This window comes from Lupinus angustifolius, chromosome LG14 (assembly GCF_001865875.1).
Source record: "Lupinus angustifolius cultivar Tanjil chromosome LG14, LupAngTanjil_v1.0, whole genome shotgun sequence".
Taxonomy (NCBI): domain Eukaryota; kingdom Viridiplantae; phylum Streptophyta; class Magnoliopsida; order Fabales; family Fabaceae; genus Lupinus; species Lupinus angustifolius.
Genome location: NC_032022.1, coordinates 14,857,836 through 14,996,734, shown reverse-complemented (window position 1 = coordinate 14,996,734; position 138,899 = coordinate 14,857,836). Strand labels below are relative to the sequence as shown.

General features: G+C 33.1%; 21 protein-coding genes and 1 non-coding gene across 36 annotated transcripts; 10 read left to right on the top strand and 12 right to left on the bottom strand.

Annotated features, from left to right (window-relative positions):
- Window positions 1,195–2,159, top strand: LOC109326781 (putative protein TPRXL). 2 transcript variants are annotated; one of them, XM_019559585.1, is made up of 2 exons: window positions 1,195–1,393; window positions 1,439–2,159. In XM_019559585.1, exons 1-2 carry the CDS (start codon window positions 1,271–1,273, stop codon window positions 1,904–1,906), a joined length of 591 nt encoding a protein of 196 aa, XP_019415130.1. In that variant the 5' UTR covers window positions 1,195–1,270; the 3' UTR covers window positions 1,907–2,159. The 2 variants fall into 2 exon arrangements, with proteins under 2 accessions (XP_019415130.1, XP_019415129.1); XM_019559584.1 differs by having other exon boundaries at window positions 1,195–2,159.
- LOC109326779 (calcium uptake protein 1, mitochondrial) lies at window positions 5,490–9,533 on the top strand. 2 transcript variants are annotated; one of them, XM_019559581.1, is made up of 7 exons: window positions 5,493–5,866; window positions 5,967–6,034; window positions 6,994–7,217; window positions 7,375–7,458; window positions 7,834–8,047; window positions 8,562–8,858; window positions 9,245–9,533. In XM_019559581.1, the coding sequence occupies exons 1-7, from the start codon at window positions 5,602–5,604 to the stop codon at window positions 9,428–9,430; spliced, it is 1,338 nt and encodes a 445-aa protein (XP_019415126.1). In that variant the 5' UTR covers window positions 5,493–5,601; the 3' UTR covers window positions 9,431–9,533. The 2 variants fall into 2 exon arrangements, with proteins under 2 accessions (XP_019415127.1, XP_019415126.1); XM_019559582.1 differs by lacking the exon at window positions 7,375–7,458 and having other exon boundaries at window positions 5,490–5,866.
- On the top strand, window positions 10,189–14,140 carry LOC109326417 (HSP-interacting protein-like). Its single transcript, XM_019559101.1, has 3 exons — window positions 10,189–12,287; window positions 12,395–13,666; window positions 13,774–14,140. Exons 1-3 carry the CDS (start codon window positions 10,322–10,324, stop codon window positions 13,914–13,916), a joined length of 3,381 nt encoding a protein of 1,126 aa, XP_019414646.1. The 5' UTR covers window positions 10,189–10,321; the 3' UTR covers window positions 13,917–14,140.
- Window positions 15,153–18,532, bottom strand: LOC109326780. The gene is made up of 3 exons (XM_019559583.1): window positions 16,923–18,532; window positions 15,448–15,711; window positions 15,153–15,350 (listed from the first exon to the last, which is right to left on the bottom strand). The coding sequence occupies exon 1, from the start codon at window positions 18,498–18,500 to the stop codon at window positions 17,364–17,366; it is 1,137 nt and encodes a 378-aa protein (XP_019415128.1). The 5' UTR covers window positions 18,501–18,532; the 3' UTR covers window positions 15,153–15,350; window positions 15,448–15,711; window positions 16,923–17,363.
- On the bottom strand, window positions 20,389–25,380 carry LOC109326217 (synaptotagmin-4-like). The gene is made up of 13 exons (XM_019558915.1): window positions 25,140–25,380; window positions 24,886–24,990; window positions 24,755–24,805; window positions 24,523–24,643; window positions 23,791–23,918; window positions 23,597–23,698; window positions 23,009–23,083; window positions 22,545–22,624; window positions 22,294–22,444; window positions 21,980–22,210; window positions 21,523–21,825; window positions 20,911–21,024; window positions 20,389–20,659 (listed from the first exon to the last, which is right to left on the bottom strand). The coding sequence occupies exons 1-13, from the start codon at window positions 25,242–25,244 to the stop codon at window positions 20,513–20,515; spliced, it is 1,713 nt and encodes a 570-aa protein (XP_019414460.1). The 5' UTR covers window positions 25,245–25,380; the 3' UTR covers window positions 20,389–20,512.
- LOC109326936 lies at window positions 26,255–37,047 on the bottom strand. The gene is made up of 10 exons (XM_019559856.1): window positions 35,552–37,047; window positions 34,489–34,959; window positions 34,074–34,375; window positions 32,699–33,421; window positions 32,287–32,565; window positions 31,938–32,099; window positions 30,891–31,829; window positions 30,594–30,809; window positions 29,357–29,617; window positions 26,255–26,805 (listed from the first exon to the last, which is right to left on the bottom strand). Exons 1-10 carry the CDS (start codon window positions 36,909–36,911, stop codon window positions 26,491–26,493), a joined length of 5,028 nt encoding a protein of 1,675 aa, XP_019415401.1. The 5' UTR covers window positions 36,912–37,047; the 3' UTR covers window positions 26,255–26,490.
- On the top strand, window positions 39,002–45,048 carry LOC109327029. Its single transcript, XM_019559999.1, has 10 exons — window positions 39,002–39,408; window positions 39,537–39,647; window positions 40,789–40,887; window positions 41,077–41,163; window positions 42,222–42,330; window positions 42,436–43,244; window positions 43,461–43,625; window positions 43,717–43,959; window positions 44,315–44,536; window positions 44,689–45,048. The coding sequence occupies exons 1-10, from the start codon at window positions 39,319–39,321 to the stop codon at window positions 44,917–44,919; spliced, it is 2,166 nt and encodes a 721-aa protein (XP_019415544.1). The 5' UTR covers window positions 39,002–39,318; the 3' UTR covers window positions 44,920–45,048.
- Window positions 47,937–63,745, top strand: LOC109326597 (putative clathrin assembly protein At2g25430). Of its 2 annotated transcripts, XR_002105262.1 has the most exons (3): window positions 47,937–48,681; window positions 49,695–51,047; window positions 63,734–63,745. XR_002105262.1 is itself a non-coding variant. In XM_019559306.1 (2 exons), the coding sequence occupies exons 1-2, from the start codon at window positions 48,056–48,058 to the stop codon at window positions 50,974–50,976; spliced, it is 1,908 nt and encodes a 635-aa protein (XP_019414851.1). In that variant the 5' UTR covers window positions 47,937–48,055; the 3' UTR covers window positions 50,977–51,286. The 2 variants fall into 2 exon arrangements, 1 of the variants encoding a protein (XP_019414851.1); XM_019559306.1 differs by lacking the exon at window positions 63,734–63,745 and having other exon boundaries at window positions 49,695–51,286.
- Window positions 51,893–53,726, bottom strand: LOC109326601. The gene has a single exon (XM_019559309.1). It carries the CDS (start codon window positions 53,539–53,541, stop codon window positions 52,387–52,389), a length of 1,155 nt encoding a protein of 384 aa, XP_019414854.1. The 5' UTR covers window positions 53,542–53,726; the 3' UTR covers window positions 51,893–52,386.
- Window positions 55,819–60,056, bottom strand: LOC109326598. Its single transcript, XM_019559307.1, has 4 exons — window positions 59,689–60,056; window positions 59,408–59,575; window positions 57,716–58,111; window positions 55,819–57,002 (listed from the first exon to the last, which is right to left on the bottom strand). Exons 1-4 carry the CDS (start codon window positions 59,983–59,985, stop codon window positions 56,106–56,108), a joined length of 1,758 nt encoding a protein of 585 aa, XP_019414852.1. The 5' UTR covers window positions 59,986–60,056; the 3' UTR covers window positions 55,819–56,105.
- On the bottom strand, window positions 62,699–82,918 carry LOC109326602. 4 transcript variants are annotated; one of them, XR_002105264.1, is made up of 7 exons: window positions 82,817–82,918; window positions 82,630–82,714; window positions 81,172–81,428; window positions 80,519–80,606; window positions 80,058–80,124; window positions 79,838–79,959; window positions 62,699–62,710 (listed from the first exon to the last, which is right to left on the bottom strand). XR_002105264.1 is itself a non-coding variant. In XM_019559310.1 (5 exons), exons 1-5 carry the CDS (start codon window positions 82,683–82,685, stop codon window positions 79,906–79,908), a joined length of 522 nt encoding a protein of 173 aa, XP_019414855.1. In that variant the 5' UTR covers window positions 82,686–82,810; the 3' UTR covers window positions 79,620–79,905. The 4 variants fall into 4 exon arrangements, 1 of the variants encoding a protein (XP_019414855.1); XR_002105265.1 differs by lacking the exon at window positions 82,817–82,918 and having other exon boundaries at window positions 81,172–81,433; window positions 82,630–82,810; XR_002105263.1 differs by lacking the exon at window positions 82,817–82,918 and having other exon boundaries at window positions 82,630–82,810.
- LOC109326599 (protein WVD2-like 5) lies at window positions 65,329–70,004 on the top strand. The gene is made up of 9 exons (XM_019559308.1): window positions 65,329–65,480; window positions 66,383–66,662; window positions 66,739–66,981; window positions 67,152–67,192; window positions 67,314–67,388; window positions 67,486–67,582; window positions 67,681–67,752; window positions 67,835–67,942; window positions 69,216–70,004. Exons 2-9 carry the CDS (start codon window positions 66,393–66,395, stop codon window positions 69,696–69,698), a joined length of 1,389 nt encoding a protein of 462 aa, XP_019414853.1. The 5' UTR covers window positions 65,329–65,480; window positions 66,383–66,392; the 3' UTR covers window positions 69,699–70,004.
- LOC109326596 (EIN3-binding F-box protein 1-like) lies at window positions 71,626–75,010 on the bottom strand. The gene is made up of 2 exons (XM_019559305.1): window positions 74,628–75,010; window positions 71,626–74,147 (listed from the first exon to the last, which is right to left on the bottom strand). The coding sequence occupies exons 1-2, from the start codon at window positions 74,650–74,652 to the stop codon at window positions 72,247–72,249; spliced, it is 1,926 nt and encodes a 641-aa protein (XP_019414850.1). The 5' UTR covers window positions 74,653–75,010; the 3' UTR covers window positions 71,626–72,246.
- Window positions 83,914–87,557, bottom strand: LOC109326104 (phospholipase D alpha 1-like). 2 transcript variants are annotated; one of them, XM_019558767.1, is made up of 5 exons: window positions 87,516–87,557; window positions 87,268–87,381; window positions 86,689–86,763; window positions 84,662–86,522; window positions 83,914–84,468 (listed from the first exon to the last, which is right to left on the bottom strand). In XM_019558767.1, exons 2-5 carry the CDS (start codon window positions 87,364–87,366, stop codon window positions 84,023–84,025), a joined length of 2,481 nt encoding a protein of 826 aa, XP_019414312.1. In that variant the 5' UTR covers window positions 87,367–87,381; window positions 87,516–87,557; the 3' UTR covers window positions 83,914–84,022. The 2 variants fall into 2 exon arrangements, with proteins under 2 accessions (XP_019414312.1, XP_019414311.1); XM_019558766.1 differs by having other exon boundaries at window positions 87,268–87,386; window positions 87,516–87,528.
- Window positions 90,364–91,925, top strand: LOC109326202 (ethylene-responsive transcription factor SHINE 2-like). The gene is made up of 2 exons (XM_019558895.1): window positions 90,364–90,544; window positions 91,179–91,925. The coding sequence occupies exons 1-2, from the start codon at window positions 90,465–90,467 to the stop codon at window positions 91,747–91,749; spliced, it is 651 nt and encodes a 216-aa protein (XP_019414440.1). The 5' UTR covers window positions 90,364–90,464; the 3' UTR covers window positions 91,750–91,925.
- On the bottom strand, window positions 95,944–103,052 carry LOC109327001 (RNA-dependent RNA polymerase 6-like). Of its 2 annotated transcripts, none has more exons than XM_019559963.1 (3): window positions 102,762–103,052; window positions 97,538–100,303; window positions 95,944–97,178 (listed from the first exon to the last, which is right to left on the bottom strand). In XM_019559963.1, exons 2-3 carry the CDS (start codon window positions 100,247–100,249, stop codon window positions 96,282–96,284), a joined length of 3,609 nt encoding a protein of 1,202 aa, XP_019415508.1. In that variant the 5' UTR covers window positions 100,250–100,303; window positions 102,762–103,052; the 3' UTR covers window positions 95,944–96,281. The 2 variants fall into 2 exon arrangements, with proteins under 2 accessions (XP_019415508.1, XP_019415507.1); XM_019559962.1 differs by having other exon boundaries at window positions 97,538–100,260.
- Window positions 105,017–110,404, top strand: LOC109327129 (DEAD-box ATP-dependent RNA helicase 56-like). Its single transcript, XM_019560175.1, has 12 exons — window positions 105,017–105,120; window positions 105,207–105,322; window positions 105,481–105,581; window positions 106,371–106,543; window positions 106,638–106,869; window positions 106,970–107,088; window positions 107,681–107,737; window positions 107,840–108,024; window positions 108,990–109,134; window positions 109,242–109,325; window positions 109,402–109,465; window positions 110,168–110,404. Exons 2-12 carry the CDS (start codon window positions 105,210–105,212, stop codon window positions 110,176–110,178), a joined length of 1,284 nt encoding a protein of 427 aa, XP_019415720.1. The 5' UTR covers window positions 105,017–105,120; window positions 105,207–105,209; the 3' UTR covers window positions 110,179–110,404.
- LOC109326416 (probable polygalacturonase At3g15720) lies at window positions 111,398–112,923 on the top strand. The gene is made up of 4 exons (XM_019559100.1): window positions 111,398–111,532; window positions 111,638–111,805; window positions 111,936–112,082; window positions 112,693–112,923. Exons 1-4 carry the CDS (start codon window positions 111,398–111,400, stop codon window positions 112,921–112,923), a joined length of 681 nt encoding a protein of 226 aa, XP_019414645.1.
- On the bottom strand, window positions 114,072–116,167 carry LOC109326595 (transcription initiation factor TFIID subunit 15-like). 2 transcript variants are annotated; one of them, XM_019559303.1, is made up of 4 exons: window positions 116,100–116,167; window positions 115,195–115,606; window positions 114,421–114,528; window positions 114,072–114,311 (listed from the first exon to the last, which is right to left on the bottom strand). In XM_019559303.1, the coding sequence occupies exons 2-3, from the start codon at window positions 115,599–115,601 to the stop codon at window positions 114,429–114,431; spliced, it is 507 nt and encodes a 168-aa protein (XP_019414848.1). In that variant the 5' UTR covers window positions 115,602–115,606; window positions 116,100–116,167; the 3' UTR covers window positions 114,072–114,311; window positions 114,421–114,428. The 2 variants fall into 2 exon arrangements, with proteins under 2 accessions (XP_019414848.1, XP_019414849.1); XM_019559304.1 differs by having other exon boundaries at window positions 115,195–115,608; window positions 116,123–116,146.
- On the top strand, window positions 121,778–121,849 carry TRNAQ-UUG. Its single transcript has one exon. It is a non-coding gene; the product is annotated as a tRNA-Gln (tRNA).
- Window positions 122,204–126,852, bottom strand: LOC109326593 (acyl-protein thioesterase 2-like). Of its 2 annotated transcripts, none has more exons than XM_019559299.1 (10): window positions 126,702–126,852; window positions 125,989–126,075; window positions 125,751–125,865; window positions 124,679–124,715; window positions 124,460–124,529; window positions 124,255–124,359; window positions 123,282–123,432; window positions 123,066–123,148; window positions 122,532–122,625; window positions 122,204–122,461 (listed from the first exon to the last, which is right to left on the bottom strand). In XM_019559299.1, exons 2-10 carry the CDS (start codon window positions 126,020–126,022, stop codon window positions 122,371–122,373), a joined length of 780 nt encoding a protein of 259 aa, XP_019414844.1. In that variant the 5' UTR covers window positions 126,023–126,075; window positions 126,702–126,852; the 3' UTR covers window positions 122,204–122,370. The 2 variants fall into 2 exon arrangements, with proteins under 2 accessions (XP_019414844.1, XP_019414845.1); XM_019559300.1 differs by lacking the exon at window positions 126,702–126,852 and adding an exon at window positions 126,376–126,497.
- On the bottom strand, window positions 131,379–137,499 carry LOC109326589 (peptidyl-prolyl cis-trans isomerase CYP95-like). Of its 5 annotated transcripts, XM_019559294.1 has the most exons (15): window positions 137,436–137,472; window positions 136,958–136,965; window positions 136,796–136,887; window positions 136,655–136,709; window positions 136,251–136,339; window positions 135,916–135,940; window positions 135,290–135,328; window positions 135,063–135,180; window positions 134,770–134,897; window positions 134,248–134,542; window positions 133,623–133,735; window positions 133,237–133,435; window positions 132,329–133,150; window positions 132,158–132,229; window positions 131,379–131,997 (listed from the first exon to the last, which is right to left on the bottom strand). In XM_019559294.1, the coding sequence occupies exons 3-15, from the start codon at window positions 136,871–136,873 to the stop codon at window positions 131,661–131,663; spliced, it is 2,370 nt and encodes a 789-aa protein (XP_019414839.1). In that variant the 5' UTR covers window positions 136,874–136,887; window positions 136,958–136,965; window positions 137,436–137,472; the 3' UTR covers window positions 131,379–131,660. The 5 variants fall into 5 exon arrangements, with proteins under 5 accessions (XP_019414839.1, XP_019414838.1, XP_019414840.1 ...); XM_019559293.1 differs by lacking the exon at window positions 136,958–136,965 and having other exon boundaries at window positions 136,796–136,919; window positions 137,436–137,499; XM_019559295.1 differs by lacking the exon at window positions 136,958–136,965 and having other exon boundaries at window positions 133,237–133,432; window positions 136,796–136,919; window positions 137,436–137,499.

Here is a 138,899-nt window from a genome sequence, read left to right as displayed (position 1 = left end):
AAAGAAATATAATTTCTATAGTCTAAATTTTTTACACACGTGTGAGAATATATTACCTAACGAACACATATTTTTTAGTCATATCAAATAAACGTTACTGAATCTATCATATAACTAATTGATTGTTGAATTTATATACTAGGTTGCTAAAAACATATTGAATTGAAGTGTTAAACACTTACATACATTTTATTTGTCCATATTCCTAATAAGCTGAATTAATGCAGTCCAATTTAGATATGTCTAATTCTTAGAATTGGATCCATAAATTGATCTAGATGGAACAATTTTTTAAAAGTAAATAAAAAAGTTCAAATTATATTTAGTTTTTTGCAATTCTAATTTATTTTAAAACTAATTTCATTTTTATTTTTAGATAAGTTTATATTTTAATACTTCTAATCAACCCCATTGTTGTAAAATTGTAAATTTAAACCTAAAGTTGAAAAGGGAAAATCATTCAGATGAAGCAACCGGCCCTAAGCTAGCAAGGAAGGTTTGAATGCAAGTGTTGTTATTTCCGAAAAATATCATAGTCAATATAAGCAGAGAAGGGCAAGTAAATAATAAGTGAGCAAAGAAGTGGCAATTTCGTACATTCACACTTCTCGGTTACCCAAAAACGGGAGATGGAGGTATATCTCCTTTCCCATTATTAACATATGAAAGAAAATATAATTAAATTAAAATTTTAATTATTAAATATTTTTCTAATTAATTATATATATATCTATACTATTAATAAAGGGAAAATACAAAATAACCATCCATCGTGGTGTAATTTGTGTTTTCTTATTTTGCCTTCAATATCTTTTTGTTTCTACCAAAAAAATCATATAATATTATTTTCTTATTTTATCCTTATTATCTTCTTATTTTAAAAGTGTATTTAAAAAATTGAATACTAGACCAATTGAATAAATTCAACCGTAAATTTAGCGCAAAAAATTATATTTGAATTTATAAAATACAAACTATACATTACAAACTATGCATGTCAACACGCTAGATGCGCTCCCTTAAAAAAAAATCTCACCTTAATAATGCTTTACTTTCAACACAACACACAATCAACCCTAACTCAACCATGGTTAAGAAATATCCTAACCCAAATTTTCTCAAAGTCAACAATGCCCCTTTCTTTGGACTTAATCACCCTTCACCCTTTTCCCTTTGAGCTATTTAACCAGCCTCCGAGACTCACTAGGTTTGCCAAACCAACCCCCCAAAGGACCCTCCTTTGGGGTCCCTCTACCCTTCAAAAATTACAATGTCTTCGTCCTCTTCTTCTTCTTCAAGAACAAAAAATCGTCACGTTCTTCGTTCACTCTCACCTTCACATAGCAGATTCTGCTCTTACACTACTTCAAAAACCGCTTTCTCTTCACCCTCTTCAGCTTTTGCTTCTTCCACAAATTCTAGCTTCTCTTCACAATCCTCTACTTTTTTTAACCATTCACATCACACTCATCACCGTTCCGCTTCACCAACTCGTCTCAATTTCTATAACTCCGTTTCTCTTTCATCCGGTTTCCGGTTTTCTATCGATTCCCGGTCTATTTCCCCGAACCGGCCCATACCGAACCAGATCGTAGCGAAAAGTAACCGCTCCATTCAGAAGAAAACAACATGCATGTGTTCTCCTACTACGCATCCAGGTTCGTTCCGATGTAGCTTGCATAAGAACAGTAACAATGGTCAAGCAGATCCTTATCCTTCGAATCGTTTGAGTCTCAATATGCGAAGATCTGCGATGAAGAATTCGCTTGTGAGGATTGGAGGAGTTGAAGGAGAATGGGTTAAGAGAGCTCTCACTGCTTTGATTCGTCCTTCTTCGCATCAACAAAGGAGGAGAACTGCGTTTGAACCTAGACCGAGTCGTCTCTCTGTTATGTCGAAGGCTTAAGGTGTTTGATTAAATGTTTCTTTTAACAGGTTTTGTTATTCGTTTAACCGCTTGTTGTGGTGGTGATCTGGCGCCGGAGACGGAGTCCGGCGGAGGAGTTAGATTGTGATTCTATGGCGAGTTTTGATGGAAGAAATTTACACCGGAAACTATGGTAGATTTCCGGTATAGATCTATATAAGTTTGGATTCACAGAATTGTTTTGTATATAAACTACTTTTGATATGTGAGCTGAGTTTTTGGACTGTTCTTTTTTTTCCTCTCATTTCTGCACAAAAATATATATTCTAAAATCGTATCGACATAATTAAATCCATATATAAAAGGATAATAACTTTGGTTAAATCAAATATAATCTGCCAAATTAAAAATTGAAAAAATGAGACCTAAAACATGATGTTCGTGTGAATTGATGACATTGATGAATTAAGTGAACCGTTCCAGTTATCTCTGCAGCGGTTTTCTCATTCCGTTATTCTAGTTTTCCGTTTGGGGCCGTTCCGTTAACTGTGACGCCGTGGGTTCCCCGTTACGTTCGTTCTGTTGCGTTGCGTTTGGTGTCAGGTATTTTTTTATTTATTTATAAACTGTGTTATATATATAATATTATTTTATTTTTATTTTTCCGTATTTAATTTGTTTAGTTGCAGGTTGTTGTAACAAAAATGTTGATTCTTATTGCAGGTTGGTTGTGCGTGCTGTTGGACTTTGTCCCATTTGTGGATTTCATTTAAGAAGTTGACATTTAAAAACTTAAGAAAGAGAGGTATTATTGACATTCGTGGATACACACATGACAAAAAAAAAAAAAAAACTAATTTATTTCGAAATATATTATTATCATTTTTACTCCCAAAATTGAAACTTTAACATTTTAAGTATTTTTAGAGATTTAATGAATCATCAACGTCTTTTTAGTGAATGAAAACATTCTTTATTTGAATTTTGAAGAATTCAAGGACAAACATAGGAAAGGAATTGGTGTATGAATAAGGTTTGACAATAAGAAAATTCTAAATATAAATGGAAACTTGGATTTTATTTTTAAAAAAATAAGGAAATAATGGAAACTTGTCATTTCCAGCTGGTCATATGCTGTTATATATGTATGATTCATGACTAATTTATGACCTATTGGAGAATTAAAAGGAATTATAACCATAAAAGCAGAATTATGAGACTTTTTAAAAGTAATACTAGTATTCTATTTGGTAAAAGTTAATTTGAAATAATTTGTTTCTGGTTAACATATATGAAAGAGAAATTTTCTGTTGTTATCACATTTTGAAAAGTATTTCACTTTGCCTATTTTAAGAGTTAGTGGACTTGATTTTCTAATATATATATTTTGACATTTTTAACTCTTTGCCTTGGACTAAGGTTAAGAAAATCCAAGAAATAATACTTTTACGTTTTATATATTTTGTTTATTAATGCTAATTTACATTGATTAAGAAATTATTAGAGTATTATATATTACTGATTTATTTCTTAAAAAGAGGAATAAAGGGTAGAATTAATTAATAAAACATGATAAATCAATCTATTAAATGATGATATATATCAATGTATTATCTATTACTCATATTTAATTATTATTGATTTAGTGTAATAATTTTGTATAAATATTTACAAAGATGGTGTATAAATATTACATTTATATTTTAATTAGCTTAATCCTCCATTAGAAACTTAACTACATGATGGAATAAATTTCAATGAGTAAAATGTTTGACAAAGCCACTTTAAAAACTAAACATATAATTTCTATATCTTACGAACAAACTAAACCTATAATTGAGTAATTCTGATGGGGGCAATGGTTATGCAAACAGATTATTAAATGGATCACATACACGTTGCCACCAACACTAATAAATCAACATGCGCATCACGTCAAAACTGGATCCAGACCCACATAACAGCTAAGAGTTTTCTCACTCTGCATGTGGCATAATTACACATTTTCATAACTTGATTTTTGTTTTTGTAAGACTCTTTCCAACATTTGAAGATCCCATTTTTATTATTGCTGGTGATATTCATTAATACTATAAAAAATTATTATTGCATAATCTATTATGATTTTTAAATATAAATAATAGTTAATGATATTCACTAATTCCACTAATTTGTTTTTTAGAAATATCTAAAAGATTCTTACAAAAAGAGGTGACTGCGCAAGCAGTATATGGGTTGGGGTAGTAGCATCTTTTAATGTTGGTGATGTGTTGGGGTGTCAGATGCTTACTTTCTACCACACTTCTGGGACCCAAACTATCCGTTATGACACCACTTTATCTAATATTCTAACCACTATTAATAAAATACACTTCCGGAGGGAAACACATTTTATATCAAAAAATATACTACTAATCAAAGTGTTCAATATATATTTAAATCAAGTTTAATAATTTAATGATTAACATATGAATTGATGAATGATCTATTAACAGTATAAAAAATCTAACAACAATCTTAATATACAAAAATCCCATTAGCTTTACCCGCAGCTATAAAATCATTCTCAACTCCTGCACAAAGAGTACAAGTAATCCCATTAGGTTCACCCGCTGCTATAAAATCCCAATAGCATTTTATAGATAAATGCATTTTTTAAAGTGATCATGTGATTGTTAATTCTAATCATTCATATTTTTTTATGACCTAGACAGTTTTTATATATCTATTCTTAATTGAATAACTCTACTATTAGATAGGTGGGTCTCATAGATTTTCTAAGATTTTTATTCTTTAAGTTGACCATTTAAGACATCTAAGTTTTTTTTTTAAAAATTTGAAGCCCAGGTTGAATCATGGATCATCATACAGGCTCGTCTACTCCAGCCTATATATCGATAAATACAAAGCAGTAAACACTAAGTAGAGAGTTTAATATATGAATTTTTACTGTAAAGTTTTTATACGATTTAGTTCATCAGGTTTATTACTTTTATTTAAAAGTTAATATTAACTAAACATAAATGATGAATAATATATTGATAATATAAAATACTTACATTTGTGTTGCATATTTTTTTTTTCATGTACTGATAATGATAAAAAAAAGTTACATAACAATTATTATTTCCTAAAATTTCGACCATCTTAAAAATTATCATATGACAATTATAAAAAAGTAATGGATAAAATAAAATAGCATTTCTTAACTAGCATCAACGTGTTGCTATACGTTTGAATTATAAAATGGTTCCATGTTGGTGGAAGGAGGAAATGTCAGGTCTCATTTGGGCTACACGACCTATCAATTCTTGGCCCATTAGTCAAAAATATATTTAGTTAATAAACTTAACTTAAAAACCTTTTTCAACTAATATGGTAAGTGACACAATTTTTTGGATAACAAATATACTTCTAGTTTTTTTGTATAAAAAATATACTTTCATCTTGTTACTAAGAAACTAATCACTCAAAAGTACAAATGTTATTCACAAAAATTAAACAATTAACATTTAACCTTTTAATTTATCTCTCAAGTTGAATCCATGTAATAGTAATGTCAAGAAGAAAGTGTAATTACATGTGACTTACTTTCCCTTTTTTCCATCTTATTCCTTGCCACCTTGACTATGATTCTAATAAATGCATAATAATTAATAACCAACTTTAACATCTTTATAATCATTACTGTTATAGTTTTATCTGATTTTGGTTTTTGGTTCTAATCACACACCATGTCTTCTTTTTCCACTCTGAGAAAATCCTTACTCTTATTCCACCGCTTCAATTCACAATCTTCTGTAACTTTTCCATCCATCACAAGTTCCGTTTTCAGATTTTCTCCGAAATGGGTTTCAGCAATTGTTGTGGGCTCCACTATTAGTCTTCTTTATTGGTTCTCTACTAAACCCAATTCTACTCATACACCCACTTTTTCAAATCCATTGTTCTTCTCCAAATTATCACTCCCTCAATCTTCTTACACGTCGCTTTTAAGCGGTAACTACTTCAAATCTTTTTTTTTTTTTTTTGTAATTTAATTTAGGTGATAGATCAAATTTGCTTGTTAAATTTGATTATTATGGTACTTTTGTTGAAGATGGGTACAGGAGAAAGGTTTTTTTCAACTATGAGAAGCGCATACGGTTGCATAGTCCTCCTGAGAAGGTATTTTATTTCTCTTACTTTTCTGAGAAGGACTTGGAAGTAGGTCGAGTCGGATTTGGATGCTCTCGAGAAGAGCATCCAAATCCGGTTGATATTGTAGGGCCGTGTCTAGAAATTTTGGGGGCCTTCGACAAAAAAATTAGTGGATATATATAATCTAATATAAGTCATCAGTTCTCGTTTCATTCTTTTAGTTTTTGGAGCTACAAAATTATTTTCAAATTTTTATAGTCAATTAATTATATATTTCACTTTTAATAGATAGGATGACTAGCTTATTTAATTTATCTTTTAACATTGTTGATCTTGAATAGAATTTAAACAATTTTGATATCATGAAAATTCATTCTTTTAACAATGTGGATAGCTCAAGTATTGTAAATCTATAAGCAATGCATGTATTAGGAAAAAACTAATCTTTTGATGCAGCAATAATTTGGAAACTTTTCATTTGCCATATGAAAATTAAACAATAATTTATAGATAAGATTGAGAATGAATAATAGCATATGATGATAATGTTATTTTTAAAGTACTATAAGATTCAAAAGATTCAAGAAAAATATTAGTAAAACTTATCACTCTAATTAACCATAAGTTAAACTATTAATATAAGAGCTAAACTTGTTCACCTAAAGGCAGTCACAGTCATGCTTGGAACTTGGAAGTAGCATACCATTATAGAAGTGTTGTGTGTGTGTGTGTGTGGTGAAATGAGGAATGATTTTTTAATTATAGAGAGCAATTACGTTTTAACCGTTTGGCCATTGCAATATAAAAATTTAAGAGTACATATAAAAAGGTATAGAATCCAGTTAGGGGTGTTTGAAATTGTGGGCGATGTGTATTGTGAAGTGTTTGTGCTTTGTACCATTAGGTTGATTAAAGATGTAATACTCTTTCTATAGATTGATCGCACATTGACACTGCATTGACTATGTTTGCTCTTTGGGATTAAGGTATTTGAATACTTTGCATCTTGTCGTAGTCCAGAAGGCGAACTACTGATGAGGCCCACGGACCTGATGCGAGCAATTGTTCCTGTTTTCCCTCCATCGGAATCCAACATTGTTAAAGATGGATACTTGCAAGGTGAAAGAAGTCCTGGCCACTTACATTGTCCCCCTTCCCAACTTTTCATGCTTTTTGATGTCAACACCGATGACCTTATATCTTTCAAGGAGTGAGTTTTTGTAAACTCTATTCTCTATAATTATGGTGCATATGTAATGATTTTCTTGATCAGGAAGCAGTATGTTAAACTATTTCTTTTATAATCGTTTCCTCTATCTATGTCTTTGTGTGTGCATAATTGATGCCCTTATTTCTCTCTGGAACAGGTATATCTTTTTTGTAACACTACTTAGCATCCCAGAATCTAGCTTTTCTGCGGCATTTAAAATGTTTGATGTGGACAATAACGGGTCAGTGCACATCCTACATTTGAATCTATAATATTAATTAGTAGACCTAATGTGTTAGCAGTCTGAGTAGGTATTTTGTAGATTGTGATTCTTTCTTAGTTTAAAAATCTTAACTTATTTTAGAAACTTCTCCTGCTTTTACTTGGTTTAAATCTGAACTGTATCATTCTCTTGTGATTACACTAGTTAGTTGTTGAGTGTGGGGGCATTGCTATTAGTCTGTTTATCAATGGCGTCAATTCAACGCTGCATAAATCGTGTTATTCTAGTATTGTAATTCTAGCTACATCTTGAATTGGATTTGATGTCCTGTGGGTGTTTGCTCTTCCTTGTTCTTCACTTCTAATGACCTTAGTTAGTTTTCTCCATCTACAGGGAGATAGATAAGGAAGAATTCAAGAAGGTGATGGCATTGATGCGATCTCATAACAGACAAGGCGTTCAGCACAGGAATGGACTACGAACTGGCCTGAAGGTCAATGGTTCTGTAGAAAATGGAGGGCTGGTGGAGTACTTTTTTGGTAAAGATGGAAAAGGATGCCTCAGCCATGATAAATTCATAAAATTTATGAGAGACTTGCATGATGAAGTATGTCTCACCATAAGTCCTCATGGGCTTTGGCTGATTTTAGTTTTGCTAGGATCGACAGAATCATGATTTCTTGTTTCTTATATTTTGATGCAAAGGACAATCAATAAATGTTGGCTTGTTAGTTCTGCATTAACAACTTCTAATGTTTTCATACTTGAAGTTCCGTTTCACATTTACAAAATAAGCATGCTGGCTAGTTCTCCCTTGTCAATATGTTTTTTGGTGAAAAATTGTTGCACCTTGCACTTATGGGTTTGGCATGCTATCTTGTACAACTAATTGATCTTCAAAAAGGGGGAAAACAATGATCAGGTATATGACAATAAACAGAACTCTGCTTGATCTTCAAAAGTTGCACTCCTGCATAGTCTATTATGTGGAATTGAATTCCTGTCATAAACCTTAATACATTTAGGGTGGATTCTTTTCCATTTTGTGGGAAAAAAGTTGTATATCTTTATTGACCTTAGAAGTGATTATGTATGACAACCAATTAAAATATTTTATACAGGTTCTGAGGCTGGAGTTTGCTCATTATGACTACAAGTCTCGGAACACCATCTCGGCGAAGGACTTTGCATTTTCCATGGTTGCTTCTGCTGACATGAGTCACCTGGGCAGGTTGCTTGAGCGGGTTGAGGAATTGGACAATGATCCACGCTTTAGGGATGTACGCATCACATTCGAGGAGTTCAAAAAATTTGCAGAGCTGCGGAAGAATTTGTTACCATTTTCATTTGCCCTTTTCAGTTTTGCAAAAGTAAACAACACATTAACAAAAGATGATTTCCAGCGAGCTGCTTCACATGTATGACATTTATCTTTGAATTCTTGCTCATTTTAATAGAGATATTGACAGGGGAAAGTTTTTGGTCCCCATTCTAACAAAATTCTCAGTTACAGGTGAAAATAGAAAACCCTGCAAATTTGATGGCTTATTATATATATATAAATATATATATATATATATATATATATATATATCTTTCAATTCTATGATTTTGGATGTTTTTCATTGAAAGGAAGATATCATTTTTAAGGTCTTCATATAGTGATATTCTCATTGATGACTAGACATTTCATTTTGGAGGATAAGATTTTAAGTTCAATCATTGTTATAAGCATTGTTTTTTTCCCTCCATAAATATGTAGTGTACAACAAATTCTTACTATGTTTGGATGTTTGAATTTCAGGTTTGTGATTTATCTCTGTCTAACAATGTTGTTGAGATTGTTTTCCATTTGTTTGACACAAATGGGGATGGAAATCTAAGTTCAGATGAGTTTGTGAGAGTACTACACAAACGAGAGAAGGACATTGCCCAACCTGTGGGGTCAAGAATCCTTGGTTTATTGTCTTGCCGCTGGGAACTACACTGATAACTTACCATGCTCATAGTTGTTTTCATCACTTCATTTTAACTTGCTTGTACCTTGGAGTTAATACACTATGCAGTAAAATGTAAATTTGTTTGTTGAAAAATCATTGTCAATGTAAAATGTCATCAAGGTAGTTGCTCCTCTAAACAGTGACCATACATCAGCTCTGTAACAAACCAGTCAGCACTCATTTAGTTCAATGGTGTATTGATCCAATGTACTGTATTAATTTAGCTTGTAAAAATATCACTTCTTGATTTTCCATGTATTGGAGGAGCACCCCTTGTGCTCTGTTTTAATACGATATTATTATTGAATTTTATTTTAGTTCAATGAAGCTTGAAGTTGGGAAATTTCCAGTGGCAGTAGATTTTGCACTTCATTAATCTTGTATTGTTTGCAATGTTCCATGTACATGTAACACTACAATATGAACCAAAAGGACAATAATACTCCAAAGTCAACTCAGGGGTAAAGAAACAATATAGCAATAGAGGTAATTTGTTTTGGTACAAGGAATTAATCCCTTTCGAGATTAGTTATTATCCCTTCTAACATAAATCGAATTATTGACATTTTGATTTTATACAGGTTGGTAGTAACAGTTGAATTACAGTTATGGGGCCTAACTCAATTGTCATTCATCAATTACAAGTGATTTCAATTATTTCAGCCTCAGTCTCTAAGATTTCAATTACAAGTGGCAAGGGTTGACTTAGTATAAAAGAAGCCCTACACATTTCTTCTACAACCATAGTTCCCATTCAATTCATCTTTCTATCTCTATGCGCTTTCTTCATACAAAATCATTCATTATATTTCCTTTTCTTTATGCTCTTATTGAACATATCTGTGAATTATAATCAAAATCTAAGATAACTGTTGATTCAAATGGGAAAGCCAACGTGGAAGAAGAAAGAAACTGCTTCAACAAATTCAAAGGCTAAACGTAATTCCAAGCCTTTCGATGAAGACACTGCAGTATTCATCAACATGTCACAAGAGCTCAAGGAAGAAGGTAACAAACTCTTTCAAAAGAAAGACCCTGAAGCTGCTATGTTAAAGTACGAAAAAGCCCTCAACCTTCTTCCGAACAATCACATAGATATTGCAAACCTCCGTACATGTATGGCTACTTGTTATATGCAATTAGGTCTCGGTGAGTATCCTCGAGCCGTTAATGAGTGTAATTTAGCGTTACAAGTTTCACCTAGATATACCAAGGCTCTGTTTAAAAGAGCTAAGTGTTATGAAGCGTTGAATCGGTTCAATTTGGCGATTAGGGATGTTCATCTTGTTTTGACTGTGGAACCTAATAATGTTTCGGCATTGGATTTTTGTGAGGGTTTGAGAAAGATGATGGAGGAAAAAGGGATTAGTGTTGATGAAGAAAATGATAATGTTTTGTCTAGTAATGTACAAGTAGAACAGCCTCTTGCTTCTGTTGTGCAGAAAGTGGTAAAAGAGAAAGTAAAGAAAAAGAGAGGTAAGAAAAGTGAGGAAAAGGTTGTTGTTGTTGTTGAGGAAAATGTGAATGTTGTTAAGGATAAAGAAGTTGTTACAGAAACAATTCAGGCAGAAAATTTGATGGTGGAAAGTGTGAAAGAAGAGAAAGCTGTCACTACGACTGTGAAATTGGTATTTGGAGAGGATATCAGGTGGGCGCAGTTGCCAGTGAATTGTAGTATGAAGTTGGTGAGGGATGTAGTTAGGGATCGGTTCCCGGGCTTGAAAGGTGTTCTTGTTAAGTATATGGATGAAGATGGTGATTTGGTTACAATCACTACTACGGATGAACTCAGGCTAGCTGAGTCTTCATGTCATAAGGTGGGCTCGATTCGACTCTATATTATAGAAGCCAGTCCGGAGCAAGAACCTTCTTATGATGGAATAAACAAAGAGCTTGACGTGCGAACAAATAGTAGAAAATCGGGTGATGGTATTGTAAAAGGGGATGTGGAAGAAGGTAAAGGTATAGCAAATAGGATGACTACTGTGGAGGACTGGCTTATTCAGTTTGCCAGGCTGTTCAAGAACCATGTTGGGTTTGATTCTGATTATTATCTAGATATTCATGAGCTTGCAATGAAGCTGTATGCTGAAGCGGTGGAGGATACGGTAACAAGCGATGACGCTGAAGAACTTTTTGAAATTACTGCAGATAAATTTCAAGAGATTGCAGCTTTGGCATTATTCAATTGGGGGAGTGTTCACTTGTCCAGGGCAAGGAACCAAGCTTTCTTTTCGCAGGACGAGTCAAGAGAATCTTCTATTGAGCGCGTTAAAGCTGCATATGAGTGGGCACAAAAGGAGTACAAAATAGCCGAAATGAGATATGAAGAAGCCTTAAAAATTAAACCAGACTTCTATGAAGGATATCTTGCTCTTGGATATCAACAGTTTGAGCAAGCAAGGCTCTGCTGGTATTATGTAATGGCATGCAAGATGGATTTAGAAACTGGCCGTGCTGATGAGATTCTGCGGCTCTATAACAAGGCAGAGGACTGTATGGAGAAAGGCATCTTGATGTGGGAGGAGATTGAGGAGCAGCGATTAAATGGACTATCCAAATCCGATAAATATAAAGAACAGGTTGAGAAAATGGGCTTGGATAATATTTTCGAGGAAATTTCTTCCGATGAAGCTTCAGAGCAGGCTGCAAAGATGAAATCACAAGTATATATTTTATGGGGTACCTTATTGTATGAACGATCTGTAATGGAATATAAGCTAGGCCTGCCAACATGGGAGGAATGTTTAGAGGTTGCGGTCGAAAAATTTGAACTAGCTGGAGCTTCTGCAACAGATATCGCTGTAATTGTAAAAAACCATTGCTCTAATGAAACAGCGCTTGAAGGTATGAAAGGAAAAACATGATCCATCATGTGTATTTCTCTGATTCTTTTTAAATCTGTAATACTTCAGGATTAGAGACAACTAAAAATCTGGTTTACATAATTGCAGGGTTCAAAATCGACGAGATAGTACAGGCGTGGAATGAGATGTATGATGCTCAAGGGTGGCAGTTTCATGCTCCATCGTTTCGATTGCCAGTGAATTGTAGTATGAAGTTGGTGAGGGATGTAGTTAGGGATCGGTTCCCGGGCTTGAAAGGTGTTCTTGTTAAGTATATGGATGAAGATGGTGATTTGGTTACAATCACTACTACGGATGAACTCAGGCTAGCTGAGTCTTCATGTCATAAGGTGGGCTCGATTCGACTCTATATTATAGAAGCCAGTCCGGAGCAAGAACCTTCTTATGATGGAATAAACAAAGAGCTTGACGTGCGAACAAATAGTAGAAAATCGGGTGATGGTATTGTAAAAGGGGATGTGGAAGAAGGTAAAGGTATAGCAAATAGGATGACTACTGTGGAGGACTGGCTTATTCAGTTTGCCAGGCTGTTCAAGAACCATGTTGGGTTTGATTCTGATTATTATCTAGATATTCATGAGCTTGCAATGAAGCTGTATGCTGAAGCGGTGGAGGATACGGTAACAAGCGATGACGCTGAAGAACTTTTTGAAATTACTGCAGATAAATTTCAAGAGATTGCAGCTTTGGCATTATTCAATTGGGGGAGTGTTCACTTGTCCAGGGCAAGGAACCAAGCTTTCTTTTCGCAGGACGAGTCAAGAGAATCTTCTATTGAGCGCGTTAAAGCTGCATATGAGTGGGCACAAAAGGAGTACAAAATAGCCGAAATGAGATATGAAGAAGCCTTAAAAATTAAACCAGACTTCTATGAAGGATATCTTGCTCTTGGATATCAACAGTTTGAGCAAGCAAGGCTCTGCTGGTATTATGTAATGGCATGCAAGATGGATTTAGAAACTGGCCGTGCTGATGAGATTCTGCGGCTCTATAACAAGGCAGAGGACTGTATGGAGAAAGGCATCTTGATGTGGGAGGAGATTGAGGAGCAGCGATTAAATGGACTATCCAAATCCGATAAATATAAAGAACAGGTTGAGAAAATGGGCTTGGATAATATTTTCGAGGAAATTTCTTCCGATGAAGCTTCAGAGCAGGCTGCAAAGATGAAATCACAAGTATATATTTTATGGGGTACCTTATTGTATGAACGATCTGTAATGGAATATAAGCTAGGCCTGCCAACATGGGAGGAATGTTTAGAGGTTGCGGTCGAAAAATTTGAACTAGCTGGAGCTTCTGCAACAGATATCGCTGTAATTGTAAAAAACCATTGCTCTAATGAAACAGCGCTTGAAGGTATGAAAGGAAAAACATGATCCATCATGTGTATTTCTCTGATTCTTTTTAAATCTGTAATACTTCAGGATTAGAGACAACTAAAAATCTGGTTTACATAATTGCAGGGTTCAAAATCGACGAGATAGTACAGGCGTGGAATGAGATGTATGATGCTCAAGGGTGGCAGTTTCATGCTCCATCGTTTCGACTTGAACCATTGTTTCGTCGGCGTGTTCCTAAACTCCATGACATCTTGGAGCAATTTTAAGTTTTCTTCATGCGTTTGGAGTTATTTGGAGGCATGATTAATACTTCTATTATCTTCATGTTGTTTTAAGGCTTCCTCATCCATTCAAAGTCAGGTAAGTAAGACAACATATATGCTACACCTTCAATTTCCATCATGCTCGGAGGACAGAAGTTCTTCTAATAGAATTTGAAAGTTTTTAAAGTTTATACTTTTAATTGAAATTATTTTTTCATAACAATGGAATGCTAAAAATTGTTTTGAAGTTTATACTTATAAAGTCTGTTCCCAAGGCTGAACTCACCCTGACATGAATTTCAAAGTTGAAATCATTTCTGTATTCAGAATACTATTACGAGTTGATTTTAGAATATTTTCTACTCGTGGTAGAAAAGATCTCATCAGAAGTTCTAGTAATTTTCATCTATTCAAAGTTGGATGTATGCTGAACCTTAGTTTATCAGTTATTATATTTTATTTTAGCTAGTTTTCATATGAACATTTTTTGCATGTCTTCTTACCTTGTAGAATTTGTCGTCTATAAACTTGAATAATAACTTAGAAGCCTACTTAATAGTTAATATAACTTGTATGTGTATTTTAACTTATAATATACTTTCAACTTTTCACAAGTTAATTTTGTTCTATCATTTTATTCTTTTAGAATTATATATCTTTTCCAATGTTGGGTTGAATGGATTTCTTCTTGCCTTTTGGTTGCAGGGATTTCTTTTTTTTCTCCATACTGCTTTGTTTACCTTAACAATGGATGCTATGATTGATTCTTTTTCCCCATGTCAGTTTTGTATGAGGTTGGGGTATTAGGTTATAGAGTATGATTACATTATGAGTGTAATATTTATGTACTGTCAGCGTAAAAATATATTATACAAGTTGGTGCATACATTTTCCCCCTTATATTATTTGTTTTCCAATAAGGATTTTCTGCGAGGTTGTCATTCTTTACAGTTGTAACAAGTATATGATATATGTTCCTCCACCAAAAAACACAACTATATGATTTCATTTGTTGTTTTGAGTTGGTGGGGATTTGGTTTTTGTTCAGTTGGCACCAAAAAACAAGAATTGTTTAGTCTTCTGGTTGGATTTAGAGTGGTGATTATGTCAAATTTTTGTTTGTAAGTTGTAACAATTTATGGTTTTTATATAACACAAATTATAGTCTTTTGCATTCAATTGTTGGGTGTTTTCCATGTCCATGTAGTATAACAGCAAGAACAAAGTTCATAGCACTTCTTCAAATATCAAATGAGCTCATTTCAATCTCAATTATTATTTTTAATCAGAGGACCGACAAATGTAATTATAGAGCGTTTCTACAAGCAAACCAAAAAAAGAAAGAGCACTCATATAACATTCATATGGAACTCCTTGACTTCTCATTTCTTCTTGTGCACTTTCATTTCTTCTTGTGCACTTTCATTTCTTCTAGACCTGTTGCCACCACAATAAAATAGAACCATCAGCATAAATTATCAGTGTATCATCATAAAATGCTGCTTTATAGGACTATACAATAGGAAACAATTACCTTTGAGCAATTCTTTAAAAGATTATGGGTGTTGATTACCACTATTAGGAGGCTGAGTTTTGATGGGGCTTGTATCTGAGGCTGGCTTAGTAGTATGCCATTCACATAGATATGATCAATAGCCCTTGTGACTTTATATTCATCTGCAATATCATATTTTGTCATATACCCCTACTATTAATCATAATTTTGTGTAGAAATTGCTCCCTGTCTAATTTTTCTGCATCAAATTGGAGCCAATGTTGATCGACCGATCTTTCCAACCTGATGGGGGTAACACCGACACATTAAAGGATGAATACAATGTAGAAATAGTCCTACACTCCTACAAAAGTCAGTTATATATGAGAAGCATGGAAACATCTCATTTCACAAATATGATCAGTACGGCGAGGCATTTCACTCCCTTTAAGTACAAGTCAATATTTTTAGGTGATATAAAGGTTATCTATCTAATGATCAAAACATTCAACACAGAAATGAAACAAAATTATTTCACAGCACATAGAACACATCAACAACCTGATGAAGGGTCGAATACTATATATGTGTTATTGTGGAAAGAGGCATGTATCCATTAGTTCAACTGATATGATCTTATCATAGTTTCACATCTTGTCAACTCATATAGCTGCATTTTTTTATTGGACAATCATGCATTATAAAGCTACTAAAATTTAAAAGTGTAGATATTTTATGGGTATATAAGCACATTAATCTAAAAGTCAACATGTTATAAAATTTTGGAACACAGATCTCTAATAAAACAAAACGGAGATAACACTTTTCGCTTGTTGGACAAAAAATGACCACATATATCCATCATATGGCATGCTTTAATCCTTAACCTTCAAAATGATGATATCATTTTTGCTTACTTCTGTTAAAAACCAGATAGGTTCAATGTAAAATCCATAAGTACTTAAGTAGCAATTCCTATTGTCATTATATTTAGCCCATAGTTACCAAATTTGCTCCCACCCCAGGTTTGCATTTCTTGTGTTTTAGTACATGGTGGTTAGCGAATTAAATCGCCTAGAGCATGTAATTAGAGAGGAGAAAGGAGAAATATGAACAAATGCAGAAACGACAACAGCAGCTAGGAACAAGATGAAACTCAACCCGGAAACTAAAGCTAAACTGACACATTGGCTGGTTGCTAAAAAAGAATGTAGCTATTTTTTCTTAGCATGGTCTTACTAATAGATATTAGAATGTGAATGCTATTCTCCTTCTCCTATTTTACTAATCTTACCCTCATTTAAAAAAAATATTACAATTTATGTGGTACACTTTCATTTGATATCCCTTTATGAAAACTCACTATTGTCATTACTCACTAACTTTCTATGTTATATTATTTCAATTATTTTATTGTTATTATTTAAAAATCTATCAATAGCGTACCAATTAATATTTTGAAACATACCACAAAGGCACAAATGCAAAAAACGTGCCAAATGCCCCTAACGTACCGTAATATAGTGGTGTATCGCGTAGCGAATAGAACAACGTATCAGGTGGGTGACTATGTATTTTAGCCACAATGGCTTCAATTCTGCAAGAGCTGAAAGGTCTAAATCACTCTTTTCGAATCACCCTCCCCAGATCAAGTTCAAAGTTTCTCTACGGCTCCATTGCCATTAAGAGGAGAGCTAATACTGACAGAAAACCCATTCACGCTTAGTGCAGTTTTACCACTTTCTCAAAACCTGTGTTTAAGAAAGTTAAAAAACCAATCCTTCATGAATGCTATTGGAAGGTAAACTACCATAAAAGAAGTTCCAAGATATGTCACTGACTCACTGTCACTGCAAATGGCTGCTTATAATCTGTAACAATATCCGGCAAATGGTAGAGGCTCGAAAGGATCAGCCTCCGTATCAGCAGAAGAAAATAATTGGCCGAATGTTATTTCAACGCGAAGAACCCCACAAAATCTCAGCACTAATGGTTGCTGCCTCTGCATCTGATTGAGAAGCCTCCATCACCATTTTCAATATCTCCAATTTAACCTCTCTTTTCTCCTCCGAGCTCAAACCTTCACCTATTTCCAATAGTATAGCAAACCTTGAAACACAACTTGCAAAAGGAGAATCATAATCAAAATCATCATCATCATCATCCACTCTTCCATTCAATAATCCTTCCTTTCTTTGCAAGTCCATGAGTATCTTAATCAAATCCTCTTCAAGCATAGCTTCAATCACTTCCCTTCTCCCAATATAACCAAGCTCGAGAACACAATCAAAAGCAGCTACCTTAAGAGACAAATCATCACGACACAAAAAGCTAACAATTCTCGGAATTTCTCCGTTGCATAAAATCTCATCAACCAAAGGACTTCTAATAAAACTTACAAGCAAACACAAAACTCTTATAGAAACACTAGAAGCCATTGAAATCAAAGCCTTAATAGTGGGACCCATTAACACTAAACCCACAAAAACATTCTTATTGAACTTAACCAAACCCGCTATAGCCATAGCCACTTCTTCTTGTACCCTTTTAGAAATCTTCGTCTCAATCAAAGTACCTTCTAGAATACTGAAAACCCTTGCCTTCAAAATCAAATCTTGAAAATCCAAATCGAAACCCTTTGACAACCTCTGTTGAAACTCGATCAAAACCTTAACCTTTTCCTCTTCGTTAAACCCTTGCTCCATCGTGTTCACGAGATCATGAACGGTTACACAGTCAAGGTAATGTTGAATTTCTGATTCAATCAAGTTTGAGAGTTGGGAAATTTTATGAAGTATGATTTGGCGGTGAAGGAAAGATCGGAGTCCAAAACCTTTGAAATTTTGAAGCTTTTCAATTAGGGTTTTGATGGTGGAAAGAGAATCTGAGAGGTGATGAAGATTTGGGTTGGTATTGAAAATAGCGAGGGATTTTGGTTGGAGGTTGAGAAAAGCTTCAATGGTATCTTTGAAGTGAGTTTTAGTAATGAAGATGAAGGAAAAAGGGTTAATGTGTAAATTTCTGGAAGCTTCTTGAAGAGCTTTGAGTAATGTAAGAACCCTTTGTTTCTGAGGTTTATCTTCTTCCATCATTCATAACAATCAAAATTCAGTGAAAGACAAAACTTAACTACGAATTATGAATTATGCCATTCCATTCCACATTTCCACGTTCTATTTATGTTTTCAAAAAAAATCTTACTTCATTTTTTTTGTTTAATATTTATACACTATCAATATTACTATGTCAACTCGTTTATCTATTGTTTATAATGTGTAATTTGTATATTATAAATGATAAATATAATATTTTGTATTAAATATTTATGATTTGTAGTTGAATTTATTCATTTCGTGTAAGTTCAACTTTTTTAAATACATTTTCAAAATAAAGAAGAAAATAACAAGATAATATTATATGTAGGGTGTAAAAGTGTTTTTTTACGGTGAATGAATTTTTACATTGTCAGAATATAACTATTACACTCATAAACAGAGAAAAATATGTATGTACTGATGGTATAAAATTTTTTTATACTGTCATTATATTATCTATCATTTATATTTTATAATCATTAAGTTTAAAATAAAAATAATATAACAGTTTTGTTTTGAATATCAGTTTGACCTCCTAAATTAGCTGGCATGGTGCACATTTGTAGTCGAGAAAGTTCAGAATATTAAATAGATGGGATTAATGAATTACTCAACCACTCTTCTTATAAGACTAGTTTTCTGGTTAATTAAATAATGTAATTTATATTATTACATTTGTTAATAATTAAACGTAAATTTATAAAATTTTCATTTATTAATCAATCTCATTTATTTTCTCTTTCCACTCATTAGTTAATATTTTTCTTTTTCGAACGGTTGATGTAATAGTACTTTAGTAAAAAAGAAAAAGAAAATTATTGTACATAAAACTTTGTAAGCGGTCCAATAAAATGAGGTAAACTACAATCTATAAAAATAATTTGAAGGAGTATATGACAATATTATTTTCTCTCCATTCCTTCTTATAAAACACTCTTTTTGACAAATTGGCTTTACTCTTCTTGATCCATGAGTTAGAACATTTCTCCATGAGCTAACTGAAAGAAGCATATAAACGGATTTGACATTACATCTTCACCCAAATGCATTATGTTTATAAGTTTATCCACTTATATACTATTTAACTCAATCATTATTACCTAATGTGTGACTTCTTCATTCACACTTAACGTTTCATAAAATCATTAATTTAATAAAAAGGAAAACGAATAAATCATTTTAATGAATGGTAATACTGGAAAAATACATCTAATGGTTGATAGATTTAAAACTACTAACTATATTCTTTAATTCACATGAAACCATTCAAAAGAATTCTATAAAAAGGATGAGATGAAGTATATTACTCTTTTCATTTCATATCTTTTATCATTTGAGGTCAATGTATATATATTAAGAAATGTTATATTTTGACTACAATATCATTATTACTTGGCATATGTATTGAAGAGAAAGAAGATAAAAATAAATTAATTGATGGAAGAGATGATACGTACTCCTTGCATAATCTTTTGTAAATTAAGAAATGTGAAAATACCATTAAATCTATTAACAATTATATATAGTTTATCAAAATTATCATTCACTATTGAAACTAAATAATTTTCCATTTCCAATCAAATTGTTCGAGTGAAAAAATCTATTTTAGTTATAAATTCACTTACTTTACATCAAACTTTAAAAAAGTTTTCTATAAATAGCACCCTTTTTTTAAATATATATTTTATAACGGACCAAAGAGACTATAATATTGAATGTGTATAGAGTTGGAGAAGAAGAAAAACTTGTCAAAGTTTTGAAACTATAAAACAAGTCTTGAAACAAAAACAAAAGCCTTAAAGATCCTATATATACAATTACAACATAGAAATTGTAATGCTTTAGTGTTCATTCCTACTCACTTTCTACTCATATCTTTAGTGTTCATATATTGTATAAAAAATCGAAAAGTGAGTTTTTTAAACTTACTCTCCACCTGAGTCATCAATTCTTACAGTAGATCCCTACACTCGTAAAAATAACTAGATTGTCTTGTGTCAAAGATCATATTAAGGATCCCTATACTTATGCTGAGGAGTCCACTTAAGATATAAATCAATTTTTCCTGATTTAGCTCCTTCTAATGGAAAAGTTTCTTGATATTCTCCTTCCAATATCACCTTAGTCAGTGTCAATATCACTCTTCCAATTTTTTCCTACAAAATTCATTTATTGACCCAAATCAACCAATTTGATCTTCATGTGAGACATAAGATTGAGAAGAAAAAAACAGAGAGACAAAGAAAATAAAAGCTCAAAAAACATATATAGCATATAAGACACAATTGTATTGCATGCATAACTTCACAAAAATAGTACAAAAAGATCTCATGTTTGGGTTTCAACCAACAAAATATCATTTATGCTGAATGAGGTCTCAAACTGAAGCAAAACATAGAGATATCACCTTGCCAAATGTATCGTGATCCCACACTTCAAGAATTAACATTTCATGCAAGCCATCCTCCACAACAATGTCAAATGTTTGATTCCAAACTGGGTTTAGGGATTCATTTACAACCTGAAAATAGAAGAGTTCTAATATTGGTAAATACAGAAGAGTTTAGATATGGAATCAATTTAATAATTAAAGTGTTAGCATGTAGATTCAAAACAAAAATATTTTCTCATACTTATCAACTTATATGAATTCAAAACTACATCAAGTTTTTTTATAAACACAAGTTTATATAAGAGGAACAATGATCTGTTGTCTCAGAACATGTCTCAAATCATGTCCTGCTCCAATGAGAAGCTATGTGCCCATGCAAGGTTGGAGAAAACCACCAACCCAGCAATGATTTACCAACAAATTAAACTGAATCAAATCCAAGTTTGAGCAGAAGGATTGATCATAGGCTTCAATCTCTATTGGCCTCAAGTTGGTATGAGTTTGATCACTTGAACTCAAACTTTTTCTTGCCAACTTAACATCAATCAAACACTTTTTTGTTATTGTGAAAATCAAAATACTCTAATGTGTAAAAAAATGAAATGCCAAGAATTTGGTGCATCTTACCCTAGTCTTGAGTTTTTTCTCTGATTTTTTCAAATTAAGGACTACATATGGGTCAGCCTTGCCCATTAAGTCCACTACAGGCAAGTCTTCAGCTGAAATCACTGTGACAGATAGAACCCCTCTCACGATCACGTTGCTTCTCTTCCTTAATGATGATGATCTTGAAAGATTCTCTGCATGTGCTTCCTCAGCCCCACTCTTGAGGGTCTTTTCGAATGTGGTTAACGAGAAATCAGGGTCAAAAGGGTTCTTAAAGCTGTTTCTGTCATCTCCAATAGGACAGTACAAGAGCTCCAAGTGCACCTATATATGGTGAATAATAGGATATATATGAAGGTGGCAAGAACCTCAAGAAGATTTATGAACTGCTATAATATAAATATGCATGACTAGAATACCATGAGATCAACTTTTGAACTATTGTGCTAGATGAATGTTAAAAAGATGTTACTTTTACCTCACCCCTGTATTTGTTATCTCTACGGACTTCCAAATCCTTAACCAGTTTCAACCATACAACCTTAACTTTACCAGGTTCAAGGTCCTTTAGAGGCACTTGAGCACATCCAATAAGCTGAGCAGCCTGAATGCCTTCGTCGTCGAAGATTCTTATGGTTAAGTGTTGCGTAGATGAATCTTCAATAGTGAACTCAAAATGCTCATTCCATACTGGATTCAACTGGTTGTTCTGAAAAAAACCCAGCAGTTAGATTACAACCACACACATAGAAAAATAGGAAGCTATCATTGGAAAGAAAAATGATGCCTTACAATTGTTTTACTGGTTTTTGTTCTGTCGCGAAGTGGGCGTACAAATAAGACAGCAAAAGGATCTGATTTCCCAATTAGATCTTTATTTGCTAAGTCCTTTGCTTGCACTAGTTTTACATCAAGTGTCCCAACCGGTTTCAATTCCAGGTTACTGTGAGTTTGGATATAAACAATCATATTGATTTTATATCATAAGCAACACCAAAAAACTTTCCTCTATAGTGAAGAAAGTAGAATGAAGTTTTATTTACCTGTAGTCTCCTGGTAAAATTGGTATAACTTTTCGTACTGGCCAAGTTATTGAGTCTTCAATGGCGTCTCGAATTGTTTCCTGAATAAAAATAACAGACAAGTTCATTGCTAAGTCCGAGTGCTGTAACTACATTGCATCCTCTACTTAGAATTTCAAACAACCTTAGAATCTTGTTAATACATCTAAAGGGATGTTTCATTAGAACCAACATTATTAGTTTGTGAATTCAATGTGATGTTTGTTATTGCTTAAAGTTCTTGTGAAATCCATTTAATAGAGACATTGATTTAGTGAATTCCACACAAAATTCATTGTGTTAATGGGATTTTGTTAAAAAGACTGTTTATAGTAGAAAAATTATATGTATATTTCTCTATTCGATATAATACAACATCTACAAATCAATATCACGATAAATCAAAGTAATAAAAGAATTTCAATAAAGATGTATTTTGCTTATACCTCTATAGCATCAGATACTCCCGGTAATGAAGATAGATCGCCACCAATAACCTTGAGAGTAAAATCTAGATCTCTCTGTTACCAAGAAAATTAGAAAATTTACATAGTAGCTTTATTTGCATAACCAAAATATAATAATTTTTCTTTCAATACATTAAATTGTTTCAATTTCTCCTAGGATTCATCTTTATCTCTACATGTATGTCCTTAAACTCATCTAAAAATCAAAAGGCACTTGAAGTTATTACAATTTGGTTGTCAAAATAATGTTATTGAAATTTAAGTTAGCTGAATTTTGTTGTTTAGAGTTTAGACACATTTAAACAAACTCTCATGCACTGTCGTGTTTCCCAAGTATGAATCTGCAATATGTTTCAAACATTCCCTGAAGCTGTCTGTTTCAATTTGCATGACATCAAAGAACAGAGTTTTCATTAAATAATTTCATGCAAACTATCATTCCTTCAACATGTTGAAACATTTCTTTTATTTATTTAGATGACATTGAAACATTTCATGAACAAAGATAACTTGAAATATATTTAAATTTTGCAAGAAAATCATGAGTTACAAGAGAATAGAACTCACCTTTTCTCTCAAGGAAAAACAAACAGCTCCAAAACCAGGGAACTCATCTACTAGTGGTTTTAAGATCAACCTGAAAACCCCAGTGAATCCAATATTTTTTACCTATATAAACATGTAGCCAGAAAAGAGAAAGAATAGAATGATAAGGAATAACATAAATAAATGTCATGAATGGACAATGATTTGTGCATTACCTGCACAGGAAGTACAACACCAACTCTTGTTTTAATGTCAAGAACGATATTCGGGTTTCCGTCCCATTGCATCTCAAGCTCCATCGTCACTCCATTAGACCCACTATCTTCTTCAACAATTGAAATTCCTAAATATTTCACTAGCAACATTATGTTACAGGGATCAAAAAGACCAATGTTTTTAATCAACTATGAGTTACCATGGGACACAGTAGAAATCCAGAAGCATAAGCATGAGCTATAATATTGTAACTATAGACTTATAGGTTTTAAATGAATCCAAAATTGTGATAGCAATATTTCAGTTCTAAAATCTCAATAGCCTCTTTGCTACCCTGGCTGCATTGGTTGTATTTTCACTCAATTGGAAAATTTACATACTGTGATGGTTTGAGTTTTTTGCATTGTCATTGTATTTTCTACCATTCTACCATTTATAGGTAAAAAGTAATATAGATATAGTGATTGTGTATAAACATGTACAGTTATAGTACATAGATATTACACTCAACTAATAATGCGATCTAAGCTGTAATTATTTTTTGGTACTACAAAATGTATCTCTTCATCCTATGCGTAAGAAACTAATCTCTTTCAGCTGTGTGACTTCAAACAAGTGTCACTCACATGAATCGAACCATTAATTAAGAGGTAAAATGTATTGACTTACAGCCCTTAACTCCTTAAACATGATAAAGGAGATTCAAATTTCAAAACAATAATGTATCTAACCTGTAAATTGAGGAGCCACAGTGCCAAGGGTCAATTTGGAGAAAGTGAGAGAAGACAAAATAACAGGCTTGTATTGTTCAAGAATAGGTTCCACATTGCTTCTTATCAAATCTGAGGCTGCCTAAAGAACATTAACATTTCCACATTATATCAAAATCCATATATTAAATAATCAATTAATATCATTACCAAAAAGCTTGATATATAAATGAATAATGAACAAGTAAAGTACCTCATTAACATATGGCCAAATCTTTTCAAGTTGGCTATTAAACCAAGTTAACTGCAAATAATGAACAAATTAATATCATAACAAAACAGAACACTGATACAAAATTGAAGGTGTTGTGAGTAAAATAAAACCTTCTGCCTACGAGTGAAAACCACCCATGAAGGATAGAACTTAGGAGGTAGAAGTTTTCTAGAATCTTCCACTGTCATCCTTGCAAATGCTGCAATTGTCTTTGCCTAAAAGCATTCACAAAATCCACAATAGATCCATAATGCATACAATGAAATAATTAATATATCATGATAAACAGATTCATATAAGTAACGTAGGAAGATTTAGTATGAGGATATATCATTTTCCGATTCATATTATAATGAGATTGTACCAAATCGGTGCGACGCTTGGATCGGATGGTTCCGTAACGAGCAAAAGCGATGATTAGTCCAATGCCAATGATGAGACCAATGATCATGCCGCTAATGAATCCCATTTTTTTTTCCAAAGAGGGATTAATTAAAAGGGTATAAGAAAATGTGGAATTGTAAATCTGGTTTGTAATTTGTTGTTCTGTTGTTGTTGTTGTTGAGTTGAAGCATGGTTTTCAAGTTTTCATGTTATGTTTGATGGAAGACACCAACGTTGATTGGTCACACTGAAACAGAAAGAGAGAATGTTGTATGTAACTATGTATGTTTGTGTCTGTTGGTGAGTTAGTTACTTGTATAGCGGGTAATCATGCTAGAACCATAAGTTTGTGGGCATTAATTAATTACATCAATTCAATTTCTGTTATTATCCACCAATAACCATCAATTTATTTGTAGGAAGTGGAAATCATGATATAATAATTAAGGATATAGTTAAAAAATATATAATTAGACTAGGAAAAAAACCAAAACATCAAAACACGTTAAAGGAATGGACAACTTGAGTAATTAATCATTGCAATTTGTGTTCTGAACTTATGATTTTGTATTTTTGTGAAAGATTAGGAAAAAAATTAAAATTATTTATCTTTTATATTTTTTCCACAAGGAGTGTGTAAAGTGTTATAGCCCACGGTAAAAAAAACTAACCCCGAATGAACATCAACCATTATGCTTCAGAACAGTTTATCATGTGCTGCGAATTAATGATTTGAAAAATGATAGTTTATACAGAACAAGTTAAGTACCAAGCTGAGAAATCCTATAGACAAATAAAAGTATTAATTCATTGATTATTGATGAAGTTAAAATCCATGTGCTTGTAGAGTCAATAAAGTGATATGTGCCTTTCTTTCTCTGGTTTATTTTATTCTCTTTTTTAACTTTTTGTGTGATGATTTTTATTTTTCAAAACAAGATCCTGATGATGCTAAACAATATAATAACATGAATTTAGACCATGAAACGTTTTCTTTGTCTACTGCGTATTCAAACTCTAAATCAAAATTTATTACACTGCAGCCAACTATGTCGCAATATATTATACATAATAATAATAGCTATGGAAAGTGGAAACTTGAAAAGGCCTGTGACTATTTTTTTTCCAAAAAGTTTGCGAAAATGAGTATGCATTCACAACTGATAGTTCCATTGGAATCGGTTCCTAAATATTTGTAAGACAAAATTTCACCCCCAACCCTTCTACTTTTCTGTCCTGCTTTACCCAACCAACATCATGCTCCAACAGTTCTACCAGTGGAAATGTCAAAGAAATTTCTCAAAAAGAATAACATCCTAAGACCCAAGAATTTAAGAGTGGTTAAACCAGGGTCCAACTGCACCATTCATGTGGCCGTTACTATGGATCCCAACTCCGTTTGCGATGATTGAGGGAGGAGGGTATAATCCATGGTTGTGCTGGAGAGTATGGGGACTCATAAGAGGAATCCCAACAGGATTCCCTTTATGCTGTTGAAGGGTGTGTATTTGCCTCAGCCCTTCTTCATGAATACGAGATAGAGTTTCCAATTCTTTCATTGATAGAGCTTCCAGACCAGCACCATATAGAGGGGCATGTCGTGACATTTCCTCCTGGAGCGAGGCCTCCAGTGTGTGAATATATTGCTGCAAATGGAAAAGAAAGGCATTAATTGACCGACCATATTTCTCTCTGGATTCATATCATAAGAACCAATATTTTGCAAATACAAGGAAACAGCATGCATGAGCATTGAGGCCAAATGTCCTCTATTGTTACTGATAAAAATTCTTTAATTTTTGTTTTCTAACAAGATATTTGTTCAAATTTGTCCTTCCCGTGTCGTGTCTGCCAAGGCTTTCCTAGTGATGGTGAGACTAGAGTGAAGATCCGAGTGTCCTGTGTTAGACCTTGCTTCCTTCCACGGTGAAAGGGTGAAAAGAATATTGAGATGGTGGAGGATCTAGTTGATAACTGGCACAAGTTCACTTAGTTGGAGGAGGAGGTAGCAAGTAGTGGTGATCATTCAAATGCAGGATAATCCATCTTGGTGGGTTTTTTTACTATTGGTTGGATCATTTAAGAATATCGAGACAGCTGGAGAGAATGGAATTCAGGTGGGAGGGAGAAGTTCATTTCTCTGAGTTCTTTGGCATAAAGGATCACTTTGAAGTCTTGACAGCGATAGCTTGAGCTTTGGATACATTTCTCTTGATTGTCTACGAACATGATGGAGTGCAAGGACCCTCTGATATTATGACAGAATTCACCATTTTGGTCCGAATCTCAGACGTGCTCATTGACGTGATGAATGAAGAAAATGGAAGGAGGGTGTTTGCTTAAGGGTTTGGGTGACCTTCCTGGCATCATGTAAGGATGGAGGTAGCAACTACACTACAACCTAATACTTATCAGTTTGAGGGCCTACCCAATTTCTACTATTGTTGTGGTCTTCTGGAGCATACTCTCGATAAATGTGACTGACATGATGATGAGGGGAGGAATCATACCAGTACGGAGACTAGCTTTGAGCCAAAGCGTCAACCGTTAATGTAAGAAAATAGGAGGTAAACATAGAGATCAAGCAGCCAGATACAGTTGTTTAGAGAGACAATAGAGGCTTGTGAGGACTTCGGTTTTTCAGGGAAACCAATTCACTTGGAGCAATGGAAGGAATGGAGATCAAAATCTCTAGTGTAGATTGCATAGATTCTTAGCAAATGTCACTCTATTAGGTGGGTGGAGTAGTGGAGCCATAGTCAAGTAACAAACCTTACTTCATGTCATCCAGATCATTGTCCAACAATCCTCTTCAGGCTGAATGTTTACGCAAACAACGCAGATAAGGAAGCAAAGAAGAAATTGGTTCCTTTTGAAAAGATGTGGAGTCAGTGATCCAGAATGTTTTCTTGGGTACTACCAAGGGTATCCCCTCACCTTTTGGTAAGGAACTAATCCCTTTCGGGGTGCATGGTTATCCCTCTCAACAAGTGTTGCTCTTAGGGATCGAACCCTTGACCTTTTGGTCTTTCTGGGAATCTAGCAGGGCCTTATACCACTATACCAACGTCTTGATGGTAGTGATCCAGAATGGAAGACAGTGAGAGCATAAATGCATCATCATGGAAAGACTTTGATGGAGGCTCTTCTTTGGCTGGATATAGCTGACAAATTAAAGTGGGTAAATAATATTCCAAAATCATGGGACTTCACTTCATTTGGGAATGTGAATAAATAAATAGATTAAACCCAGGAAAAGACCAATTATTTGGAAGCAGTTTTACAGGAACTCAGGAAGGACAAACAAGAAATGAATGATTTGTAACATGTCAAGAGATTGTGGCATCAGCAGTGCAGGATCGAATGGTTGAGGGAAGGTGATCCAAATACTCAGTTCTTTCATGGGAGGTTCATGGCAAAGAACAAAAAGAATAAGCTCAGTGTTGCAGAGATGAGGATATTGTGTTGGATGAGTGACATGTGACATAAGACACTGCAAGGAAAGATTGAATAAGAGAAAAGGTCGGAGTTGCACTGTTAAGGAAAAGATGTTAGAATCTTGCCTTAGATAATCTGGACATGTGAGGAGAAGACCATTAGAGTCCCCAACAACAAGAGTAGATCAGGTAGAAAATAACTCAATAGTTAAAGGTGGAAAGATAAAGAAATGGAGCTATATGCCCTTTTGAAGACGGAACCCAATGGTGTTTTTTTAATTCATGCAGTTTATCACACTGACAAAGAAAGGCTTTGGCTGCTGCTGTTGTTGTAAAGCTGATTTTAAACTGAAGTGATTTTTTTGAGCTAGAGAACTTTAGCCAGAAGAAGAATGAAGCAATCTACTATTGTTAGAGTACCACTCGGCTCACCTAATATTAACAATATCTAGTCAAACCCCTGATACATAATTACATATATCAAATGTATTCATTTGGGGGTCATAAGGTGGTCTGATGGTTAAGGTGAAGGGTTTAAGGAATAATATGAAGGAGGTTGTGGGTTTGAGTCTCACCTACAACAAAATACTAACATTTGCCTATTAAAAAAACTGTATCCATTTGATTAGAATTTCAAGAGGAAGCAACACTGCTGAAATATGCTTAACCTCATCATGAGTTCAGAATGTAAATATGTAAGATGATACATAATGACATAAAAAATTATAAATAAGAGTACAATGTTTATATCAAGACAAACCTGGCAGGCCTGCAACTTTGATTCCATGCCATCAATATATGCTTCACACCTAGCAACTTGCTCCTCCTTTTCCCGCTTTTCTCCCTCAGTTTGCCCAACTGTTTGAGTCAATCTACGAACTTCATCCTCAAGTGATTTCCGTATTTCTTCCCTAGTTACATTCTCTGTTGCAAATCTTTTCAACTCTTCGTCAAATCTCTTACGTGCAGCTTCAGCGTTCTTCAGTCTTTCAGCAAGTGCATTTTTCTCCTTCACTACTTTCTGTACATAATACAAATTGACATTAATTTTGAACTTGACTCCATAAAATAAATATGGAAAACTAATCGTCAATGCATAACCAAAATAGGGCATAGCTTCCTTCCTCAGGCCCACCACACTCAAGACTGCCGTGTAAAAAATAGATAAATATCTGTACTACAGTATTACTTCAAGTTCTCATTGATGCTTCAGATCCACCAACAAGATTGACGACAAGCAAGTCATGAGAAGGTAAAATAATTCATCGTGTTATTTTCTTTAGAGTAATTCAATGAATGAAATAACGTCCGTCAAAAAAATGAATGAAATGAAGGCTTGCTCAGAAGGAGAGCTGTATAGCAATTAGCATATACAGCCAAGATTCAAGTCAAGAACCAGCTCTCCTCAGGCTGTAAAAGTGGAGAGCTCTGAATAAGTTATATACCATTAACACTAATATGCCACACCCATGCAAGCACTTTGGGGTGAAGTCTGGACACAGAATAAAGCCCACTAGGAATTTGTGTGAAATTATTAGTTACTTAGAATAAGGAAGATAAGAAAGATTGAACTCCTTCCTAACAGGGGAGTGGCATTCAGAAATTGACAGACAACGAGCATGAACTACATTTGGTTTGCCCATATAATAGTCTGAGTTAAGGGTGAGAGGGAGAGGGAAAAGAAAGAGTGTAAAAATCATGAGTGTAACCGGATAAAGCAAAAGTGAAAGTAGTAAATTTGACTCTAAACACTAGTATAAAAGACGTAGTTCGTCCAGAATTGAGTGTAAAGATGCTTTGGGTTTTGGAAACCCCAGCAAAGGAAAATTTAACTGAGACATTACATTACAGCTCCCTATTAAATATGCAGGCTAGTCAAAGATGTAAACATGATCATTGTAGCACTGTAACATATACCATGCAGCATTTAACATTGGAATAATTGTGTGTCCTTTTCTTTTAAATAATGCAGAAATTAAAACTTTTAATTATAATACCTTCAATTCATCACGTTTCCGAGATTTCAATTGAGAAATTTGTGACTCAGCATCATGTAGACGATCCTGAAGAACTTTCTTGTCTGCCAAAAACTTAGCCATTTCATCATCCCGCTCTGAGCGAAGCCACTCAAGCTGACTCTCAACTTCTTGGACTTGTTCTGATAGCTCCTTCTTTTCCCGAGTAAACCGGTCCATCTCAGCCTTCATTTCAGACTGTCCAATCATGAAGTGCATCAGACGTAAATTCTATAACATGAGATAACTACAGTATAGGATAACTAAGACATGAAATACCTTAAGACGAATGTTTGTGGCCTCAGATTCACTTAGCTTCTGCGATATAGTAGCTTTTTCCCTAGCCATATTGGAAATCTCAGTTTTGCTTTCTTCTCGTATGCGAATAATTTCGTCTTCACTAGCACATAATTGGTTCCATAGAGCAGCCCGATCAACATTTGCAAGTTCAGCAACTTCACGCATCATGCTCAAAACAGGCCTAATAACCTCCTGCTCCTCACAGACCAAATTAACCAAGATATCCAAATCAAAATCTACTTCACGACCATTATCTTTAGTGCTGGTAGCACGGTCAACAAGCCTCTTCAGCATCTTCCCTCGATAAGATTCATTGGCATACCACCTAAACAATATTGTGTAGAGCAACTTCACAAATTCTTTCACACATGGATCTCTGGAGAGGGCCAAAGTTTCAGCAAGTCCAAGAACTGAAGTAAAATCATCTCTTTGAACTCCCAGTTGCTCACCAGCATCTCCCTCCGCTACACCATCTGAATGTTGAAAATTTTCAGAAACATATCTGGCACTATTATTGAATCGTTGGGAAAGGCGACTTTCCAATACTAGCGCTACAGACTGAGCATCTATTACACCTCGAGTTACAGCTCTCTCAAATGTTTGAGATGCTTCAATGGCAAGACAAGGAATAGATAACATCTCAAATAATATATAAATATCGAAAAAATGACGACAAGCACGAAAAGCCTGCTCGTCAATCACATGCAGCCCAGGAGGAGCAATGCCATGTTCACCAAATAAGAAAACCCCACATGGCAGAGCTGAGCAACTATCACCATAATCATTGTCACAGTCAATGTCCCTAAGTATGGTTTCAGCAACATCGCCCCAACTGTTTATAGTCTTACTCAAAAAGTCAAGGACACAAGGTGACACCTCAAGTCCTAGATTCTTCAGCCTGACACGAACAGACCTAACCTGCATAAAGGGAAAAAATAATGTTATAAATGCTACATTAAACATTTGGGGAAAGTGATACAAGTACATTAAAGAAACACTGCAACTTCCAATTAAATTCAAGCTTACTGCTTCAGGTAGGTGTTGACATTGAGATGCCGCTTTGAATATAAAATCTATTGTTGCAGCAAGGGGTTCATCATTTGAGTCTGCCAAAAGCTCAAACGACTGAAACAGAATGCGCTCCCACACTTCACTGCCACAATCTAGTTGACTAAGAGCCCTAAAAGCCTATGTATGAATAAAAATGATATCAGTGGTAGAAAAACAATAGAACCACACTCAGTATTGTTTTGGTAGTGGTGGAAACGCAGCCAGGGTGTATCTAAAATCGAACATTGTATTACCACAACATGAAATGTATAAGATAAAACAATTTAGACAATGGATTGTAGAAAAGAAAAACAGGCTATCTCACAGGTATTCGTAGAGAAGGCTCTGCATCAGGCTTTTGAAGTCGCTCAAGAAGTGCGCATGCAGCCAGTGGGTGTTCGGAATGCTCAACCAATTTGGGTACTAGAGCAACGAGGTCTGCTTGCAAATGCTTAGGAGCCTTGTCCAATACAAGAGCAATTTTCTGTGCAGACTGAGATCGCCGTCTTGGCTCTGGACAGCCTTGCGAAACAGCCCCATCCAAAGCTCTTAGCGAGTTTACAATCAAACCTAAGAGCTCCTCAGACTGTTCTGGCCACTTGGTCTGAAGTTACAAGTTCACACAATTAAAACCTTAGATATACAACAATCAAGCCTTTAATCCACTAGGTGGGGTCGGCTAATTAAAACCGTAGACATATTTAACAAAATCACCTCTTATGAATACGAATTTGTACCTTTGACCAAACGGGCATATTTTCTGAATCAGTGGCAGATGTTTCTGGTGGACAAATAGGCTGTCCAGGAAGAGCTTTTTCCTGAATACCATTAGCATTTAAATCAGAGCTCTGTACCGCAGATGTAGTACTGCTATCTTCAACAACAGACTCCAACCTCTCATTAACAGGATATTGTGCAGACACTGTTGCTCCATTTTCTCTATCACATTTGAGTGGACTAGCAGCTCCGCTGCTGTCTCGAGAAGGTTTTGAGCATGCATCAACAGAATCAGCAACAGTACCTCCTTCAGAAGGTTGGCAGCACTCGACCATTATATCCAAGAGTAAATCAATGATTGCTTGCTGCAAGACTTTTACTCCCATCAGCAAATTCATCAAACTTGGGGAAGACTCATCAGTCTTGGTGGCCTTCTTTCCATCACAACTACCAGAGAGCTTCGCCGGAAGAAGCAAACGCTTTACTTTGGCAGGATCATCAAGATAAACCCGAAGTCCAGTTAGAAACCCAGCAATTGCACCAGCGTCCATCAAAAGTTTCTCTCTCAAGGTAACCTGTGGTTGTGAAGGATCATCTCCATAAGTTAGATGAAATCCAGCTCTGGAAAGAAGATTTCTGAACATATCCTCCTCGTCTCCACTAATTCCTTCACTTTCTTCAGAGTCGATCAGCTCATCAGGATCAGTGGTCAATGCATCCTGATCATCCTCTGAAGCTAAAACCTGCACATCAAAAACTAAATTAAAAGAGCCAGGTGCAAACTCACAATAAGAGCAGTATTAACTTAATACAACAAGTAGTTGTATTAAAACTCATCACAAAAACTACTGACTTCACACCATAGGACAAGTTACAAGCGAAAACATATATTCATTTTCTTTTAATAAAAGAAACCTATCACCATAATTATATCGTATGGCTTAGATGTGGGATAGAAATATGCTTACAAGTTTTATTGTGCATTAAGAAGTTCAAGGGATGCAAGACTATGAACTGAAGCATTAACCAACTTCTGTAACTTGTGGTCACTTATCAGCTAGTTCCATGCATCTTATCAGAGCAAATAATGAGCAAATGTTCCAAGAGGCCATATTTCTTAACTTGCTTGTTCCAATCTTAGTATACAGAATATAAGTTAGATGCAAAACATATTTTAAATTAGTGACACATCAAAAGCAGAATGGCCACAGACAAATAGATAGTCAAACATATACAGAAAGTCTTATATATAAAGTAAAAAAAATAACCTATAGACAACAGCAGGACATAGAAACAATGGAGAGAGAACATTCACCATTTATCAATTAATAAATGTATGTACATTGAACAACACTAAAGGGTAACATATAGTCTCATCAATCTGTAAGATCTTACCTCCAAGTCTGAAAACTCAAACCATGGGCAGCAATCCAATATTTCACATACGAAAACAACAGTGTCACGGACCAAAAACCCAGCATCTGCTTCTAACATATCAAACACCTTCATGAATTGCAAAACAGAATTATTCCATGTCTTCGTACAGATAGAAGATTCTTTCCACACTGTTTTGGCTGGGTTTTTTTGATTTACAATAGCCATCCTATATTTGACCCAGAAGTTTTTATCAGGATCACTACTGCCAGCCTGGTCACTCTCCAAATAAATGCATATGGTGTCAAATGACTCGTACACACCTGTGTTATGGAATTATAAGCATTGAGTAAAAAGGCAAGAATGTAAAAGTTTGTGATTACTACTTCTAGTGTATACAATGTAAAAGCAAATATATCTGCAATAAAAAACCTACCAATCCGAAGTTCACATCCACCAGCCTGAAAGAATTTACTGAAGATTTTTCGACTCTCCATTATTTCCTTAAAAGACAGGAAATTCTCCACTTTCCATGTAAAAGAACTTCTTTTCTCAGAATTATCAATGGAACCATTGCTATTTAACTCAGAATCATGACCAGTAAAATCCTGCATTATTGATGTTTCTTTCAATATAAGAACTTCGGCTGAGAATATGACAGTATCCTGGACAAGAAAACCTGAGTCTTGATCAAAGAGACTTGTAAGTGTCACGAATTCACGCCAGCCCCAATCTTTTGCAGCTTTGGAGTAGCGGTTCTGAGATTCCTTGGTGACAGACTTATCCTCCACCCTCTGGTTCACAACTGATAAACGATGACTAACAAAACAACTCCAATCACTAGAAGTGTTTCTTGAATCTGTAACTTCAAGAAACACTGAAAGGTGGCATGGTGGCTGAGACTGCCCTGATAGCATCAAACCATAGAAAATTTCATCAGACTACTTTTTTCATGGCCACCTACACATCTTTTCAGTGTACTAAAACAACCCAGGGTGTAGGGACCAAACTGTATTCAGGCAGTGAAAGCCATGATCTGTGGATTATCATCCATATTCATGGTGGATCTAGCAACAACATAAGGGTGGCTCAGTACACGAGGCTCTCACCTAGTGGGATCTGGAGAAGGTAGATGTACGCATTCTTACCCTACAAACGAATAGGCTGTTTCTAGTATTTGAGCCCATGACTCCAGTTCACAAGGCAAGAAACCTTACCGTTGCACTGAGATTCACCCTCTTGATCTTGCAACTAGATAACAGTTGATATATAACTACAAATATGAAATATCAAATTCGATGGAATGTTCGAAAAAGGCATATAAAATGCAACAAGTATGCTCCTCCAATCCGATCATTGTGGGTAGCAATACCAATATGCTTTTAGAAATATTATATCTAATGGAGTTACAGACTGGAAACCTCTTATAGCTAACTATAGGCCTACGCAAACAATGAGCACAAAAAATGATAAAGTTGCAGTGCAAGAAAATGGCATACCTCGTGGATAAACAATAAGGCGACAATCCCGATTACCAATCTGAAACCTCCTGCTCTTGATGCAAAGACCAGTAATCTTCCTCTTCTTCAGTAAATCCTTCAACCTTGTAAAATTTTCAATCCTCCAAGTGAACTTTCCGATATGACCATCGGACTTCCTTGTCCCACCCCCACTTCTCCCCGCAATTATAGCCCCGTTTTTTGAGAAGCTACTGAACTCCCTGATGACATGAAATGACGTGCTAAAAACTACAGTATCGTCCACTATAAACCCTGAATCGGCCCCAACAAAATCTGACATCTTCATATAATCATTCCATCCCAAGCTGGTATTGTCACCGCTTTTATTATCAGCTGCGAACCGGCCATAGGAATCCCTATGTGTGTGGTTCGAACCGGGCTTCTGATTCAACACAGACATTCTAAACAAACACCAACAACTCCTATCAGATAACATCACAGCCTTATCAGTATCCTTACTTTCCAAACACATTGAAAGATACTCAATCCCGTTCACCGAGCTCTGGTACACACTAATCCTCAAATTACACTCCCCGGCCGAAAATACCGGACTCATTATCTTCTGTGTTTTGATCATTTCCTTAAATAAACTGAAATTATGCACTTTCCAAGTAAACTTCCCACTCAAAACATCAGACACAGGACTCGCAACCACAGAGGAAGTCGATAACGACGACGACATCGAAGACGACTGCAACTCATTGTTATCACGAGTGAAATTAACAGACTCATTGAGAATGATAATATCAGCAGTTATCAAAACCGAATCATTATTAAACACATAACCTAATTTTGAATCAAAAACAGTAGAAGACGGTGTAAAATCGCACCAACCGTGCGATTTCTTCTTACTTGAAAACCGGTGCCATGAATCGCGGTGAATCGTTTTTGAATCATCAACGACATTAACGATTGCGAGACGGTAGCTTGCGAAACAGTCCCATTTCGCCGAAGACGTTCCGCGAGGGTCCATGATTTGAAGATAGATTGAGATATAACCAGGAAGAGCTTGCGAATCACCCTTAGGGTATATAAGTAAACGACAATCGTAACCGCCAACCTCAAAATACTTACTCCACAGTGCCCTAGCTTTCATCCTCGGAAAATTCTGCACTGTCCATCGGCACACGGCGGAGTACTCACCGCGACGATCAACGACTACGGTTTCCTGCGCGGCGGCGCCTCCTCCGTCTCTGGAGGCTATGGTGAGGTCCTCCGGCGCGGCGGAGGAGGAGGAGGAAGAGGTTAGTGTGATGGACTTGTTGTCTGATGTGGCAGCGTGTGATTGGTCGGGTGTAGAAGAAAGAGATGAAACTGCGTCAGAGGAAGTGTGCTTCATTTTTTTTATTTCTAATTTGGAGTTTGTGTTATTGTTACTTGAAATGGTTCAGTTATTATTATTTATATATAAATGATAAATGATAAATCATAAATGAATGTTGAAATGAAGAGAGTGCAGAGAAAGAGATGATGGATGTGGTAGAATCAATGAGGTTTCGTTTTAGACAATACATGGCGTATGCTAGTTAACATGCGCCTCTTTTTGCTGACATCATCTTCTGCCTGTGTGGCGCATCATAGTAATCATACGCTTTCTCTTCTACGTTGCGCATCATAGTCCATCCATTTATAGTTTCAAGCAAATTAGATTTGGCAACTCTAGGCACATATGTATCTGAAAATTGTTCTAGAAAATGGATGTGTCTTAACCAAATTCAAGATGGTATAAGTAATTTGATTCATGATGGCTATTGAAGGTAACTTTATTCTAATATGTAGAACATATTTGAGTGAGACTCTTTCGAGTTCAAAGTGCATTTGTACGTAAGTTAATATCGATTCATTAATCAATGTAATCATATCAACCATGTATTATATTCAATGGTATAGAATGATGCACTTCAATTAATATTTCAGATGAAACGCATCCAAAATAAGTTACATCCCATGGTTTGAATATATAATTAGATCAATAAAAACCTCACTCTTCTTTCATCACTTTTCACAATTTGTTTTGTCACATTTCCTTAGGAAGAATTTGTCAAGGGCATACTCAAAATCGAGACGCATCAACATCGTTTTATCGTTATTTATTTTTAGTTTTCGGAAAAAATCTAACCAAAAGCGTCTTATGACTTTATTAACTTTGGGATAAATTCCACTCTACATATGTCTATATGTCTAGTAACCGGTGGACATTTGCTGTTCAACAATAATTATTATTTGATGTGTTACTACTTGTGATTGGTCATAAAAATAATTAATTATTAAAATTTTAATTTAAATATATTTTTTCAACTAATCACAAGTAATGGTACATAAAGTGACACTCTTTGTGGAACAGCAGATGTGCTCCAGTATAGTAACACAAGGCACATTGAAGATAGATATTGCATTTGTGTTCCTACTAATCTAACCTCCATTCCACTCTATATACTAGTCTAATATAATTGACGATGTATATATTTATATAGTTAATGTATTATCTACTATTCATTTGTATCAATTTTATTTAAGAGCTAATAATATTTGAAAATGAATGAAGAATGATATAACTATATTATAAAAATAATTACATTATCCGTGCATACATCATTTTTTCTTTATATATGACGGAGTTGGGGATGGTGAGCAATTAACTATCATGAAAACAAAACAAAAAACATTTAATTAAAACTATTATTAAGTATGGATTAAGTAATGAAATTAGTTTATGATTAAAAAAGTGTAATATTTATATACTATTTGCGTAACTATTTATATACATTTATTACGTTATTTATCATTCATTTATTTTATTTTTTTAAAGTCAATAATAATTAAATATAAGTGATATATAATAAAGTAGTGTATACATTTTTTTACACCGTTAGCTCATATATTTATTCATCTTAAAAAATATCACATGACACACCTTATAATCCACGCCTATGATTTTTTTGTTTCCTACATGTATCATCGCATTGGAGACAATCTTGTCCGAGCCGGGAACATCTACAGGTACGTGGGCTAACTCTCTCAGCAGATATTTTTTCTATCTACGAGCCTCAAACCCAAGACCTTACTTAAGCGAAATCAAACATATATAACTTGAATCAACTCACGTTGTTAATCAACACCTATGTATAAGCATGTGAACTTCTCAAAAAAAAAATGTTATTATTTTGTATTACTTATATAGAAAATGAATTATAATTAAAATACAAGTACGAATGATACACTTATAATATAAAAACTCGTAGAGCATCATAGCATATAATTTAAATGCCAAAAATAAAAATTTGATCATGATAAGTGAATCTAAATATGAATAAATAAAAATTGTTATAAATAATAAAATATAACTAACAAGATAAAGATAGATTAAATTTGAAAAGATAGTTTAAAATAATCCAGAAAATTTTCATTCTTTTGTGAGATCCAAAGCAAACACACTATGAACATAGTTAGAGAGAGAGAGAACACTACATCACAAACAATAGTTGTTTCTCTTTCATCGTAGCAGGACACGTGTACACCACGACATACACGCGCACTGCGCTCGCGTCTTCTGTTAGCAACGTTGCCGCTTCTACACTTAACGTGCGCCGTGCCTTCGACAGCACAGATTTCACCTTGTCCGATTCAATCGACAAAACCCTAATCCGCGACGATCCCAATCCCAACGAATAAAAACAATTCTAATACTACTAATAATAATTATTGATATTGAAATCTTAGAAAGGAAGAAAAAGATTAAGGAAAAAATGCAGAGACGGAGTCCTCCGAAGCATAGACACGATGGAACTTCGCCACTTCCTCTTGGCATGGATTGGAGTCCTGCACCTCGTAAATGGGTTCGTTTCTTAATTTTTTATATAATTTTTGTTTTTATTCAACCAATTATGCAATTTTTGTAATGATACTTGATCAATTGCGATTGTGTTATTTTGTAATTGAGAAGTGAGTTTTGTGTATTGTGTAGAATGGGAGGGATACAATATGGCCACACAATCATCGAAGTGGTTGGAGTTATTGTGTTACAATACCTTCATGGGTTTTCCTTCCAAAATCAAAGAATTCAGATCCTATAGTGGTAAAGTTTATCGATATCTGTTTTTTAAATCTATCGGCGGATTTAGTTGTTATTTTGTATCATATTTCAGTCTGGGTTAGTTAGGAGTGTACGCATGTGAAACACATTTGATGCAAGTGCATTCATCATTGTCGTCATCATCGTAATATGATATAGCTTTGTTTTAATATTTTGATTTGTAAGTGACCATAAAATTGAAGGTGTGTCCGTGGGAAATTGCGCGATAATTGAGAAGGAAGGAGATAATTGAAGTGAATATTGACCTTTGAAGCATAATTATAATGTCTTAAAAGCTTGGGACTTTCCTTTTTGATAGTATAGATATAGATATGATAGTGTCGTGTTGAATTTGAAAGATGAACCATAGTGTGATTTTTGTGTATGTTTATTGTGCACGGTCTAACTAGGTACTAGTGTCAGTATTCGGTATGTATCCATTATTTGCCTTCTTCATTATCAAGTTTGACAAGAAGCTTTTTATTTCTGTTGGATCCGACCGTGATCGGAGAGCCTCCAACCATTGGGGAGTTCCATTGTTACTAGGACATGAGAAGAGTGAAGAGCCACAAGGGAGACACCACTTCTTGAACCAAACCAATACAAGGGTCCATTGAGTCTTTTCCACTAATAAACTTTTTCACTCTACCCCTCATATCTAATGTGAGATTTCATACTTGAAGTAAACCCAACAATTTTGTTATAAAAGATGGCAGGTTTACTTAACGTCCCATCTTGTTAAGCTCATTTTTGCTGTACCATGTGTGTTTTACTTGTTTCTTTGTCACCCTTAATACTCTATTGTCACTCGTCCTGCTTCCTAATAGTTGTTTCTCTCTGTTGTTTGTAACTTCGTTTAACTGGTAGTATTTGATGTGTGTCGAAATTATTGGGATCCAGTGCTATATTGTCAATGCCTGATTTGGTTTGAACTAATTATGAGAAATACTAAAGTGAATCCAAATATTTAAATTCAAATGACATACATGGCTGCGAAGAAACACAATTTGCCCTAAAGAAAAAGTTAAACTAAGGTATCTTAGGCAGTGATTATTTACAGATTTTCCCTAATCTGTTCATTATAGTACGTTGTGGAATAGTAGCATCATTGTGAGTTTTAGTTTTTAACATTATTAAGGGACAGTTCTACAGGGTTCAAGTTGGTATACAGTCACCAGAAGGGGTTACAACGCTGCATGGTGTACTAAGACGGTTCAATGATTTTCTAAAGTTATTTGCCGATGTAAGTTTATAATTTTTCAACTGCATCTTATTTTCTTTTCATGTATTTGTATGCTGCCTGGCCTATTTTTGTGTATGTATCTGTGTGTATGATATATAGATAGATAAGTACTTAAAGATTTTGCACCTGTGTCTGTTCTTGTTTCGGTTACACTAATTTTAGATTATTTTCCACATGCTGTCTTTTTAGCTTAAAAAGCAGTTTTCAAGGAAAAGTATTCCTCCGGCACCACCCAAGGGATTCACTCAATTGAAAAGCCGAGCTTTGTTGGAGGAGGTTGGAAATTCTTTAACTTATTACAGTACCAGTATGTGATCTGCACATGGCTTCTTGCTTGAATTTCCTGATTCTGGTCTATTTAATACCTAGTTATAAATAACATAATTGGCCTACATTCATAGCAACTGAAGATTAATAGCATGTAGAAATTTAGATACGGTATAGGCAGTTTGGTTACTACAAATCACAACTACACAGTCTATTTCTAAACTGCTAACACCTCTTTTACATTTGTTTTCATAACACCTGTACAAAACAGAGTTTCTTTATATCTTCATTGTCTTCTCCAAATGGGTTCAATTAATGTATTTACCAAAAAGAGCAAAACTACATTTATTTTGGTTAAACATACATAATAATTAATGTACTGGGTAGTTCACCCTAGACTTGTTTATTATTTCACCAAATCATTTCAATGAATCCCCTCTCTAACTTCATGATCAGTCCTCTTTTCTTCAACATCACAAAATGAATTTCAGTTTTAATAAATAATAAAAAACTTTTTCAGAGTTTATTAATAATCTTCTGCAGAGTTTATTTTTTATATATACACACTTATATTTTATATGGTTATTTTAAAAAATACAAATTTTATAATGATACTTATGGCATGGAATATGGATTAAAAACTACCCTCTTGTTCTCCTTATCTACAGAGGAGTGGTCTTATGGATATTATAATTTACTGGGTAATAATTTTCTTTAAATTTTCATCTAATAAATTTTTTGATTTTCATAGGGAAGGTTGATTAATTGAATCTTAACAAAATTATTATTTTATAGGGAAACCTTTTTTGACAGGGAGGGGGGAAATCGTGCTACTGCTGGGGTTTGAACCCAGGTGCTCAACTTTATGTCCCGCGGCTCTACCAAAATGAGCTGACTCTTGGGACCTTTATATTTGTAAGAACATTGCTATATGGACAACTAGACATGCTCCTTGACTTAATGTTTCTTGTTACAATTAGTTGAGCGACATGTAAAGTTCTGGACAATTGTGAATGCAAGAGTTGAAAAGGTAACCATAGATTTTGAGACATTTACTTTTGCTGCAGAGAAGGTGCTCTTTGGAGGAATGGATGATGAAACTATTGTCTGACATTGATATATCAAGATGTGCTGCAGTGGCATCATTTCTCGGACTAGAAGCTGCTGCTAGATCTTGTATGTGATTATCTTTAGCATCTTGCATTTGGTGTTCCTCATACTTATCAGTTTTGTCTGTTTATGCTAATTGACACTTTGTCCCCCTATTGAGTCACTTCTCAGCATTCCAAGATTCAAGCCAGCAGAATTCAGAGACAGATCCTGATTCCAATAACATAATTTATTCAGTGCAGCCACCTCTTCATTCGAGCCCATCATTAGTTGCTGGCAGTTCATCTGTTGCCTCAGATTATGGTAGTGATACTGCATACGAGCCTTCTGAACTAGGAACTCCAAGAATTGGACGGGATGACAATTCTGAAGTTGGCACAGATGATCTAACATTAGATGAAGATATGACAAGTCCAATGGAAAGGCTCGTGAAGTATGGCATATCAAACATCGGTGAGGGTTTGTTTATTGGTCAGAATATTCTAGACCAATTGGAAGGCCTTCCTAGGCATAAAGTAAATGTCAGACATGACAACTATGTTGCTGAGAAGGGCAAAAGTAATGGTAATTCTTATAATTCTTCACCTTTAGCTAATAATTCCACAGAGCTTTACTCTGAGCATGAGCATCCTAAGGCTGTTGGTCATGTCCGTATGCTTTCAAATGAGAGTGTTGGAAGTGAAGGAAGCTCTATACGTGGCAGTGGCGTGTCTAATTCTTGGATTCCAAATTCATATGGTGATGGCTCTCCCGACCTTCCTGGAGGTGCTTTGGTTCCAAGAGCAACAGATATTATGAACCACACGGAGTTGCAGTTTACCGGTGATGCTCAAGTAGTCCTCCCACTAGATCAACGCAATAAATTGAACAGGATTCTTTTAACTATGCAGCGAAGGCTAGTCACTTCAAAAACTGATATGGAGGACCTTATAGTTAGATTAAATCAAGAAATAGCTGCAAAGGATTTTCTGGCAACAAAGGTATAACTTGACAGGTCAACATGCTGTTCCTCATAAATTATTTTATTTTTTGTTCATATATACCTGCAAATATTTGAACATACTTGAATTGAAGATAAATTTATCTACAATATGTGGGAATTGATGTATTCTTTATAGGTTCCACTTTACCTTTACAAGCTTAGGTTTCATAGATATTAATTAGTTATGTAACCACAATTGATTGGATCTGTTAAGGTCAAGGATTTGGAAGTAGAACTTGAAGCTACCAAACAGAAAAGTAAGGAGAACTTGCAGCAGGCTGTTCTGATTGAGAGGGAAAGGTTTACCCAAATGCAGTGGGATATGGAGGTACTTCGACAAAAGTCATTGGAATTGGAGATGAAACTAAAGTCTGAAGGGGTATGTCATTTTTGCGTTTGCTTTACTGATATAAAGCCTTTCTGTTTGTAGAACGTATGGATTTTAATAACATCTCATGATGTGATACCAGGGTGGAAATTCAAGTCAGAATTCCACAAAGGAGTCAATTGTTCAGCCAAAAGATGTATTGTTGCAGAATTTAAGCACAACTAAAGAGCAGCTGGAAATTTTATCAAAACAGTATGGAGAGCTAGAAGCAAAATCCAAAGCAGATATTAAAGTTTTGGTTAAAGAGGTCAAATCTCTCCGTAATACACAAAAGGTGTTAAAGAAGGAGCTTAGTGAGTCGGTGAAGGAGAAGTGTGAAGCTGAGGTAGGTTATCAGCCTGCACCTGTCATATTCTGCATGATCTTCTTCCTTTTGACAGTTCATATCTCAATTTTTTTCCAAACAAATGTGCTTGTCTTTGCATTCTAAATTAGTAGAAGTCTAACATATATTCTATATCTTTTTTGGGTGATATTGTCCTGGACTTTCCTTTGAATTTTATTTATTATGCTGTGTTAATTAATATTCCTTCCCCTTCCCAAGCTTTTTTCTATGCAATGTAATGACCAATACACCATCTCGAAAGCTTAAATAATTGGGCAGAAAATGTTTCCAGACCACTCTATCATAATATTCATCTCATATGATATGAGGACTTGTGTTTCTCTGGTGTATATAGGAACTTCTTCAACACGAAAGAGAAAAGCGGGAGCAGGCAGAAACTGCTTGTAGAAACTTGCTGCAGAAATGCAGGCTTCTTTTCAACCAGCTTCAAGAGTGCAATGTCAATCTAACCTCTGAAGACAAATATAGGAAAACCATGAATTCATCGTCATCATCAACTGATACTTTTAATCAATTAGCAAAATCTGATGACCAAATTGATATCCTACTGGAGGAGGTAAAAGTTATATCTTTCTTGTGACTTTCTATGCTTTTACCACTTACAAAATTAAGCTGCAACTATTTATTCAATGCAACATGTTTAGATATGATCTCTTGTATCCTGCAAAACCCACCATTCTGATATAATTTTGTCTTCATTTTGATCAGGTTGAAAACTTAGGGAAGGACTATGGATGTGCTGCTACCAATGTAGATAAAACCAATGACATCAATGGAGGTGTAATCTGTGATGATGAATTGACAAAGTTCTTAGCAGATTTGTTCATGGATAATGTTAGATTGAGAAAACAGACAAACAGCATCACAAGGCATGCTCTCAAATGGGACATGAGAGCAAGTGATGATTCTACTTTGATGGAAAGTGTAACAAGTAATTAGAAATTTCTTGAAGTGGCAATATAAATAGTGTTCTTCCATGTTTGATCAAGATCCCACTATTTCTCATCCTGGTGGATGATCATTTGTTGTGCCTAGTGGGTGAGTTAATTTTATAATGGTGAGTTTTCTTGGCTCAAATGATTATTTATTTAATATAAAATTTGATATTTTTTATACATATACATAGATACAATAAATATATTTATACAAATATATAATTGAGTCAACTCATAAACTTAATGAGTTGAACTGTATTTAACTCAAGTTCAATCCATTTATTTAATGAGTATAATTTTTAGTTTAAACTCAACTGGTTTGGTTCATTTTCAGTTTTCAACTTTTCATCCTTACTGAATGCATTCTCATTGAAGAGTCTTCAATTCTCTCTTGCCTCATCAAAGTATAACTCTTCGGCCAAGAATTCAAAAATGGATTAATCCAATAAGAAACTAAGAGTAGAGCTACTGTCTTGTGAAAATTATTTAATGTACTTAAAACAGTGCATTCATCTCTGGAGCGATACTTGTTGGAAGAAGCAACTACGAACTTCGGAAAAAAAATTAATTCTTTATCTAAAAAGGTGAGAAGATATTATTGATAATACAAAAAAAATAGTACACTCATCTCTTCCTCTGACAACTTGGTTTGCTGATAAAGTCTTAAATAGTGTAGTTCCCTTCTGTTATTGTAACAGGTTCAAGTATTTTGGAAAATTAGTGGACTTTATTTTCCTAATAAGTTTTTAATTCCTTATGCTCCCAATTTAATAAAACCGTTGAATTAAATTAAATATATGATGACAAACTTGTAAATTGTACTTGGGCTTTAGTAGAATTCTTGTTATGGAGAATCTTGCATTGAAGGAGAATGGGGGAATTCATACCCACAAGAATATCAAATCTTTTTTTAACTCTTTTGTTTTTTTTACCTAATCCTATGTGTTTTGTTTATGACTTTATGTTGAAAGCAGGCAAAAACATACATTGTTTCTATGTGTTGAATTTAGAAATTTGGTAGAATCCATGAGTTGTTCGGGTGGAATTAAAATTAAATATATCAAGAACATTTTGGAAAATGTCATTTTTATTTTTAATTGGGTTTTTTACATTATTTTATAATTTATTGTACATTTTTATAAATTAAGAATAATATTTATTTTTTATCGGAGTGACAAATATGATTTTTATTTGATTTCTACAACTTATTCACACTTTTATATTTTATAATGACAAATGATTTTATCTTTTTGTTTCTACTTTTGGAATCCACATTTCCCTATAAGAATAACCATAAGAATGTATTTGTGCATTTTTAATTTCAATGATATTCTGAGAATAAAAATCTTATGACATTAAATGAGTGAAAAATATTCTTATTTTAATAATAATGCTATAAGAATAATGGATGGATATCTTCTAAGATTGCATGTGATTGTTATAGGAAAATAAGTATAAACATAAATCAAAGACTTATGACTCATAAAATGTAATACTTGCTAAATGAGTATGAAAACTTTTATCTCTATTTATTCTTACCTGAAACTCACCTTACAAATAGATTTTAAGTCTAACAAAAATTATAAAAAAATATAATGCCATAAAAAAATAAAATGTATCATAAAATTATAATTTATTTTATTAATCATTGATTTACAAATATTACGGAGACAAGTCAAAACACTATACGAGATAAAACCTTTTCTTTATTTTTGGTTCATCACAACATAGTATAACAATGATTTAAATAACATTCTTATAGAATTATTGATGCATTCTATAATGAACAAAAAATATTGAAGATACATTAACTCTTATATTATTTAGTCTCGATGCTATACTATATTTTGTTTAACTTGATTACATTCATCATCCATTCATTGATTAAAATTAGTTAGTGTAATGTATATATATAACTAAGTATGAATGACAACAAAATTTGACCATGGTTACCTATCTAAATACTCGCAACACATGCCCACAAGAATAGGTTATAAATGAGAATGTGTATCATGATACCCGCCTTGCAATTACCTACATATTTATAAAATCATTTTTAATTAATTATTTTATATAATATTTTTTTTATTATTTTAAAATTATATATTGTTTAATTTGTTATTACTAGTTTAATTTTTTTTTTGCGATTGACTATAATCATATAAATATTGTTGCACCACAATTCTTGTTTACACGACTTTTTAGAGTTGTTACTATATTTTTATAGCTAAAAAGTAGAAAAATCGTTTAGCCTACTCACATTGAGCTTTTAGATTTTAATATTTAGATTTGGGAGTTAAAAATATATTAGCACTCTATCTATCTGATCTAAATAGTACCTTCACTATCCTTATTATTATTTTTATTTATTTTATAGAAATATTTTGATAGTAAAAAATGTTTTTTTATAGAAAAAAAAATGGATATTCACACATACCGATATTATTCAAGTAATAACTTTTATATATTAATTATTATAATATATAATTAAATTTTAAAACTTGTTCGAGACTTCAAATACCAGTTACTCGTATAAGTACCTATAAATAATGCATGTATGTGCACGAGTAAGCATTATGTGTGCCTACCCAATTCTCTTATCGTTAATGAGGGTGAATTGTATAGGTAGAAAATAAATAAAACAATTTATATAATTTCAATAAAAGTAATAATTTACCCTATATTTAATATAAAATAATATTTGGAAATAAAAGATAACATTTTAAAGATAATTAAATTTAAAGTAGAGGAAATTTGGATAGAAAAGGAAAAAAATCATGCACATTTCAACACAATCCCCTCTTTCGTTGCATTCCAAAAGTACACACTCTTTTTCCAATTTTGTCCTCCCACCAATGGATTTTAAATAGAGCAGCCCTTTTGTATAATCCATACACCGTCCTCCACGTTCTATCTCGTTAAAAAACTAATCTATTTCGAAATATATAAATCATTGTCGTTCTTACTAATTAAACCTCTGACATTTTGATCAGGAGTATTAGCTGACGAAATAGTCCCTTTGTTGATTTTTTGAACGGTTTAATACTTTTTGAAAATTCTGTTAACTAAAACCTTAACGGTTTCATTTTCATGCAGTGAATCAGCTTCAGGTTCAGCTTCACAGTTTCGATTTTTGAGGGATGGCTCCGATTACGATTCGGAATGCGATCGGAGCGGTAAAGGACCACACGAGTATCGGATTAGCCAAGGTGGCTAGCAACGTCGCGCCGGGGTTGGAGGTTGCGGTGGTGAAAGCGACGAGCCACCACGACGACCTTGCAAGCGAGAAGTACGTGCGTGAGATCTTGAATTTGATGTCATACTCGCGCAGCTACGTCCACGCGTGTGTTTCCGCAGTGTCGAAGCGTTTGGCGAAGACGCGCGATTGGATCGTAGCTCTGAAGGCTCTAATGCTTGTTCATAGGTTGATGAATGAAGGACCGGTTCTGTTTCAGGAGGAGATTTTGTATGCTAGAAGAAGAGGAACCAAGCTTCTTAACATGTCGAATTTCATGGATCAGGCTCATTCTACTTCATGGGATTACTCTGCTTTTGTTAGAACCTATGCAATGTACCTTGATCAACGACTTGAGTTGATGTTGTTTGATAGGAAGATTGGTAGTGGTAGTGGTAGTGGTGGTAGTGCCGCGGATGATAGGTTCTGGGGGAGAGACCATTTTCGATCGCCGCGGGCGTTTGAGTATGAGGATGGAGGTGAATTTAGAGGGGGGAATGGTGGGCATGAGAATGGGAAGAGGAGAACGAGGTCGTTTGGTGATATGAATGAAACCATGACAAATGAAGAGAATAGGTTTGTGAGTGTGACTCCTTTGGGAGATATGAAACTTGAGAGGATTTTCGGGAAGATGGGTCATTTGCAGAGGCTTTTGGATAGGTTTTTGGCTAGTAGGCCTACTGGGTTGGCGAGGAATAGTAGGATGGTTGTGATTGCATTGTATCCTGTTGTGAAGGAGAGTTTTCAATTGTATGCTGATATATGTCAGGTTTTGGCTTTGTTGCTTGACAAATTCTTTGATATGGAGTACCAAGATTGCATCAAGACCTATGATGTTTATACCAGATCGGCGAAGCAGATTGATGAGCTAATTGCGTTCTTCAATTGGTGTAAGGAAACGGGTGTGGCAAGGTCATCACAGTACCCTGAAGTTCAAAGGATTTCTGGTAAGTTGCTGGAGACACTGGAGGACTTTATAAGGGATAGAGCAAAGAAGCTGAAAAATCCAGAAAGGAAAGAGCTGGAAACTCCACCAGTGGTAAATGAAGAGGAGGAGCCTGTACCTGATATGATTGAAATCAAGGCATTGGCTCCACCGGAGAATTACACCCCGCCTCCTCCCCCCGAGCCAGAGCCGGAGCCTAAGCTGCAATTTACAGAGGACTTGGTGAATCTGACATATGATGCAGATACTGCAGATGATCAGGGTAATAAACTTGCTTTGGCACTTTTTGCTGGTGGAGCAGCTAATAATGGAAATGGATTATGGGAAGCCTTCCCATCAGATGGACAGAAAGAGGTAGCTTCGGCATGGCAAGCACCAGCTGCAGAACCTGGAAAAGCTGATTGGGAATTGGCTTTGGTAGAGACTGCTAGCAAATTATCAAATCAGAAGGCCACTCTAGGTGGCGGAATGGTGAGGCAGCATGTGAGCACTGCCCAACTGAGTGGTGGGAGTGCAAGCAGTGTGGCATTACGGGGACCGGAAGCAACCACGACACCCGTTTTAGCTCTCCCGGCTCCTGATGGAACTGCGCAACGAGGTCGTTTGGTGATATGAATGAAACCATGACAAATGAAGAGAATAGGTTTGTGAGTGTGACTCCTTTGGGAGATATGAAACTTGAGAGGATTTTCGGGAAGATGGGTCATTTGCAGAGGCTTTTGGATAGGTTTTTGGCTAGTAGGCCTACTGGGTTGGCGAGGAATAGTAGGATGGTTGTGATTGCATTGTATCCTGTTGTGAAGGAGAGTTTTCAATTGTATGCTGATATATGTCAGGTTTTGGCTTTGTTGCTTGACAAATTCTTTGATATGGAGTACCAAGATTGCATCAAGACCTATGATGTTTATACCAGATCGGCGAAGCAGATTGATGAGCTAATTGCGTTCTTCAATTGGTGTAAGGAAACGGGTGTGGCAAGGTCATCACAGTACCCTGAAGTTCAAAGGATTTCTGGTAAGTTGCTGGAGACACTGGAGGACTTTATAAGGGATAGAGCAAAGAAGCTGAAAAATCCAGAAAGGAAAGAGCTGGAAACTCCACCAGTGGTAAATGAAGAGGAGGAGCCTGTACCTGATATGATTGAAATCAAGGCATTGGCTCCACCGGAGAATTACACCCCGCCTCCTCCCCCCGAGCCAGAGCCGGAGCCTAAGCTGCAATTTACAGAGGACTTGGTGAATCTGACATATGATGCAGATACTGCAGATGATCAGGGTAATAAACTTGCTTTGGCACTTTTTGCTGGTGGAGCAGCTAATAATGGAAATGGATTATGGGAAGCCTTCCCATCAGATGGACAGAAAGAGGTAGCTTCGGCATGGCAAGCACCAGCTGCAGAACCTGGAAAAGCTGATTGGGAATTGGCTTTGGTAGAGACTGCTAGCAAATTATCAAATCAGAAGGCCACTCTAGGTGGCGGAATGGTGAGGCAGCATGTGAGCACTGCCCAACTGAGTGGTGGGAGTGCAAGCAGTGTGGCATTACGGGGACCGGAAGCAACCACGACACCCGTTTTAGCTCTCCCGGCTCCTGATGGAACTGCGCAGGCAGTTAATCAGGATCCATTTGCAGCATCATTGAGCATTCCACCTCCCTCATATGTGCAAATATCTGATATGGAAAAGAAGCAACAGTTGCTTGGGCAGGAGCAGCAGCTGTGGCAGCATTATGCAAGGGATGGGATGCAAGGACAATCTAGTTTGACCATACTCGGTGGTACCGGAACCTATGCCGGAGGTCCCATACCAGTGATGCCTTATGGAATGCCACCAGTCAATGGAATAGGACCTCCCACCGGGTATTACCATACTCCATACTGATGATTCTCTATAGGTTACTTCGTTTATTTTTTTATTTACTATGACATAGTATTTCCCTTGTTTTAAATGATGTTGTATCATTCTTGAGATCTGCACGCTAGTACAATGGAGATGCTAAGGAGACTGATTGAGTTGAAGAGACAAAATTTCTTGTTGGGTTTTTGATGGTGGGAAGAGGGTGTGTGAATCAATTGCAATGCCTGTGTATTGTAATTCTAGCATTTTCTTCATGATTTTTGTACTTCAAGTGATTCTTGCTCCTAGAAAACAAGCGCTTAACTAATGTAAATGTATTAAATCCTGCTGCTAAGGATCTTGATTGATTATACCAAATGGTATTTCCATATTGTCTTGTGGGAACAAATGTGGCTGCTTGTTATTAAACTCTAGTGAAGTATCAATACTGGGTTTGGAGTTAGATATGTTAGTCCCATGCTAGGTTTTGACTAAGGAAGCATTTAGTTTGGTCATTTTTAACCTTTGTTATTACCTGTAGTTACAGAATTTAACTAGATAATCTTATCCTAAGTGCCTTTATTAGATGTTATTACTTGTCTTTGCACTCAAGTTATTGATTTGGGTCCGTACTCTTCAGTTCCTATATATCCTCACCTATTCTAGCTGAATTCTGAAAATACTATTTTTACCAAATATTGGATCTTTTGAGTGAAAATTGTCAAAAGGGGAGCTGAGATTGCAGATAGGTACCTAATTTATGATTGTAGTCTTTGGGATAGAGATGTGAAATTTTTATATAATTTGTTGTAATTTAGCTCAAAATGAAAACTCTACATAATATAATTCCAAGTAAAATTTATGGCAATAGACATAATCACACTCCACAACCCTCTATAACATAACCTTTTCTAGCTCTAGCATTTGTTTGGATTTGTAATAATTTAAAAAACACAAGGTCTATAGCTGAAAGATTATTAACATGAACGATTAAAATTAAAAACAACATTCAATATTCCAAGTGTTTGCTTTGCAACCACCCAAGAAACATAAAACAACATTTCCCACTGTACATGGACATTCCCACTTTATTTACAACATATTAAAACCCAACCCTCTCTACATTTAGTTTGAAACTCACCTTTATCGCCTTTTTTCGGCCACACTATTTATTACACTGACGCCACTCTATGTGCCAGCTAGCCCAACTCAAAACAAATCCACTCTACCTCACCGTTCTTGAGCTATCACATTTACAATTTTGCCCTTCAACCTATCAAAATTTTCACCCTCATTCTAAGAGATCACCATGTACTATACCAAAAAGTGTATCACTTCATGTATTATATATTTGTGATTTGTTTAAAATTTTAATAATTAAATATTTTTATAATGAATCACAAGTACTAACACATGAAGTACACGATTTTTTAGAGAGAAGATGTCATTTGTCACCTAATCCTCAAAGATAACGGCGTCAGCTATAGCCATCAACGGTTCTAACGTGTCCGGTGCGAATTTCCTAGCGAACAAAAACGGATCACGCCGTCGCCGTTTTCCGTTATTCTCACCGCCGTTACCGTACCTAGGACTATCTCTCCTTAGTGTCTGAATTAGTTCGGGGCCCACTTCAGCCACCTCATATTTCCGAGGATGTCCATCCTTCCTTCCTTCCCAATCGACATGTGTGAGCGTGGCGTACACGCACCCCTTTGGGTCCACCATGTTGAGAAGGGTAGGAAAGTAATTTTCTTCAGGATAACACGTGTCAAAACGCACGCATGGCAACTTGAACTTTGACCAAAGCTTTTTGTCACTAACAACAACCCTTGCGTGCCTACGTGTCAAAGACCAAAACTGTGACCCTATTCGAAAGTCCTCTAACTTCACCTCCGGGAGCATCGCGTCTACCCCACGCGCTGCCCAACGGTCGAATGTTCCAACCTCGTTTTCGAGAATCTCGATGAAACTTTTTCGGGAGTTCACGAGGGTTCGGTAGGTGAAGTTGAACGAGTGGAGAGGGATGCATGAGGAAGAGAGAAGAACGAACATGTAGTTGGAGCAGTCATGGGTTAACGCTTGTGCTAGTAAACGACGCGCCGCCGAGGTAAGAGTCGGAGAGTTTCTCGCGGTGGGTTTCGAAGGGATAACACGGTTAGAAAACACACCGGAAAAAGGTGGGTCATAAGAAAAAGTGGGGTCCGCGTGAACGTAAATGTTAAAGAGATTCTTTGCGGTTTGGTTGAAATAAGATTCCCATAGCGGCGCAAAGGTGAGTGGTGTTGTTGTGAGGAACATGAACGCTATTTTTCTTGGCAATGTAGGTTTCCTCTTTGCATGTGTGGCAGCAAGGAACAAAGCTTCTTCATCGTCGTCGTTTACCTCTTGGAGCGGTGGCACCACCGCTTGAAATGATAGGTTGTTGCTATTGTTGCTAAAGAAACTGGTTCTGATATCTGGGTTTGTTGTGTGAGAATCGTTGAGGGTGGAGGTAGTAATGTTGTTTTGGTTGATTGTGGTGGTGGTGGTGGTGGTAGTGGTGAATACAATGGCCAAAGGTAAACATAAAAGTAATGCACAAAAAAGAGAGAATGGGTTTGGTGATAGCATTGCTGGAATGAAATATATGGAGAATAATGTAGAGAGAAGAGAGGTATAGTAGAATTTTTTATGATTAGGGTTTAGGATGATGATGAATCACATAGAGTGATAAAATTGCATAGAAGGAGTATTAAAGGATTATTCTAATCATAAGTTCCCAATTTGATAATGGTGTTGCGTTGGAAACTGTTGAATTATTCCATACTATCATTGCATGCTATAAATAAATAAATGCACATATTTGTACACGCTTTCGTTTTTGTTTTATTGCAACTCTTTTTTCATATCCCATAGATTAAACATAAGGAATATACTTATAATTTGATTGATTTAATTGAAAATTGTACTTTGTTTGTGATGAAAAGAACATTGATTAATTGAGTGTTGAGTGAAGTATTGTGATTTATGGAAGACAATAAATTGGGGTTTGTAAACTTTTCTTGTCACATACAATTAGACACGTGGCTGACATGCTTATCTCATTACTTTGCATGTTGCTTCATAGGCTGCCACGTCTCAAGCAAGATGTCGAACCATTATAAAATACTTTTATTTTTGACTTTTAGATTTTTTTGGTACTATGTTAATTACTAAAAATCTTCATGAACTTTTTTTTATTAAAAGGGTGAAAACAAAACTTGATAAAGTTTGGTTTTGTTGTAAGAAAATCCAAGTTTATATAGGTTGTAAACATAGCTCAGTTTCGAATATCTACTGTAGGAGTAAATTTAAAATATTTATTTTATATCTTAACTATTGTTTTAGAGAAATCTAAGTGAATCTTATCTCATCTTAAAAATAATATAGTTTTGTCGATGAAAAATAGCATAATTAACAGGGTTATTTTATAATTAACCCTTGCGACTTGTTTAAGTAATAAATAATGATTTTTTCTACATTTCCGGTACATTTTGATTATCATTAATGACCTTTAATTGAAGAAAAAAATATTATTCACCATTTATATTTAAACTCTTTAAAAAATTAATTTAAATTAATGATAGATAATATGATGATTGTATATATAGATATTATACTTTTAATTGAATTACAATTTTTTATGGGCACCTCAATATTTTCGTACTCATCATTGTTTTTTCTATATTCAAGATATCCAAAAGTTATAAGGGAAACCTCGTTTTACTCTTGGGAAGAAAAACCGATTGGGCTTCTTCCTAGTTTTCTTATTCTTCGCCTCCTAAAGACTAAAAATCTCTCTTAATTTTTTATCTTTTATTTTTACTCAATCCTTAAAAACTTATCTAGAAATCAAAGAACAACTTAAAATTGTCAATTTAATTATGAAAACAACATTATTAAATGGGCAAAATAGATAGACGAGTCGTCCAGGAATTTTTTGGCTCTTAAAAAATCCTAAATAGAATATTAAATGCTTGCGGTGTGCTAGATAACATTGAATGAAAACAAAAATAATACTATATATTGTTAGGAATAAAATATGAAAGAGTTTTTTTTACACTATCATTGTATCATTCATAATCTATTTTTAATTATCATTGAACTCTTATATAAAAGACTAAGAGTAATACAAATAAATAGTATATAATATATGAATTATGTATTAGTATATAAAAATCGATTTTGCTCCCAAAGTTAGTACTATGATTCCCAAACCCGTACATTAGGGACTACACATGCACTTAGAAGTTAGAAGCTCACAATGTTGAAGTTGATAAAGGAATGTTGTGTTTGGTGTTACACTTTACATTTACCTGACTCAATCTGGGTCACTTTACAGTCTGCTTTCTAACATATACCGTAAAAATTAGTGGACATTATTAGGCAAATGGTTCCAGAAAAGGACTGGGCCTTCGAAAAGGACATGTCTGAGGTTGGATTACAAAAAGAATTATGAGAATTAATTAATGTATACTTCCAATACTAAAAAATATGAAAAAAAGAAAGGAATTATCATAGATCAACATCCACAGCGTGAAAAATTATGATAGATATTAGCATACAAATGTGGCAATATGTGATAATTAAAGTATTAAAACATATTTCTGACATTGATGTGGTTTGGTGCAGTCTAGTGCGGTTACGGTCCAATATAGTTGTGTTGCAGCTTGTTGTTGCATTGTAGCATTTTGCGATTGTATCATTGTGATTTAATATTACACTGCAATTGTAGTGTGATGCGATTGCGGTGGTCATTGCAACCGCAATATTGTCCAGGTTATTTTGTTAATAGATTATCTACAAATATGTCTAAAAGTTACTTGTTCAACATATGTACCAAGAAAAAACCCTTGTTTAACGTGATGACATGTTCTAACGTTGGAATAAGACATCCACCTCCACCCTTTTTATTAAAGGAAAAAAAGTTGATCAAAAAATTCCTGCAACAAATTTCTTGCTGAGGCAATTTTCCTATGGTCCATGATGTCTACTTAGCATGCATGACATTTTGACACACCAAGCACCAAGGTTTAAGGTACACTAGAACAACCTTCTGCAAAAATGCCTAAGATCATCAAAGTTCAAAGGCTTAGCATATTTCCTAGGCAAAGGTGAATGTCTCCCAACTCCAAAAATTGAAAACCTAATAGAGATCAACTTGATAAGAGAGACGACGACGACGAAGCCGAAGAGGAGGGTGACGATGAAAGTGAGGAGCTATAATGCAAGTCAATCTGCAGTTGCCGGTGAAGATAAGGAATTGAAACTATCCCTTTGTTTTCCTCCTTCTCTAGTTGCCCAAGAGGTATAGTAGCTAGAAAGCGTTTGATGAATTCTTTACAACATTCTTTTCCACTGCAAACTATCTCAAACTCCTCTTCTTTTTTCACTTTTCCATACATCACACTAGATTCATCAAACTTCAATATGAATGCTTGTTTACAACCCTCAAAAAGTCTCTCACCCAAAGAGTCAATTATATAGTAAGCATCTGCTTCTACATTTAGAACAAAGAAATGATCATTCCAACTTACTATGTAAATTCTTGGATTGTAGATGTAATCATCCATGTTAGCATTGTTTATCTCATCCCAAATCTCATCAAAGGACATAGCTCCTTTCAAGCATTGGAACTTCTCCGGGGAGAAAAATCCGGTATATGATCTTTGAGGAACAACAATAAGAGGTCTCAGTTTGGCTTCTATGATTGTCTCAAGATCAAAATGTTTATCTGGGAAGAGATTTAAGTAGTAATCATTGTTGCATAGTCTTCTCCATTCTGAGCAACCTTGTCTTATGAGGCTGTCAAATTCAGCTCTTGTTGGCATATCCATGTTGGAATGGAGCCAATGTGCTATGAGTGCAACTAATACTGTGCATGCACTCTCACCTGAGGCTTCTTCACTCCTTTGGTCAAATGAACCAAAAAACACTTTGGTTTTAACCCTTGCTAACCCATCTCTGCTTACAATTTTCTTCTTTTCCCACCTACTACTTGGACCTTGATTATTGTCTTGAAATTGTGGTGAAAGTTCATGATCATGTGGTTTCTGCAACAACAAAATTAACAATACCATTTGTTACTTAGTTATTGCAACAAACAATTCCATTAGGGCTGTCTAGTAAGAGAGTGAAGGATGATAAAAACATAAAAAGGACAGTTACAGCATTTCATCTAGGTTCTAGGGAGGAAATGAAGATCGTATGTACTAAAATGATGGTGTCTCCCACAACCAACCAGTAGAATTATAGTGAATAATATAAAAATAATAATTTTTATTTTTATAACTTTCAAGTATTATTTTTTGATTGGATAAGGATATAGATGAGGACATGAATGTGACAACTGATCCCCATTCAAGAGGGTAGATACATGTAGGATGAAGATTATCTGTTCACAGTGTTTCACATTTTCTGTCTCAAGCCAATCACATATTGACATGTAAATAAAAGAAAAAAATTAAAAACAAAAAATAATAAAAAATATCATTTTGATTGGCTTGAGAAATAGAATAAAACTCTTTGAGACCCTATAATCTTTGTCTGATCAATGTAACCTTATTCCACATAAATTATTTCTAATATTTAAACTAATGTTCGTTCCAAGACAAGTAACTGCTAATATATATATATATATATATATATATAAACTAAATCCTAGGATAAGGTTATATTTGTATGGTTTAGTTAATTTGAATTTAACATAGCTAAATAAAGATCAACACTAACAAAATCCTAAGGGAAAAAAGATGATGCAACACACCTTAAAGGGACATGAATGAGTGGTTGTTTTGAAGATCCACTTCCTGAAGCTTCTATTCCATGATAACTCTGGCCAATTCCAATGCACTGAACTCATAAACCTCTCAGACCTGTTATTAAATCTTGACCCTCTGTTGTGAATAATCCTACGGCTATTGTTACTACTGCCACTGCTTGTTGTGGAATAATTGGGCGAGTCATCTGAGTCAAAAACGGGCGAGTCATCAGACTCATAAGGACTCAGTTGATGAAACTTTCCATTATTTTTCTTAGTCAAGTTTGTGAAAAACTTCACTTTCCCTATGAACCCACCTTTCTTCTCTGATTTGACTAAGTTTCCAAAGGATCCTTGTGGGTCATCTTCAGAATTCCCCACCTTTGATAACTTCAAAGAGACCTGTTCAAAAAGTATTTGTTGCCCTTTGTTACAAATTAAGATATATGCACCAAAGATTTATACATGATCAATAATCAATGTATCATATATCATTTATATAGTAATATATAAATAAACCTGGTATATTATCAGTGTTTACATTTTTCTATAAAGGTAAGCACATACTTTATAATAGTAATAATATATTATTTTACAAATACAAATTCTTAAATGCCATAAAAAATAATATATCATATTTATTATTAATAATTGATTTTTAGGAATATATATATAATATATGAAAAAATTGGAGTGGAATAACATTACTCAATTTATAATTCCAAAACTTTTAATCATTAAGATTATGCAAATAGTTTAAGTTAATAAATGATGTAAAGTGTAAAACATTGAATATAATTTGACTCAAAATTTCCCATAAATCTAATCACAAATCCAATAAGTTGAGGAAAAAAATGCAATAGAAGTTATTAAGAGAACAATTTTAAGTAGATTGTGAAGTGAAGAAGTCCACAAAATGATTTCATTTAAATTTAGCATATCATAAAAAACTACTAAAAGGGAGTAATACATTAAAAAGTGGGAAAATTAGAAAATACACTAAGAGTAATATTAATTTATGTGAGAAAAAGTGCTTGAATAATTAAAGATAAAGTTAGAAAAAATTATATAATTTATTTTAATTTTATAAAACATTAAAATGTATAAAATAAGATAAAAATTAAATCATCAAAAGTTTTGGAAGATTGAGAAGAACCTAAGAAGGTTGTTCCCCTCTTAAAAACAAAGTAACATGATATAAGGATACGTTTTCCTATAATCACAATCACAATCAAATAAGGTCATTTGGAAAATGAAATAGTATAGGAAATAATGGAGTCGTTGCAATCAATGGGTTGATACAACAATATAAGTTGTTCCTTAATTTGATTTTATGAAAATTCAATGGAATAGGTAGTAAGGTGTTATTACTTTCCAATTTTGTTGCATGTCTTTATGAATTAGGGTGGACCAATAAACACTAAAGAGCAATTACAATATATAATTATAGTGATTTGAGGTGAGTATTAATTCAATGATATGATTATTTAGTTTGTGATTTAGAAGTAATGAATTCAAATATTGGAAACAATATTTTTCATTTGTGAGACTAAGATTACATCCACAAATTTACATATTCAAACTTAATACATAAGACTCTTTCACATTTAGAATTTCTTAATGACCTTGTAAATTAATAGTACTATAGAGTAAATTAATAAAATAAAGGAAAATGAGTAAAATGAACTTAGATCATACCGAAAGGGTGGCTTGGATGAATAAACCATTGAGCTTCAATTTAATTGGAAGACTTCTATGAAGGTTGTGAGAATTGGACACCATCTTCATCTCCTCACCGGCCAGCAGCTCCGCCGTGACAACGCTCATCGAAACTTTTCCGACCACCGTCATTTTAGCACAATCTCCCTACATTTGATTTTGAGACCAATTTTATATTTTATAAACAAAAAATATACAAACATACATACATTCTAATAAACACATAACCGAAGTAAAAATAGGAAGAAAATGTTACATACATATAAGACATGAAATGCTAAGTCAAATGAACCATCTTTGATGAGAAGATGAAAATCGTATAGATCATTAGAGTTCCATAGAATAAAGGGCACTTTTGTCGTGATGATTCTACGAGAAGAAGTGGTTTGAGTGCATGGTTTCCCTTTTCTTGTACCTATTCCATTAATCTCAATAGCAAATTTGTTGTTTTTTGAAACCACCTTGGCTTCAGAGACTCCTAGTTCAAGACTCAATTCGTTCAACTTCACTGAGTGTTTTTTGTTTTTCTGAGCCAACAACGTTGGTGCCCACTTCATCTTTGTGATTGATCTCCTTAATTGTTCAAATGTTGTTTGATATCAGAGGAATGGGACAAGTTATAGAAACGTTCCCATGAGTTTTCATTTGATGGCTAGTCACTGCTACCATTGCATTTAGGTAATATATATTATATTCTAAAAAGACAAAATATATAAAATTATATTATATTATACTCTATTCTACAAAAAGATGAATAAATAAAGAAAAGATGTTTTCACTTGATAGCATCACATGAATGAGACTCATCTCCAATACTAGAAAGGGAAGTGATGTCAAAAAATAAAGAAAATAATATATATAATTACACTTCTTATATCTTTATGTTTATTATGATAAGATAAATTTACCCTTAAAATTAAAGTAAAAAACTACATTACCCTCTCTATTAATAGCGAGGAGCTGGCAACACATAGAACAAAAACATGGTGATGATTTGTTCATATTATTCTTGTGGTATCATATATTTATTTCAAGTGTAATTATCTATTTATATATTTTGTAATTAATTTATTATAAAAATAATTATTATATAGTAATAACATGATAAATTTTAGCTTTTTTTAATTCAATAATAATATTAAATCTTATATTTTACCTTCAAATCATTCAATAATTATATATACTAAATTTAGAAAGCAATGACAAATGGTACATGTTTGTTTTTATTGAGTAATAATATTTGACTCTCATGTACCAAAACAAATTCAATTGAGAGCTACTTTCATCCTGTCATACATGTTTCTACTTGATCGGAGAATTACTTCTTATAGAGGATATATCATCTAGACAAAAATAATACATAAGTATATTTGAGGGTAAGCATACATAAAATTTAAGTGTAGCTTAAATATGATTATTCAGTTTCTTAAAGCCGAAGGCTGAGAAGGAATCTTCTGCTATAAAATTCTTTGATGAATAATACACGATTCATTCGATATATCTCAATCAATAAAATCTTAACAATATATTATAAATTTTAATAATTAAAATTTATTTTTAAATAATAGTACCAAAAAACACAAATGTATTTATTTTTGGTATAACATATTAAATATGTTTTTATATTAATTCGCATTTATGTCTTTCACCAAACTTTTCAATAGATTGGCTATTCTATTTTTTTTTTCTTCTTCTTCCCCTTGTAATTTAATTGTACAATTTTGAGAAGCTTAAAAAAAACTATTTTACTGACAAATATGAAAGTGAACTTAGATTAAAATAAAATTAGGAAAGTGAAAAGGATGGAATAAGATTCTCTTATTTTTAAAAAGATGTCTATATCAAACCTTTAATTATTATTTGTGTGAATATTTTGTCTGTCTCTCTTGGTCTTTTTCCACAAGTTATTTTCTATGGGCTGTGACATGCAAATGAACTAATATGGTTAAACAATTGTTGGACTGTAACAGCTAGCTATTCCACATTTTACCAACAACTACTTTTGATAAAGACTTCAGAAATTGACCTTATAGTACTATTCATATTTTAAGAACATTAATTTCATTTCTGAATTTACACCATGTCCGTTAATTTGCTTTATGACCAATAAAATTGAGAGGAAAAAATGTGTGGAATAATAATTTAGAGTTTTTTTTATATTGTCATGATATAATTTTATATTTAATTATTATTGATTCTTTAAATATAAGTATACAAATGATGAGTGATAAACGACAAACTAATTTATATAAATTTTTACACTTACATTATATATATATTCAATAAAATTATAAGTTTTCACATGACCAAATGAAGTGAATACTCAAATTGGCATTTTTTTTTTATTTTTATATCATTGCTAAAAGAATCAAATACATCAATTGGTTTGATAATCACATACACTAACAATCACATGAAAGAAAATGACCTAATAAACATTAAAATGTTGCATATAGTACCTAGGCACATGTATCAACAAAAGAGAATTGGAAGCCTACAACCATAACATTGCTCTTGGCCTACAACTTATTTTTCTAATTACCCACACTTTTCAATAAATTAAGTAACTTTCTAATAAGCTATGGCGGTTTAAGCAATATTATATTCAACTTAAACTTTAGAATTAATTAAAAAATAAGTTGTACGATTCAGTTATACTTAATTTAGAACGAGACTATATTAGAAGTTTGACATATCTGAAGAGTTTATATATATTATGTTTTTACCTCATTATGATAGGAAGGAAATATGATATTATGCTCGACATATATAGTGGCATACTTTGCGGCTCTAATCAACAGGACCACATAATTTTGAAACAATTTTGGCTCAACATTTTTTTTTAATCTCTTGCGTGTGTGATGAAGACTATCTTTGTTAGATCTCATCAGAAGCTGGCAAAGGTGATTAATGGCTTTTAGAACACTCCAAATGTTAAGTGTTTAAAGTTGAAATAGTAGCATGAATAATGGAAGAAAAAACCAACAATCTCTATTTTCCACACCTAACTAGCACAACTTGTTCTATATCATATTAATTAGACCATAAATTGACATATAATGAGATATGTGAAATATGAGTTTAAGACATAAAAAATAATTATATTAGATAACCTTAAGGTACTTCATTTAGCCAATTTTAATTGTTATTGAAAGTATTTTTCTTCATAACCATGACTTTTGATATGCAATATAAACATAATTAATTATATATGACTTGGGAGTTTTATATTCAGTGGCTATGGAATCTTGATTGTTACTAAGACGCAAAAAACAAATTCCACTTGACGATTTTATGTGATTATTTAATTATTTTCAGAGGGAAAATATAACCCTTAAGTGAAACCAGCTCTATTTAGTTAAGGTTGATTTAAGTGAAGGGTCATCACGCATCACATTAACAATAAATTAATGAGATAATAGTGTATCAACAAAAAAAAAATATACATTAACATTGTAAGAATTTTATACATTATATATATCGAGTTGATAACGAATTTTGCATTTGCTACCAATTACTTTACATGGGATGGTACCTTTATTAGTTACTGAGTTCTTATTAAATAGTCACAACAGCTCGAGTACATATATAATGGTAGCTTCCTTGTTGGAGAAACCCAATTTATCACGTTCTTCGAACAAATCTGAATTGTCGAGAGTGTATTGTTAAGTTAACATTATATATCTATTTAAAATCAATGATTTGGATATATCCAAACCCATTAAATCATGCAATAACTTCTCTCATTGTTTTTGAATACTTTTTCACCATTTTTAAGTAAGGATTAATCCCTTTTGAGGTGTATGGTTGCTCTCCCAATAAGTGTTGCTCACAAAAATCAAATATTTGACCTCTTGGTCTTTCTGGAGATCTAGCAGGATCTTACACTAATAGATTAAGACTTTGTTGCTTCTCCTCATAGACGTAGTAAGTAAGTTTAAATATTTATTTTTTTGTACTACCAATGATACATCTCACCTTTTTTGAATAACAAATAATCTATTTTTAGGTTCATGACTGTTTCTCCTCATCAGTTATAAACAAGATTATTTTGATTTTGGGTCGTAAAAAAGTTTGAACTACGTACCTACTTTTGGTTAATGTTAGTTAAGTGTCGGGTGACCAACAAAAGCCCACAACAACATTAATTGTCAATTAAATGACATGTGAGATGAAAATCACTAATTTCCATATTTGCATTAATGCAAAAGCAAATTTTTATATAAGGACCAAATTGATGAACAATCATCGCCATTCAGTCACATGCAATGCAATGAAGTAGTTCCTTTTTCATGATATAAGCAGAAGAGTATTATTCATATGCTAGAACTATCACTCATTCCTCAAATTCTACACAAAAAATTGTACAGATTCTAGGATATATTATATGAACACTTCTCATAGTAAGAGCATCAACATTTATGCAACTTATATTTGTTAAAATGAGTCATGTCCAATAAAGCAATTCAATTGATATTTGTCATTATTCATATAATTTTTAAAAGTTTCGAAAGAATTATATAACCAAAATTTGAAGTATCATATTTCAAAGCAAAAAGTAAATTATTCTCCCTTGTAAATTTATTTTAAATATCCTTAACATATACCCTAGTACAGACATTAAAGAACTTCTATTACAATTGTACCGTTAAATTGGTAGGTAATTGCACAAAGTATGAAGTATAAAATGTTTACTTACACCAAATATCAAAAGTTTAAAACATACTTTGTCCAATTACGGAAAAGGTCTAGGCCTCTAGGTGTATTATGGATTGGAGTATGGTTTGAAAATAATGGAAAGACCATGAAGAAAAAGATTATATATACTTCAGATATTTTTTGTTTTTACTTTATTATTATTGATACAAGATATAATTTATAAGATAAAATATTGTCTTTCTAAAATTGGCTATTGTTTTACAAATACATGGAGAAAAAACTTTATGTCAAGAGTATGTTTGGTTTTTGATTTTGCCAAGCCAAAATTCAGTATAACCCACAGAAAACTAGACTATGGGAAGAAAAATAAAATCATGTTGGCTATCTTCTATCGATATTAATGAGAGAAATTAGAGAACATTTTTTAGGTTTGACTTTGAGAGTATTTGATAGTATTAATTTACAGCTTATTTATTGATTGCATCCATAATATTGTAGAATTGTTTGGTAAATTAAAAAAATAATAGTGCCTAATTATATCTTTCTAAAACCTATAAGCTAACGGTGGAAGCTGCTTATAATTGTTTTATCATATGTTTCCCTTTAAACTTTAATCTTCTATATTAAATGATTTTCTTCATCCCTTTGTGGAAAAAACTTTGACTAAAATATCCAAATGAAAAGAAGGTTAAAAAACAATGTAATACATTTCTACAATTTTTAATTAATTATTAATGGAAGTATATCAAGAGAACAAAAAATTCTCATAGAAAGATACCTAAAAATTCAGTCAAATTTATATTACGAATATTTTATATTATTCATCGAGGGAAAAAATACCTAAATTCAATCATTTTTATATATGAATATAAATTAAGGAGTAAATTTAATGGTGTGAGTATAGATAACTATGTAGTAAACATATTAGTTTCTTAATAAAAGAAACACATCAATTTTAACAAATAATATTAAAAACCTAAAGTCTCAAACCATTATTCAACTCATATATTTATTGCCAACATATTAGTTTCCTAATATAAGAAAGAAGCCACCCTTGGTTTTTCAAAAATAAAACTAAAAACTTCAATTCTTAAACCATTATTCAATTTATATATTTATTTTTCTTCTAAATTTGTGTCCTAATTCCAAAACAATAATAAGAATAATAATAACAAATAAAATGATAAATGTTGAGTCATCCCTAATAATAATAATGATGAGGAAGCAAATAACACTGGCGACAGCATCATAGGTAATAGAGTACTCAACTTTCAATCTTTCGGATCTTCTTTGTCGGGTTCGGATCCTCTCTCTCTCTTTCTCTCTCTCTCTCTCCCTCAGATCTCTCACCCCACAATGATTTTCTTCCCTTGACACCGTTTTGACTACCCAGGTAACTATCTCACTCTCTAATCTCACTTGGGTTTCTGCTAATACTGTTCATAGCTTTCAATTTCCAATCAAAATCTCATTTTTATGTATTGTAGCAATGAGAAACCCTCAACTTGAGTAAGATCGTTGTTATATGTTATTCATATGTTTAGTTATTTGTATGAGGAGATCAATGTTGAGTGAAAGTTTTTTACTTTGAAAATGGGTGTTTGGGAACCAGTAACATACTGTTCTTGCTTGTTTTACTGTTCATGATTTACTTGCTTTGCTGCAGAAGCAACTCAATTTAGAGTTTTAATCAACTCTTTTTGTTATTTGATTCTTGAGACTGAGAGTCTCACACTCTCATGTTCCCACTTTTTGAGTTTTTGATTTTATTTTTTACAACAACAAGGAAGCCTTAAATCCCACTAGTGTTGTAACCAAGCTGTGATTAGATTCATCTTTTAGTCCTAGTAAAGTGCTTTACATTGTTGATCAATGTCCATGATTTAGGTTTGTTTTTATCATATTTTATTGAAACATGAATTATGGCAATTGTGTTGTGTTGCTTTCGTTCTCCCCTTTCGCTTGTGAGTAGTTCGTGACACCAACTGATAGGTCTACTATTTTTTAATCCCAAACTCTTTTTTCTTCTTCAAGTGGGTAAGTTGCCATTAAATTTTGAATCAAAGGTTGTTGAATTATGTTTTCTGCAAGATTAAGATCTCTTTTGATTCCTTAGGTAGTAAAAGAAAAATTATGTGAGATAGTCTAGACACTTTTTAAAACCATGATTCCCGGCTAATAGAGAAGGAGATGGACCTTTCATATAAACACCATATAAATAGTAAAATTTGTTCCTTGTGGTCTTGTGTTAAATTATCTATAAGATGCAGTTTGTTGCTTCTATGTAACATGTAGCTTGGTGTGAATGATGGATCCGAGTAATCTTTCGCCTGCTGATGGGCTTGAAGCAATCCACCAAAATGGTGTTCATGAAGAATCATCAAATTCTGGAAATGATGTTGTTTCAAACAATGTAGACCTCAGTGTTACTGAAATTGTAGAAACTGTAGCTCTAAATGGAAATCTTGAAAATTTTGACAAGTCGGATAGTACTGTAACCGATAACTCGTCTATGGGAGCAACCAAAGAAGGATCAAATGATACCATTTTTGGAAACAATGCCACCATTTCTAAGGTGGGAGTTATTTGTTTTTTCTTGAATTGGTTTCTTAATTTATATCACTTGAATCTCATGTACTTTCTAATTCCAGGAAGAGGAAGTCAAAATCATAGATCAAACAGTGCAATCAAGAGCACAAAAGGGTCCTATCAAGAACAAGATTGTAAAGACCCCGAGTACCAGGGTTATTAATTCAAGTTTGGTAAAGAAGAGCAAAGATGGAAAAGGGGGAGAGGCACCACCTGCTGTTTCAAATCGTACTCTGGCTTTAGACTCTAACCCAAGACAGCCGATTAAAAACGGATCATTCAATGACAAGCGGACTCAAAACAAGGTAAGTTCCGGTGTTACATTCAATTGCTTTACCACGTGTTTACACAGATAGAGACAGTTAGGCATTCAGATAATTGTCTTCCTTTGTTTACTTCTTTTATCTTTATGGCTTTGGGTAATATTTTGTATTTTTGGCATAACCTGATCATCTTTACTTTTTGTTTCTCTCAGCACCCCGGAAAACCTGATGCAGCATCTTCTAAAGCACCCAAGTATGTAATGCTTTGCATTTATTTGTGAATGTTTCGTCATATCTTTGTTGAAGAAACAATATTTTATAAAGCAATGATCATCTTAATTATTTGACTGATGGATTGAACTTATTGGATACAGGGAGAAGACCGGACCAAGATCGTTGAAGAAAGGGCCGCCACCTGATAATGTTCAAGGAGATGCAGACTCTTCTTCGTATCCTTTTTTCTGCTTGAGTTTTGTTTTTTGCTAGTGAATGGAATGGAGAACTAAAAGGAGATTCTTTATGGTTTTTTCTTAATCCACTTTGAAGTTCTACTGCAGAAGATGCCAAACCTCGCAAGGTGGGGGCACTTCCAAATTATGGATTCAGTTTCAAGTGTGACGAGCGAGCTGCGAGAAGAAAGCAGGTAAATAATTATTATTTGCTTCCAACTTTGTGTTAGTGTGATGGTTTCTTTTGAATAAGCTTTTAGTTAAAAATAATAATTGTTATTTTGGTGGCCAGTTCTATACGGAGCTTGAGGAGAAGATTCATGCAAAGGAAGTGGAGGAGAGTAACCTGCAAGCAAAAACCAAGGTGATAATATTTGAAATCTCGGCTAAAATGTTGCTTGCAGATGTTGCCTTTTAATTGCATTGATCTTTCACTCCATTTATAGGAGTCACAAGAAGCCGAGATTAAAAGGCTTAGGAAGAATCTAGCATTTAAAGCAACTCCAATGCCGACTTTCTACCACGAGCCTCCTCCTAGGGTGGAGTTAAAGAAGGTAAATTTGCCTGTTTGTCTTATTGCATGCAAGCCTTGCTGTATATGTACTAGGCCTAATTACTTTCAGGATTTTTTTTTTTAAAAGACGTTGAAGCCATATGTATTGCATGTTTTTGATGCTATATGAATGCACACATCAATGTTTTTAATCAAGCTTCGGAGAGTCAAAGGCTCAGAGCATACAGAAATCTTCTGAAAAGATTTTGGAAGAGAACGTTTGCTAATTGAGGCTTTCTTCTCACTTTCCTTCACCAATTAATGTCTGTCTGATGTCTTGCTTGTTCTTAAATACCCTGTGATTACAGAGTGATTGAGCTACTCTCATAAAATTAAAAATCAAATACACCTAGTGCAATTAAAACGTAGTACCCAATTACTTAGTCATATTTGACCCCTGTGGCCCTATCAAACCCCTAGGTTGGTCTTTTTAGAGCGAAGATGTTTAGGTATTTAATTGTGACATTGGTAATAGAAGTTGGATTTCTAAGGATGTTGGACAAATTTTAGTAGGGAGGTGAAATAGAAGATAATCCTAATAATATATGATATATGTATATATTTAAGTTCAAAATACTTAACTTGTTGATTTTCATTAATTATAATTTTAGTAGGGAGGTGAAATAGAAGATAATCCTTATATATAAGTTCAAAATACTTCATTTACGATATTCATTAATTATAATTTCAATTTTCATTGATGAATGAATCAGATGGTTCATTTTATTAAATTAGAGACTACCAATTAGAATGTTGAATTTGAATATACTTTTGTAGTTTCCTTCTTTCATTGATCTCTGTGAGAACCATTTAGATTTGGTTTTTAACTAACAAGTATCTCATGGTTTATAAAATTAAGGTGGTTTATTAACTTCTCAAACTAAGTCCACAAGATCTTGAGTTTTTATCTATAGGTGCAAATATTTTATGCATCGGAACTTGTTGTTCTAAATGGCTTGTTTTCTTATCTATCCATAGGTGCATAAGCTGATCAAGTGCGTCTAAACTGCTTTTACTTAGACTGGAACAATTTTCTGAACTTTATACTTATACCAATAAATGACTTCATATATAGAAAACAACGCCTTTTACCACTAGGTGTGGTTGGCTACATGGATGAAACAATGGCATCGTGTTATGTCATAAACCATGTCTTCAGAAATACCATTTAAGTTGTCTTTTTTAATGGTTTTGCCTTTAGCTTTTCCTTGTCATAAGTTTTGTCTTGTGATTTCGAAATTGAAATTTTTGAGCCTTTGGGCTTACTAATATAGATACCAACTACAAGAGCAAAATCTCCCAAGCTTGGTCGTAGGAAGAGTTCAACATCTGCAGAGTCAGAAGGAAACACTAGCAGCAGTGCTCGACTAAATCGTTTAAGCCTAGATGAGAAAGTGTCTCAAAGTAAACCCGCTAAGGCAGTTACTCCTGTCCATCAAAGAAAGCCACAGCGAAAATCTCTTCCTCCACGACTTAATTCTGAAAGGATCCATTCATCAGATTCAGCAATTGCACCAACTTCATCTAAGGCAGTGGATGAGGAAAAGACATCCTTATCTAAAGCTACCCCCTTGTCCAATGCAACAGAGGACGAGAAAGTTGAGATCGCTGTAGGCAACAAAGAGAACAATGCTTTGTCCAATGAGACAACCTCAGACAAGCCAAGTGAAGCAGAATCTTATGTGAATGGTGACATAGTCATTGAAGAGAAACCCGATATCGTGTTGGTACCAGAACCTATAGCGGCAGAACATTAAGCAAAAAGCAGGAACAGAACCAAATGTTGACTATCCTAGCAATTTGATACGCCACGTGAATATTATAGAAGCATATGACTGAGATTGTTGATCAATGAAGGGTTGCATATTTGCATTATGGTTTGTGATCTCATTTTGTCCTAGCAGCATTGTTTCTTTTATGTGTATGTATGTAACTATTTGCAAGGTTGTTCTAGTTTGTTATTTTAGTATGAAGCATTTGACTCTTTAGTAAATGGATATCAGGGAAATTTTTGAGAATGTTTGCCAGCAGTGGTTAATGATGTGTTTTTAATTTATGGAGTTTATTGAATATTAGTGGTTTGGATGAGTTCAAAACTATTTATTCCAGACAATATAATAATTTCTGTGATGGTTGAATTCAGGAATTAAAGAGTTCATTGATAATTGTTTTATCATTTTTGGTTAAAATAATGAATCCATTTATCTCATATTTTCTGAGTATGAGAAATTAACATGTCTCTGCTAAAGTGCTAATAAATGAGAATGATGCATTTGTTGAGTCAAGTGTCTTTGATTACTATTTATAAGGAGGTGGGTCGGTTTATGCATGTTCTGGGTGTGTTTCTATAAATTTTAGGAACAATGAATTTAGCCTTGAACATGAAATATTTGGGTTCCATAGTGTGTTCTATACAATTTTGCATGTTTAAGGACATAATTATTCTGTTCACATGTCATGTTTTTAGAAGATAAAAAACATATTAATCTTGAAGTACATGCATATTTCTCTCCATCTTTTTTAAAAAGAGAATGGGAGAGAACTTTCATTTTTTTGAAGGAGAGAATGTTCATTTTGAACAACTTGATTATGAGATGGGGCAAAACACTCAATAGGGAAAAGGTCATTTTTAAAATTATTATATGTTACATGGTAGGTGAGTCTTTTAAGCACATGCAGATATTTGTCATAGCAATAGAACCGGGTAAAAAGTAATACAAATGAATGATAGATGATTCACTGAATATGTATAAATCTTTACACTGTTAATACATAAATATTACATTCTTAGAAATTTATAACACAGTAACATTGAACATTTGCAGTATTATTTAGACAAAAGTAGGGTCCTGTGGCCTAATATGAGTGTTGACTGTTTAAAAAATACAACAAATTCATTGTCAGAGATGCAATGTATCTACCTCTCTGTTCATCTGAGTTGGAGCTGGTGGCTTTTATTACTTGTATCTTATACAATAATCAAACATAAGCACCAGATTCCTTGCAAATTTCCTAGTGGCCCCTAGTTGAGATTGTCTTCCAGGCTGAACATGTTATTAAGGGCATATCCACAACCCCAAACAACATATTCATTCTTATTTGAGTCTCACATATTATTTTATAATTTATTACAACTCCTCGTAAAATAAGAACATTTACTTTCCCTCCACAATAACAAATATTATTCTTATTCTTATTTGGGTCTCACAACCTATCACATTCTTAACCAAACATCCGCTTTTTTTCATTATCTCCACTTGTTCTTATTTCTCTCTTCTGGTTCTTATTTAAGAACAAAATTCATAAAATAATAAGAATGACCCAGTAAAAAAAAAAATCTTTCTATTAAGAATGGCCTTAAAAATAAATCATGTGGAGACTTTTCAAATGATGCTTCAATAATCAACTTTATTGCATGATAATAGCAATGCATGTGAGGTACATGTGGGCTTTATTAAGTAAAAGAATTGCATATTGCACATTATTATGAAAAAAAGTTGGCACCATCATGGCTTATGATATTGAACCTGTTCATATAGAATAGTGATATCCTCTTGGATATCTTACATCAACTTCTTATATTTTCAACACTTTCTCTTATGTCACATCATTTAAGCAAATCTACAAGTATTATACTTTATCCTAGCAAAATATTGAGTTCCTACCATTTGAAGATAGGTGAAGTTTGGAATGAGACTACAAAGTATTATTCATTAATTTTCATAAGATAATAGCATCAAGTACAAAAGGGCATATATCACTTACATACTGACAACCTCAAAATTATGAAACCTTAAAAACAAGGGTTTGGTAATAAAAAAAACAACCCTTTCACAAAGAGAAAAGGTTGTTTCATAGCAGACTTGTATAACTTGCTGCCATGGCCAAAGACCCTTAAGAAAAGGCATCATAATTATGATCTGCCAATACAAACCATGAAACTGAAACAGTGAATCTTTCACACACCCCTTATGCTAAAGCTGAGACCCAAACATGTCAAGCACAGAACATTGTTCAGATAGGTGACACATTTGGAAAACATCAGGCACCAACGCCAGAAAGAAAAGATAATTAACTCCAGAACCAGGTAACTAAGTTTCTCAGAGAGACAGCCATTTAAAAAGTGGCATACAACAATAGGATGCCAAAAAACAACAGATTTCCGATTATAGGAAAACCTGTAAAAAAGAAATGACTGTATCCTCTGGAAAAAAGCGAACCCGGCACTGGATGGATGATGACCAAGACCCATGGTGGATCCAAAAACACTACTGTGCAACATTGACGTGTAAAAAACCTTCCTTATTAGGATAGGATATCGCAGGTCCAAAGATGTTCCGAAAGCTTGAGAACTGCGCTGCTGCTGATTCTATTGCAAGCATGGATGTTTAATCCAATGAGGGTACGTCCCAATTTTTTCAAAGCAGGCACACTCTTGTTTGAAACCGATGAGCAACATGCCAGAGAAAGTATCTCCAGATTATGCAAGTTCCCACGTGCAAGGGCTGCAATCCCAGCGTCAGTGATTGCACACCTGGAAACAGAGAGATAGGAGAGCACTTGACAATTGGAGGCAATTGCCTTCAAGCTAGCATCACTGATTTTCTTGCAACCATCAAGTTTTAGCACATCAAGAGTCGACCCATGCAAATTGGCGATGGAGAAAACTACCTCGTTGGTAAGATTTATGCAACCATGGAGATTAACATTAACCAGGCCAGCCTTAGAGCTCTCAAGCAGTGGAAGAAGCCCTGCATCTGTTATTCCCTCAAGTCCGTTTAATTCAACATTCTGAAGCTGAGGACACAGCTTTCCCAACACAGCAAAGGTAGCATTACCAAACCCAGGGCAATTACTGATTGACAATGATGAAAGTGACACAGAAGGAGACACTTCAGGCAATCTAAAGTTCATATCTTTGATCCCGTAACAGCTCACCACGGTAAGAACCTTCAATTTTGCACCACAGGTAAAAAGGAGACCAAAAAACCCAAACTGGGTAACCATGTGGCACTCTTCCAATTGCAGGTTCTCGAGTGATGGAGCAGCCTTGGCGAATGATACCAACCCATTGTCTGACAGAAATGGACACTTGCAAAGCTGGAAGTATTTAACATTTGGACAACCCTTTCCAATAGCTTCAAGCCCAACATCTGTTACTCCTTGGCAAGATCTAATCGTGAGTGACTTCAGTTTCTGCAGTGCATGGCCATTACTCATAGTCCAGAATCCCCTCTCAGTGACATTCGGGAGGCAATCAAGGACAAGTTCAGTAACTGAAAAGCCATAATGCCCAATAACTGCTAGAGAGAGATCTGAAACCATCAGTGACTCAAGTTCCACCTTTGTCAAAACATGAGAACTTGAAGATAATAGGCCGCCAATTCCCTGATCGCCAACTCCAGAGCAATCCTTGATTGATACAGATTTTAGATTGGGACAGAACTTTCCAATAGCTTGTAGACCTTCATTACCAATGTTAGGACATGATTCTAATGACAACTCAGTCAGATTCGGGCACTTCATCGCAACCGTAACTAAAGACTTGTCAGAAATTGAAGGGCAGTTGATAAGGTCAAGCCTCTGTAACTGCTGACAACCAGCAGCGATCTCGATCAGGCCTGCATCACCAACGGTAGCAACATTCCATAGAGATAAGGACTTCAGAGAAGGGCATCCACAACCAATTGCCTTGAGACCAAGATCAGTCACCCCACACTCTGATTCGTCATTTCCACGAATCGATAGCTTTCCCAAACCTCCTCGAGATGTGGTACAAACAGCAATGGAAGCGAGTCTAACATCAGTTGCCTTCTTTCCTTCCAAGGTTCGTGACAAGTATCCTTCATCTCCGTATCCCTCATCACCACCCTCCTTTTCATCTACGGAACTTTCATTGATGCAAATTTCATCCTTACAGATATTGCTCAGAAGCATAAGCCAACGTTTGGATACTGAAGCACATAAGCTCCTATCTTGGCCAGCAGGCAACCTTCTAAGGATCTCAAAGAGACACTCATCTGGCAAAGATTCGATAGATGTTTTCGGCTTCTGCACAAACCATTCTCCACTGAAATCAAATGGAACGCTGACACGAGACCTCTTTGGAAGAGGGTAGAAAAAGCCACCTTGCTGGCCAAGAGACAATAAGAGATTCGCTTCCTTCGGGTTAGGATATAGTGATCCCCCAAGGTAAAAATCCTCACCTGAAAACCCAAACATATGCAGGGTTAGAAAAGAAAACATTGAGCATATAAAAATATTAAAACATGTAAAATTCCACCATTAAATAGAACCACATGTAGTATCTATTATATGGATGAAAACTTCAAACAAACAATAGAAACCATACATGTTGATCAAAAATCTTATGCATCCTCCACCAGGCTCAGGTCAACTTTCAATGAAATTACTGATCTAAGATGCATACAAAATAAACTACTCACTAAATCTTAAAACAAGCCCACCCTAACTTATTTCACTTTTTCAGCAAAAAATAAACTCTGAATCTGTTCATATCTCATCAGATCCACCTAAAAAAACATACTTTTATGCAAAACACAATAATCTTCACTAACTCTAGAAAACCACATGAAAACCCAAACTGCAATTTCATATATACTGCAACCAGATTCATAAATTAAACATGTATGTTAATAAATCAGATGAATAACAAAGATATTTACCAGTAAAGCCGATAACTTTAGACATGGGCACAGCTGAAAAAACCCCAAAAGGTAAAATCTGTGTTGTTCTCCACACAAAAACCCTCCAAAGAGAGCAAAAAAGGCAGAGAAGAATAAAAAGATTGTGACTTTACTGGTGGTGTATGAAATTTGGGAGCAGAAATACATGAAAGGAGGATGAAGAAGTAGATTGAGAACCCTATGATAGGGGAAAAAGAAATAGATGGAGAGAAAAAATGAAATGATTTGTAGTTAGTGAAAGGGAAAAGAAGGTTTTATTGTAAGTGGAAACATGTTGGGTACACCACAAATACATTGAATGGAATCTGAAATGCAATGTATCTCAACATAGGAAAGTGGGGTTTCTTTGTTTTCTTCTCTCACCAAATCAAAATCAGATACCACTTGCTCATAAGTGGCTGAGATTGAGTGTAACTAATATAATTTAAAGTGAGTATAAATGATCTCTCATTATTTTTATATTAATATTATTATTATTATTTATGTTGATTGACACATATTTACTATACAGTTGCTGTAGACATGAATTTGTAATTATTTCTTATCTTGATTGACACCTATAATAATGTAAGTACTAACTACTATATGTTTTTTATTAACTAGTTATTAATATACATGTTATATTTTTATACTTAAACAATTCTATGTAATTATATTATATTCTCATTTTTTTTAGGAATTGATTCATTTTAGAATATGTGGATGTCATTGTAATAGTTATCATTATTAAAATCAAACATTTATATTTGACATTATGTAATACATGTCCATCATGTGACTTTACATTACTAAATAGTTTTTTTAAGTTTCAAATGCACAAAATCAATTTCCAATATAAAATTACACTAAACTAATTAATGGTATTACTACTACTGCTATTCCAAAAAATGGAAGGAGAAAAGGTGAAGTATTTGAACACATGTACAATGTATGAGTTCATGGATTCATTTATTGACATGTCCTAGTATGAATATTGTTTTTGTATGTATTTGCTCATATTTTTAGGTAAAGAACTAATAATTTGTCTCTCTCAATAAGTGTTGCTCTCAGGAATCGAACTGAACCGAATATTAATATCTACTTACATGTGATGAGGATGGAAGAAGTGCATGTATTTCCCCAATAATAAATCAAGAGTGAAAGAAAAAAGTGTACATTTCTAGCATTGGTTGATGAGATGTTTAATACAGGATACTATCTCAGTTTGTTTTTAATTCTCTAGAAACTAGAAAATAAATGGAATATTAGTGATTGTTTTTATAATCCTACTCTGACCTAATTAATAAGAGAGATGATAAGTACAAATGAATTATTACAACTATTATAGAGATAAAGAGCAAGATAATAAAATATTACATAAAGTTACTACAAATAAACATATCAAATGTATTTCTTAATTTTTGCAGTGCAATCTTAAAAATTAGTTAAATAATGATAGTAATTTTCCCCGTCAAATTCAAAACGAATTAGTGTTAGATGAAGATATTTATCTTGTTATTCGATCCTATTTAATATTTATTCCTTTTAATTTTCATATACACTAAAGGTAACTCCGAATAATTAAACATATACACGTAAACAGTGAAACCGATTACAGAAGAGATTATGTGTTGTGAGGGCTGGACTGATTGGTCTGACTATCGACCAGATTTGAAAATGGTTTTGATTTGCCGTCTTAATTAGATGAGGGATTAGACTATTTTGAATTGTAAAAATTTCGGTCAAACCGTGTTAAATCTTCAACATAATTACTAGTTATATAAAAAAATTATCAGATATATAATTATATATTTATTAATAATTATTAATGATATATGTCGGTCTTACCGTATAGTGTAATTGGTTAAACTAATTAATTAGAAGCGGAATTATTTTCTCAATTTTCCTAATTAATATATCTTCCTTTTAAGTTTTAAATATAAAAATGAATAACATGAAAAATGCACGAGTTCATAAATTCGTGAAAGATATATTAATGTTCCAATTGATTTACATGTTAAGAAGATAAGGATTGAAGAAGAGTTGCACCTACCCAAATATAATCATATATTTATATTATATCGATATATATTTTGTGTCTACTGACCCACATTCTTATTTTTTGATATTAAATATTAAATTCCTATTTTTTATTTTAGAGAATTAGAATTTTTTTATTGGATATGCTTCATATTATAATTTTTATATTTATCATAATATTCAACTTAAAATGGGATGTATTAATTATAATTATATAATATTATATAATTTTACTTTAAAAATAAAAAATATTAAAAACAAAATAACAAAATAGAATCACAATGGTAAATATATCAGTTTCATTTTATTAAAAGCAAAACAATTAATACATTGTTGATCATAGTCCTACTCAACCCACTAACGTGTGTCATGCACTCATGCATACAAAACCGCGTACTATATCGACACGTCAGCCTCCAAAACGTGGATGCGTTTTTGGAAAAAAAATGTTATAAATTATAATAGAGTAAATTACACTGACATCCCCTGAGTTTTTGTGAAATTACACAAATTACCCCTCACTTTTTACACCTACACAAACCTCCACTAATTTTTATTCTTTCATTACGCTGACCACCCCTGCATAAGAAATAAGTGTAATATCTTAAATACAAATAATATATGAGTCAATATTTCTTTATTATTTTTGGTTCGTTACACTATATTATAAGAGCGATTTAAACAATATTTATTTAGAATTGTTAGATGCATTTTGTAACAAAAATAATAAAGATACATTGATTTGTATATTATTTAGACTTATCTAAACAATATATTATATTTTGTTTAACTTAATTGCATTTATCACATCTTTTGTTTACAAGATTACACTTAATTCTTATGCAGGGGTGGTCAGTGTAATGAAAGTATAAAAACTATGGGAGGTTTGTGTAGGTGTAGAAAAGTGAAGGATGATTTGTGTAATTTCACTAAAACTCAGGGGGTGTCAGTATAATTTACTCATTATAATATTGTATTTTGCAAATTTTCCTAAACTTACTATGTAGGCAAATTATGAGATTCCTCCCAAGTAATGGAGAGATAAGTGAATGTAATATTATTTTAAATAAAGAAGATATAAATGTCAATATATGTTATTTTTTCTTTAGTTTTGCGTATCAATTCTCTCTCCATTAATTGAGAGGAATCTAAATCAACAAATCAAAAGTTACTTCAAGAAGCAATTATACTTATTTAAGCAATTCCTAATTTCATGTCATATATATAATTATAACATTTTTCCACAATTAATCTAAAAGATTTATATATAATTATTATATCATCTCATTCATTTATACTATTTATATTTAAAAAATTAAATATGAATGATACATAATATAATAAATGGTATTATGGATGTGATACTTTGAAAACTTTCATGTAAAGAAAAAATAGAGTGAATTCATCCTAATCCAGTGCATAAAGCTAGAATTAATGAAAGTAATATACATTGTCATCTAAGCAAGATATTTTGCAGCTACATTTGAACAATATTTAAGTCCTTGCCAACTCTACTTTATATACACCATTCTTTGACCGTGACTAAGGCTTTTCTTTAATAATCATTCATGCTTTTTCTTCTCTCAACCTTAATTGAACATTCATCGTACTTGGCTTAATAACAATTACATAGTAAAGGGATAACCTTTTCCTTGAAGCTTGTCGTCCACTTGGATTAATATATAGTCATAACTTTTACTCCAATTATCTTGCTCTTTAAACTATAACCTTAGACCTATGACTCAATGTCTTTTTGTGACGTTGCCAACTCATCTAAATTTTGGGAATATGTACTAGGTACCTTCTCTATTTCACTATTTCTTATAACATATCATCATCTATTTCTTTCTTTTTCTACTAATAATATTCTCTCATTTTTTGGATAAGGAATTAATCATTTTTTAGAGTGTATGGTTGTCCATCCCAACAAATGTTGTTCACAAGAATCGAATCTTGATATTTTAGTCATTCTAAAAATCTAGCAGAACTTTATACCACTAGACCAACACCTTGATGGTAATATTCTTTTTCTTTGCACTATTTTAATTCTTCATGCGTCCCTTAAATACTTTAAAATCTTAATTTTTGTATTGTGATCCCTTTTAGGTTAAGAATTCTCCATTATGCCCATGATGATTTATTGCATTAGCATGAACGCATCTTCCTCATAGTTGGTTAATTAGCGTTAAGGTCTAATTTGGAGGCCACGACAATTTAGCACCTTTCACTTTAGCACCTACTTCTTTAACTTTGCTAGTTGCTAATGCCTAAATCAAAATTGGGTAGCTAGCCAAGTATTACAACTTTCCATTAGGACCACATAATCTTACTTTTTAAAGTAATTGTCTATTTTGGTCTTTTATCTTTTTTTTTTTTTTTTTGTAGATAACAATTTAGTTCCTAAATTTTTTTAAGTGATCTTTTTGTCCTCAACAAATTTAACATCGAGTTACGTTAGTCCTTCCGTCATCTCGACTTCATTAACTGTCATAGATTTGTTCACGTGAGTCGTGATACGTTAAGTGTTGACGTAACATCTGCTAGATGGTCATACGTGTCCAGGTTGCTATGTCATCGAACGATCAGTTACTAATTGATTTACAAATTCTCCACCTTACACAAAGTGATATTCTATTTATTACTAATTGTTTTACAAATGTCATATCTTAAGAGGCTTTTGTAAGAAGATAGGATTTGGTGAGAAGATTACTCATATAAGTCATATAATAACTCTACCTCTTTACATATAAACCTTCAAAGTTAACATTTTCAGATAAAATTGCCTTCCATGGAAGAGAATACTTGTGATGTTAGACAAAAATTCGTTTTTTTTGAAACATTTCATTAAAATAATCAAGTAATGTTTCATTAAATGATTTCATAATATTTCATTTTACAAAAGTTAATTACAAAATTTGAAACCATAATACAAAGTGCTAAAATGAGTAACACTTTGAATAAACAATGATAACATATCTTCTGTGTCAGTTAATGACAATATCAGTTCTTAAATATCAGTAATGTAACTAACATAGCATTAAGCATTCTATGAATCAACTTAGTAAAAAACAAGGAACATGCAATCTAGTTCAAGTAGAAAGGGTGTTTCTGAAACACAAAATAAAAACAATTTGTTAAGAGTTACACCATTTACAACTATCCAATGAGACCCTCTATCTAACTTCTCCCACAGGCTGCAAAATCTAAGGTTACAAAGTATATTTTGCCGCCGACCGGGTCAGTCATAGAGACCCTCTATCTCCCAAATATCAACAAGAAAGTCAACCATTTCCTGTCATGTATAATTTATAATCCGTTAGTGGCATGTTCTTATTACATTATACAAGAATATCAACAGATAAAGAACCAAATTAGTATTGAAGAACTTACTGCCAGAGGAATGGGCTGAGGAAAACGCCTGTTAGTCCCGACTAGAGTCTCGTAGGTGGCATTCCAACTGTGAAACATAAACTCGAGAGTTAGAGTTTGACAAAAAAGGGTGGCCCAGTGCACAAACCTCCCATCTAATAGGGTCTATGGAGGGTAAACGTACACAATCTTAACCCCACAAGTTAAGAGACTGCTTCCAGGATTTGAACTCGTGACCTCATAGTCACTAAGCAGCAACATTACCGTTGCGCCAAGGCTTCTAACCAATTAAAAAATAAGTACAGGCTGCACACCCCAAAAGTGCTCAGGCAAACACAAACCAATGCGAAAATCATGCAAGTATTGTCAGCATAGATGGGGTGCTTCTTGCAGCGAGGGAATATTATATTTGCCTCTTTAACATGTTCAATGCACAACTCAACATTTCAGGCTTCCAGTAGAATGCTTATATATGTATTTACCTTATTCTAGGTTCTCCGGGTTGTTTCCGACTCTCAGGTCTTCTATGTCCAACCCACTGTTGTCTTATCTGGTTCCAGAGAAGAAGACCTGCATACATCGGAATTGTATGTCATCAAAACAACCAATTTGATAAATATGCAAGAAAATGTGAAGTAGGCAATAGTAAAAGAACCTATAAAATGAAAACAATTTTATATACTCAACAAAGAAAATCTTGAAAACTAGTTCTAATTTTAACCATAAGTTTCCATAAATAGCAGTTTCAGTTAATTAAAATGACTATACCAAGATGAAAAAAATAGAATTTAATTTACAACAAAAAATACAGGAGAAATGAGTCATATGATAAGATAATAAGACAGCGAGAGATGTAGTGGTTGAGTAACCACTTTGCCTGAAGGGTGAGAGACATTTTCTCCTTTTTGTCGATAAGAGAATGAAAGGGAAGGGGGCACTAAAAGTTGGCACATTGGAAAAGGTAAGACAGGAAAGTCGAAAGATAAGTCATACTGGTATCGAGCTTTTTCAAGGAATCTCAATTGTAACTGTCCCACAAGATCAAGGAGTTTAATTTGCAAGTTTCAGGATAATATTAAGATACCTAACACGTAGGGAAGTAGATTTAAGTCTAGCATGACTTAACAGAACTTACCTTCATTGATAAATTCAGGAGGATGAGTCTGAATGCCAGCACTACTTCGAGGATCAGAAGGATGGCTTGATATGCCAATTGATGAGATGCTTCTCTGAGACTCAGCTGCATAACGGTCCATTTCAGAAGTGCTGCTGCACCATAAATCTTCTGATCTGTTGTCTTTCTTCACTGCTTCGCCTTCAGGTCTGAGTCCCTTAGATACCCCGTCCATTGAAATAATTACACGAGGTTTTGTGAAGCATCCAATACAACTTCTGTTCTGTTGCAAAACAGGTCCAACCATAAGAATGATTAACCCCAAGTATAACTATATTAAGCTATCAGAAAGAAGTTTAAACATTCATGATAAAGAACGACAGGTACCAATTATAATAGTTTACTTTGTTGATATGTTCACCTACTAATTATTTTTGGAGTTCTATGATGTTTTTTGTTTGAGGCTTATATTATCTCATGTTAAGTAGTACATTGAACAAATATGTACTTTCCCCTGTAACCCGTGTCTTTCTCAATTGCATGATAGAATAACAGGTTTCCGACTTTAGTTTTTCAGTTACAGACTACAGAGTACAGACAACATCTACAAATGTTAAACCTGCATATCAATTTATCAGTTCGCAATTATGAGGTGTTCATTAACTGACTTATTTTATTAAACCAACAAGCTCGTGTTTTAGATTTCCGTTAAAGGTCACAAACTATGTCGTTGGCTATTTCCTGCAAATTTAGATAAAAGGAAACATTTTCCACCAGCATTTTCACATCAAATACATCAATGGGCTCAGGAATAGAATACGGAAAAGATAAAGGAACTGGCTATAGATTGGAATCACAAGCAAGCACAAAAAAGAGTAAAAATGAACAACAAGGTTTCTTCCCAAAGCATCTCCTCAATTGAGTCAACAAGCAATACCCATCCTAGAATACAAAGCTCCCATGAAATCCTATCGGGGCGGTAAAATTCAATGTTTCTTAGTACTAGCTTCTGAGGAATCCAAGAAAGAATTAACAAACAATAAAGCCAGCCCCATCAAATTACCTTATTCACCAGATCTCATGCTTGCTTAGAAAGCAAGCAAGTAAAAACAAAGATCCCCAAACATAAAAAAGTACTAATACAAACTACAGATAAACACCTTAGCTTACCCAGAAAAGGCAAAACAATATGAAAACAAATAAAAAAAAATTCAATTTTTTTCTAAAATTTCAAAATTAGGAACATGGAACACCTCTTTGCCAGTGATTTTGGATGTCCCATTTATCCAAATCCTTCCATCAACTTCTTACTAGAGAAAAACCCAAAACTTAATTGGAAATATGAGTAAAATTAGATAGATTAAACAATATGTACTAAAGTAATTTCCTTTATAGTTAATCAAATCAAAATGGATATAAATAAGCATATAAGTAACAATGATATATAGAAAAAATGAAAAAGGGGAATCAAGGACTCACCCCATTCGGGAGAGAATTCGATAGAGCCAAGGTGGAACATATCTACAGAGATGCATTCAAACAGAGATAGATCTGTCACCTACAACTTTGAATTTTTGAAGTAGATAACTCAATAACTTGGAACAGCATGCATAATTGAAAGCACATATAAAGAAACAAAAAAGAAGAGAATTTTCTTAGAACTTACCGATTAAGAAAAGGAATGGGGACAAAAAAATCTCATTTTGACTTGTGGGACGAAAAAGGAATTGGGTCAGAAAGAATCAACTGGTTCAGTAAATGAAAGGGTAGATCAAAAGGGAAACATATTTAATAATTAATTATTTATTTTTTGATAATCACAAGTAGGTGGTATATTTTTTGTGAATATTTTTTCCTCTTCTTATGAGAATACAGTGAGTTATGAAAAATAAAAAATTAGATTTTAATAAAAATTACACGTGTAGAAAATTAGATTTTGATAATCAATTACATGTGTACAAAAATAGATTTTAATAATCAATTTCATGTATATTTTATGTTTAGAGATAAGATTTGACATAATATTATCATGAGTGAATTACACTGATACCCCTGAATTTTAGTATAATTATACAAACCACTCAGACGTTTTTAAAACCTATACAAACCACCACTAATTATACATATGCATTACATCTCCTTGTAAGAGATATACGTGTAATTTCTTAAAAAAAAATATTGACGAGTGTAATTAAGTCAAACACAATATCGTATACTGTGAACACAAGTTCAAATATTATAAACGTGATGTATATTAATTATTTTTTATTCATTACAAACTGCATTAATAAGCCTAAGGAGGTGTTTAAAGTACTCTCGTACTATATTGTAACTAACCAAAATAAAGAATAAACATCGACTCTTATACTATTTGGACTTGTCTTCACAATATACCGTATTTTGTTGACCTAATTACATCTGTCATCATTTTTTATTAAAGAAATTACGTTTATTTATCTTAGAGGGGTAGTCAGTGTAATGTATATATAATTAGGGGTGATTTGTGTAGGTTTTAAAAAGGTCTGAGTGGTTTATGTAATCTTACTAAATTCAGGGGTGTCAGTATAATTTACTCTAATATCATTGAAAGTCATGGAATAAAAAAAATTGGAATCCTCTCAAATATTAGAAAATTGCGAGTGAAGGAAAAATTAAGAATTTGAGATTTTAAATTATTTAATTTAAAAAAGTAAATATTTGGACCCTTAAAAACATTTTTTTGCCACAATAAAGAAAGTGGTCTTGGAGAAACTAGAGATTGTTGCTTAAAAAGAAGAGATTACATTTATTATTAATTATACACTTTACATTTTTGAAACATTGTGTCATGGTGAGGTTGGGTATAGATATTTACATAAGCACAAAATACTAGCTAGGTGGTGAGAATTGGAGGAAGGTAATCTGATTTGGAACCAAGAATCCTAGCCTTTGTGTCAGGAAAATGTTCAAACCCTTTAAGGGTTGTTATGGCTCCATAATTGGTCACTTCTATGGGGTAACACATGAGGTGATGAAATGTTCTATATTCATCAAATGTGTCTTTTGAGTATACATTCCAGTTAGACTCAGCAAAATTGTTCACAAGCTTGATGCATTCTATACTTTCTGGCTTGTCAAAGATGCTTGAATAATGATCAGCATTGCCAAGGTGTTCATGCCACAATGCTCTTCTGAATCCATATATTTGACCCCTTGGTGGCCCATTGGATGTTAAGTAATGTGGTTGGAATGCTCCTATTGCAATCTCACTGTCCCTTGCACCATCCATTGATCTTTGGTTTATGTTGGCTGAACCAATTATTATGTATTCATCATCCACTGCAGTAAAGTCATCAGAATTTGTCACAACTTTTATTAACAAGGTGATAGTATTCACAACCCAAAATTTGCACACCATTTTCACCTTTGGTGTAACAGTTAAAGTTGTTAAGGACACATTATGGAATATAAAAGTGGTGTGCAAGTTTTGGTTCACAGAAATTGAACAAGGAAGTTGTAGTGGATGCATTACCTATCATCATTTTGGCATGAACATAGATCATGAATCTTCTGGCCTTTTGTGCTCTACTATAATCAGTTCCAGCCTCTGGTTGCTCCTTAGGAGTATATTCCATGTTTTTCTTAGCCTCGCGGTTTCCGAGGCAGAAAAATGTCAAGTAATCCTTAGGGTGTGCTCTAATTCCCTTTCTCTTAATGGCTTCAGCAATATCAGCATACATCATCTCCATTGTCCTCCTTTGCCAGTCTAGTATTGCTTGAACTGATGCACTCTCAGGTATACCTTCTGGCCACATTGGGATAACAACGTACACCGAAAACCTTTGCCCTGCTTCAATCTTGCTAACAATCTTCAATGAAAGCTCCTTTGGTATGAGATTCAAAGCACCAATATCCTCAACTTTTATGTCAAATGATTTCCAACCATATGAGCTCCCTAAGAAGTACTGATTCTCAATATAGATGAAATTCTTTGCACGCCGAATCGCGTTTATATAAGCGTCCTGAATGCTTCTATCAATGATGTTGTCTTTCCCACTAACAAGACCCTTTTCAGCAGCTTCATCAGGGTCTTGTGGGAAGCCAGAAGTTGCACCACCATCAATTGATCTAAAAACCTGAACATCCCATGTCTCGTTTTGATCTGTTGTCGCTAGAACGGATCGAGGGACTAGAATTTCATCAAGCTTGCTTGAAGGGAGAATAATTTTCTTCCCAACTTGTTTCTCCCACCTATGTTGAAAGTTTTGCAACACATCCCATGCAACTGGCCCTTCTAGCTTGCAGTGAATGTCATGCCATGGCTCTCTTGGACCGCCTTTCTTAACCGAAGCACCCGGGAAATTCGGCTGATGGAAATCATCATGATGGACAGAGTTCAATGTTGAAAATAAAGAATGTTCTTGAGTATCATATCTCCCATCACATAGATCAATCCCACCTACAAAACATACAATGTTTCGCTTCTGCTGCGGTCCACGAGCACCCGAAACTTGGCTGTCAACAACTATAGTCTTTTGGTGATGAGTGAACATTGTTGAAATCTCAAAACCTTGAACTATGCTTCTTCCATCATCAGGATTACGCGGACACAATACACAATGCACATTTGTGTTTCTGAAGTATTGTTCTGTTTCTTGATCATGAGTTGCCATTAGCCCATCTTTCTTAAAGTCTGGAACAGAAGTCCTATCATCCCAAACAAGCATAAGAACACTAACACCTTCATTGGCTTTCTTCTTAAGAACCTCCCCAAGTGTGATTTTTGGCTTGCTTGGGTCCCAAACTAAAGTTATCTCAGTGTAAACAGACCAACCAGTTATGTAAATAAAATGCTTAGCATCCAAAATGGCATTGTAAATATCCTCCCAACACCTACCAGGTTGATAATATTTTCCTCCAGACAATAGGAACCTTGGTATAGAACCATCAAGGACATGTGCATCTTGGTACAAAGTAACTTTACAACCACTTTTGTTATTGAAGAAAGTGTGTGGAACTCCTTCAAAATGTGGACTCATTATTCCTCCTTGAGACCAATTTCTATCATTCTTAACATCAAAATATTGCATTTTAACATGGATTTTAGAATCACCTGGTATAGGATGATGGTCCAAATCTAATATCTGTGCCCATGTTTCAACTATGTTGCCCTTAATAACTTGTTCAACAGGTATATAAGCTCTTCCTATTAGAGTTGCTCCAATAGGGTTATCTTGTTTGATAGTGAATACAATATTTGAGATCAAATGAGCACAGTAAATGTGAAAAGTCTCATTCCACTTGGGTCTAGAGGGTTGATCTGTTACCATTCTAGTCCTTCCAACCCTTGCCTTATCTAAATCAACTGTTGCATAGAGACCCTTCCCAATAATCTGCATAATATTTTTTACATGTTAAGAATTAGAACTTTGACATGTACATAGAGAAAATCAAGTATGTTGTTGCTTGCATTACAAGTTAGTGGTTATTCAAGAAATAAAATAAGATGTTAAATAATAACTTGGACCAAAAGATAGACAATTGTAGAATATAAGGTACCTCTGGATGGCATTGACATAGCAATAATCTCTTGAGTTGGGTAAGAAGTTTCTTTCCCAAGTTTCTACTTTCACCCTTGTTTACAAAATTTGAATCAAAGAAATAAGCAAAAACATAGAATAAGCATAGTTTATTGCATGTTTTTTACAAGACAACTATGACCAAAGAAGCTTTTAATTCACGAGCTTAAAATCAAATGGAAAATAAGTTTGAACCTCTATAAATAGTATATACCAGTAGAATGTATATAACTGAGGTTAACTATGTTTTGAAAGTATAACATTTTTTTTGTATTAATACCTTAAAATTAAAATAGTTATTTGTTCTGATCCTTTAAAAAATTTAAGGTTTTTCTACGTCATTAATCAACCTCCATTAAATGTTTGCATGGTAAAAGAAAGTTGTACAGTAACATTATATCACATGTCAGTAACTTTTGTTTTCTACATAAGCATTTAACAAAACTCACTAATGTCACAAGTTTAAACATTAAAAGAGCAAAAAAACCAACATAGATATATAGAGGGACCAAAACAACAAAAGATTAGAACATTGAAGACAGTTTATAGATTAAGGTACCTTGTTGCAGAGATTGAAATTGCATGGAGTAGTAAGAGATTGTAGCTTATTGATCTCATATATTGTCACATCAAGCCTCCCATGCAGTAAGTGCATCATCACGTTTACTCTCTCCTGCTCTAAGAAAAACAAGTGTTTTATATAAGTTAAGAGTGGATTTGAGAGTAAAGATTGAAAAGTATATAATTTTTTCAGTTACCACAACAATTAGAATCAAAGGGGTGAGTAAAATCTTAAATCTAATGAACCTGGAAATGTTAAGCCAAAGTACTACTCTAAGGAAGAGAAATATATTTATGATACTACTATTCTAAGGAGATTTTCATTAATGGGTACATTTATATTTATATGAGATATATAAGATAGATAGGGAAGGTATAATAGAGACTGAAAATGTGAATCATGTGATTATATTTTTTTGTCTTAACCTTCAAGTAAGAGATGTGTAAGTGGAAAACATAAGTTGGAATTAGTTCCTCCCTTAGCTTTCAAGGAAGAGATATTCTGAGAAGCCCAAGTTATACCAATTCAGATATCCTATTTCCATTTCAACTTCTAAGTAGTAAAAAAATAGATGAATAAATTTGGTTTGAACTTTTTCATCAAAGACTCTGAAAAGAAAGATATGCATGCATAGATTCTAGAGGATTGAATAGAAATCATCTACTAAAATAACTCTATTTTTATATTCTCAATCAATCAAATACTATCACATGCAATATTGTTAACTTAAAAAATTAATTCAATATTTATTTTATATATATTTGTCAAAATCTATTGGGAATAATATATTACAGGAAAATGGGATTGAAAATCTCAATCACCAAAAAAGAAAGTAGGGTATCCATTATCCTAAGTGTTGCTGTTATTACATGAAATGAATGAGCTTAATTAGATTATTCAAGTTATTTGCTACCTTTTTTACACAAAGGATAATTGTTTCAACTTTGAAGAATAGCTTCTTAGTAGTTATTTGTCTCTAAAGTGAACGTATACAAATTTATTTATTGTTAAATTTTAGTGTTTTTAAATTATAATCATACATAATGTATTTTTAGATTAAATCAAAGATAATCTGTTCTTCCCTTGTAAACTTAAAAAAACATGGAAATAAAAGTCACATATAAGTTGGGTGTATTTTGTTTCATGAAAATTAAAGATCAAAAGAAGTGTAGAACATAAACCAGAATTGATTCCCCTCCATGGCTTGTGAGGATCAATTGCTTTTATGAATGTCCATGACCCAAGTTACCATTATTTTGAGTTACTAATTTCACATCTCCACAACAAATTATTAATTTTATGTGTCAATATATTTTAAAATAATAAAATTTATATTGAAATATAGGATGATAGTTGTAATTAATATTATATTGAATATGATAAATGGTCAATACTATCATGCTAAAATAATGAATTTATATCAGAACTTATTCTATATTCATGCATTCTAAATTCTAAATTCTAAAATACAAGAGTTATATATAGATGAGCCTTACCCAAATGCTTAAGGTTAAGATTAACAAAATCCTATTTTCAAATAGATGATAAAAAGAGTAACAAAAAGTTGCTTTATATTGAGGGAAAGTCTAAAATTTTGCCCCACCAATAAATTGACAGATCATAATTAAGCTCAAGTGATTAAGAGACATTTGGTTGTGTCTGTGCAAAAAGATAATTAGTCAATAACCTTTGACTTGGTCTACAACTTCACCAAAACATGTCACTAGCTCCACAAAATGAAGATGACCAAGTCAATGTTTCATGCATGTATTACACAAAGTGCCATAGTTTTTCACTTTTTTGTGTCCATAGACCTTTAATTTTGCCTTGAGCTACACGTACAAGGACTATGTAATTAAAAAGACAAGCCAAGTAGCTAATCATCTTAAATGTTCAATACAAAAATATTAACAAATAAACATCCATCATGAATCCAAGTTTTTTTAAAGTTTTTCTAAGTATCATTTACTATAAGGTAAAATGTTAATATATCCCAAATGCTTTCAGATGTCTAAACAAAAACCCTCATAAAAATTTCCCCCACATATATATGACTTCAAATATTTATATCATATATATATATATATATATATATATATATATATATATATATATCAATCATGTTTGATGTCAGTATAGTTGGATATTATCATATAACATACAAAACTGAAATGAGTGTCTCATGTATAGAAGTGAACAAAAAGTATCATATTATGTGGGTTAATAAAACAAATGCTGCTAGTTCACATGATAGGGAAGTCTAATTCTCTTGTTATTTGGACTTCACAATTTCACATGATAATGAGGAGGCTAAGGATTATGGGTTGAGAAGTAAGTCTCATATTGTTTACTTTATTATTTTGGAAATGGTTTAAATACATATTGAACTACTCTTCTTATTTCCAATTAGTTTTGAGATGAGACATTAACATGTTATTAGAGTCAGAGCCCAACTTCTTTCCGGTTATCATGAGCCAAAAGATACCCATTGGTTAAGGATCATAGGTAACCCTTCGCCTGATCCTGCAGCAGACTTATGTGGAAGGGACATATTGGAAAGTAAATCTCACATCGCCTACTTTATTATCTCGGGAATGGTTTAAATACATGTTGTATTACTCCTCTTATTATTATTAATTGGTTTTAAAAGGAAAATAAAAGCCCCTTTTTTCACATTCTGTATAGGAAAAGAACTTCCTTGAAGTATCATATATATGTGCATGCAAATTCAACTAGAGAAACTTATTTGTAGCTTTCATATTTTGCAGCAAATAGTTTGTTTTCTGTTATATTTTGTGGGCATAAAGAACCCTACCTGCTAGCTCATTTAATTAAGTTTGTTAAGGAGCTATGTAGATTTTGATTTTATCAAACTTGTGCAGGTGAAACTTTTATTGCAACGTGCACTGTTTCAATTCCACTTTCCGTCCAAACCACCGACAAAGCCATCTAAATTTTGTAACACCATCATCACACTCACATGCTCTAAAATAATAAAAAATAAGCTAAGTCTTTGCACATTTTTATGACACTTGTATTTGTACCTAAACTTAACCCTCTATTAATTCTCTTCACCTTTCTGCAGTATCAATAATTTGCAACTCTTATATCTTTTTAGTTGGTTTTGCTTTTTTATTTTCCATTTTGTTTCCCTCTCTAACTTTCATACCAAACACTTGGACCAAAGAAAGGTGATGGTACAAGCAAAGAAGTTCAGAGGTGTAAGGCAGCGCCAGTGGGGCTCTTGGGTGTCAGAAATTCGACACCCTTTACTGTAATGTGTTCATTAATCTCTAAACTAATGCAACTTATACAATGCTGCTCCATAATTTCATGCATCATTCTCATTTTCTCATGCACACAAACACATATATATTTTTATTTATAAGGTCATATATATATATAAAGGCATATTTATATAAACTCTTGTATTATATGCTAGTTTCTCTCCCTCATTCTTTCTCTCTTTTATATGTTTTACATTTTTCCTAGGAAATTTTATAGCGGGAATTTTGATAGAAAAATGTTATCTTTAACAATCAGACATGACAATGTTGATGACAACTTAGGTTTAATAATGCCTTACAAAGCCAAAGTTCTCACTAGTTTGCCTTATAAAATCAAAAAAGTTGTGGCAAAAGTTATAGCATATCTAGTTGTACAGTTGTTGTTAACATGTGTTTGTTCAGAAAAGTTTTTCTATTATAGCTGCATGATTTGGGACATGTAGTAAGAAAATTTCCTCTTGTTGGATTCAGAAGTAGCCACATCTTTTATCACAAAGTTTATACCACTCTATGTACTTATGTTTCTCATTAGTCAGAAAAGTAAAATACATGGATTAGTGGTACACATATTGGGATAGAAGATGTGCTCCCGATTTTGAATTACGATGTCTCTTTGTTTAGGAAGAGGAGGGTGTGGCTAGGCACATTTGAGACAGCAGAAGCAGCAGCAAGGGCATATGACCAAGCAGCCATTTTAATGAATGGTCAAAATGCTAAGACAAATTTCCCTACATCAAAGAATGAAGGTGAAGATTCAACCCCTTGTGATGATGAAACTTTCTTGTCTCCCAAGGCACTCTCAGAACTCCTCAGCACAAAGCTTAGGAAGTGTTGCAAAGACCCTTCTCCATCCCTCACTTGTCTGAGGCTAGATGCTGATAATTCTCACATTGGAGTGTGGCAAAAAGGAGCAGGATCACGTTCTGATTCTAATTGGGTCATGAGGGTAGAGCTTGGGAAGAAACAACACAAAGAAAGTGGTTCATCATCTACTATATCAACACCATGCACTGGTAGTGAAAGTGATAATAATAATAATAATAATAATAATAATAATGTTGTTGTTGGAAATGAGGTATCAGAAGAAGATAGAATTGCTATGCAGATGATTGAAGAGCTACTTAATTGGAATTATCCTTGTGGATCAACTTCAAGTACCCTTCAACAGAACCTTCCATGTCAAAGTTCTTAATTGAAATAGCATCATCATGTCCATTTTATGCTATCATTTTCATTTCCCTTTCTTTTATGTAAAAAATGATGTTGATTTCTGATATTAGCCACTCTAATACTACCCTTTCATAGTTAGTTAATACTTATAATACAATATATTGTAATATTGTGATTTAAGCATAAGAACTTTAATCTAAATTTTAATTATTGTTTTGAATTAACAAGCAACTCTTGCAAAAAGAACTAGCCTCAAGTACTATAAAGATTAAAGAACACTTCAATTGGACTTGCTTTGTGACCACTAATACATAATTAATAGTTTCTTTTCCTTTTCTTGAAATTGGCATCTGAATTCTATGACAAAGAAATATTATATATCCCTGATGCATCTTCTTGTTCTGATGTTTATTTTCCTTTTATGGTTATGGTGTTCATAGAGTGGAAGTACTTAATGTGGAGTTCCATGTAACTAGTTTCTAATAGATTATCTGTAGTTAGTTAATACGTGGGGCTTTACTATGTGGTAGGTGCTACCATTTATCACACTTTCTTCATTATTAACTTGTCACCTTCGATGGACCACATTATCTTAGCTATGTAGGAATAATCATCAATATTTTTATTGTAAAATTCAACTGTTTCTTCATATACATGGAAGCATAATGATAGGGTACACATCTGTTGTCGTACAAATTTTGTCATTATATGTATTATTAGTTGTGATTGGTCAAAAAAATAATTGATTATTAACTTTTTGACTTCAAAATTAAGCTTGTGGTACATATAGAGACAAAATTTATGAGACACCAGATTTTGTTACTTATGATGCATAGCTTGTTTTGCATAAGTTGAACATTAGGTTTTAAGTGATCTAAATTTAACAATTACTTCTATAGAAAATTAAAATATATATCTATATTTTTCTTACTTTTCATTTTTTATCTCTAGGTTAGAAAAAGCTCATCTGTAAATTACATATGTTTCAATATTATATTTAATGATATTATATTTTGATATTGAAAAAACATTTTCCTTAAATTTAAAAGTTCTGTCATTTTGATAGAAAATGTGAATCTAAGTGTGGTTAGAATTTTTTTGCTTATATTTTTTTGTAAACTATGCTTGTTTGAGTAAGAAACTTAATTTTTGTAGCATCATTGTATAATATAAGAACACAATCTTGGGAGGAAGTGAGTTGTAATATATATGTTCGTTTTTTCAAAAAACATTCTTTAATTTATAACAAATCAAATTCAAGATCCACCTCAAAAATGATACATATATACGCTCTTTTTTTGTAATACCAAGGTATCCTCTCCACCCTATAAGGGGAGTACATCTATCTCGCATCCCACAATATATGTTTTTCCATGTGTAACACTCCAACTTTGACATGTGACCCCTCGGGTCCATGAGAATGTGTCATCTCTTAAGTTTTAATATTATTGCAGTATTTTATTCCTCATAAATGGAGTATATGCAACTCGAACCTATAATCTTAAAGCTTATAATCATTTATTTTATTGAGTCGTTGTCACTAAACCGAAAGGGTAATGCAAACATATTTTGCTTTGGATACCATTTTATTTATCTTACTTATCAGAAAGGAAAGGAGTTTTTGTGCATCATGAAAAGTATTTGAGTAGATATGATGTGTTAAGACCCAAAGGGTTTTGGGCATAGTGTAATTATTATGCTAGGTCCCTAAGGTTAGAGTATGTTTAGGATACTTTATTTGAGAGGTGTCTGGCTTTATTCCTTTTAAAAAATGTTCTCTTAAAAAAAGGTTTATCCATATTACTCTAACATAGTTATAAAAAAGATATGATGTGTTAAGTTTTTATTTGTAGTATTAATAAAAATTTACAGTTTATGTGATGTTTTAAAAAACCTAAGTCACATCATATAGAATTTATTATGTTCATTACATTTTTAGTTAAATATAAAAATTAAATAAGATATAATATTTATGTGTCTTGGTATAAAGTTTTTTATATGTTTAGTAGGTAATCTATTATACACATGTCATACTTTTACTATAAGATTAAATGATAATTAATATATGAATGATGTATAATCCTTTTATAATATAAAAATTATTTATAGATTATTTTGTCAATTAAATATGCATCCTATTGACATCTACTAAAATATCTCATGTAAGGTCCTTCCATTAAATATAATTTTTTTTTGTAATGGAATGTTGAATATCCTCAAATGAAGAGTGAGGAGATTATAGCTCCATGTATTTTTTGTTTGTAATATGGTATAAATATAAATTGAAGAAAAACTTGGCATAATGGTTAAAGTTATAAAATTAGATTTTTATAAATACCAAATAACTCAATTTTAACTATTTGGGATAATGAATTAGTTAAGATAATAGTTATAATCTAAAAAATGATTCATAAGTAGTCGTTAATGAAGTTGAAGGTGCCAAACTCTGAAAAATATATATCAGTTAATATATCTAATTGTTCCGCATATAGTTCCTTGAACTACTATACCATTATATCAATACCTTGACCAGTTTAATAACCGGTACGGTTTTAACAACACTGGTTTTAAGTATGACAATTTGTATAACATATTATTTTACTAATGAAACTTAACACCTTTTTCCACATCATGAAGTTGTCATAGTTTTTCATTTGCAAAACACTCCACAAGATCTAAAGAAACAAAGAAATGAGTGACTTGACTTACCTTAAAGTTAAACTACTGCAATCACATGCATACTTTGTATATGTTCCTGTTGGACCAGATTGCGATTGGGGAGGCTCCAACCACCAAGGAGTTCCATTGTTACATGAGTATGAGAAGAGTAAAGAGTCACAAGTGAAACACCACGTGTTAAACCAAAACCTTAAGACATTAGTTCCATGGGCCTTTCCTTCTTATCCTCTCATAGTTTGTACATGTTCATTAATGAAATTTAGCACAACCAAAGAAAGTCTCAGCATAACATAAATTTTCTCAACCATGAAGATCACATGTCATACAAGACTCCATTTTTTCCTAGTATCTTAACACCAATTATATTGATTTAACATAATTTCAAAGCTGAACTAAAAGATAGCAGTGAATTTTTCAATATACAAAAATGAATAGAAGCTACTAGTTTCTTAGCATCAAAGCATGTGGCCCTACATTTATTAGAAGTAAACAAGCATATGCCACTAAGTCTATAATATCATAAAGAAGAAATTGACATAAAGGAGGATATTACACAAGTAGTTGAGTTATCATTAAATGTTCCATGCATCAAGGAGCAAAATTGTACATACTGTTGCTATCAATAAGGTAAGAATTTTTATGTTTTATCATGCATGGTTAAATTTCAAGTGCAAAAATCAGGTGAAGAAGCCTTTGATGTTGATATCATTGCTACACTACAGGTCACTTCAACAATGTCTTTCTCTATGTACTTTTGTGGGGTAATTCTTTAAGATTTATTGAAGAATTTAATTTCACTTCAACAATGTCTTTCAGAGGTTTTCCTTCAAGAACAGAAGCTACCAAACCATATAGGCTTTTACTAATTAATCTGTTTTCATAAATTAAGAAGACAGCCTTTTTCTAACTTGCTCTTAAAGATTGAACAAGGATCTGTTGTCTTAAATTTTGTCCCGAACCAATGACAACGAAGCAAAATCAGAAAAAGAATAATGAATGTTTAAATTTTTTAATGGACATAACATGTTTTCGTTGGTAGGGACATGATTTGGGACAACAAATCTCTGTTCCCGAAGATTAGGCTGTAATTTTTTCCTAGGGGTGCTAGCCTCCTTATGTATTAATAAATTACTTTCCAAGATTAGTACACATAGAAGGAGGGCCCACAGCCACCAACAATTTACTAGGTAGTGATTCTTTCATATATATCTCTAGATGATCATGTAAAGTTCTTAGACTTCATGTATTATTTGTGCAGACAAATTCTAATGTAATAAATGCCAATGCTTGAAGTGAAAGTTTAACCATAAGTTTCTACAAATAAATTTGTCTAAAAGGAGTAACTGAAGAGTTCTAAAGAGTCTTTCTTGGAACAACAGAGAAAGAATCAAACCTCTGATACTGCTAAGGCTTCTGACTCTATGAAAAGCCATTAACATGCCAACCAAGAACTCCATGTCCTCTGCATTTTTTATTTTCCCATGCATTGTATCTGTTACTCAGGGAAAATTTGTCAGGTGAATTGAAGTTCAGAAAGTAATGAAACCCGGAGAGGCAACATAATGCGGAAAAGTCCACTTCGGAACATGGGCTGCACATAAACTTGCACATCCATATCATGGTGTTAATTATTGAACTTTCACAAGCATGGTCCAAAATGAGGATTTAAGAAAATACAAGTCAAGTATAAGATGTTATTGATTACAATCATAGGTCTCATAAAGCAAAAGCAATTCAGGGTGAGGAACCAAAGTTGGCAACAAGCCTGGTTAACTAAACACCAAAAGAAATCCAACATATCATGGATATTAAACACAACTTCATTTTCGTCTATGAGACGGGCAGAGTAGCCTTGCAGCCATCGAGTCACAAGAATTATAACCTTTCAGATAGGTACTTGGCCAAAGAATCAACTTGCTTAGTTGAGTCAAACTTTCTAGGTTCCTGATGCCTTACCTTTGTGCGAGCAAGGTAATCAACTGCGATCCAAGGAAAACTCAGCATCACCATATTTCCCGAATCATCCGGCTCTAATTCATCCTCTGAGGATTGAAATTGCAGATCAAGGGACATTTTTACCCATTTAGGATGATACGTCACCTGATACCAAGCTGACGCTTTCTTCTCGTACAGCAAATTTTTTTCTTCGTCATCTAATTCTCCTACATCTGAATTCAATTTCTCAAAAATTTGCCTAAATTCTTTTTTCAGGGCACTATATGAGTGCTTGAGCCTCTCCTTAAGTTCCCCTTGCTTCCTACTGTTGTATTTGGGCATAGACCAAATCTGCCCAGTGACAACTTCTTCTTCTCTTTTCACTTTGTATTGACCTAGCAGTCCACTCAATTGGCCATCATAGGTGCACTTTTGTTCCCATGCATCAGCAATAAAATCAGCAGATCCGGGAACCTCCAGATCCATATCATAGGGTATATCACCTGTCCCATGGTTCGCATCAGCAGCATCAATGTCTTCATCATAAGCATCTTTGATACGTCGGTAAAGCCTACCCAGGATTTTCTTGGACTTGTAAGACCGGTGTGACTCTTTCCCCATGAAATCAGGGTATAGTTTTGGTTTCAGGTTAGAAGGCATAGCGACAAGCTTCCCTGTCTTTGGAAAATCAACAGCAGTGGCTGCTAACTTAGCTAGGGTTATGCAATTCTCATCTAAGGCCCCGTAGTCACTGGAATCAGCATGTACCACATGTGCATTGCATATTGCACCTAAATGTTCATTTACCATGTTTTTAGCAAAAAATTCTGTGATATCCTGCAGTGTAAAAAGACAAAAACAACTTTGAACTGCTGACTCATTTTCGTAAGACGAATAGTGAACAAGAAAAACCAAACAAAATATCTGGTAGATAAAGATAAGTTAAAGAATAATATGCAGGACATTTGCAAGAAAACACACTTGTAAAATATACCTTGTGTGAAGAAATGGTTTCTCACATACTAACATTGTGTTTTACATCAGAGGAAATATCTATCCAATATGAAATTCAATTACGTTTGGCAAGTAGTTGTGTGCATAACTATTAAATTTCTATGATGCTATGAATAATTCAAAGGGAAAACAATCCTACTCTAATATGGAACTTCATAGATAACAACCAAAAAAATATGTACCCGAATCATGACTTTACGTGTCCGAATACTGCTTTCTTGTGGATTATAATCCATGGGTATCCAGCTCCTCTTACTGGGTGGAATAAGACTTACATCCCATGTAACAAAATATAGATCCCCATCAAGGTCACTTCCAGAAGCTTCATTTGTATGGGGCCTATCACCCTTTTGAGGGAAGACAAGACAATCATATAAGTGATGTAAACCAGGAGCATCAACTGCCTCCAAAACTCTTACATCTCCTGGGTGAAGACAAGGATTCTTAGCAATAACAACAAAACCTTTAACTATTTCCACGTTCCTAGTCTCTGAAAATCTTGAACCATGCTTTGAGAAACAATTTTCAATCGAAGGAGTGGACACCTTAATAAAGCACTGCCCCTGTTCAAGCACACCAGACTCATCTAAGACACCCATCAACCATCGCCCAGATGGTACAAAAATCCTGGACTTTTCTCTAAGGCCCCAAAGTTGTGCAGCACGTACAGATGTTAACATGCCTCTGAGATGAGGTTCTCTTTGGGGACTGAAGCCACAACTTAACATTATTGCTGCAGCATTTCCATGATCAGCACAAGATTTAGTCAGAACATCAAAGGCGACATCTGCATTCACAAGCATTTGATTTAACCTTGAAATCATTGCCTCCTGCATATTCCAAAATATGTCATCAGAAACATCCAATGCTGAAAGCAATGTTATAATCTGCCTGTTGAGAAAACCGGGCTGAAATCTGGTCCAAGCACAAATCTCTAAGTTAGTATGGTTAGATATAAATTTGTCCATACTAGGCCTTAAAGCAAGTCGGAACTTTCCCCCTTTATTAGGCCAAGAAGCTACAACCCCTTTAAAACCAGCATATCTGATCTGGTAAGCAGAGGGTACATTATCCAATTTCAATTTTTCTGCAACTTCACTTGCAAGATCAGGAGAGATAATGCCAATACCATCAGAGAAAACATAAGTATTCCTCTTAATATCAGGCAACATGGAGTTGACTTCATTCGATGCAACTTCTACTGTTGCATATGTAGATGAGAAGCATTGTCCCATCCTAGCAGCACACTTAGCTACATTTGTTTGATTAAACCTACCCATCCAGTTTCTAATACTATCACAAGATAGGTTGTTGTCTTGAGCAAAAAACCAAGCAGAACGATCCCTCAGCTGATTGGATGAAAAGGCCAAAAATGAATATTTTCGGCCACACAAGTAAAATCCGTCCTCCAAGATGGTCTTCACCCTTTTATATATCTTTGTCTTCTGTGGAAAGGAGTTCGATGTGATTTGCTTTACTATAGGAGCAACATAGTAGTTAAGAGCATTTACATTCAATGTTTGCATACCTTCATCCATAAAGGTGACTCTCAAGAACCGATCGGAAACTTCCTTGAATTTCCTGAGAACCCTGTTGGACACTTCAACATCCGGTGGTAGACAATAACCTTTCGTTGGAGTAATTACCAGTCTTCTAACCTCAACAATATGATTTAACAGGTTAGAGCTCTGATAAAGTTTCGGATTTCTAAGCAACCATTCTTGGACTGCTTTCAGCCTCTTAACTGCATCAAACACTGGGCGCTTGTAAGACCATAAGTGCTTCAGGGCAGCCACATTGACATCCTTAGGTTGATTTCTCAGTAATTCAAAAAAGCTATCTGATAATCTGTGCTGGTTGAATATACCTTTGTGCATGACTGCATTGACCAAGAACATTATGTCAAAAGTTATACCCTCCTGATAGTGAACACAGAAGAAGGGATCTGACATAAGCACCCCAAATTCAGGTTCGTTCCGTATCCTAAGTGGCCTTCTAAGTTGAATCTGTTGCACTCTTCGACCTGCCAGGTATTTCATGGCCTTCTCCAGTTTTGCACCATGACGAGGCGGGACTGAAATTTTATAAAAATTGCATCGTCCGATGGCCCCACTAGTCGTAAAATCAGTAGTCCTAATCCAAGGATCATCATCATCCAGCAAATCAAATGGAACTGATTCTACTATATCATCATCAGCAGTCCTGTACCAAACCAAAGGCGGTGAAGCCAGTTGTAATAAAATAATGTAATGAGATGTATCATTATATCGCCTGATCTCGTTTATGTCTCTTATTAAGAATCCCACCTGAAAATCACACTTTATCACCTCCTTTTTCACATCTCCTTTGAATGAGAATGCAGTATCTCTGTTGAAACAAAGTCTGCACATGTCATCAAAAGGATCCACTAGAAATTTTACCCCTCTATCAGCTCCTCTCCATGCAACAAAATATTCCTCTGGGCTAATCAAAGTCCCAATTTCAACAATTACATCGGACAGCTTAAAAGGAGTTGAAGTACTCCTCCTTTGGTTCAAGAAGTATGGATTTTCAGGGCCACAGCTAACAATTAATTGTTGATTATTCCAAGATAGATCACAGCGACCTGCAGCATCATAGGCTGCCTTTGCCGACCCCGGCAACACAAAATGCACAAAGGCATGGGGCTCCACTTTCTGATAGTCATTTGTTCTTGTAATCTGTGCAGTATTGATGATATTAAATTCTGGATAAGACTCTGGAGGTGTCCAAGAAGTTTTCAACCGACACCTGTATACAAGTCCAATTTCATCTTCCAAGTACGTCACAAGATCCTTTGCTTTGACCTCACTGCGAAATCCACCAATGCTAACTTGGGTAACCACAGGCTCCTTTTCACTTTGTTTTATGTCCATTTCTCAATAGCCTGCAATGTTACACAAGTTCACGGGTTAGACTAACCTTTGAAACTGCCACAACAACTCAATAGTAAAGATGGGAGTGGGAAACCTAAATCTTATATATTATCTTTGGATACGAGAATACATGTAAAGAACACCCAACATATCAGTGACCATACATAACACAAATATTGAAAGAAAGAGACGCAGGGAAACAGACACAGGCACACAATGCGAGAAATGAATTTAAAGTTTAAACATGGTTTTGATTATTCAATAAAATAAATTATGAGAACATTCTGAAAACTGATTTTCTTCTTTGATGAAAATCTTCTCTTCTGAGAAAATCACCTCATATCCTATATGACGTCCTCTCCATTCTTTTCCCACACCATGATAAATGAACTAAGAAAAGTAAACATAAAGAAACAAATCGATACCATGAAAAAGGTCACCAAAAAACATGACTCAATATGAGAACAATTTTCCCACATTTCAAAAGTAGCAATTAATTTCTTTACTAATGAAGACAATTTTATGTTCATTAAGGCCACGGTGCCAGACAAACAAATGACCTACGGAACACACCAAAATCTGGAATCAAAATTTACTAAACATGATCGTAGTTGATAAATAACAAAACAACTTATAGAATCAAAAAAAATCATTCAATGAAAATGAATTCAAAATGCTTACCTACTAACAGAACTAAACTCGAGAAACAATTTTTCTTTGATATGAGTGAGAATGGGAAACCATAGATGAGAGGATTAGCAAAGATTTAGATATCAATGTTTTGTCAATGAAAATGACTTATGATAGAGTATTATGGCATCGTTAGATCCATGTGGCTAACTCCACCTAGTGAGACTAAGGCTTGGTTGTTGTTATTGTGGTGAGTGAGAATGGGAAGGCCCGAAGGAAATGTGATGGTGCTGTGGAAAATGAAGAGATGAGGGTTTAGGGAGGAGGGGTTAAGTTAAGTGTATACTCTGAATTTAAGACTCACTAGCTTCTATAAATGTTTGAAACAAACTACAAAGGCAAAAAAAATGTGTGCTTTAGCTTTTTTATTCTACAATGGCAAAAAATGTGTTCTTTAGCTTTTTATTTATTGGTTTTTTTGGAAAAGTCTCTAGAACAAAATTTTCGTTTTGTTTTAAAAGCAATGACTAAAATTTATTAATGTTCAAGCACTAGAAATGACATCAAACAAAAAGGGTAGGAATTATCAAACTACATTTATTCTATAAAAGCATGCACAAGACAACTTATCTAGTAAATGCAACCAAATTTTCTATACTACGCGATAAAAAAAGCTAAACTAGTAACTTTTCTTTTTAAACTTTCTAAATCAAACGAATCCACCTTATTAGCCTTCACGTCATCAACCAGGATCCTACTATCACTCTCCACGATAACTCCATACCATCTTCTAACAACAGCTAACTTGATCTCATCCAAGAGGGCATAGGCTTCACGCAATATACGGGAATTGTAAAAGGGATTTTAGAAGAACCGCATCAAAATCTGCCTATTGTGGTTTCTAGCTATAAAACCAATACCAACAATTCATTATTTTTCAAAGAGTGTGCAATGTTGGTATTAATCTTGACACAGCTCGGAGCAACATGCGTCCAAACTTATTAGAACGATGTTTGGATGGAAATGGAATTTTTGTGGCTACTTCGTGGCTGCACGCAATTAATTTCTATAGTAATTGAAACAATATCATATTCATTAAGGCGATGGTGCCACCTACACAATGAACCTAAGAAACACACCAAAACATGGAAGCAAAATTTACTAGACATGATTTAGGTGATAAATAACAGAAAAAGTTAACAGAATCAATACATCAATACAAATAGTTCAGTACTCTGATCAACTTTTTTTGGTTTCCCACATGTATACTCACGCTGGAGGTAATCCTGTCCGAACGAACATCCACAGGTATGTGGGGCTAACTCTCCCAGCGGGTATTTTTTTCATTCACAAGACTCAAACCCGACACCTTGCTTAAGGGGTATCAAGCATGTACCACTTGAATCAACACTGGTTGGTGTACTCTGATCAACTTTTTTTGGTTTCCCACATGTATACTCACGCTGGAGGTAATCCTGTCCGAACGAACATCCACAGGTATGTGGGGCTAACTCTCCCAGCGGGTATTTTTTTCATTCACAAGACTCAAACCCGACACCTTGCTTAAGGGGTATCAAGCATGTACCACTTGAATCAACACTGGTTGGTGTACTCTGATCAACTTGATCCCACTTAAAAGTATTCCACATTTTATTGGCAATCAAACTGAGCCTAAAGACAGAACCTTAATCCATTATCAAATAATCAAATAAAAATCCAAGCATTCTAAGATACACACGGTTCAAAACACAATCGAATCAAGTACTGAATTTGACAATAAAAATCCCACCTCACTAAAAAGCAGAAGAATAAGAACAAAAAGTAATATTTTTTTGATAAACAAAATGCAACCCATTACAAAGAATGAATTGAAAATGCTTACCCACTAGCGGAATTAAACTCAAGAAACGATTTTTCGTTGATATGAGTGAAATGGGAAGGCGCGAGTAAATTGGGATGGTGGTGGAAGATGAAGAAAATGGAGGGAAGGAAGGGTCAAATTAAGTGTATACTCCGAAATTCAAAGTCAATAAGGTTGAAACAAACTAGAGAGGCAAAAGATGTGTGCTTTCAGCTTTTATGGTCACAAACAACAGAGACGAAAGATGTGTGTTTTAGCTTTTATACTCATTCATCATGTTATTGTGTTTCTGGTAGTACTTTAGTTATATGTTTTTCGGTCTCTTCAACTATTTTTTCCCTACTACCAATAATATCAATTCATCTTCTTCTTACTTAAATAGCTAACCTTGTTTGGGGTTTATAAGAATCAAATCTCAACCTTAGAAATTTAATGAGGTCTTAAGTTACTTGATCAACGTCTTCCTGATTTACTCAGTTATTTGTTTTGTTTTGAAACTAGGGAATAACTTTCTTATACTATCGAGATAAATATTTATTTTATTGTTTTTAAAAAAGTCATCGATAATTAAATATTGATTTAATAATAATAATAATATATAAAACTTTTATATTATTATCTTTTATCTTTCTTTTATTTCATTTTCATTACAACAAATATTACACATCAAACCATATACAATGCATCAAAATTATAACAAATACTAAAATTCCAAAATTTATGATAAATAGTATATACAATACTTTATATAGATAATTATTAAACTTAATATTTATATCAATACTGAGTTAGCTCATGTAAGGTCTCATGCAATTCAGTATAATCGTACAAATCAAAGAATAAGGTACAATTTTGAGGAGTGATGTTTTTAGGATTAATAGTATACATTTTTTATAATGTAAAAGATATTTTTAGTAAAAAAAATACTAAATTTTAATCACATTTGATTATGTTTGTTCATTATGATTTAAAAGTAATATTTTTAAACACATTTAAAACGAACATTTATATGATTTGAATTGAATAATATGCCTTTAATAATTTATATCAAATGATAATGAATTAAACAATAATTTCATGTGCTTTGCCTAAGTTTTGACAACTTCATAAGAACATATATATATATATATATATATATATATATAAATTTAATATGTATACACTGATAGTGTAAGTATTTTTTACACCGTTAGCAAATCTTCACCATTCATATATTAGCTAGTATTAACTTTCAAACAAAATTATTATAAATCAATAATAAATAATGTACCGACAATATAAATTTTTTTATACTGTCGATGCATAGATTTCAAACTCATCAGAATAATGTATCAAAATTGTAAGTCAATAATAATGGTTATATCTTATGGATATTGCACAAGGAGGATTGGTGGAGTGAAGGGTGAGACATTAAGGATCGATGGAAAACTTTATTTCAAAAATTAATTCATCTTCAATCAACTTTCTTGGTTAAATAATAAATGGAATTTGACACTCATTCCTAAGAAATGTCATCTTAGATCATCTATAACACTTTGAAAAAGAAACCATATGTAATTTTAAAACTATAGCCTATAAAGCGTTTCAATGATATAAAATAACTTTGTGATAAAAGATAACTCTAAATTACAATTATTAAGCGACTTTTGAAAGAATTTCCATATTGAAAAACAAGATTTTTTTTGTTTTATGTTCAATTTGACTTCCAAACCAAAATGGTGCCACAAAAATTTTGATTTATTATTTTGTGTTTGTGTATGAAAAATAAATTATTAGTTGATTAAAAAAAGTTAGGACAATTTGAATGATGGTGATGTTTGGTGAATAAGGAATGGGAATGGCATTTGAGGGAATAACATAAACTGTCTCATAATATTGCAATGTTATTTCATCTATTATGAAATACTAGTGTGTACATGCACTTCGTGCCTGCCGACAAATATTGTGTGATACTACATATTCAATTTTTATATACTTCATTTTTTGAATTAAAATGTATTTTTGTGTTTGATATACTTTATATTATATTTTGTTTTGTTTATGATAATGTTTAATTTAAGGTGATATATTTTGTTTTGTTTATGATAATGTTGAATTTAAGGTGAAATATGTGGTTAATTAATGTATGGTTGATAGTTGCTTAGGATTATATAGTTTTTTTATAAAAAATAAATAATATTAAGAGCTATAAAAAATAAAAAATAAACTTATGACTTATGAAATGACACACACAAAAGATGTGAGATAAAAGATGCCAGGGAGTAATATTATCGGTCTCTGGAAGCCTTTAATTTCAGTTGTTTGTTTATCATCACTCTCTTGCGGACTCATTCTGTAACCCTAACCCTAATCCCATTCCTTCAAATTATTCACCTCGCAGGTATTGTCACACTCTTCTAAAACCCTAGAATGCTCCATTCCTCTGTTTTGTTTCATTATTCACAGATTAGGGTTTAATTGTCGCAGATAATGGGAGAAACAAAGGACGAAGGATACGAGGAGGAGCTTCTCGATTACGAAGAGGAAGAAGAAAAAGCTCCCGATTCCGTTGGAGCTAAAGTCAACGGTGAAGCTACTAAGAAGTTAGTTTTCCTTTTCTCTGATGAGATCGTAATTTTACCTGGTACCATTATAGCTATTGTAGTGGGAAGATTGTGCGCGATGTGTTTGATTAGCTTATAAATCTACCAATTTTTTCTTAAAAATAATTAGTTAATTGTTTATTTTTGGGGTTTTTCAGGGGCTATGTTGGAATTCACAGTTCAGGATTCAGAGACTTTCTTCTAAAGCCAGAGCTTCTTCGTGCTATTGTCGACTCCGGTTTTGAGCACCCTTCTGAAGGCAAATATATTCAACCTTATTTGTAGCATTTGTTTTTGTAGCTTCTCTTGTTCTGTGTAAGATATTTGTTTTGGTACTACCAAGAGTATCCCTCACCCTTTTGGGTAAGGGACTAATCCCCTTTGGGGTGCGTGGCTGCCCTTCCCAACAAGTATGGCTCCCAGGAATTGAACCATTGACCTTTTGGTCATGTGTGTAATATATTTTGAATTATCATTTTGAATTATGTTTTTATTTTTATCTTCAGATAAAAAATCAGGCCTTCTTCCAACATAGTTTTTTATTTTTATGTTGTTGCCTTTTTGGGTTTGTGGGTTTAACTGAATAATTGTCTATCAACATATTAATTGTGAGATTGTGAGATTGCGTTATATGGATATCTCCCGGCTAGAAAGCTTTGAGTTGTGGTCGCGATTGCAATTTTGTTGCATTTACCACAATTGTAGACAGTTGTGGGAAAATGTACCGAAACAGCTACAATTGCAGATGCGGTTGCAGATACAATAGAATCACAACACCGTGGTCACAATTGCGGTTGTGAACTGCAATTTAAAACTTTTACTGACCATTATCATGCTTAACTGGTTTATGTTTGATGTACTGTTTATAGAAATAAAAACGTTAGCTGACTTGCACATTTGTTCAACTCTTATTTTACAGGTAATACCTTTTATCAAAAATCTTGTCACATACTTTGGTAATGCTATCAAATCAAATTGAACGCGTTGGAAAGGTTTATTTTATTTACAACCGGTTCATTCGGCCCTTTTTTATTTGACTCATCATCAGTGCAACACGAATGCATACCACAAGCAATTCTTGGAATGGATGTAATTTGTCAAGCTAAATCTGGAATGGGAAAAACTGCTGTCTTTGTTCTCTCATCTTTGCAGCAGATTGATCCTGTCCCAGGCCAAGTTTCTGCACTTGTCCTGTGTCACACAAGAGAGTTAGCATATCAGGTAATTTATTAGGGCTTAACATACGAAAACTTATGGAACTTCATTATGTTAGTTGTTCCCAATTTAATAAATCCATGCTTTCTATTCCATTCAGATATGCCATGAGTTTGAGAGGTTTAGCACCTACTTGCCTGATCTGAAGGTTGCTGTCTTTTATGGTGGGGTCAACATTAAAGTTCATAAGGATCTATTGAGAAATGAATGCCCTCATATTGTTGTTGGTACTCCTGGAAGGATACTTGCATTGGCTAGGGATAAAGACCTTTCTTTGAAGAATGTGAGGCATTTCATTTTAGACGAATGTGATAAGATGCTAGAATCACTCGGTATGTTTAATTACTGCGTAGTCATTCTTCAGAGTTTAATTTTACTTTTGGACTTGCACTGTCAATATGGTTCTTATTGATCCTGCTGTTCTTTTTGAAGACATGAGGAAAGACGTGCAAGACATTTTCAAGATGACCCCACATGATAAGCAAGTTATGATGTTTTCTGCAACACTCAGCAAGGAAATCCGTCCGGTCTGCAAGAAATTTATGCAAGATGTAATGTATCATGATCAGTACTACTTGATTTTGAAGTCTCTTTTCATAATGCCTGCATTCCCTGAGTGCTTTTTAGACATTTAAGAATGTTGCAGTTTCATCAATATTTACTTTTGGTGGTGGTTCTTTGTATTGTTCTTTTTATTCGTCAAAATTTCTATGGAAATATCCAACTGGTATGGTGGAGACATGGAGTGTCATTGACTGTATCTGGGGATAGAAAATTTAGGTGGAAATGTTTTACTTATGCCTGTCAGCCACCATTTATGTTTTTCTGGTTAGTTTCAGAAGTTTATTAGCCCTTGCCCATTAGGTATGGGGTTTCACAACATTTGGTGTTTTTCTTTGGAGAGGGGAAGGTTGTTACTTGTTAGTGTATTCCAGGTTTGTTGCTGCCCCGTGTTCTTAAGTGGCATGTCTGAGTGTCAGTAGCACTTGCTGGTGTGACTTAAAAAAAGTTTTGCAAGGTGACAAAACTGATGTCCCAGAACTGTGATTCAAGGAATATGCACCCATCATTCATTTCGTCCCGGATTCCGTTAGCTTGTGGAAGGCCACTAATATGATTTACTATGACATTTGTTCCTTTCAGCCAATGGAAATTTATGTTGATGACGAGGCCAAGTTGACCCTTCACGGACTTGTGCAGGTAGGCCTTTTGCATGTTAATTTTTTTTATTGTTTTTCTTCCATTTTAAATAATTTGTGTACTGTATGGCTTACAATCTTACATTGATAACTGACATTGCAGCACTACATCAAATTGAAAGAGGAGGAGAAGAACCGGAAGTTGAATGATCTTCTTGATGCCCTAGATTTTAACCAAGTTGTTATCTTTGTAAAAAGTGTTAGTAGAGCAGCTGAGCTGGATAAACTACTTGTGGAGTGCAACTTCCCTTCTATATGCATTCACTCTGGCATGTCCCAGGAAGAAAGGTTTGTTTGAAGAGTGGACACTAAAGAACTTCGTTTTCATTCGTGATTAATCATGATTCTATTATCTGCAAAGTTGTTTTGCTAATGTAGTAATGTTATCATTTTCATTGTTTGTTTTGAATTTTTAATCCATTATTGCTAATTATTAAGTATTAATTTTTATTTGAAAAATTATGTGGTTATCATTTGTTGTGCGGATAAAATATATTTACCGGCTAGTGTCTTCTTTTGAAGAATGTGAAGTGTCGTCTTTTTTCATTTTCGCTGTGGTTATTTTTTTAGTGATGATTTAGCTTTAATTTTGTTAATCTAATTTATTTATGCCATTGGGATCAACTATATACAACTTAGAATATCCAGGATAATGTGAGGGGTAACTTTTAGCCAAAAATAGTGTGCATCCCTGTGTGCAATGGTGATGATACAACATTGGTGATTGTATGCTTCAAATCTTATCTTATTGAGTTTGGTGCTTTATATCTGGTGTATTCTGAATCCTGAATGTTTATCTTTGAATATAGAAAATAGCACAATTGTGTGAGATTTTGATGTAAATTCCAATTAAGTGCCTCGTTAAAAAATTAATGAGTATTATGTAAGTTGGGAGTTCTGAAAGGAATTGTTGAAGTGGTTGAATTGATTTTGTAATGAAGTAGACCATTAGGCACTAGCAAATTCATTGTTTGGTGTGACATTAATCTTTTGATGAGCATTCAATTTAATTGAAAAATGAAAAGTAGAGGTGGAAGACGGTGGCTGTTGCCCATTTGTTCCTCATTTACCATTTGCATATTTTGCTGATAGTAGTTCCCCCCTCATTAATAAAGTGGTTTGATTAAAATTGGTTGATTTTGTTCCTGTTTTCCCCATATCGTTTGATCACATTGTGACTAAAATTTTGTTGCAAAAAATTGGGCTGTGAACTAGCGGCATTTATATACGACTTTGGTGTATGTCATTTGCAGGTTGAAGCGTTATAAAGGTTTTAAGGAGGGACATACAAGGATTCTTGTAGCAACAGATTTGGTTGGTAGGGGAATCGACATTGAACGTGTCAATATTGTCATAAACTATGACATGCCTGATTCTGCAGACACATATTTGCACAGGGTATAATTGGATGACATATGTTTTTTGCTTCTATCTTTCAGTTTGTTTTTGTTTCAAATTCTAGTTTTGACAAATATATGATCCCTTTGGAATGAATTCTTATACAGGTTGGCCGAGCTGGAAGATTTGGCACCAAAGGCCTTGCAATTACATTTGTTTCATGTTCTACTGATGTTGATGTCCTAAACAATGTATGAATCTTCATTTGTCGACGTTACCTGACATGTCATCCATTATTGTTTCTAATTAAAATTTGTCTGTTTTCAGGTCCAGTCAAGGTTTGAGGTGGATATAAAGCAGCTTCCTGAGCAGATTGATACATCTACCTACAGTATGTCATTTTTCATTCATTGATTCTAGTTCATATTATGGTTGAGATTTTTTTATATACATGTGGTTGTGATTTTTGCTTCACTTTGCATACCTGGTTGAATCAATGATACACGTCCTACAATTGTCTTCTGTTGACTGCAGCGTCTGATGACAATCATTTTGGAGACTTCCTTTAGTGTCTCTGAAATGTTTTGTTGACTTCAAAATAATCTTTTTACTCATTAACTTCACTATTATTTTCTCTTGAATTCTATTGAATGCACACTAGGTTTTGTGTGTGATTTCTATTGAATTTCATTCTAAAATATGCTTCAATTGTGTTATACCTAATTTTAGATTTATGTTGGCACTTTAATGCTTTACATTGTTTTTCTTTTCCAAATATTTACTTCTCTGAAATGTGTTTTGTGAAGTTATGGAAACATTAATGTTTTTCCGGTGTCCCTTAAAACTTCTGATTAATTGAAAATTTTCTTCAAAAAACTTGCATGATTTTCTTCAAAAAACTTGCATGATATTTGTGCTTCATGGTCGGTCGTTACATTTGACGTGTAAGATTCATAATTTTAGACATCTTCACCTTTTTGTTGCCATTAATATATGTTTCATCCTTTTTGAAGCCTTACATTTTTTCTTTTTAATAGTTCATTGTGTCACACCTGTGAAGTTTCTGACTTGGTTTCCTTGAAAAAAATTGCAGTGCCATCATAGACGTTATTTCCGGCAAAGGTTTAATAACTAGTTGGATGGAAGAGAGTAGCTCTTGCAGATTTATTGCACCTCTTGCAGATTTAGCTGATGCTGTTTTATACATTTCAATATGACTGGCTTATGAATTTATGGGATTTCATTTACTGTAATATTCCGAATGGCTACTACTGTTTTGAATATTAAGTGTGGCATTGTTGGGTGAATTATGACACTGCCCTTTGTTTTAGTAAAAATGAAAAACGTGTTCTATAACAATTATGTGAAGAGTTGTTTTAGCAAAAACAATTACAAAAATAGTATATATTCGTATTGTTTGATTTATAGTTGATCTAGTAACATATATTATACTAATTTATTAGTTCAATGCATCTACTGAGATTGACATTCTTTCTACTTGCAAAGTATATGGGACACAATGTTGCAGGGGTACAAGTTTAAGCACCTTAAAATGTAGCATTTTCGGATATAATTATCGCATAAAACCTTTATGACCTCAAACATCACAGTATTTTGTTACTTTTGCCTTAATACCCACGTCAATAATTTTCTTATTATTTGTTATCTCGATATTACAATGATGATTGTTTCAACAATCTAGTTCTACTCAATTAACCCGCTGAATGAAACAACTTACTAACCTTCAACACTTGGGAAGAACTACAATTTTGAAAAAAAAGCTGTGGAGAAGTTTTAGATAGTAAAAAATTATCATTCCTTAGTCCAAACAATTTATTATATAAGTAAAATTTTGTATAATAAGATGATAAATTCAAAAAATAACTGATATAATAAACTTAAATTAAAGATAAAATTAAATAAAATAAACTAAATCCAATATAAGATTATTTTTTATCAATCCGAATATATCTAATAAGCTGCGCCTTTAACTTTTTGCTAAATCTGGGTTATATAATAATAATGATATATGCTGTACCTACAAAAACCATGTGAAACTTCTTTATATAATAATATATCAAAATCAAATTCTGTAGCAGATTATTTCCAAAATATCATCTTTTATGTACTACACACATATATATATACCTCATGCACGAGACTAAACTATATACAACATTTGTGAAAGTTGACATTTGAATCCTCATATGCATGGCACGTAATTTTTCAACCTTCTTTTATATGTAGCTAGCTATATATATTTTCACTCAATATTTTACAACTGTATCTACCTTTAATTGGATTCAAGTTTTTGGTATTATCCATGCAGGACCAACTAGTAGTAGTCATAGTGATATTCTGCACTGTTTCATTCAGCTTATGGTTAGGATATGGACAAAGTACTTTTGATGTCCTTCATTATGGTGCCAAAGGGAATGGTCAAATTTATGATTCTGGAGTATGTCATTGTTTCTATATCTTCATATACATATATATATTTTTATATTAATTGCATGGAAATTTTGTTAAAATTTCCTTATGATTGATGAAATATCAATGCTAGGATCTTGAATCTCGTGATTTTTGGCAGACCTTTACGAAAGCATGGGATGCTGCATGTGGAGTAACTGGAGACACTATTCCAACACTTCTTGTACCCGAGGGACACTCATTCAAGTTACAACCTACGAATTTTAAGGGTCCTTGCAAGTCCAAGAACATTAACTTTCAGGTTCAATCATCTAAGCAATTAATTTTCATATTACAACTGGTTCTTGTAATGAACTAAATTGTCTTATTACTTTTACTTCATAATTGTTTTTTGTTGATAAGTTAATTAACCATTTAGTTTGTTGATTCAGCTAATGGGAACTATACTAGCTCCTCAGAAAAGTGATTTGAAGAACTGGATTGTTTTCTCCATGGTTAATGGTCTAAGTTTATATGGATCAGGATTAATAGATGGTCAAGGTTTTGCATGGTGGGACAACACAAACAAGCCTATAAAGGTAATTATAATAATAATATATACATTGTAGCAAATTTAACTAGTTCTTAATTTTCTAAACAATATATGCAACTTCTTAGATTATCAAGAACTAGTTCATTTTGAAAATAAATTGGTTTTGTTTGTGTTTTCATGCATTATATCATAATCAGAATTTCTGACAAATATATACCTAATCTTGCAGGAATTTGACCCTTCACTAGGATCAGTTGGTCTTAATATTCCTACGGTTGACAACTCTTCTCTAATTATGTTATAGAAACTTACATATTATAAAATTTCCAACATTTAATTTCCACTTTGCAGGCTCTAAGATTTAATTCATGCAATGATCTTAATATGAATGGAGTGAACCATATAAATGGCCCCGGAGGACACATTAATGTGCATGAATGCAAAAATGTTACTATATCAGATCTTAATATAATTTCATATTCAAGCCAAGTTGAAATATGTAACTCTTTCATTGGTGTAGGTGAGTCCAACACTCATTCTCATAATCTCTTCTTTTAATTAGAATCATATAGTTACATATCTAGTTATTTCATCTTCTGATATGAACTTACCAGGTTTTTTGCTTATTATAATTAAGGTATTTTTCTATGGTGTAGATAATAGCACATGTTAAAGATTCTAATAGATACAAGTTTACTAAATGTGTTGCAGGAACTTGTGCTACGGATATAGCAATTTTATTGGATTGTGGAACTAAGTATTGTTCTAACATCACCATGAACCAAATCAATATAATCTCTGCTGATCCTGCAAAAGAGGCTAGTACTTTTTGTAATAATGCTCAAGGAAATTTTACAAATGTTATACCTAATGTAAATTCTTCATGAAACTTAGAGAAGAATGAATGTAACCCATATAAAGAGAGAATAAAGTTGTAATTGTTGAACTCTATTTTCAATGGTGACCCATTTGGTACTGTTCCTAAATGGTATAAATTTACTAATTTTGTATTATATTAAATTAAATTTGTGAAAGAAAATAAGTGAAAGACTCGTGTCAATAACAAAAATATGATATATATTAATTAAAAATGTATACTTTTATTATTATTATTATCGCAAGATAACATACGAGACATAATTTGGAATAATATATCTCACTTTATTTCCAACTATAATATTATTTTTTTGATCGACAACAAAATAAAATATTATTGAAAAAGGTAGAGGTTAAGAAGAACGTACTCCAATTCACCTAAAGTCTAATTATAGTCTAACATAAAGAAATGCACAATAAAAGGTTTAAAACTCATTCAACCTAGGAATAAGAAAATCACTGGTTTCAAAAGACTATAAGAGTTTAGATAAATTAGTTCCATAACTTCATGTGAAAGCTATCATTTTCAAAAACAATCTAATTTCATCCAACAATTCTTAATGGCATAGGAAATGTGTTTTAACATCTTTGTGTGACAAAAGAGAAATCGAACCAAAAATAAAGTTTTTGCCAAATCATTGGATTTTGGGCAAGAAAGATATGGTTGACTGATTCCTCTGATTCTCTACATAATGCACAACTTGTCAAAATACTAGATCTAAAACACTTATTCTTAATAAATTCAACTTTGTAGATATTCGGTTCATGATTATCTTCCAAACTAAACATGTTATCTTTGTCACTATCAAAGTTTCTTCAATAAATATTTGTTATTATAATTGTCCTATTATCTCCGAACTGTAATATTTAAGTAATGAAATTATCTTTCTTCTATGCTTACTCTCATCATACATATCTAACTCAACGTAATTTATATATAGTTAGTTTGTTACTATTACCATAGTGTCCATTCATATGGTTCTGCAATATTTGTGAGCTTGTTATGATGGGTTATCTCAAAGTGGTCCTTAAATTAAAGAACTGCTTTTAATATTTCCTGATATGGATAAAAGTAATAAAAATATTGCATATTTACAACTAGAATCAATTATTCCTTGGACCATGTCCCCACTATAAAGCATTTACATATGTGTAGCCCTTAGAGTAAAAGAGAGAAAGTGATATATAGATATAAGAGAGCATCTTTTCTGAACACATCTCACAGAATTTCATAAACAACATATTTGCCTCACAAAATACATTAACACTATAGTCATATTAAAGTGTTAATTAATACTTCAAAGTACATCATAACTCTCCTATCTGGAACAAAATAAAAGAAGCAAAAATAACAAAAAATAAATAGGGATAACCTCATTCAATTCTCTTCTTGCACAACCTGAAAAAAAGATCAATGCATGATAATATATATACCCAACTAAATATGCATATACATATATATATATATATATATATATATATATAAGACATGATTTAATTAAACATACCAGAAAGTTTAGGATTGATAAGGAGATCTGGCACTGTTTGAGTCTCTTGGTGCATTGCATCTGTAGCATTCCATTCTATTAGCGAAGTTATGCTCATTGCATCCAGATCTGACAAGTTTATTCACATCATTACTGTTTTATTTACTGAAATAAACAATTATCATAATAACATTGCAAAAAGTAACTGCCAAACAAGAAAAATAGTAATCAACGTTCTGCTAATGTTAAAATCATTCATTACATATTCATAATAATAAACTGAAAATGAAGCCATAGTTGTAAAATATCTCAAAATATAGAAATTGTTCTAGTTTTTGCTATTTCTTATACTAAAAAATGAAGTTGTTCAAGTTGGATATATATACAAATTTAGAGTACAAAAGTGTAATGAGAGCATATTCAACTCACCTAGTAGATATGCATATATGATTGAATATCAACTAAAGAATGAAATCAAAGGTTTAAAATATATACTATTTGGCACATTAAGAATAAAGTTATCTTTTAGAACTTGAGGTTCCAAATAGAGGAGATGATGAAGCTTATTTTTCTGTATTCCTGGAACCTTATTATTGTCCGCTTTCCTTTCTTCTCTTACTCTTATGTTGATTGGATGAGATATCCATCAACTTGTCTTTCTCTTTGTTAATTTTAGAGATTCAGTGGATAGAAGTATCACTTGTTCTCCTAATATTTTATTTCTTGATTAATAAAGTTTTCATTGGTAATAAAAAAAAATCATAAAAGTAAATACTGTATCATATTTATAATCACCTGGTGCATAACCAGTCCCCGGATTTCCAACCAGGGTGGGTGGAGCTACCACCGCCGCCGCTTCCGCCACCACCAAATCCAAAGCCTCTCAAGCGGGGCATATCGGCATCAAATCCTCCGGTAACGGAGTCCTCCTTGGAGGCACCACACTTGAAACAGCTGGAGCGGCTAGCAAAGTTGTGGGCTCCACAGTTAGCCACCGTGCAGTACCAATCACCAGGGCGGACATCAGGACCAGTAGTGAAGCTGCCAAATGAGGATGAGCCTCTGCCACCAAAGCTGCCGCCACCACCACCACCGTATAAGTCAGTTGCACCCTTTGGCTCCCCGCATCTTTGGCACGACTCTCTTCTCTGGAAATTCATGTGCTTGCATGTCCTACAGTTCCAATCTCCTGGCCTGTTCATTTTCCCTTCACAATTTTCCAAAATCCACACATTAATTATAACTATAGCATGATGAAGATATATAAAGTAGTACTATATTTTTTTTATTCTATATATGCTACAATATATGTAGAAAATAATGTTTATTTCACTAATAACAATTTCTTATAAGTCTATATGTAACAACTGTGAGATTTATAATATAAAGTATCAGTTCATTGTGTTATAAACTTAAAAGTTTTTTGTGAAAATTGTTAGCCACACAGATAACAAGGTTCTTATTTCACTCTATTTTGAACTACATCATTTTTCACATCTTGTTTTCTAAGGCAAATTTTGATCCAACGAAAGATAGCTCTAATACTTTATCATTTTCCTATCACCATCCTTTGAGTTCAAGTGGGATTAAAAAATAGGCTAGTGTTACAGTGAAACAATGAAACTAACGTATGCATGGAAAAACAGTGAGAAAAAAAATGATTTTATCTTTATATTATGAACACAAAGGAGGATATTAACCTGTGGATTTTGGAGAGTGAAGTAGTTGAAGAATGTGAGTAGTAATTGTGATAGTGGTGTAGAGTGCAGAGAGGATCCTTGTTCTTTATATACTGTCAACTAAGGTAAGTGATTCTTCTTTTTTTGCTTCCCTTTGAAACCCTATATTATATGATATTACCAAAAACTAAATTTGAAAAAAGGGTTAAAGGAATATATATATATATATATATATATATATATATATATATATATATATATATATATATATATATATATATATATATATATATATATATATATATATATATATATATATATTCCTTTAACCCTTTTTTCAAATTTAGTTTTTGGTAATATCATATAATATAGGGTTTCAAAGGGAAGCAAAAAAAGAAGAATCACTTACCTTAGTTGACAGTATATAAAGAACAAGGATCCTCTCTGCACTCTACACCACTATCACAATTACTACTCACATTCTTCAACTACTTCACTCTCCAAAATCCACAGGTTAATATCCTCCTTTGTGTTCATAATATAAAGATAAAATCATTTTTTTTCTCACTGTTTTTCCATGCATACGTTAGTTTCATTGTTTCACTGTAACACTAGCCTATTTTTTAATCCCACTTGAACTCAAAGGATGGTGATAGGAAAATGATAAAGTATTAGAGCTATCTTTCGTTGGATCAAAATTTGCCTTAGAAAACAAGATGTGAAAAATGATGTAGTTCAAAATAGAGTGAAATAAGAACCTTGTTATCTGTGTGGCTAACAATTTTCACAAAAAACTTTTAAGTTTATAACACAATGAACTGATACTTTATATTATAAATCTCACAGTTGTTACATATAGACTTATAAGAAATTGTTATTAATATATATATATGTTAACTCAATTAATTAAAGGGCTACTATATGATCATTGGCAATAATATCTTCTAGGCTTCTCAGAAACAGGTACCAAAGTACACTTATCAATTAATAATTAGTATCTTGTGTATATACGGTTCAAAGAAAAGTGCATATTATATACTTACTACTTTTTATTTATTTATTTGTCTACTACCAACACAAATATAATGTTTATTTATTTAGTGAAATAAACATTATTTTTCTAGCATATATAGAATAAACATTACTTTTTACATATATTGTAGCATATATAGAATAATATTTTTTGACACATTTGATATTTTTTACATATATAGAATATTATTTCTCAATTGTATGCCTATTCAAATCCAAATTTAAGATGTGTAATTTTTTATTAGAAAAAGTTAAGCAATTTATTCAAACATAATGTTATTAAACTAAATTGGAATCAACCAATCTTATTAGAAATCTGGTACTTAATTAATCTGAGTTGTTCTTCCGATCGTGTATTAAAATTGGTGTAAGTGATTTGACCCGGGGAAAATTCGGTCTGACAATATTAAACTCGTTTAAACCGGATTGATCTGAGAAGTAAACCGGATGGTTCAGTTAAAAATAAGAAAAATGGAACATTGTTCTATATTTTGTTTTACTATGGTCCAAAAAAGATGAAGAATTATTACTTTAATATAATTATACATAATTATTAATTATATAAAGTTTTATATTTATATATATAATTATATATTTATAGATAAAAAATATTTATTATGTATAAAATTACTCGGTCAGACTTAAAGGTTTAGCCGTTTAAACCTATTAAACTTGATATAAGACTTATTCCAGTTTAACATCCAGCTAGTGCTTCACAATATTACTCTAAACACCACAATGACCATTGCCCTATATCTTTTAAATCTTGTAGTCCATAAATGATAGCATAAGTCCTTTTTGAATGTGGATTACACATTAATTGGACCCTCATTTATAGTGAAATGGTGGGGAAAGAATCACAATAAATTAAAGTGGTCCTTATTATCTTACGATCACAACATCATCTCCCTCTTTTTTTTTTATGTTTATATGGCTTGGATAAGAATAAAAGAAATTCATTGTTTATCACCAGACAAAATGAATATTCATCACACTTCAAGGAAAAACCTTAATGATCAGAGAGATTGTTGACCGTAGTGCATAGTGAATGGAGATCTACTATCTTCAAGCATATTTAAAAGTCTGTCCGAGACCAATCACAATAACATAAAAATAAATAAAGTTATGAATGTTTCCAATCACAATAGCTAAAGTGTAATCACAAACTATATGGTAAAAATCGATGCTGCTTTTCAATTTTGAATATTCATCTTTTGTACTTGCACTTAAATTCTTTTGAGTGTGAGTCAAAAGGATTATAATATAACAAAATCTTGCCATGCAATGTTCTTTTTTTAATATTATTTACTATAATTAATTAACCTAATCAACGATCAATATCATGGAATTTAGCATGCGAACATGATTTAGGTCTATATATATGATCCCATTTCCCAACATACTATAAAATCATTATAATGATGTTGGGAGTTATATAGATATCAATTTAGCAAATATCAACTCACTAATCTTTGCCTTTAAAGTGGTCCCGAATAGCATTTCATGTTTGGAGAACCTTTTTTTTAACACGCACATAACTTTAGTAAATGTATAGGATTCGGTAAAGAAATGTGCCATAAATAAATAAAAATAATTATATCAACTAGTTATTTTTTAAATCAACTTTTATCTTGGAATCGTTAGTGATGAGTTGAGGTTCAATATTAAAACTAATAGGTGATGTATGACTTCCTTATTAATATATCTTCGATCAAATCAGAAGGATTATCTTTAACTCATGACTAAGAACATCTATAATGGAGAATAACATTTTCATTATTATTTAGGTCCTACATATTATGCTATAATTTATTACAACTTCTAATAAAATAATAACAACATCTACTTTTTTTCACAATAATAAATATCATTCTTATTTTTATTTAAAATACATTAAAAAATAATTTTCATTCAAGCAAGACACATTGGGTTTTTCGATTTTTTTTAATTTTCCTTTCTGCAAAAAAAAACTGTAATGATGCTAGATTTTTTGTAATGTTTCTGGATATGCTTGTATTTATATTTACTCGTGGATTGTGTATTTTCATTGCACTTCTCTCCTAAGCAAGGAGTGTTCTTATTTACAACTTTTGTTCTTATTTAAGAATAAAACATAAGAAATAAGAACAACACAATGGAGAACGGAATAAGAATATTCTTATTCTATTAAGAACAATCTTAAGAACGATTACTGTGGATGCTCTAAATAACACATTTTAACTCATAACAACCACACAAAAAGTTGAACTCTGGCATTGATAGGTTGATATCATGTTAAGGTTATAACTCAAAACCAATTGGTAATGAGATGAGTAGTTCAATAGATATTTAAATCATTCATAGGATAATGAAATAGTCAGACAATATGAGACTTATTCTCCAAACAGTCATTAAACTCTGGGCCGTGAACTTATAAATCTCTATATATTTATATTATAGTGGAAGTATAATATAAATATAAGTAAATAAAAAACATTGTTTTTATAAAGGGGTGACTCGTGCATGTGAGAAGTAGAGGGTAAAATTGTGTATAGGTCCAAGACGTAGGAGAAGTTAAAGTAAAAGTTGCATGGGAATTAGTTCAAGGAACGTCCTTTGATTCAAATAATTGCACAACAATACCATTTAGTGAAAGAGAAACTATTCTCATTCATGACTAAATGTTGATTATATTGGAATTGAAGGAATAATAGTTCAACAAAAGTAGCTAGAGTTTCGATAAAGATAGTCGAAGTTGATGATGGATGAGAAGTCTTCGAGGTTCACATTTTGACCATCTTTTCTTCTTCTTTTTCACCTTACTTACACTTATATTGCTTTTTTCTTGTTATGTTCTTTTCCTCCCTTTGAAAAATCAAGAATATTCATAAAATGGTGTTAAACTAATCATCCCATAAATAGATACAAATGCATTTATTTATGGGAAAATTCTATTTTTATTAATGATATACCATGTGTACAAAAAAATATACAAGAGGTTAATGATTGTTTGAGTGAGAAAAAAGAAATTAAAGGAAAACTAATAGAAATCTTTACCCATCAATTTTTTCTTGGGGAATGGTAAAGAAGAGTGTAGCAAGCTGTGAAAGCAAAAGGAAAGGGTGAAGTGAAGAGTACTGATTCGATTCTCTCATTGGGAAATGCTTCCATGCAGCATCAATATATGGACTCTATAACGTATAAATATACTTATTACTTTATCTTTTCATTCCATCTTATTTTTATTAAAAAAATATGTATTTTTTGTTTCAATTTCAACCAATGATCATTTAGTGTGTCACTACCATCATGAAAGAAATTCTTTTTTTATTTATTAATTGTCTTTGAAATAAAAAAGGTATTGAGAAGATCCATACTTTATTGTCACCCTTTGTCGTTTTTAGGAAGAGAAGAGATTGTGATACAGAATATATGATAAGTTATATTTTTTTGGGTGCTATCAAGGGTATTTTCTCACTCTTTTTTAGTAAGGAACTAATCTCGTTCGAGTTACGTATCTGCCCTTCCCAACAAGTGTCACTCCGAAGAATTAAAATCTTAATTTTTTAGTCATCCTAGGAATCTAATGAAAGTCTTAAACTATTAGACTAATAGCTTGTAAGTTATGATAAGTGATATGAGAGGTAAAAAAGATAAAATATAAACAATGATTTAAAAAACTCAATTATTATTATATGCAACAAAAAGATAAATGATGCTCCTTAAAGTACGTCCTTAAAAAAACCAAGCTACTAATTATATCTTAGAATGTATTTTTCCTTTAACTCCGTACGTGTACATGTGCATGCATGGACATGTAGTAGCTCCAGATTTTAAACAACCAACAACCCACATGCATGTTTTTTTGCTTGTTCAATGAATTTATAGGTAAATTTTAGTATGTTACTATTTATTATAAGTGAGATTCGAACTCTCGATTTCCTTCTCTCTATTTCTTAACTCCGCTCGAACAATTAGATATTAAAAGAATATTTTACATATATATTGTATATTGTGCTTTAAAAAATAGTTTTCTCATAAGTACGATAATTTATAAGCTGCTTCAGAATGTCTTAGGAATTGTACTTGCACCCTATTACAGATTTTTAAATAATATTGGAATAAAATGTAAGTATTTGTGTTACATGATTGATTTTTTTCATGTTGCATGCACGTGAATTGGTAGAATATATGAGTGATGCCATGAAAATGATAAAAGTTGTCTTTTCTTTTACTTTTTAGACCTCCAATATCTTTTTATTATAATATGCTCTTAGAGTCCCCAAATGTACATTTTCTTTATTTCACACAATTTTTATTCTCAAAAAACACTCCAATATCTTTGGTCAACAACTTCATGCTAATTCTCAAATGAGAATTAAAAAAAAAACTTCATACCCCAATCTATATGACTATATAACACTTAAATTTAATTTAGATGGCAAATTTGGCCTTTTACTCTTAATAAAATCATGTGAATCAGTCTATCATGTTCCCACTCCCTCCACTTTTGAGGTAAATCTATAGGTTTCAAATGTAATTGCAAATCATTATGGGGAAATTATTTTGAGAATTATTGTTGTTATTATTATTAGTATGGTCAATTTCAGAAATTTATATTATATTTAGGTAAGTGGATCCACTTTTATTAAAATATTAATATAATAATTAAATTACTGTTCAAATGTGGTTCTATGGTGTAGTGGTTAGCACTCTGGACTTTGAATCCAGCGACCTGGGTTCGACTCCCGGTAGGACCTTTATTTTTTAAGAAAAAACGATATTAATGAAATACATCCATAGCTAAATTTTAGTAGGTGATTTTTCGATACTACTAAAGGTATTCTCTCATTTTTTTAGGTTAGGAAGTAATCTCTTTCAAGGTGTATGGTTAACCCTTCCAACAAATGTTGTTATGAGGAATCAAACACTTCGACATTTTAGTTTTTTTATGATGTAGCCTTATACCACTGAATAACGAATTGTTAATACTTATTGACAGTGTAAAAAATGCATCCACCTTAAATCCAAAAATGAAATAAAAAACTCTTGAAGGTTACAAAATTTTGATTTTATTTAGACTAAAGTAATAGAGAAAGCAAATACATATATAAAATTTGCATTAGAAAACACAAGAGAACAAGAAAGATAGTGACCCTTATTTATTATCTAGTAGCATAAGAACATAAGAGAAGAGAAGAAAGAGAATGAAGTGGCTATACCATATTACCAATATACCCCCCTACACCACCACTATCTATTCTATAGTTCCACTTCTTCACTAGTTCAACCTATACCCCTCAAGTCCTAAGTTTGAAGTTAGCCAAGTGCAAACTTCATCAGTCTCTTCAGGGATTGTATAGTGACCCAACCTGCATAGTAACAATATATGTTATTCATTATATTTATGTCATAAGCATGTATAGTAACAAAGTTGGATACCCGTTGTAGCTCCGAAATGAAAGATTCCGAAATCCGGCTGAACTTAAGGTCCTTGCAGATTTCTCTCCATATTCATATGCAACCACATCATCACCTGATCAAAATGAAATCAGGATATATAGAGTATATTGATCAGATATGTAGTTGTGTGTTGTGACAACATAGATAGCACTCCCTAAAGTTTGGTCCTTTTGTACTCTTTTTTGGTTGAAGTAATTGAGAATTGTAGGACACAACTTTGTTTGATGTTTCAACCACAAAAGAAGCAAGCAAATGCATAGAATGCTCATGTTGATACATATGTAAATAATGAACTGAACTTTTGTTACAAGTTCTGATAATTTGCAGAAACCGGAAAAATGTCAAAATAGTCAACTAAATGAAAATGTTTGCATGATGAATAAGAGAATCGGTCAATTTATACATAACACTTTTCAACTATTCTCAGATCAGAATCCAGCACTGGTTAATGAAACTACTATAGAGCATTTTTTGTTTCTATAAGCATATGAAAATTATAGAAATTAGGAATACCTCTGCCATGACAGAGAAATAAGGGAAATGACGATGCACGCCTTATGAAATCACGTGATCCTTCAATTCGATTATTCAAGGTCCTGCATTAATCAACAGCTTCTGAGTAGCAATTTATATAGCTTATAAAGAAGACAATTATAGGTGGATGTGCCTTATAAGCAGTGTATTTAACTATTTACGTATCCACTCGTTGACATATGGTAGAAACAAAACCTTGAACACGGAAGCCAGCCACTTAAAGCAACAACTGCACTTAAGTTGATAGGGTAAACGTTTCCGTTCCCGTAATGCCCCAAAGCATGACATGTAGCTGAGTGAAGTGCAGTTGCAGCACCCATACTGAAGCCCCCGATACCAAGTTTGACTGCAGTGAACAATAGCATTTAAGTTAAGTTATTATAAGCAACTTGGATTTGGTAAAAACAGTCACATGTATACGATCTACAAGTAATGCTTGGCTTTGTTCTAGTTTCTTAAGTTACTATATACTACTTCCGTCACTTGACTCAATATGCCGAAGTAAACATATACAAAGGCCTTATTGGTAGCAAATATTGATGGTAGCCTTAGGAGGGCTTTTGGACTTCTAAGCTTGCACTACCATCGTACCAAATATTGTGGAGCTGAATGACAAATAAAGTAAAAGAGCACAGCTTTCTGTTGCTACTGAAGCAGACGTTTAAACAAGTTCTTGTAATCCTTATTGTTCTACTAACATGGAAACGGTGAAAAGTGAAATAAGTAGATTTTCTTATTAAAAAAGTGTCCTCTCTCTCTTTCCCCCGAACAAAAAATGGAAGTCATTAGACTGTACTCGTGGAGTCACGGAACCAACACTTGCAGAAGGAAAATCAGTGCAACATTATCATAGAATGAATTTATGTATTGGTAACAGCGTTGAAGCATTAGATGGAACCTAAAAAATAATATAGAGAACCTAAACTATTTGATTACTTCAATAAACTCGAAATCTTGTTGACAATTTCTTACCCTAATACTAGTAAGCCCTTTGCTTTCAGTCTCTACATTATCAGCTTACCGTTAGCATGGATATGTACCAGAAACTGATAAAATGGTTTATATTCGGGCATTTCCGATTATAATTTAGTTAATGTAGTGAATCATAACCTCGAGGAAAAATGCAGATCACATTGATGAGTTTCTTAAGTGGTCATGGATAGCCTACCATTTCGAGGCTCGGTTGATAAAAGATTGGCAACATGTGCTGCAGAAGCGTCTAAACCCTCCAAATCATCTGCAGCATCTTCTGAGATCTCCGAAACATCAAACCCTGGTAGAGATCCCTCAATTAGATTAGAGTATTATCAACAGTTAAAATGGAACTGGCATTGTAATTCTACACTGAATATACAGCAAGCATTGAATCTTACAAGCAGTGCTAGGAAATCCACCGAAGATGGCTACAGGCCGCGTAGGAGCAGTTGGGCAAATCCATTTGATCTGCAGCATAGATTTCAAGAGTAACAAATAGCATCTTCTCATTAAATACACATGTTTCCGAATATTACATTATTAGCATACAATGATGCACTTTCAACACAACATATGCATTATCTATTGGAAAACGATAAATATTTGTGTAGTCTTACATTTGGAAGAGGAAGAGTTTCCAAAATCTGGGACCAGCTGCAAAACAAAAGAAAGAGACCATTTTATTCACTGTAGGTTAATCTTGAACTCTTCAACAAGGTAAACAAATAAGACAGAATAGAAAAATATTAGAACTATTTTTGTATAAACTCTGCCACTGAAGATATTTGAAACTACTATAAAGTTTCTTGAAGGAAACACACATTACAATCACATCAGCCCCTACTAAATTTCGGGACCACGTATTAAGAATGGAATAAATTGTATTACATGAATCTATACACCAATCAACTTGATTTCAAGATCATGAAAAACAAGAGCTTACTACTTATGCATGGGAACTATATATGTCCATGTTTGGAGATTAATATTTATATGCCTACTTAGTTCGGGGAACAACATAGCTAGTTAAAAAGTGGTCCCCTTTTGTATATTACTTGGCATATAGAAATCTCAGAGTCAAAGTTTCCTTTACTGCAAACTTTAAATGAAGAAGGTGAAATAATATGATAATATTAATACTTCTATGGTTAGAGGGGGTATGGATTATGGAGTTTATGAACTTGTTTAATAAATAATCTTCTCCACCGGAAGAGGACAAGATATTGACATTCTCTTATTCCCTCCCTTAAATTTTATTAGAAGAAAAAATCCACCGTTCTCATTGAAAGAATATTCTACAGCAAAAGGAGAAGTATCCACTCAAAATGAGTTCGCCAATAAAAAAGGAATAAACTTATTCAAATAAGTAAAATTCCCAACATCACCAATACAAATCTGGTAAGCCATGCACATTGACAAGGACAGACATTGAGAAAATGCACCGTCTTTGAGTGCTATGAGTTTTCAAAATATAATCTTCAACTCTATTTGCCAACCAACTCAAAAGGATGAAAACTTTTCCCTCATTATGACATCGTTCAATCTGTAGTTGGCCACACCTAGTGAGATTAAGGTTCGGTTGTTGCTGGTTGTCGTTGTAAATCTTCAGATGTATTCTAATTCTAATAAAGAGACGGAATAAACATCTTTAAACTAAAATTGCATAAGATATTCATGTTAGCAAAATACCTTGAGCCGTTATCGCCAAGGCCATGTAGCCAAACTATAGTAGCTTGATGCTCTCCTTTAGGTCTAACCACATGAGTCCTTCCAAACTCAAAAGCTCTTCTAACATTTCCACTGCCTGAAACATTGAAGCAATAAAATTCATTAAGAAAGCCAAAAATCCTAGAAAGTTTAGTAGCTGAATATGTTATTATCAAATCAAAAAATGTAGTGTGTGTAGAGCAATGGAACAAAAACTAACCAAAACCCATTGAGGAGCTATTATTGTAGCTCATATTTTCCACTCAAACAGTAAAATTGTTAAGTCGCTAATGCTTGAGATGAGTTTCTGCAATGCAATGAAAAAACCAACATTAGCAATCTCTATTTATAGACCAAATGGAGAGTGGCAAAGGAAAATAGTAATAACAATGAATCTGCATCAGCTACTTTGCTTCTAGAACTAGAGAAATTTTTCAGAAAGTTAAAAGCACTCAAGAAAAGCAGATACAAATTGAAGGAACCAAAAAAAATCATTTTTATTTTTAATAAAAGTCATAACCTTTTTATTTTTAATAAAAGTCATAACCTTTTTATGAGCATAGAATCTACAAGAAATGCAGAGAAAGAGACAAGGTAAGTAATTTACTTTGCAATGCAGAAGGAGAATAATAAGATTTGAGAATCAATGCGCGTGGAAATTGAGTAAAGTTAGAGAAGCATTTAGACTAAGACAACAAATGAAGAATATTTAGCAATAAAAATAATATTTTTATGCCATCTTCCAAAAGAAAATGAAATCAAGTGCAAAATAACATTAAGTCAAACAAGTTGAAACCTTTCACATATATATATATATATATATATATATATGTAGCAGAATCTTAAGGAAATGAATGTGAAAATAAATAAATGAACATTAAGGGATGAAGGGTGAGAGAGAAAAGTTGAAAAAGTTTTGTTCTTTGCACTAACCTTAAAACCTTAACCTGGTGGGAAAGAAACCCAAAAAAGAAAGTGGGCTTTTTCCTTAACTTCTTAGTTTAGTTTCTACAACTTTGCCTCTCTTTCTCTTTCTTTGGTTTTTGTTACTTCACTATTCTTCACACTTACCATAGAATATAGCAGAAACCCTCAGCATTCAGTTCCTTCCTTTTCTTGCATCATTTTATTGACCATAATGCCCCTACATTGTATGCATATTTCTTGTAATATTTTGTTGAATAAGAGTTTTGGAATATAATAGAATATGTGAGAAAAGAAGATATGATTACAACAAAGTATTGATCAAGTAGTGTAAGACTGTAATAGATCTTCAGAAAGATTAAAGGTGAAGAGTTCAATTTCTAAGAACGATACTTGATTGGAGTGACAGTCGTACACTTCTTACCATAATGATTAGTTTTTTTACTAAAAAAAATATATATGTGCTTGTTTTTGGTTATATGAAAATAAGATTAAAAATAGAACTTTTGGTGGATGAAAAAAAGTGAGAAAATATGATATACTATTATTATTTTTTGTTCCAATAATGTCAAAGAACATTAGCATTATGTTCAAATGTTTCATCATTTTGCCTGTGGGTAAAGGGTGTCTTTCAACTAGGATGAGCTGGCATTTATAGTTAAGTATATTTTATTATTTTATATTCTCAAACTTTTTCATTTCCTTCCTCATTATTTTCTTTGTAAAACTCAATTTGCAAACCAAATTTAATAATACTATTAATTAGAATTGAATATTAGTCTGCATTAGATAAATTATTTACAACGAGTTTAAATTTTTAAACAATTAAAATTATAAGTAATGGCATATTCTATTTATTTACCTATTTATATGTTTGTTTATTAATTAATAATTTAGAATTATTAATTCTTAATCCATAAGAGTGATAGGTATTTTTTTTAGCTGGTGATAAATAATGTCCTCTTGTAGAAAAACTAAATAGAAAATATTATACATGTATTATTATAAATGATTTTTTGGACAAATAGCTTTCAAAAATTATTACTTCTATTTCCAAAAAAATATAAATTCCCTTCAGTTTTTGGTTCTTTATACCTACCTCCAGAACTTTATTGAGTAAACACTTTATCTGATAAGAAACAAGTTCAACATTAACAAAATAAACTTATTTACTAAAAAATACATAAAGGTGAGATTTACTTTGTTTGTTTTGGAAACAAAATCATCCCATAGTTCATTATTTCAACTTTGATGAAAAGCAAAAAAACAGTTTTTTCATGCTTTTCATTTTTCCTTCTTGCTCATTTTCATTATATTTTTCACTGTTAATTCTCTAATTATGGAGTAGGAATTGGTTTATTTACTATTCAAGAGACATATGCATTAGTTCTTTTTATTCATTTGCTCTCAATTTTTAAATGGTTTTATTTGTTATTCATTGAGCTACAACTTATCTTTTATTCTTATCATAAATTACACTATTTTTCAATATATATATATATATATATATATATATATATATATATATATATATATATATATATATATATACCATTCAAATCTCTCAAAATATACTCTCACTCTCTCCCCTTAAATCCAAAAATATCGAATCAACTTTTTTTGTACTATTAAGAGTATTTCTTTATTTTTGAATAAGGAATTAATTTGTTTTGAAATATGTATTATCTCTCTCAATAAATATCGCTCCTAGAAATCGAACATACTGAATCAACTTAAATATACAATTTGTGTGACTTTTTTCACGGTAGTCAACTCTTGGTATAAGCCCCACAATCCATAAAAGGAGAATCCAAGACATTGGAAATACAAATTTTATGTGAGTGATTTGTATAGCATACAGCTAAAAATATATATTCTTTCCTCATGTATCAATACTTTATATGAAAAATAAGCTAAACCTAATGTTGAAAGTGGAAATGTATATAAAATATAATCACTGTCTCAGAACAGTTTAAAAAGTAGACACTATCACACTATCTAGTACTTTAAAATATTATTTGTCAGGCATCTTATGAGATTTGAAAACTATTACAAATTGCTTATATTCTCTATGCTTCATGGCACAAGTTCAGACACTATAATTTAAGGTTCTGAAAGGTTGAAGTTGGTGTAGAAATAAGTAATTAAAACAAATTTGAGGTTGCTTTTTCAGTGTCATGGGTTTCAAAAAGTTATTACAGATTGTTAATACTTTGTTGTAGAATATATTTTGTTCACATTTAACAGCTTAAAAATATAATATTCCAAACCCTAATTAGATTTGCATGCTCATTGCCTCACTGTAATATTCGTTATATTCTACAGATAGTGTATTGGACTATTCACATTATTATTATTATTATTATTATTATTATTATTATTATTATTATTATTATTATATATATATATATATATATATTGTCATTAATAGTGGAATAAAATTCGATAATATTGTTATGCAGATGAGACATATTTTTAAAAGAAGTATCTAAATTTGCAACAGTATTATGTTATACTATGTTAAAATGGAACATGGCTCTCTCATGGCATTGTTATTTGTTAAGGGCTTAATTCTTTTGGCTCATAAAAAATGGTTTGTATGTAAAATGAACAACTAAAGAACTCACGATCTTGATTTAATTTTAAAAATATAGTATGTTATTATTCTAACTCATAAATATATATTTAATTAATTTATTATTTTAGAGTTTTGAGATAGATAAACTCACATAAATATAACACGATCTAAAGGTGGAAGGCTTTATTGGATCTCATTGTGTCCTGAGAGACTCTCACATATCTTGAAAATATTAATTCATTTACATATAAATAAGAAACATCGTTAGGTAGGGTAAACATAATTTGAATAATAAACATGACATTGTGAGAGACCATGCAGATTTAAATGAGTTATTACAATAAAATTATATCAAGTTTTATATCATTTAAAGATTTATTAATGTATGCATATAATATTAAACAAAAAGAATGTGTGAAGTAATACTTAAAGAAATGACCCATTAAAAGTCCTAAATTGTTTTAAAAAATTGTATTACCAAAGATATTCGGGCATGTGAATGCTCTACCAAAGATATTCGGGGCGTGTGAATGCTCCCAATAAGTGTCGCTCTCAAAAATCAACCTCCTTATTTTTTTATAGTCATTTTAGAGATTTAGCGGGACCTTACATTATTAAACCAACAACTTACTGTATATAAATTATTTATTGATTTTGATACTTCAAATATGATTAAGAATCTGTTACAGATTCTCATTAATAATATTTGGGAAAACAATCAAATTAATAACGAATAAAACACCAAATAGTAACTAAGTGTTGGCGTTAATGATTTTCCTTTTTGTACATTTTTAGATTTTGTAAACTAACAATTCACTTTTTGTTTTCAGAATAATTTAAACATTTAAAAAATTAGTTTTAAATGTCACATGTTTATTGTTATGAATTTCGAAGTCTTGAGAATAATTTAAACATTTAGAAATATAGTTTTAAATATCACATGTTTACTGTTATTTATTTCGACATCTTGAGCATTAAAATGTTTGGAAGTTTTGTTCTTTAGAAAATTAATTGTTTAATATAAACATATAACAAATATTCCTTTAACGTAATATTCATTGGCCTGCAAAGGGCTATTTTTTTACGAATTCCCACAAAGATCAATGTGTCCACTATCATGTATTAAATAAAAAATATACTGTCAGCTTTTTCCTTTCATTTAAAAATATATATTTATCCTCGACATTAATAAGCAGGGGGACTAGTACTGAATTACTATGACATTTTAAGCATGTCAATAAAATATAATTAATTTAAAAGATGCTTTTTATGATAAAGAATTTTCAGTCGCTTTATTAAAAAATCAATAAGTTTAACAAACAAATTTCGACGTGAAGAATAATATATTAGAATGTAAAAATTAGGGAGTAAGTTCCCAAGAGTTTAATTAACCTGACATATATTACTGAAGGGATTCGGTTTTTGACTCAGTTACTCATCTAGCATAGTAAGCATATATTGGTATCCTCTATATCGGAGAGGGAATTAATACAAAAATACTTTTATCTTCTTTATTTATAATGAGATGAAGTGGTACCCTTAAAAACAAAAACTCTAAAGTTCGAAGTCGTACCCTTAAAAACAAAAACTCTAAAGTTCGAAGTCGTACTGAAGAGAATCCTTATTCATCGGTATCCATCCCAAATTAGCTGATACTATTCTCATTTTCTTTTGGTCGAAAAGGTGGACAAGTTGATTTAGGAGGGGCCGAACAGTAGAACAAACAAAAGGTGCAAGTGAAACAACAATCCTGCATTGTTCTTCCCTTTACAGAATGTTATTGCTACTTCAGTGACTTGATATACTTTTAAACTCCGTAGGAAACAAGATTATACACCTTCTATATATTAACCTAAAATACTTGTTATATGAAGACAAGATGCAATAAAGATTGTTGATCATGCAACTAAGTGACGTATGAAAATAATTCAGAAGACATCATTCAATTTGTCAACTGCTTTAGGGACTTAACCTACCAAGCATTAGCACCTCAAGATCACGTATGATTTACTTTCAACCCTGCTTTTTTTGTGTTTCATAGTGATAAGAGCAACTAGACAGACCCCTCCCACCGAACAGCAAGAAATTCAGGAACGCCACTAAACTTCTATAAAATCGACTCGAATACCTCTACTGACAAACAAACTAGGGAACCAACACCCGAACTTGTTGGAATCCAACAAATACTGCAATAAATCCAGGCCTAAAACTGCATCCTGTTGTTACAAGGATAGTCTAACAGTAGTAGTAGAATCTTCGAACAAGCAATGGGGGTCTATTAAGAGGATAAGACAACATCAAGAATTTATAGCAAGCAAAGCAGGTGTGTTCAAGAATTGAAGACTTCAACTCATTAAAGGAAAATATCCCAAGACTAAGGACCACATATTTCACCTTTCATCAGAGTAGGGAGAACCATCTCCATAGGAGACCAGGCCTTTCCTTCCGTCCGGGCTTCTAGACGATGACCTTGACCTGTTGTCTCTGCTTGCTTTTGGTGCAGATCGTGATTCCATGGGAGACCTGGATTTTGGTGGACTCTTGCTCTGAGAAGATGACAATTGCCTCTCCACACGAGGAGAGGGATGATATCGATATTGCTCAATTGGGGAACGACTGCGAACCGGGGAACCACTACGGGCCGGGCTACGGCTTCGGCTATATCGTCGAGCACGGTACCGTGGGCTGGGTGAAACAGATGGTGTCCTGCTCTTCCTGCTTCGGTACCTTCCCATTGGTTTTCAAATCATCATATGAATCAACTGTTAGCAGTATTAAAAGAATGGCACAGGGAACATTGTGCATAAAAAAATGTCTCAATAAGTTACATCACAATAAGAAAAAAATCTCTTTGAAAACAAATGGTATAGGGAGTGTGAGGGGAAACCTTGGAGGAGTTCTTCCACGTGGTGATGAGTTCCTGTAACGCCTAGGGGAATACCTTCTGTAACTAGAATATCTGAGGACAGAGTGTGAAATGTTTATTCTGCCATTCAACTCTCAAATATCAATTACCAACTTAGTATGATGACTAATTAAAAACCACATACAACTTTACCTGTCACGGTCTCTTCCATTGTAGCGGTATGACCTCACAGGAGAACGTGAGGGGGTATTGTACCTTCTTGCATAAGAGTATTGTTCACTAAAACCTCTTCCCCTTCTGACACGCTTTGGCGAAGCAGCAGGTGAAACACTCCTCGACACACTCCTCCCATGAGGTGTCCTTCTCCAACGAACAGGGCTAGGACTCCTAGAGTAACTGCGGCGATTGCTCCTGCTTGGTGCTCTGACAGGACTTCGGCTAATATTTCTCCTTGGTGGGACCCTGCCAGAGCTTCTGCTTAAGCTTCTTGCAGATGATCTAACTGGACTCCTGCTCACGCTCTTTCTTGATACTTTAACTGGACTTCTGCTGATTGATTTTCGTGATGATGCTCTGGGATAACTCCTGTAGCTTCGAGACTGGGATCTTACAGGGCTCTTGCTGACACGTCTAAGAGAGGGAGTTCCCACAGGGCTTCTACTGACACTTCTCCCCTTCCAACTCCTCACTGGGCTTCTACTGACACTTCTACCCTTCCCACCCTTCACTGGGCTTCTACTGACACTTTTCCACTTCCCACCTCTTACGGGGCTTCTACTCACACTTCCTCCCTTCCTGCCCCTTACTGGGCTTCTACTGATGCGTCTGCTTGGACTTCTGCTGATGCTCCTAACAGGACTTCTGCTCATACTCCTCCTTGATGGAGGGGGGCTTCTACTAGCAGTTGGACCTCTGCTAATCCTCTTTTTTGGAGTAACACTTGGGTTCTTGCTCTGACTCCTCCTGGGACTGATACTCTTACTCATGGGTTGCTTAGGACTCAAGCTTCGTCTCCTGCTCATCAACTTTAAATAAAATACCATCCGGAAGAAATGGTAAGCATAAGAAATAAATGAGGTGTGGCAAAAGAAGAAATGGACCTAGATTTGCCTGAATGATCATCCATCACGTCAGGCTGCCTCTCTTCACTTCGGTCAGATTTATAGTCTGCTCCAATGCCATTAGTAAGCTGATTTCCATTTTCCTTTGGAAGTTCTTTCTCATTCTCTAGCATATCCCCTTCCCCATCCTTTTTATGATTATCTTTATCCACAACTAAGGGAGACTGAACTTCAGCTACTACAAAACATGGAAGAAAAAAGAGTAAAACACAGGACACATCACACAAAGAATTAAACAGAAAACAATAAGAAAATCAAAATAACTACTGCAAATTCTAGTTGATAATTCAAGATCTTGCTTCATTGAAAACAACAAAAGGTAACAGATTTATTTTGATCAAGAATTGAATAACTTAATAAATTACCATTTTTATGAGAATGATCTTTATGTTTCTGCTCTTTCCCTTGAGCATCAAGATTTTTATCACCAGAGCTACTGTCCCTGTTACTCTCACTATCTGAATCACTGTCCAGTTCCCTAACAACATTTGACAGGTCTCAGTGGCAACCATGAAAATAAGGAAACCAAGTACATATTGTTACATGTCTTAAGAACTAGATGTATAATATATTAAAATTTCTAAACAAAACCACAGACTAAGATGCTTCTTGCATTAATACACCAAGGATCCAAAATGGCCAAGACATATGAAGACAGCCAAATTCATGGACTTTCCTAGATCAAGTGAAAAATCATTCAAATGGAAAAATAAAGATCCAGTGAAAAATAATTTATCTCCTGATTCTTTGATGCAAACAAATGACAAGCCAAGAGCAACAAGTATAGCTAAATAGAACATGTAGATATTCATATAAATAAGCAAAGCCTGAGCAATAGCCTACCTCTTTCATTATGCACCCGCACACAATGATAATATTACAAACCAAATATCAACTATTGTAATTTTGCGAACACAGAGAAGAGAGATGACTGTAATGTAAATTCATAAAATATACATAAAGGCTTACTCAGTATTAAAGACTCAATACCTTCTTGATCTATGCTTTGGTCTCTTATCTCGTCTCCTTCGCCTCTTGTTGTGGCGTTTATCCCTTCTTTTTCCACGTCTATGTTTGTCTTTCCTAGATCTCTTTCTCTTCCTTCGCTTGTCATCGCTCGAAGAACTTATGTCAGATGATAAGGACAAATCTGACTCAGAATCACTATCAGTTTCCGTAGAGTCCACGTCTGATTCTGAAGAACTCTCTGATTCAGATGAGTAGTATCTTCTTCTCCTTTTCCTTCTATCTTTTGATGATTTTTTGTGCTTTCCCTTCCGCCTTGCTATTAAAATGGAAGATTTAAATCAATAGGTCGCATATATTTAAAAATTATATACCAGGCCACAACAGAGCAGTAAATTGAAGAGGAAGAAGATACTACAATGCATTATGCTTTAACATTTAAAGAGTTGGAGATAGAATTTGCAACAAATTGTTTGTGATTTAATCATCATCTTTTGTACTACGACTAGCACTGAGTAATATCCAAAAGGGCTAAGGGATTCTCACTCTCAGCATGTTCACCACAATTAACGATTTTAACTGTTACAGTTGGACGCCCTTCTTCATCACCCACATCTTCAATTTTCTTCAATATATTATGCCCTTGCACAAGCTTCCCAAATACCACATGCTTCCTGAAAATTGAACCACAATTGAACAAGATAAACAAAATACATATTTAATGACACTCAGAAAGTCAGATCCAACTACTGTACAATCAAGCAATTTATCATCCCCACCAAGAAATAGAAAGCGGGTAAGTAATAAATTGCCACCAGGAGTAAACTAGATACACAAACCTATCAAGGCTATGATCAGCTTTCAAAGTGATAATAAAGTGAGAACCGAGAGTATCACGATCAGAAATTGCCATGGATAGAAGGCCTGGAGAATCGTGCTTTAGCCTAGGTGACTCATCTAAAATAAATCACAAGTAAAAATCACATAAGTTTTGAGATATAATAACATGATACAAACAATTCATGCTATAGGATATGAGCTGAGGATCATGACTTAGCATTCTCACCTGGGAAATTTGAGCCATATATGCTTTCTCCACCAGTCCCTGCAAAACACAGAAAAGTGTGATGCAGGGATTACGGGATGATCACAAATGGACCAGAGAGTAAGAAATGAACATGTCAGGGAAATTTATGAAAAATGTGTTTCAACCTAGACTAAACTTCTACTAGCAAACAGAGCTGTATTTAGGATTTGCCAATGAGTTAATACACTTAACAAACTAAAATACAGTGAGGTATGATGGCAAGTCTTGAAAAAGGGATGAAAGCACCCATTGGTTAAGGGGAATTAAAATTTTGTGCATATATATCAATTTCAACATAAGCAAAATCACAAAACTAATCCAGAATTACAAATTACAAATCAAATACGTTCAATAGCTCACTCAATAACAGATCAATCTGTGTTCACGCAAAAAAAAATTAATTATGCTACACAAATTGGTTTAGAAAGGAAATTACCGTTGTCACAGGAAACATGCAAATGGAAAAGGGATTGCAACTCAGACAAATGAATGATCAAATAATAAAAGCATAAAGAATGTGACTACATATATAGTACTAAATTGCAACCTTCAAAAAAGGGATAGGTAACTCATAATATGAGTAAATGTATCAATAAAATACATACCATTTCGATTGACAAAATCACCACCCTGCAAAATAAAAACCAGCCGTAACAATACAAACCATTAGCCACAGTATAAATGCATAAATATGGGATTGAGACACCATGAAGCTTATGAGGTTATTAGAATTATGTGGATAAACAACATAGTAAGTACAACCTTAAAACTACATCATAAGAAAAGCTGTTGTGGCCATCATCCCTGTATCCTACAGCATAAACAATGGTAACAGGGACCACTACTAAGCAATGCTCAACCACAATGAGAAGACATATAGAACTACCAAAGAACAATTTAGACAACTAGTCTAGATATAAGAATAAATAGAGCAACATGCCTGCACAATGGAACCATTTAAAATGCGATGGAAGAAAGATCCCTTGTAGTGCAGTGATTTTCCAGTTTTTGGACTGACTCCTTTTTCTCCTAAACATTGAACAAAAATTCACACCAAAAAATGAGGGAATCAGTGGTCCGTCAATCAGGTAGATAGCCTTTAAGTAAATGATCCACATTAACACAAAGGCATGGGAAAAATTCATCCACAGTTTTATGGAAGCAGTACATAAACATGTTTTACCGGAATAAAAAAAAGTACACAGACATATCCAAGAACACCTTCATTTGGTGAATTGTTAACTGTGATGGTAGAAAAAACAAACATTGCAAGGCAAAAGGAAAGGCCCAATAAACAAGAGTCAATATTGAAGAAATATCTATGATAAATCAAATTTAAAATACCTGTACATAATGCACGAAAGTTTTCTGCAGTCTTGGGAGCAACATCATAGAAAAGCTGTGAGGCCAAGACAATCACTCATTAGGTCAAACATTGCAAAAGTTCAAGCATACCTATAAAATAAATATAGAATAAAAGGGTACCTCAAAAACTATCCTTTCAGATGGATCCCCATCGATGCATACATCCATAAACACTAGGGGATTCTTCTTCTTTGCCATTGTCTTTGTTTTATTTAGCAAAACTTAAAACAGCATAACCAATGATCTGAAGCACCAAAGCATCATTAAAAAAACACCAATAAAATATCTATCTGAATTCTGAAACAATAATAACCAAACAACAATTCCAAGCTAGACAAAATAATCTTCACAAAAGTTAGTGAAACAACAAGTTGTGAATTACGAGTGGCACTTTCAGTATAGTACTACACAACTTACTTTTCTTCCAGTGTCAGGACAAAACAGTGTTCAACTCAACACATGAGAGTTACCATAAAATAGGGCTTTTAAACAGAGGAATAAAATTATAAATCAAACAAGAACGGTTCAGTTCATGATTTATCTCAGAAATCAAATCCGATAGAAACCGCAACAAATTCAGATCGGCAATAGAACAATATGCTCAAAATTTCAAATAAAAAACAAAATTATCATAATAGCATAGAGAGCTTTTACAATTAAACAAAATTGTAAAAACCTCATAATAGCATTGTTTTAGAGAGATCACAGTTGCAATTGGATTAAAGATTGAAATTAAATTAGAAACAGAATCTAAGCTCACCAGAGTCGGAGAATCACGGAAAGGGTTTGGAGAAGATGAGAAAGAGAAAGGAGTGAGAGAATAACGTAGTTTTCAATTTTCATATAAATTCCACTGTGGAGTGAAATTACTGTATTATCCTTGCTCTCGACTTGCCATACGACAAATATATGCGTCGTTTCATTGTTATTGCTATATTTATTTGTTATTCATTTAACTTAAAAGTGATATTGTCAAGGTTGAGTCAAAGGTGCTGAAAACCAATATTTGATTTTGTGACAACATCATTGGTAATGCACATGCGGTGCACAAATTAAGAAAATCCATTAGAGTATGATTTTTTTTTATAATGAAGTATTCTTATACTAGTTAAGGAACTAATCATTTTCTAAGTATATAATTATCTCTTTTAATAAATGTCGTTCAGGAAAATTGAATATTTAATTTTCTTGCAATATGATATTTTATAAGTAAATATTTATAATAAGAATGAAACAATAAAGAATTATCAAGTTGTTTAGTTTGGATATGAATGAGAGAGGTGGAGGATTATCTTGGTTATTGATGGGTACACATCTGTTGTCCCACATTTTGTGTCATTTAATGTATCATGAGTTTATAATTGGTCAGAAAAATATATTTAAGTTAAAATTTAATTATTTAATATATTTAGAGAAGCTAACATGTGAATTACCTTACTAAATCAGGAGTGCGTGCAACATATTAGTTCAAACTTGGGAATGTAGATATTAATGGACTTCAACCTTTTCTTGAATTGCATTTATATCTTTTCGTTTAGTTTATTGCTCTCTTTGTCCAAGTGTATCAAGTAAAATTCAAAATGAAATTAAATATTATTTCTTTACACCCATTGTTCTTATTTTTTTAATGCTAATTATGATTTTTTTTAATATAATAATGGTGTCCTTAGAGCTTTACATTAATTTAGATGTGTATTTGAATCATCTAAAGATGTTACTTTAAATGTTTGAGTCATCTTCAAGTGTCAATTAAGATGATTGGATTAATAAAAAAATAACATTTCAACTTATTATTATTAGTGTGTTCAGACACTTCGTGTTTACTGATGAATATTGTGTAATATTATGTAATACTACATATTCAATTTTTATATATTTCATTTTTTTGAATTAGAATGTATTTGTTGTATTCAGTTACTTTATATTATATTTTTTGTGTGTTTATGATAATTTTTAATTTAAGGTCAGATATGCGGTTAATTAATGTATTGGTGGTGATTGATTAGGATTATATAGTTTTTTTTGTAAAAATTAAATAATATAAAGGGCAAAATAGAAAATAAAAATTACACTATGAAGAATTTATTTTAAATTTTGGCTTTATATACAATATAGAAATATAGATATAGATTAATGAGTTTGAAATTGAAGAGGTGTCATAAAAGTGTTGATGTTAAATGCGTGTCGGATTTGTCAGCACATATATTTAGAGAGGTATTTGTGC

Excerpts from the sequence above, each read along its gene's own strand:
- LOC109326780 (XM_019559583.1), bottom strand. The coding sequence starts at position 18,500 with ATGATGGAAGAAGATAAACCTCAGAAACAAAGGGTTCTTACATTACTC.
- LOC109326417 (XM_019559101.1), top strand. The coding sequence starts at position 10,322 with ATGGGAAAGCCAACGTGGAAGAAGAAAGAAACTGCTTCAACAAATTCA. Across the intron at positions 12,288-12,394 it reads TAATGAAACAGCGCTTGAAG|GGTTCAAAATCGACGAGATA; the intron begins GTATGAAAGGAA and ends ACATAATTGCAG. Across the intron at positions 13,667-13,773 it reads TAATGAAACAGCGCTTGAAG|GGTTCAAAATCGACGAGATA; the intron begins GTATGAAAGGAA and ends ACATAATTGCAG.
- LOC109326104 (XM_019558767.1), bottom strand. The coding sequence starts at position 87,366 with ATGATGCACTTACTGCATGGGAGGCTTGATGTGACAATATATGAGATC. Across the intron at positions 86,764-87,267 it reads ATTTCAATCTCTGCAACAAG|GGTGAAAGTAGAAACTTGGG; the intron begins GTACCTTAATCT and ends TTTGTAAACAAG. Across the intron at positions 84,469-84,661 it reads TCATGCCAAAATGATGATAG|TGGATGATGAATACATAATA; the intron begins GTAATGCATCCA and ends ACTTTACTGCAG.
- LOC109326217 (XM_019558915.1), bottom strand. The coding sequence starts at position 25,244 with ATGGGATTCATTAGCGGCATGATCATTGGTCTCATCATTGGCATTGGA. Across the intron at positions 22,445-22,544 it reads ATTTTACCAGGAGACTACAG|TAACCTGGAATTGAAACCGG; the intron begins GTAAATAAAACT and ends CCAAACTCACAG. Across the intron at positions 20,660-20,910 it reads ATCACGATACATTTGGCAAG|GAAAAAATTGGAAGAGTGAT; the intron begins GTGATATCTCTA and ends TGAATTTTGTAG.
- LOC109326416 (XM_019559100.1), top strand. The coding sequence starts at position 111,398 with ATGCAGGACCAACTAGTAGTAGTCATAGTGATATTCTGCACTGTTTCA. Across the intron at positions 111,533-111,637 it reads GTCAAATTTATGATTCTGGA|GATCTTGAATCTCGTGATTT; the intron begins GTATGTCATTGT and ends TATCAATGCTAG. Across the intron at positions 111,806-111,935 it reads CCAAGAACATTAACTTTCAG|CTAATGGGAACTATACTAGC; the intron begins GTTCAATCATCT and ends TTGTTGATTCAG.
- LOC109326202 (XM_019558895.1), top strand. The coding sequence starts at position 90,465 with ATGGTACAAGCAAAGAAGTTCAGAGGTGTAAGGCAGCGCCAGTGGGGC. Across the intron at positions 90,545-91,178 it reads GAAATTCGACACCCTTTACT|GAAGAGGAGGGTGTGGCTAG; the intron begins GTAATGTGTTCA and ends CTCTTTGTTTAG.
- LOC109326598 (XM_019559307.1), bottom strand. The coding sequence starts at position 59,985 with ATGAAGTGGGCACCAACGTTGTTGGCTCAGAAAAACAAAAAACACTCA. Across the intron at positions 59,576-59,688 it reads TAGCATTTCATGTCTTATAT|GGAGATTGTGCTAAAATGAC; the intron begins GTATGTAACATT and ends AATCAAATGTAG. Across the intron at positions 58,112-59,407 it reads TCATCCAAGCCACCCTTTCG|GTCTCTTTGAAGTTATCAAA; the intron begins GTATGATCTAAG and ends CTTTTTGAACAG.
- LOC109326779 (XM_019559581.1), top strand. The coding sequence starts at position 5,602 with ATGTCTTCTTTTTCCACTCTGAGAAAATCCTTACTCTTATTCCACCGC. Across the intron at positions 6,035-6,993 it reads TGCATAGTCCTCCTGAGAAG|GTATTTGAATACTTTGCATC; the intron begins GTATTTTATTTC and ends TTTGGGATTAAG. Across the intron at positions 8,859-9,244 it reads TCCAGCGAGCTGCTTCACAT|GTTTGTGATTTATCTCTGTC; the intron begins GTATGACATTTA and ends TTTGAATTTCAG.
- LOC109326596 (XM_019559305.1), bottom strand. The coding sequence starts at position 74,652 with ATGTCTAAAGTTATCGGCTTTACTG. Across the intron at positions 74,148-74,627 it reads TAAAGTTATCGGCTTTACTG|GTGAGGATTTTTACCTTGGG; the intron begins GTAAATATCTTT and ends TTGGGTTTTCAG.
- LOC109326936 (XM_019559856.1), bottom strand. The coding sequence starts at position 36,911 with ATGAAGCACACTTCCTCTGACGCAGTTTCATCTCTTTCTTCTACACCC. Across the intron at positions 32,566-32,698 it reads ATATGCCCGTTTGGTCAAAG|ACCAAGTGGCCAGAACAGTC; the intron begins GTACAAATTCGT and ends TTGTAACTTCAG. Across the intron at positions 26,806-29,356 it reads CAAAGTTGCAGGCCTGCCAG|CAATATATTCACACACTGGA; the intron begins GTTTGTCTTGAT and ends TTCCATTTGCAG.
- LOC109326781 (XM_019559584.1), top strand. The coding sequence starts at position 1,271 with ATGTCTTCGTCCTCTTCTTCTTCTTCAAGAACAAAAAATCGTCACGTT.
- LOC109327001 (XM_019559963.1), bottom strand. The coding sequence starts at position 100,249 with ATGGACATAAAACAAAGTGAAAAGGAGCCTGTGGTTACCCAAGTTAGC. Across the intron at positions 97,179-97,537 it reads CACGTAAAGTCATGATTCGG|GATATCACAGAATTTTTTGC; the intron begins GTACATATTTTT and ends TTTACACTGCAG.
- LOC109327029 (XM_019559999.1), top strand. The coding sequence starts at position 39,319 with ATGCAGAGACGGAGTCCTCCGAAGCATAGACACGATGGAACTTCGCCA. Across the intron at positions 40,888-41,076 it reads TTCTAAAGTTATTTGCCGAT|CTTAAAAAGCAGTTTTCAAG; the intron begins GTAAGTTTATAA and ends CTGTCTTTTTAG. Across the intron at positions 43,626-43,716 it reads TGAAACTAAAGTCTGAAGGG|GGTGGAAATTCAAGTCAGAA; the intron begins GTATGTCATTTT and ends ATGTGATACCAG.
- LOC109326593 (XM_019559299.1), bottom strand. The coding sequence starts at position 126,022 with ATGAGCTACAATAATAGCTCCTCAATGGGTTTTG. Across the intron at positions 123,149-123,281 it reads GGCTGGCTTCCGTGTTCAAG|GACCTTGAATAATCGAATTG; the intron begins GTTTTGTTTCTA and ends TGATTAATGCAG. Across the intron at positions 122,626-123,065 it reads ATTTCTCTGTCATGGCAGAG|GTGATGATGTGGTTGCATAT; the intron begins GTATTCCTAATT and ends CATTTTGATCAG.
- LOC109326597 (XM_019559306.1), top strand. The coding sequence starts at position 48,056 with ATGGCTCCGATTACGATTCGGAATGCGATCGGAGCGGTAAAGGACCAC. Across the intron at positions 48,682-49,694 it reads AATGGGAAGAGGAGAACGAG|GTCGTTTGGTGATATGAATG; the intron begins GTCGTTTGGTGA and ends CTGCGCAACGAG.
- LOC109326599 (XM_019559308.1), top strand. The coding sequence starts at position 66,393 with ATGATGGATCCGAGTAATCTTTCGCCTGCTGATGGGCTTGAAGCAATC. Across the intron at positions 67,753-67,834 it reads ACCTGCAAGCAAAAACCAAG|GAGTCACAAGAAGCCGAGAT; the intron begins GTGATAATATTT and ends CTCCATTTATAG. Across the intron at positions 67,943-69,215 it reads CTAGGGTGGAGTTAAAGAAG|ATACCAACTACAAGAGCAAA; the intron begins GTAAATTTGCCT and ends TTACTAATATAG.
- LOC109326595 (XM_019559303.1), bottom strand. The coding sequence starts at position 115,601 with ATGAACAGGCCAGGAGATTGGAACTGTAGGACATGCAAGCACATGAAT. Across the intron at positions 114,529-115,194 it reads GGGGACTGGTTATGCACCAG|ATCTGGATGCAATGAGCATA; the intron begins GTGATTATAAAT and ends TAAACTTGTCAG.
- LOC109327129 (XM_019560175.1), top strand. The coding sequence starts at position 105,210 with ATGGGAGAAACAAAGGACGAAGGATACGAGGAGGAGCTTCTCGATTAC. Across the intron at positions 106,870-106,969 it reads TAAGATGCTAGAATCACTCG|ACATGAGGAAAGACGTGCAA; the intron begins GTATGTTTAATT and ends TTCTTTTTGAAG. Across the intron at positions 108,025-108,989 it reads GGCATGTCCCAGGAAGAAAG|GTTGAAGCGTTATAAAGGTT; the intron begins GTTTGTTTGAAG and ends TGTCATTTGCAG.
- LOC109326589 (XM_019559293.1), bottom strand. The coding sequence starts at position 136,873 with ATGGCAAAGAAGAAGAATCCCCTAGTGTTTATGGATGTATGCATCGAT. Across the intron at positions 133,736-134,247 it reads CCAAAGCATAGATCAAGAAG|GGAACTGGACAGTGATTCAG; the intron begins GTATTGAGTCTT and ends AAATGTTGTTAG. Across the intron at positions 132,230-132,328 it reads AATGGAAGAGACCGTGACAG|ATATTCTAGTTACAGAAGGT; the intron begins GTAAAGTTGTAT and ends CTCTGTCCTCAG.
- LOC109326602 (XM_019559310.1), bottom strand. The coding sequence starts at position 82,685 with ATGCATCTCTGTAGATATGTTCCACCTTGGCTCTATCGAATTCTCTCC. Across the intron at positions 80,607-81,171 it reads TCCTGAATTTATCAATGAAG|GTCTTCTTCTCTGGAACCAG; the intron begins GTAAGTTCTGTT and ends CGATGTATGCAG. Across the intron at positions 80,125-80,518 it reads CCCGGAGAACCTAGAATAAG|TTGGAATGCCACCTACGAGA; the intron begins GTAAATACATAT and ends TATGTTTCACAG.
- LOC109326601 (XM_019559309.1), bottom strand. The coding sequence starts at position 53,541 with ATGCTATCACCAAACCCATTCTCTCTTTTTTGTGCATTACTTTTATGT.